Source organism: Anarhichas minor, unplaced genomic scaffold (genome assembly GCF_050575085.1).
Source record: "Anarhichas minor isolate MPS153535 unplaced genomic scaffold, ASM5057508v1 ptg000024l, whole genome shotgun sequence".
Lineage (NCBI taxonomy): Eukaryota > Metazoa > Chordata > Actinopteri > Perciformes > Anarhichadidae > Anarhichas > Anarhichas minor.
The window spans coordinates 3,826,535-3,930,376 of NW_027466470.1; the positions used below are offsets into that span (position 1 = coordinate 3,826,535).

Sequence of the window (103,842 nt, forward strand, 5' to 3'; positions counted from 1 at the left end):
TAGTGGACAGCGGGTTCATCAGAGCTTTTTCACTGAAAACAAGGATATGAGAGCGGTGAGAGTGAACCAAAACAGTAAAGCTGTGGGTCGTAAAACCAAAACAATGAGCGGAAAGACATTGAAACGCTCCATAGAGAAAGGAACTGAGGAGTTGGTTATGATTCACTGTGAGTTCATCATCTTTATATATACTTCAAACTGTCATTTGATCTATTGCTAATATGAAAGTATTGATTATAGCATCTTTAACCAGACGTGTATATTCGCTGCACAGAAAACGACAAATCAGATGTCATTGACTTTAAAAATCATGCAGCTGATTAAGTGGTCACATGGCATGTTTGAAGGCGTGAAGGCGTATGTGTCGCTTCAGATTGATGAGATGAGATCAATGTGCTCACATGGAAAATCACTCAAGCACCACTGGTTTATAAAACAAGGTGGCATGGATAAGAACCATCTTTATCAGCAGAGTACAGTTTCATATATTCACACACGATCATACCAACGTGATACGATCTCTGTACACACCGTGAGAGTTGGACAGGAAGGGGTTGGGTTTCATGCTTCCTGTGCTGGATTCCCCAGGCCGCTGGCTGATGTCTTGATGTTGAACCGTGCCCTGCTTCCTGCAGCTCCCAGGTGAGTGGACGTCTGCAAACCTTTTTTTTACTGGGAAACCAGAAGTCTCTTATTTTCACCTCCTTTCCAGAAATTGTTTTGTTCATACCTCTAACACACACACACACACACACACACACACACACTCAATGATTAATTATTAATTTCAAGTAATAGCTGAATAACTGCAGTGGGACATGAAATATGACTCTTCAAGGAAATTAGAAAGAGGAATTTTTAAGAGGGTTATTTAAGCAAGTAAAAGCACATTGCAGGATGCATTCTTGTGTAAGATCACTCAAGTTTAGCAAAAGTTATATGAATATAATGAATGTTTATCTTAAAGTAGACGAGCACCAAAAAGTCTACAGCTCGACTATAAAGTCAGACCATCAACAAAAACCTGTGGAAAAATATGTAAAATAGTACATTTAATTCAGACTTAAAGTGCTGTGCCAGCGATTTTGAATATGTAAATTAATTCACATTACATAGATTTCTGTCTGTCGGCCTACAGTTTAAAAATATGTGGAGGCTTGAAAGTTGCCGGAAAATGTTTCGGCAATCTTTAATCTTTATTGTTTTTAAAGCATTTTGTGGTTTGAATTCAGAACTGCACAGAGCAATAATGCAACCAAGCCAAAGATAAAAGCATGCATTGTTTTGAAGTTTTATGCATATTGGTTTTCATATCTACTGAAATGGAAACTTTTGTCTGCGTGGAAAACCCTCACACAGCCTCAGACTGAATGCGTGTTGCACAAAGATTTGGGCCTGGAGCTGCAGTTCGTCTTTAAGTTTTACCTCTAAAACTTCCTTTGTCTCAGTTTCTCTCAGTCCCCACTGTAACTGTCCCACCTGTCGTTCCCGTAGCCTCCCTCTCTTCTCTCCGTTTCTTTCACGCAGTCCAGTTTTAATGCTGCTGAGGTGGAGTCGTCCGTCTTTACGACGTGCTGGTTACGATGCCTCGGGGCGCACCGTCTCCATGTTGATCCTCTCCTCAAAAACAGACACAGACCTGCTTGGCTGAGCACAATGTTTAATGGCAGTGCAGCACAAAACCTGCGATTTGATTCAAAACACAACAGCATGCAGAGCTGCATCAAAAAGAAGGAGTGTTAGTAAAAAGGGGGACTTGGGACTGAATGTAAGATGCCTGCAGCAAACTACTTGGCAGGATGTGTCGGCTGGAACGAAACTTTTTATTCACCGTTTCAGTCGATGACTCGCATGGGAAGAAACTAAACATTTGACAGTAACTGTGTCGATGTTCAGTTTAGCAGCTCCAGGCTTTAACGTGTGGGAGAATCGACTCGCTGGAGCTGAATGCAGCGCAGCAGCAACATGGGCACGATTCAATATTATGTTTTTTAATTGGAAATGATGAAATGATGTCCCCCCTGAGTAAAGACAGTAATTATGGAAGTATGATAATCAGTGTCTGTCCATTAGAGGTAATTTACTGTCAACACTGTTTGGTTTGAAGACAGACAAATGTTGATAGATATTCAGAATATAAACCTACATGACGACCACGTGAACTATGAACAGAAAACAGTATCACTTGTGTATTGTGTTTATTCATGTACGGTCGAATATCATGACTGTGCTTTAGAGTAGAAATACACGGTGAACACAAAACTGTATATTATCCACCTCATTGAATATTTGGGACATCAGCTTATTCCAGCTGGTATGTTAAACAAAATCATATATTCATGTACAAATACTGTCATTATTGCAACAATTACTGCAACTGCTATTATTAAAGCTTCTTCTATTACTTCTGCTTTGATGACAACTACTACCATCATTAGGCTACTGTTACTACTTTGAGTAACACTTCTACTACCGTTTTGTGTTATACCACAACACACAATTAAGATTTGTAGTAGTACTGTAGCCTACTATTAGCTATTTTTACTACAACTACCAGTAGTGCTATCACTATTTGTACTTTTACTCTACTTCTACTATTGTTAATTTTAACTTCAACTGTCCCCACTACTACTAGTACTAGTATAAATATTACTACAACTGCTTTTACATACCGCTGTCATTATTGCTACTATGGTTCTGGCAGCACTAACTATTTTTACTTATTGTTAATGCTTCTACCAGTAGTATTACATCGTCTACTGCTATAGCTAGTACTGCTAACACTACCTCTACTACTTGCATTAATGACACAAACACAGTACAGAGCAGAATCAAAGGTGACGAGGAGTTTTCCCGTCCCTCAGTTCTCCGTGCAATCTGTTTTCCTCATTCAGTTTTGTGGAAAATGTATGAAAGAATCTCAGGTACAGTTGTTGGATTCGCACAACGGAAAAAAACAACAACAACCTCTGCAGCAACAGAGGAATTGTCCTGCCTCTGAATACCTCACTCAGCTAAATATAGCCGGGAGATGCATGTCTGTCAGCCTCCCCCTCCCTCCCCCTTCACCGTCCCCTCAAGCCCTTATCTTAATTATTTCCAGACCTTTCAAACACACACACACACACACACACATACACAGCTGATAAAAAAAAATACCAGGGTTGTGTTTACAGGCCTTCCTGCTGATGTTAAAGTCAGGAGAGGGCGTGACTGTCTGTGTTCTCTGTAATCTGATATGCATGGGCATTTGTTTCATTGCATTTGTGTGTAGTGTATGTACCAATGAGGAATAAAACTTGAAGCAAAATTCCCTTTCTCATTGTTATCCCTTATTGCTTTTCATTTTATAATCACAACGAATGGATTCATTAGATTTATGTCATCTTGGTCAGTTTTAGAATTCTGGTTTCATTTTGATCAATTTCTTCTAGAAATGAGTTAGCCTACTCTTGAAACTTGCTTTAGTTGCGTAATTTGTAACATGAAATCTAAATGAAAATAAGTGTGCATTGATTGTCCAGATTTTTTTTATTCCACGCATTAGTCATTAGTCAAACACTGGCGCCTACATTACCCACAATGGAACTGGAGTGCTGACAGTTCCTGCTAGTTGGACCTAATGTAAATTTAAGCAGCGATAAAGAGTGGGCTTCAGGGCTCTTCTTTCTCTCCACTCATTGTGAGCGTCAATGAACAGCTTGAACAAGCTGTGTGCACATATTTACTTATCTTTCAGCAGGTAAGGGGAACTAAAAGGGGAAAGTGCCTCTTAAAGGTTAACACAAACTTAAAGTTATTTGTGACAGATTACACAGCAAGGTAATCTGTAAATTCAAGGTCTATATTCATGCAACGGGTGGAGCCCACCCTCTTTGCCTATTAAGAGTAGGTTGCACACTGGTCAGACACTAGTTTCTGCAGTTATATATTTATATTCAATCCAGCACAATGTTGATAAGTAGTCCTGGATGTGTTGTCAAGTTGTGTAGAGTTATGTTAGCATAGTAAGCACATAGCAAGCTAAGCTGCTGACATAAGTCTTTCTGGTCATTTCAGTAATTAAATATCAACTCAATTCATGAATTGGATATATTTGACTTCCCGGAAACAAACGGAGGTCCGATCCATGTTACCTGCTGGTCATGGGTTTAAATTGCCAAACAGGAAATGCGAGCTTCCAATGGGCCTAGAGGTGACTCGGACTGTACCATGTTGAGTAGAGTGCAGGGGTCATTGTTTTGGAAAATAGTCTTTTTAAGTACCACAAGCAACTTATATCTTTAATATTTCTGTTTTAGGACAAGTAGAGTAATTATTTCGACAATGTTTTGTTGTTTTTACATTGGAATGTTATTTTATTGTCTTAAGCTCCTCAGCCTGAGCTCATTGTGTGATTTGGTTCAGTTCAGGCGCAGACCTGCTGGAAGCTAGCTGCTAGCTGCCCCATAACCATGAGCTATAGAGCCCAACGTCTTTGGTTGTTTTTGGAAAGTTTTTATAAGTTTGTTGAGTTTACACCAAAACCAGCTTGAACTGCTTGTTGGTGTTAAACACAACATACACTTCGCTCCATGTGTTCTCCTTCCATCACTCAGCCAATCCTTCCATTCAGGATTCTATATTTTGTACAGAAGGTTTCTATTCATATACAGTGTGTGTGGTACCACGGTAACCAGAGAGTGTGTGGAGGTGTGTGTGTGTGTGTGTGTGTGTGTGTGTGTGTGTGTGTGTGTGTGTGTGTGTGTGTGTGTGTGTGTGTGTGTGTGTGTGTGTGTGTGTGTGTGTGTGTGTGTGTGTGTGTGTGTGTGTGTGTGTGTGTGTGTGTGTGTGTGTGTGTGTTTGTGTGTGTGTGTTAGTGATTCGATTACGGCCCCCTCCCCCAAATGTAGAGATCTCTGAGGAGTGAGGTGTGAGATCCACTTACCAAACCAGACTCTCCCAAACACCTGAGGAAACCTTCGAGCACGCTCACTCATGATGTTATCGCGCAGGCGTGCAGAGTTATGACTGCTGCCGGGTCCACACCTCGTGTCTGCAATAAGGACAAAATCAGCCTTTTACCAAAGTACCTCCTGGCAGCAGGGGTGCATACTCAGGAACCCAATTTCATGTAATTGTCTACTCATGTTTTTCTGAGTACCTGACGATTTTTTTCAAATTCTAAAATGCATTTGAATAGCTATCATCAGTTCCACTCATAGCTGTGTGTGTGTCTTCAACTCAAAGCAATAACGTTAGATGAAACTTTAATGATCTCAGTGGGGAAATTGGGTTGCAGCAGCAACAGCAGCAGCAAAGAATAAAATGACATCGAAAATGCAAAATTCAAGGTTTTATAAAACATAAAATGACAAAAAAAATTATGATAATTGGCTTTTAAGGAACTGTCGCCTCTGATAATGTTGGCAGGAAACACTGGAGGCTTATTATCTTTCCTAGTCAGATGTGTCATGTTGAGACAAATTCCCTTAAAGCAGATATGCACCCATCTATAATTCATTATTTGATTCAGCTAATTAGTTGCGCTTTTCAGAAAACTCTGTAAATGTCAAACTCATTCAAATAATTGCTCCGTCTCTGTCATAGTAAATGAACATACGAGTGGTCCTGGATACTGAAAAATGAAATGGGATGGTTTTTTTTGTTTCTTTTTACAAAGCTCAGTAATGGATGGAGGGAAAAAAGCTGAAATCAATTTCACGTAACAAATCTATATAATCTTGCATTCATGTACTGTCGACAAAAAGAAAGCAAAAGAGATTGTAGCTGATTTTTAAGCTTTGAGGCAGCTTGATTGTGCAAACGGGAAACTTTGAATCATTAAATAGTCTGTTCATCACTCTGGACCTCCTGCAGGTCTAGAAGCCAGCCGGTGTAAATCAGACGTGTTATTAAAATCACATAATTTAGAGAAGAAACTGGAATTTACAACACGAGGCTCCAGGGAGACTAACCTCAACTTTCACTTTCACCTTGCTTCACATTCGCACACAGTCACACCTGGGAACCAACCAGTAGCCTACTAGAGTGCATGCCTTGCTCAGGGCCACAACAAGAACACTTTGCAGAAGGGAGGGGAAGATAGATCTTCTTTGCTGCCTTTAATGGTTTTCTCCTTCACCTAATGTGTTCAAGAACACAAAATCCCACAAGTGACATGCAGATAACTTACGTACTTTATCTTCAAGCTGTGAGAGCGACTCAGTCGTTTTTGATGTCATTGGCATCGTCGCCCCGTACGATCACATAATATAATGAACCCGTTTTCCTCTCGACACCTCCTCATCTGTCTTTCCTTCATTGATGAATGAAGGAAAGCTGTACTCCCTCTCTTTCTTTTAAACTCCTGTCTCTTAGCTCTCACAAGCTCTTAAAATGAGGTTCATTTGAGGCGTCTCTATATTTTAGACACGCACACACCTACACGCCTCTATTTCAGTAACGTTTTGTCTCATGCTTAATTCCTCCCAAGGTCGACGTTTGTCGTAATAAATGTCGCGACAAAAAGAAAGCTACATGGCTGAGCGATAAGGATTGCCTGCTTGTCTGTGTGAAATGCCACGTCGGGCTAGTAACTCTAGTAACTCTATCACTTGCCCCGATTCAGTAAGTGGTAAAAAAACGATTAAACAGTTTTTCTCCGGAGCTGATGACGGAGGAGCCATCTCGCTTCCTTGTCATCTCTGCTGAGAGTCGCACATGTCCAGTACCGATCGGGCGACAGGTAAAGATGAAGTTGATGAGCTGAAGCTCAAACGAGCATTTCAATTATCCTGGGCAAAACTCTTGATTAATTTACATAAAGAAAGATTAAACTTTGTCCATTGCTGTAACTGCTAACAGGTGTAAGGACAAGTAGATTTCTGACAGAAAAAGCAAATAAATAACGTTGAACTCTGGATGAAAGATCCGTCTGAACAATCAGACTTGAACTACACAGACATTTTAGATTAGATATACTTAATATAACTGTGTTCGCACTAATATTTCAGTTTTTTATTGTTATTTTATTCTGCTGGTACCGTATTTAAGCAATAGCTCACAACAGGCTGCGGTATCGTGTGATATCACAGCTACATGAGGCCCGTTGTTCGGCTCTGCAGTTTCTGCAAAATATTCTTTAATTTGTCCAAATTCTGCTCATTTGGCAGGTGGACATCCATAAAAACATGTTCTTCTATCTCTACGATTCAAAAGTAAAGATTGAGGAACAATCCACAGAACAAACAAAGTGAGTTTTGAATCACTGCAAACATTTTCAAAGTGAAATGAATTTGCAGTGTAAATATCAGGATAGTAACAAGTCCGATTTTTTTTTTTCTGAATGTAAATTGGTTCCTTCACCACAGAAACTGCGACTGCTGATAACAATGCTAACATGCTAATGTTGAGCAGGTATAATGTTTCCTGTTTACCATCTTGGTTTAGCTACTTAGAACTAAAGACAAAGTGCAGCTGAGGCTGGTGGTAATAGCATTACTTTTTACAGTATTTGGTTATAAAGTAAAGTATTGGACTAATTTAAATTTTGACCTGATGATAGATAGATAGAGACATTTCAGTCAAAATCGCATGCAGGGCAGCATCATGTCACATAACGTAAATATGCCGTTCATTTCACATACGGTGTGAAAACACAGCGAGTCAGCATTCACCAGGATACTCGTCTATCAGTTTGTGCACATCGACACATGCTCTTTGTATTCTGTAAATGCAGAGAGACTTGTCCAATCAACCTCAGAGTCGCGATCCTTCCTTCACTCTGTAATTTTCCACAGCAGCAGCAGCAGGCCGATCTGTGACGGTGAAAGTAATCACTTCCTGCAGACTCGCGTCCTAATTCTCCTGTTGCGCGGCAGTATCGGGCCACGAGGGATGTGGAGTTCACACTGTGCTGTCACCATGGTAACCTGAATAAAATATTAAAAATAAGATGAGTCAGCTCAAGGGAAATATCAAATTCAGTTTTTAAAATATTCCTATTTTGTCTCCTTATTGATTCAGAGATTGGTTCCCTGGTACAATATTGTTTTTCTTGAAAGTATAACAAGAGCCACATTTGAGTGCTTTGCTTGAGTAGTTCTGAATATAAGAAATCTTAATTTAGGCCAAGTGTTATCTTTGAGTGGATGTATGTATCCATGTATCATCCCTCAAAACTGGACGGTTGCCACCCTTGGTGTTGTGTTCAAGCTGAAACTGCTCCACTATAGCCCCCCCATGAGGCTGGGCAAAGTATTACATCATTAGGAGAAAGATTTTTACACCTGAGGGCTGAAGATGTCACATGACAAATAAACCCAATAGCGGACAGCTATACAACTAAATCCTGACTTTAAAACAAATACCACTCTCACTTGCTGAAAGGCAGGAAGTTTGATTAAAAGCTGGTTTTGTGGATGTTCTTCACATCTAAACATCAGAGACAGAGAAAACCTAAAAGTTGCATTGCAGTGTTTTTCAGGACATTGATGTTCCCGAGTGAACCTTTGAGGGTCTCAGTGGGATCTGATTAAAGGACCAAACTCGTGGGAACGAGCAAGCAATTTCTATGCGTTTGACAGAAACATGGGCGTCTTTGATCTGTTTTTCAAACGCCTGGTTCTTCGTCTGCATCTTGGCGAAGGCCTGAGGAGCGCTGCCAAACACGCGGGCCACTGAACCGCCGGGGGATTTGAATAAATGTTTCTTGAATCATCGCTTCCCTGTGTCCTTGTTAAATGAATTAAGAGGAGATGATACAGCAGCTCTGCTTGTTTTGGATGTATGATGCAGGGAAAAAGAAAACAAGGACCATAGATAGAAAAGGTTCAGAAGTGCTCTTGTAAATAAAAATTAATGTTGCCGGATGAAATCAGTGGATCTGCACTGAATGCTCTATTTTGTCACTGATGCACATTTATCAAAGGCTTCAACGGGGATTTTCATCGTGGGCCATTCAAGTTGCTCAAGTTCAACAAAGCAAAAATCCAAAGTTGCAGCTGACACCATTGAAGACACTATAGTCAGGTATTCTATATTTTCTTATCAAGGGACTGGGGTTTCTTTTATAGGCTGTTATAGGCTGTTGAAACATTATGCTGCTACCTTCCAGTGAATTGATTAACGGGATTCCAGATGCTGGAAACCAAAGGCGTTCTTTAAAGCAGCTTGAAATGCTGGCTGACGTGTGATGCATTATTGAGCAAAGTGCAAGAGATTCTTCTTGCTTTCCAGATGAAAGACTTGTGCCTTTCAAGAGTTACAGCTGTCTGAATTTAAAGCACTGTGGGGTGTTTTTAAATCACCCTGTCGCCTCTTTTGATGCCAACGCGACCCACACACCCGTTTTGCTGATTCACAGCATAATCAGAAATACGGGATGGATGGAAACATCCACAAGAATGTGTCCCTGTCTTATACAATCACCAGAATAAATAAATGGATCTGCACCAGATGGGAGCCGAGATTCTGGCTCCCGTCAGCTCTTGTCTTTGGCCTGTTTTCATGCTAATTACACCGTGTAGACTGCATGTATTCAGCCTAATAATACACAGAGGTGACACGGCAGCCTGGTAATTTTCACTGGTTTAAACACAGCTCTGCTCCTCACTGTTTTCTACTCTGCACTACATGTATATGCAGATTAGTGCTATGCTTACAGTCACAGTAAGATGATGAGGCACAAGGACACATCCTAATCTAGATTATACAAAGACAACAATACCCACAAAATAGAGTTTCAGTATAAAAGTAATGAAATAGGGCAATGAGGTCTTGTGTTTCTCTTTTCAGCAGTGCCTCTCGCTTCCTTGTCATTATTGCTCATTAAAAATACAGCAGTTATAGCTTGTGTACACGAGGTGCCTGCAGCCACAATCAAAACACAGCGTGGTGATGGATGTCCTGTCAGAGGCGGATTGGCAAAGACAGACTCCTGCATGTGAGCTTAAATGAAAGTGTGGTAGCAGTAGTTAGTTTCTGTTTGTACTGTGGGAACAGTGAGATTCATGATGCAGGTGTATGTGTGTTTACAATTTCCTAAACCTCCCTTACTCCTCCGTCTCTGGCAAAAGTCCTGATTTAAAACACAGTGAGGAGACGAAGGAAGTGAGTTTGAGAAGTGAACTCGTGAACATAAGTTCCAATGTGGGGGTGTAGAAGGGAAACGAGCATCACTTTCATTCAACAACCAGTGTTTCATCTTTGTTAAAAGATTGAGGCTCTCGGCACAGATAGTTGAATTTAAAAATCAAGTTCATTGCACAATAGATACAATAATTAGAATCTGGTTCTCGGTAGTATATATACACATAATGCAAAGAACAAACGTACAGGAAAGAGACCAACTAAGACAGGTAAATAAAAGAAAGCTGGTAAGCAAGCATAGATACAGTAGTAAGTACAGCAAGTATGTCAACAAACTGCACAAACAAGTTCAGTTAATTTAGCTGAATGTCGTCTCTATAGAAACAATACGCATCTACACCAACAGGAGCTGCTATACGACAGCTTTCAGGCCCATAAGTCTGGTCTTGAAGGCTTCTGAGCTAATATTGTATATTCTTTAAAATTGAGTCAATGATACACATCACAAAAGATTTGACAAGAATCTAAATGGTTACGATCGTACTCTGTCATCAGCGTGGACGGTGTTTGTTTTGTTTCAACCCTGGGGCTTGGCGACAATTCAATATGATAGTTTATCGTCTTTCAATAGAATCACATCCTGATGAAATCACATCGTGATGCACAGCTGCATGGACAAGGTGGGAAATAACAAGCACATAATTACCCAAACTTCTCAGAAAAGCACTAAAGTTCTTAATTAAAAGAGAAAATAATCTCCCTTTGTCAAGCATTTAATGCACTCAGCAGTATATCAAATATGCATAGACTATTTTATTTAGCTAATAAATTACCAGAAAACATGCTATATTGTTATATTAAATGTACGATATCGGCATTGCAACATACTGTATATTGCTTTATCTCTGAAGGGAAATCTACACTTCTGTGTCAGGGTGCTCCAAAGCAGGAAGAGATTTGTCGACATCAGTGTCGAAAAAAAAAATACAAAAACTTTTAGGAGAAAACAAAAGAACTGCAAGCCTAACAATGACAGTTCTTGCAGGCACCGCATGTTACTGTATCTCCGCATGGGCTCCGTTGCTGTGCCATCACTCCGCAACACACCATCCACTTTTTGTGGGGAGCACAGGAGCTCAAATACAACTTCAAGCGTCTGATTGCTTGTGCAGGTACAGTGGTGGAACAAATAACTCCCTGCCTTTCAAAAGCCGGAGGCTGATGAGAGCTCCGTCGAACTGAAACGACAGAAAGGGAGCAGTCGGATACATAAACACAGGGAATGGAGGAAAGGCAGTGAAAGAGCTTTTCAACAATGCTGCTCAATAAATGGAGGAGGCAGATCAAGGCTGGCGGCTGCTATCTTGATGAACTTGCACTGTAGCGTGCCCGCTAGGAACAATAACGCGCTATCTCCCGCCTCTGAACAGCGAGCGAGAAGGAAAGATCAGGATGCGATAGTTGCCAATAAGTCACGTTTTGTTCCCCGCCTCTCATTTCCCTTTTTAGTTCTCTTCCATTCTGTTTTTTCCCCACAAGGTTGTTTCTCGGTGAGATAGTGAGTCTGATGGGAAGGTTGAAACATTTATAAACCTAGAAAAGCTCCACATAATGTACATCAGGTGTTCTTCGAATGTCTGAAATTAACACAAGAGGTGAAAAAACAACCCATGCATAAGGAGGGTGTGTCTGAAATCAGTCCCTTGTCACTCATTCACTATTCCCTTCATGATAAACCTTCAATAGCTTCCTCTATAGTAAGCAGTGAATTTAGAGTAAGCAGGAGTTTTTTTCAGGTGCTATAAATGAAGTGAATATAGTGCAGTAAGTAGAGGATAATATTTGATTTCAAATACAGCCTAACGTCAAAACAACACTTTCATCTGGCCTAGATATGATGTTACACATAGATTCTTCATTGCAAAGCATATCAACGTCATTAGTTGTAGTTTATGTAACTGTATTTATCTATAGTTTGGTTTTAACCTGCGTAGCATCACAGCACAGATGAGTTTTTAAGAACTCCTGGATCTTCTTCCACAGGTGGACTTCAGCTGCTGCGTGGGACCTGGGCTCACCCCCCACAGGACTGGCCGGCCTGCAACCCAGTGAACACTGGAGGGGCAGTAGGGTCCATAAGGTGGCTCTAGATGATGTCCTGCTCCGGGGTAACACACGCTCTCAAAGTTGTCCTTCCCATGACGCTGCAGTCTCTCCACCATCATCAGACTGAACATGTCGTTGCGTTCAGACGTCGAGTCCTTCTGATGTTGATTCTGGTTTAACTGAAAGCAACGTTTCATATGGAGTAAGTTTACAACCCCCACCCCCTCCTCCTACTTCCTCCCTTCTCCCTGATGATTTCACCAACTTCTTTGACAAGAAGGTAAACAATATCAGATCTTCCTTCTCTCAGCCCCCCTCTCTCCCTGTCCACCCTCTCCAGCTCTGCGCCCTCAGGTCTCCCTCCCCTCTCCATGTCCCATCTTACCTTATCTTGCTCTCTTCTCCTCTAACGAGGTCCTCAACCTTGTTACATCTAACCGCCCCACCACGTGCTCCCTTGACCCGATCGCCTCCCCTCTTCTTCAGTCTATTGCGACTGAACTCCTTCCTTTCCTCAGCCACCTCATCAACACATCTCTTGTTTCAGGATGCTTTCAAGATTGCTAGAGTCACCCCCTTTCTGAAGAAACCATCACTTGACTCCTCTGATGTCAAGAATATTTTGTTTTGTTTTCACACAGCACACTCGAATAATTGATTATGTCGAAATAAGTCATAAAAAGTGATAAACATGAACTCTGTACTTTGTGGTGTTTCAGGAGGAAAACTGACTCAGTTATTCTCTCATATTAGTTTCACATTTTCTCCATCAGCTTTGTATGAAACCCTGTAAATAAGACAAGAAGAAAAGACTTTGTTCATTCTTGAATCAAGAAATACTTTATTCATCATGTAAACCTTCAGTTTGTTCACATCCCATCAGTAAAGTCTGTTCAATGACTCTTGTTCAATGATTTCATGAACACATTCACTTCATCCTCATCATCTATTTGTTTGACCAGAATCTCCGTTATGTAAAAGAGAATAATGAATGATTTACTTATTGATTATGATTATAATAATTAGTTATATAATACATCATAGTACCTCTTTTGTACAACGATTAAGAAAACAACAAGAACAACATTTAATCTGTTATAGAAAATAAACATAATTTCACTTAAAGAAATCTTTACAAAGAGTGCTGAGAACTAAATCTCTTTGATAAAAGAAGCTCTGGTGATTTCTCTCTTTAAGAGCCATGCAGTGGAAGAGAAACAACAACTAACTAATACATCAATACTAATATTTATCAAACATTTAAACCTCAGAGCAGTTTACATTTTCATGAAGAGAAATATCAGTTCAGGTCAACAAAGATCATCATGAGCAGTGATAGCCTCCATGGCTAAACAGACACAGAAAGGAGCTCCACCTAAAGACACTCAAACATTTACACAACAATAATGAGAAGATGTCAAAGCACCGCCCACAATGTTTGATTGACAGCTGAAGAAAAATCAGCAATTAAGCGACAATGATGGAGACAAAATGAGTTTCAGGATTAAAACACAAAAATTAATTTGCTGTTCCTTAAATCACTTCTGACTATTTTAGTTTACAGAACTCAGCAGTGTTTCCAAAACCACCATAAATCAAAAGTCCAGCATAGAGAGGCTGAGTGAATGTGGTCTGGACTCTGTGGAGGAGAGTCATGGTTTCAGAGACGCTGTAGAAAGACAGAATACCTGCTCTGTGATCCAGGTACACTCCGAATCTGGAGGACTGAGGACAAGAGACGGGAGTTTGGATATTGTTGTACAAAAATGTAAAACTGTTTTCGTCACAATGTAACACCCAAGATTTGTCATTGTATCCAAACACACATTCACTCAAGCTCCCTGTTCTGCTGATATTCTTGTATTCTGTATTCTGTATTCTGTATTCTTGTATTCTGTATTCTTGTATTCTGCTACATAAACTCCTCCTCTCCTCTCCACCTCCCAGTAACAACGTCCAGTCAGACTCTCTCTACTCAGGACCTGATGATATGAAGTGAATCTGTCTGGGTGACTAGAATAAGACTGTTGTTCTCTCATTAACGTTGCTTTTCTGTTCCCCTCAGATAATAACAGCTGTGTGTATGCTGTGTTTGGATCCAATGTGATTTCACTTGAATATCTTAAGAATCCAGCTCTGGTCTTGGGCTCTGCTTGTGGATGTGACAGTAAAACGTCCACTTCAGTCACTGCCAGTGAGACGTTTGTCCACTTGTCTCTCAGAACGTCCTGTAGTTTATCTCTGACTTCTGACACAGCCGCCGTCACGTCCTCAAAGTAGCTCAGAGGACGGATATCGATGCCGGACGAGTCTGTAGGTTCTCTGAGTGGTGACAGTGAGGGGTAGTTGTGTAGAAACTGGTTGTGATCCTCTGTGTGTGAGAGCAGCTTCAGCTCAGCGTCTTTCCTCTTCAGCTCAGAGATCTCCTGCTCCAGCTTCTCCTGAAGCTCTTTGACTCGACTCACTTCACTTTTCTGCTGGGATCTGACCTGCTGCTTCACATCGGAGCTTCTTTTCTCCATGAGACGGATCAGCTCGGTGAAGATCTTCTCGCTGTCCTTCACCGCTTCGTCGGCAGAGCGATTGACGGCCTCCACCTCCTGTTGAAGCAGCTTCACGTCTTTCTCTCTGTCCTGGATTCTCTGCTGGATGTTTAGTCGACTCACCTCCAGCTCTCTCTGCCTCTCAGTCCTTTCTGCTGCAGCTGAGACTGTGTCGTGGCCTTTGTGTTCCTCCACAGAGCAGAGGTAACAGATACACTGCTGATCAGTACGGCAGAACATCTTCATCACCTCATCGTGACGAGAGCAGATGTTCTCCTGGAGCTTCTTGGAGGGGTCCACCAGCTTGTGTTTCTCAAAGACAGGGGATTCATAATGAGGCTGGAGGTGTTTCTCACAATAAGAGACCAGACAGACGAGACAGGACTTGATGGCTTTCAGTTTCCTCCCAGTGCAGACATCACAGGACACATCTTCAGGTCCAGCATAGCAGTGATCAGCAGGAGCAGCTTGGAGTCCAGTCTTCTTCAGCTCCTCCAGAACAACTGCTAACATGGTGTTTTTCAGCAGGACAGGCCTCGGTGAGAAGGTCTGCCTACACTGAGGGCAGCTGTGGAGTTTCTTCACATCCTCTTCATCCCAGAAGCTTTTAATACAGTTCATGCAGTAGCTGTGTCCACAGGGAGTAGTCACCGGATCCTTCAGTAGATCCAGACAGATGGAACAAGAGAAGGTTTCCCGATCCAGCTGAACTCCTTTCTGCGCCATTTCACCTCTCAGTAACAACGACCGTCTGAGTTTCACTTCACTAGAAGCGACTCTGCTTTGACTTCTGATCTGAACAACATGTGTTTGTTCAGTGAATGGAGGCTGTCAGCTCTATCGCTTCACCACCATGTTGGTTACACCCATCTTTAAAACTGTAGATCTGAAGGGGAGGGAACAAGGAGATATGTGGACAGAGTGGAGCCGGCTGTGTTTGAGAGCAGGAGGAAGAAGGAGGGGTTATCAAGCTGTGCTTCATTCCAGGAAGAGGAGCAGTGCTGTGAATGTGAACTTTGTTTCCTCGTTTACAAACAGAGCCTCGGTTAAAACCTGCTCCACGTTTGAAAACATTTCATTTCTTTAGTTGTTAAATATTTCTTGTCTCCTCAGAGGAAGAGTTATAGACAAACATGAAGCATCAAAAGACTAATTCTGTTCAGTTTTCTTTCACTGCTTAAAAACAGCTGGCTGACAAAAGAGTTATCAAATTTAACTAATATGAAACATTTAAATTGTCGTATAATACCTTTCTCTCATATTTAATGATCAACTTTTAAACATTTGTCTCATAAGAGTTGAGTTTCAAGATATGATTCTGATGCAAAGCAGCGTTTCAAGATTCACATTTATTCATTTCATGACGTCATGACTGGACCTGATATAATCTGCACATTTTCCATTTGTTGTTGATGTTAAAATATTCCAGCTATTGTAAAAGCTGAGTCACTCACTGGTTGAGTGACGACTGAGAAAACTCCTCAGGAACAACATGAATCTCCAGCAACCATAAACTGGTGGACAGGAATGAGGAGGACTTTCCTCAAAAACAATGCATGGACTCATATTACAACAATGTGTCTCAATGATCACTTCTGACCCACTAGAAGTGGTTTACTCTGCAGAGAGAGAGCGTCAACCTCTAAATAAACTGAGCCACCAGGTGTCAGATAGAAATGGTGCATCCAAGAGGAAGCTATGAAAATGGCGGACACACAGCGGGGCGAGACGCCGAGCGGACAAAGCTCGTTCTGACATGAGAGTGAATCAGGGTTTGTCTTTCACCTGCTGTTGAGCCGGGGAGGAGGGGCCAACTGTTAACGCTGTGTTTCACAAACCGACAAACATCAGAATAACTTCTTCCACTACTGGTTATGGTGTAATAATCTAAGTTAAGTGATTTGCACATTTTCTCTTTCTTAACTCCTTTTTAGACGGAGACTCCTCTCAGCTCTCCTCGGCCTAAAAGAAACACCGTTTTAGTAAGTAGAATATTTTATTTCAAATACAGCCTAATGTCAAAACAACACTTTCATCTGGCCTAGATATGATGTTACAAATAGATTCTTCATTGCAAAGCATATCAACGTCATTAGTTGTAGTTTATGTAACTGTATTTATCTATAGTTTGGCTTTAACCTGCGTTGCATCACAGCACAGATGAGTTTTTAAGAACTCCTGGATCTTGTTCCACAGGTGGACTTCAGCTGCTGCGTGGGACCTGGGCTCACCCCCCCACAGGACCGGCCGGCCTGCAACCCAGTGAACACTGGAGGGGCAGTAGGGACCATAAGGCGGCTCTAGATGATGTCCTGCTCCGGGGTAACAAATGCTCTCAAAGTTGTCCTTCCCATGACGCTGCAGTCTCTCCACCAGCATGTCCATGTAAGCCTTGCTGTCCCAGTTGAGGTCGTCCTCTGAGGCCACAAAGAGGAAACGTCCCTCTGCGTGTTCGATGGGGACCAGGGTGGCCTTGTTCTCCTCTGCCAGCGGGTTATGCAGAACATTCTTGCCATTGGCGGCCCCTGACTCAGTGGGAATAATTTTGCTGAGGTCAATCATTAACGCAGGGAGGATTTGTCTCTTCTTATAGTAGAGGGGTAAAAGAGTGTTGGCAGAGCAGCCGTTGATCCACACTGTGGCCTCAACACCTGGCAGGTAAGAGGCTATTGATAGTGCAAGATCTCCAGTCTTTGAAATGGATATCACACCAACTCCTCTACTGCCCACCTGTGGGGGGAAACTATATTTATTATGATGTCATGGGCTTTTCTGCAGATAAACATTAATTACACTTCATCAAAGACTTCTATGGATCAGCATCTTTGAAACCGAGCAACGTTTCAAAGAATCTCAAAAGACTGTCAGAGATTCAGAGAACTCACCTTATCTTGTTTTTTCAAAAACTGTATCGCTTCCTCAAAATAATCCAGATGGACCTCTTTGATCTTCTTCGGCATGTCATCGTAACCGTACGCCACTACGGTCAGGACCACAAATCCTCGACTGGCGAGCAGAGAGGCCCTCCTCTCTGAGAAACCTCCCCCTAAAATGTACAAATCCAGCACGGCAGGGAATGGACCTCTTCCTGGATCAGAAGACATGGGAGGATGCAAGATGACAAACATATACGATGTATGTTTGTTTTTATCAGTTTCCTGGTTAGGAGGGATACTACTAAAGTCTCATGTGTCATTACGTCTGAAAGATGAGTTATATTATGGAAAGTCGAGGATCCAGCGATCTTGAAAGGTTGACTCACATTAGAAACTAAAACTGAGAACACGTCTCCTCTATAATCATTTTTTGGACCACGGACAACAAATAAAAGTATCCAACCCTTCTGCTGTAAAGCTAAAATCAATTCATTGTTGTTTTTGATCTGTTTGATGCACATTTTTGATCGAACTTTTAACTTAAAAAAAATGATTAGAGCTTGACAAAGACAACAATAAAGCAACCGACCTGGCGGAGTGAACAGGACCCCACGAACATTCCCCTCTTTGACCGTGTGCCTGCTGACCCCGTCTCCAATCAGAAGCCTCTCATTGGTCGCCTCTGCCAGCATCCTGCCCTCCTCCTCGTGCACGGAGAACTTCACCACGTGAGGGTTTAGTGAATTGTATAGTTGAAACCTTTTGTGCAAAGCGTCTGGCCTCATGGACCACAGCAGACCCGTGGGCTCAACCCCGGTGTAGCTCCCAGTGAGAGAGGGGTCCCTCTCCAGGTCGACCTCCCCGCCCCCATCGGCCCTGTAGGTGGCCGAGGAGCTGAACACCACTCCCTTCTCGTCGGTCGATCTGGCTCTCACGGTGACCACCTGTCTGGACCTCAGCCCGGCCACCTTCACCTGGACGGGCTCATCGAACATGCATCTGGCTCTCGGCAGCAGCCTCAGTCTGACTTGGGAGGACATCTTTCCTGAATCTACTGTTGTTTTTGTCTTCACAAGGTTTCACTGTCATTGTAAAAGAAGAAATTGGACTGTCACATTACTTCAAAACACTTTGACAAAGCAGATGAATAGGTCATGAATGTTTGTTTTGAACCTTGTTTCTTTTAATAGTGTCTCCAAACCTCTTCCTACCAATTTAAGACATAAAATAACATGACGGGTAACTAAATGTTCCTGTTGGACTCACATTTAGAGTAGAAGTACTGTTCCTGCTATTCAGTAAATATCTTGACCGCAGTAACATGTTTGTCTCTATAATCTAACGAGGAATTCTTATGTTACGCTGCTCAGATCTGGTTTTCATGTTCTAAACATTAACTATAGGTTACAACTCAAACTGAACCTTTGAATGCAAAAGGACGATCAATGTCCCAAGACCGTTATTTAATTAAGCTAATTTCAGTTTATTCTAATAACTTCTCAAAATTAGTTTGAGAGTTAATTGAGTTACCACATCAGTACATTAATATATTTTTTAAAGAGCGAGAATACATTGTCTGATATTTTGGATTTGGTGCAAGCACAGGAGAAGATGGGAAAGTAGGCACGCATGTATGCACAGACGTAAACATCCGTCTCCTGTGAGACAGGTGATTGGACCATCAACGAGCTCATTGTCCTTGATTACTGTCAATGCTCTGACATAAAATGACTCTCTGTCAAAGGGAATACATACACAAGTCTGTGAAGCAGGGAGATACAGAAGATGACAAGGTGAGAGATATCTGTGGAGCCACCAATCAGAAGAGACTTTGGAAAAGTGCAAATAAATGGGTATAACCGAAGATGCTCATTTCTCACACTGTTGATAGTTATTTTTTTATACGATAAAAAATATCTTTGCTTTCCTGCAAGGAAGCTCTTTGATAGAAAAATCAGAGAAGTATAAATGTGACTTACCTGCAGTAAAAGCAAGCGTTCATCTAGAATGACAATCCTTAAGTGTGGCTCCAAAAGTCACGTATCTAATCCTGTGAATAATTATCCATAACAGAACGTTCCTCAGTGGAATGTGGGTGTGTGTTCGTGTGTGTGTGTGTTCGTGTGTGTGTGTGTGTGTGTGTGTGTGTGAGCCAAACAGAGACAGGACTACGTCAGTGTATCTGTTTTGTTGATCAGACGTTGGACAAGTGAACTATGTTGCAATAATAATAATGCTAATGTAGCCAGCAATGAAATGTCCCTCCTGGGCTACTGTAGAGCTGGGTAGGATTTAGCCCCTCCTACTTCCTGGTTCCCAATTTGTTTGTTCCACCATAAATAGCCATACCATGAGCTGCGTCTTCCCCTCTCTGACCAGCTCCAAAGAGACTCCCACTTCCCCGTCAAGCTTTCCAGATGGGTGTTGTGCAGTGAGCAGGAGACGTTGACTGCCACTGCTGTTTTGTTTAAATGATCAATTTAGTTGTATTCATGGTTTTGTGTTGCTTTGTTTTGTTTTAAATGGTTTTGCCTCTTTTATTATAACCTGTGTCACAGGTATATTAGATATATACCTTTTTATTGTTTTTAACATATTAAATTGTTGTTTGTTGTAATAAATGTTTTAATCTTGGGGTAATCCTTGGTTCACTGCCACATGTACCCTTAAATATAATCTGTGGGCTTTTTAGTGGGTTGAGCCGGTATTAAAGGTGCAGTGCACACTAATATACCTTGCTTTAATCACCCATGAGTTCTATATATCTTAAGTAGCTGATACAACTACGGCAAACAACACATGTTGTTGCGAGCTTTCTCTGACGATTAGAGTGGATAAAGTGATTAAACTATGCGTGCATTTTTTGGGCATTGTCAAACGGGTATTTCAAAATGTAACTGAAAGGAAGAATGTCCAACGTCCTGAGAGCACAAGGGTTTGGTTGGCCTCTGTGTGACAAAGTGGGTGAGAACACACCGTCTGTCCCCATATTTCACTGCCATATTTTGACAAATCTAACCATGTTTGTTAATTGTTTAGCCGTAGTTCCATCATGATCTGTAAGATGCACTTGCCTCTTGATGTTTATTAACAGAAATGCAGTGAAATTGAGCTCTGGAATTAGTTCTATTTGTGAAGTTATTTACATAACCTCAGTAAATAATTGTCTTTGAACAGGAGGCAGTTTTCATGCATCTATTTCCCATGTTAATATTATTTGTGGACAGTAATACTGATACAGCTCCTTATTAAGATACTAAATAAATAATAAATATAGTCTTCTCACTGCAGCTGTTTCTGATCTTCAGGCACACTTTAATACAACTTCAATACCTCAGATTAAATAAATTGTTTAGTTTACCTTTAGGCACTGAAATGTTAAACGTCTGCCGGGACTACCGGAAGCTGTGGCTGCTTCACAATAAAAGCTTTTTGACTGCAGCGACAGGAAGTGTTGCACTTATATTATTGCAGGTGCGGAGCAGATGTTTGTTGACAAAGGCACACTTCCAGTGTTCATCCCTCTGAAAAGGTTGACTTTTATTTGTTTGTTTACGTTGCCAGGGGTCTTACTATTATTTTCATATAACACCATAGCATTTAAATTCATCCCCCAAAAAGTCGAGATTTGCTTGGATTCTGACCATCTTGTGAATATATCTTTTGCTTCTTTTCTAATAAGTTGTGCTCAAAATTAAGCAAAAAATAAATAAAAGCAGTTTCAATATAAATCTTTACATTTAGTGTATTCCTGTAGCTCAGGTAGCACTAGCTCACACATGGTGCTTATTTACAAGCTTACATCGCCATCTAGTGGCCACAGTTACTCTCCTCAAAGAAAACTCCTTAATGTGACAATTTAATCAATTAGTAGAGAGTGTAATGTCAGAGTCAGAGTGTTAGAGAAAGACAAAGAGACAATCAGAGAGAGACTGCTGATAATCTTTGATAAAACAGAAACATTAAATGTTCTTACTAATACACGGCAGCAATAATGCCGTGCGTCTGTATTTCAGTACCTTTTTGCCCTGGTCTCTGTCACAACAAAATGTAATTTAATGTTATACTATTTCCTCATAATAATACAAGAGTTTATTAGCAACATCTGAACACCTAAAGTCAGCCAAACAGCTGCCCGTTTTGTGTAAATATAAAGTGTTCCAGCCTGAAGACGTTGAGCTGCTCCCTGAGTCTCACTTCTGTTTTCTGACGGCAGAACCAGGTCTACTCCTCAAGACGTGAGCTAATAGCTTCGTTCACTTCTCATTTTACTTTCAGACTTCCATTATGAGCAGCTTGTTCTGGGCTGACCCGATTTGAAAAGATAAAGAAGCTTCGTTCTTTGAATACTTTATTCATTAAAGTGAGGCACCACTCGTTCATCTGTTACAGAGCTTAGAAGTGTGAGTATAATCTGCTTTTGTCTGTGCATTGGGATCACAACAACAACAACACAGACACAACAGCGGTCTTTAAAGAGAGACAACACATCGTGTCTAAGTCTGCATGTGTAAAACTTTAGCAGAGTGATACAGATACAAACAGGTCCAGTTAATTAACATGGTTAGGAAAAGGTTGAGTTAAAGTTTACTCATGCCAGAATACAAGACAGACACAGACAGCTCAGTAAGCAAGTATAAGGCCATAATTATACCTGACAGACTTTCCCTTAAAGTGGACTTTCTATTCTCAAATTTATATAATAAATATAGACCAATTATCCCCATTAGTGCAACTATATTATAGTGGATCTATAGTTTGGCTTTTATCTGCGTAGCATCACAGCTCAGCTGAGTTCTGAAGAACTCCTGGATCTTCTTCCACAGGTGGACTTCAGCTGCTGCGTGGGAACTGGACTCACCCCCCAACAGGAACGGCCTGCGTACAACCCAGTGAACACTGGAGGGGCAGTAGGGACCATAAGGCGGCCCTAGATAATGTCCCGCTCCGGGGTAACACACGCTCTCAAAGTTATCCTTCCCATGACGCTGCAGTCTCTCCACCAGCATGTCCATGTAAGCCTTGCTGTCCCAGTTGAGGTCGTCCTCTGAGGCCGCAAAGAGGAAACGTCCCTCTGCGTGTTCGATGGGGACCAGGGTGGCCTTGTTCTCCTCTGCCAGCGGGTTATGCACAACATTCTTGATAATGAAGGCCCCTGACTCAGTGGGAATAATTTTGCTGAGGTCAATCATTAACGCAGGGAGGATTTGTCTCTTCTTATAGTAGAGGGGTAAAAGAGTGTTGGCAGAGCAGCCGTTGATCCACACTGTGGCCTCAACACCTGGCAGGTAAGAGGCTATTGATAGTGCAAGATCTCCAGTCTTTGAAATGGATATCACACCAACTCCTCTACTGCCCACCTGTGGGGGGAAACTATATTTATTATGATGTCATGGGCTTTTCTGCAGATAAACATTAATTACACTTCATCAAAGACTTCTATGGATCAGCATCTTTGAAACCGAGCAACGTTTCAAAGAATCTCAAAAGACTGTCAGAGATTCAGAGAACTCACCTTATCTTGTTTTTTCAAAAACTGTATTGCTTCCTCAAAATAATCCAGATGGACCTCTTTGATCTTCTTCGGCATGTCATCGTAACCGTACGCCACTACGGTCAGGACCACAAATCCTCGACTGGCGAGCAGAGAGGCCCTCCTCTCTGAGAAACCTCCCCCTAAAATGTACAAATCCAGCACGGCAGGGAATGGACCTCTTCCTGGATCAGAAGACATGGGAGGATGCAAGATGACAAACATATACGATGCATGTTTGTTTTTATCAGTTTCCTGGTTAGGAGGGATACTACTAAAGTCTCATGTGTCATTACGTCTGAAAGATGAGTTATATTATGGAAAGTCGAGGATCCAGCGATCTTGAAAGGTTGACTCACATTAGAAACTAAAACTGAGAACACGTCTCCTCTATAATCATTTTTTTGGACCACGGACAACAAATAAAAATATCCAACCCTTCTGATGTAAAGCTATAATCAATTCATTGTTGTTTTTGATCTCTTTGATGCACATTTTTGATCCAACTTTTAACTTTAGAAAAATTATTAGAGCTTGACAAAGACAACAATAAAGCAACCGACCTGGCGGAGTGAACAGGACCCCACGAACATTCCCCTCTTTGACCGTGTGCCTGCTGACCCCGCCTCCGATCAGAAGCCTCTCATTGGTCGCCTCTGCCAGCATCCTGCCGTCCTCCTCGTGCACGGAGAACTTCACCACGTGAGGGTTTAGTGACTTTGTTCTTTGAAACCTTTTGTGCAAAGAGTCTGGCCTCATGGACCACAGCAGACCCATGGGCTCAACCCCGGTGTAGCTCCCAGTGAGAGAGGGGTCCCTCTCCAGGTCGACCTCCCCGCCCCCATCGGCCCTGTAGGTGGCCGAGGAGCTGAACACCACTCCCTTCTCGTCGGTCGATCTGGCTCTCACGGTGACCACCTGTCTGGACCTCAGCCCGGCCACCTTCACCTGGACGGGCTCATCGAACATGCATCTGGCTCTCGGCAGCAGCCTCAGTCTGACTTGGGAGGACATCTTTCCTGAATCTACTGTTGTTTTTGTCTTCACACGGTTTCACTGTCATTGTAAAAGAAGAAATTGGACTGTCACATTACTTCAAAACACTTTGACAAAGCAGATGAATAGGTAATGAATGTTTTTGTTGAACCTTGTTCACTTTTAATAGTGTCCCCAAACCTCTGTTGGGGCCTCACCATGAGGGTCTGAACAAAGGGCCTGCAGGATAGTCAGCAGCCTGATTTGAGTTAAGATTCACACCAACCCCAGGTGGGAAGAGCCTTGCATTTTACCTCACCTTGTGTCCTGTGTCTAAGTCTGCGCCTGAGTCTCTGATCCACTCCTAATCCCACACGGTGAACCGTCACAAATGTGACCTATATTTTGAATTGAATCTGTCCACATGTTTTCGGTCTAGTGTGAACTGTGGCCTGCGGGCAACAGAGAAGGGGTTTCCTGCGTCTTCTGGGAACCAAAGTGGGGGCAGCTTCTCAAATGTGGGGTGCCTTAAAGGAATCCAAACAAATCCAATGTATTACTTTTCACAGATTACTTTTATAGTCAAAAATTCACCCCCCTTAAGTCACTTTCCACCAATCAAACCAGTGGGTTGAACCACAAACCGAGCACCCCTGGCCTCTTCACTATGTCATGCTCTCATGTCCTCGTTTGGGTCGAGATGACCTTTTGGCAGAACACACGATTCGCGTACGGGAAATGTTTGGACACACATTGGAGTGATAGATTACAATTTGTCTGGCGTGCCTTAATCTCTTCCTAAGAATGTTTTTATGAACCTAATGTGTTCAGTTCAATCCTAAATTATATGATGATTTTCTTCAACATATCCCCCCTTTGGGGGTCACTTGACCCCCACCATATTTTATTACAAAAGATACATCCAACAAGGATTAAAATATCAAATGACTGGCTGAAACTAATTGCATATCGGAAAATAATACCAGCGTATGGCACCTATAGAAGTCAAGAGGAAATAGTGACACTCTCAACAGTATTAGAGAAACACATGAATACAACTTCGATAGCGCTCCAAATACAGCATCTATTCGATTTGAAATAGGAATACAGAGGATACCTTGGGCAAATAATTGTAAAGTCACGCATTCGTTTTGGACTAGGCATAATTGTACTAAACCTTTAATTCCGACCAGACCTCAGAATACAGATTGCGCCAAACCAAAACCTCCCATTCCTGTTTATCCTTTGACCAACGTCAGCCGCTGTATTCATTTCCACGCGTTAGGGTTTTTTCATAGGGATGAGTGACTGTAGTAATGGCGTTATTGGTGTTTCTAGTGAATCTAGGGACCTTGCATTACCGGAACAGGTATATTTAGTCTGTGGCAACATCGCATACAGCTGTGTTCCAATTAATCAGACAAGCTGACTCTAAGGAACTCGCTCCGTTCCACGTACGGTACAACCGTGCCATTTCACTAGGTTCGAGGATTTTGAGTGTAATCCATGCAAACTGAAGTGAATGACATCAGACACATGGTGCTACAAAATAGGATGTCTTTGGACCTGGTTTTGGCCTCACGAGGTGATGTATGTAAAGTGATTAATACTGAGTGTTGCACTTACATTTCAGATGCAACTTCAGCAGTTCATGATGTGATAGCAGATACAGAACGGGGCATTAAAGAATTGCATGAAGACCATGGCTGGAATCCCTTCGGGGGAACACAGGTGTGGTTAGGCTCATGGGGGGCTACTCTTTTTCTTTCAGGATTGGTATGGATAATCAGAGGCATAATTTTGATTACGATTGTGACCTAATTGTAACCATTTCTAAAATCTGTGTCAGGAATATTGTTACAACGTATGTATCTGTTCAACCCACTTCCACACCTATGCGGTATCCAATTCATGAATGGATTCCTCCGTATCCAGATAGCCTAGCTAGTGATGATGAACTTGAGAATTGTGTGTAACCAAACCAATAACTTAGCCTATGTGTTAGTAAAACAGTAAATGTTCTTGTGTACTTAGAGTCAATGATGTGATGTTCTGAATCTTCGTGAATTTACATTACTGATGTCTGCTCTCACCTGGACTCGCCTCCCGGTGTTGACCAAGTAAAGTAAAGAAATCTACACCTGAAGTCTGTCTTTGAGTCGTGCTCTTGAGTTCCCGTACCTGTAATCCTTACAGCAGTGGACTTCCTGTTCTACGGCCTGACATCACAGCATCTATAAACACCAGCGTCGCCTCCAACGCGCCGCCGTCCTATCCAACTCGCGTTGGTGAATGGAGGCACAGAAACAACTTTGCTTTTTGTTGTTCACGGACCGCCGAGTTCCGTTAGTGCTGTGCAGAAATGATTGTGTATTTCATACTGTGTGTGTAAACGCGGTCTCTATTGTCTCGCGCCATTTTGGAGTCTGGCGCGGTCACGTACGAGACTACCCCCTCCATTTTGATAGTCCTATCTACCTCCGCCATATTGTTTGTAGTTCCACGTGGCGTGGCCACGTTTTAGATTACATCTGACATTGTCTGAGTAGTTTCTCGCTTCTCCCCCACACACAACTTCATGAATGTACATACACACACACACTCACCACAGATTGATTGTTGATTTTAGATAGTAAGCTCGTAATTGTACATTAGTCGTTGTTAGCTTTAGATATTATTTGACTTGATCATTAAAAGAGCAGCTTTCTGTGATTACTTTGTGCATGTGTATTGTGATAATAGCTGGATATGCAGCCTTACATTTAGTGTATTCCTGTAACACAGGTAGCACTAGCTCACACATGGTGCCTTTTTACAAGCTTACATCGCCATCTAGTGGCCACAGTTACTCTCCTCAAAGAAAACTCCTGTGACAATTTAGTCAATTAGTAGAGTGTAATGTCAGAGTTTTGGAGAGAGACAATCAGAGAGAGACTGCTGATAATCTTTGATTAAACGTCTCTAAATAAAATAGATGGTAAAATAATAAAATGTTTTCCCACAAGGTTGTTTCTCGGTGACTAGATGGTGAGTCTGACGGGAAGGCTGAAACATTTATAAACCTAGAAAAGCTCCACATATTGTACATCAGGTGTTCTTCGAATGTCTGAAATGAACACCAGCGGCGAAAAAACAACACATGCATAATGAGGATGTTTAATATACACCGATGTGTGTCTGAAATCACTCCCTTGTCACTCATTCACTATTCATGTTTACCTTCAATAGCTTCCTCTGTAGTAAGCAGTGATTCTCAGGTGTTATAAATGAAGTGAATATAGTGCAGTAAGTAGAATATTTTATTTCAAATACAGCTTAACATCAAAACAACACTTTCATCTGGCCTAGATATGATGTTACAAATAGATTCTTCATTGCAAAGCATATCAACGTCATTAGTTGTAGTTTATGTAACTGTATTTATCTATAGTTTGGCTTTAACCTGCGTAGCATCACAGCACAGATGAGTTTTTAAGAATCCCTGGATCTTCTTCCACAGGTGGACTTCAGCTGCTGCGTGGGACCTGGGCTCACCCCCCAACAGGACTGGCCGGCCTACAACCCCATGAAAACTGGAGGGGAAGTAGGGACCATAAGGCGGCCCTAGATAATGTCCTGCTCCGGGGTAACACACGCTCTCAAAGTTGTCCTTGCCATGACGCTGCAGTCTCTCCACCAGCATGTCCATGTAAGCCTTGCTGTCCCAGTTGAGGTCGTCCTCTGAGGCCACAAAGAGGAAACGTCCCTCTGCTTGTTCGACGGGGACCAGGGTGGCCTTGTTCTCCTCTGCCAGCGGGTTATGCACAACATTCTTGCAATTGGAGGCCCCTGACTCAGTGGGAATCATTTTGCTGAGGTCAATCATTAACGCAGGGAGGATTTGTCTCTTCTTATAGTAGAGGGGTAAAAGAGTGTTGGCAGAGCAGCCGTTGATCCACACTGTGGCCTCAACACCTGGCAGGTAAGAGGCTATTGATAGTGCAAGATCTCCACTTTTTGAAAGGGATATCACACCAACTCCTCTACTGCCCACCTGTGGAAAAACATGCAAACTCTTAGCTGCTATTTATTATTTCTTGTGACGCTACTCTGATTGGCTCTTTTGTAGAAAAACATAAATGGAAAAAAGAATGTGAGCCACTGAGTACAGAACTTTACAATTCTAGCACCTTGAGTGACGGCGTTAAAATATGTGGCAGACCGGCAAACTACCAAATGTGTCCCAAAAAAAATCTATATTCTCAGAGATTACGAGTGTACTGTTCAAACAACTCACCTTATCTTGTTTTTTTAAAAACTCTATTGCTTCCTCGAAATAATCCAGATGGACCTCTTTGATGTTCTTCGCCATGTCATCATGACCGAACAGCGCCACAGTCAGAACCACAAATCCTCGGCCGGCCAGCAGGGAGGCCCTTTTCTCTGACAAACCTCCACTAAACGTGTACAGATCCAACACAGCGGGGAACGGACCTTCTCCTGGACCAAAAGACACACGGGAACACATGATGATTAGTTCTATGGCATCAAAATCATGGAAATGATAGTAAAACAAAGCAATTAAATCCTTAAAAAAAGTAAGCAAGGTTGCGTTACAACTACAGATGTTTGATCAACTGCCTGATTCACATAGTTTAACACTCCATTGTCACCAAAAACTATTCAAAATAAATAAAAGACATATTCCTATCAGGCTGTGGCCATGCAAGCAGTATGAGTAGAGAAAATTAACTGTTGTTTTGGTCTCTTTGTTTATAATAATCAATTACTTTTAGCGTTACTTATTGAATGATTTGAATTGTGATAGAGACAAAGAACAACCTGGCGGAGTGAACAGGACCCCCCGAACATTCCCCTCTTTGACCGTGTGCCTGCTGACCCCGTCTCCAATCAGAAGCCTCTCATTGGTCGCCTCGGCCAGCATCCTGCCCTCCTCCTCGTGCACGGAGAACTTCACCACGTGAGGGTTTATTGACTTTGTTCTTTGAAACCTTTTGTGCAAAGAGTCTGGCCTCATGGACCACAGCAGACCCGTGGGCTCAACCCCGGTGTAGCTCCCAGTGAGAGAGGGGTCCCTCTCCAGGTCGACCTCCCCGCCCCCATCGGCCCTGTAGGTGGCCGAGGAGCTGAACACCACTCCCTTCTCGTCGGTCGATCTGGCTCTCACGGTGACCACCTGTCTGGACCTCAGCCCGGCCACCTTCACCTGGACGGGCTCATCGAACATGCATCTGGCTCTCGGCAGCAGCCTCAGTCTGACTTGGGAGGACATCTTTCCTGAATCTACTGTTGTTTTTGTCTTCACACGGTTTCACTGTCATTGTAAAAGAAGAAATTGGACTGTCACATTACTTCAAAACACTTTGACAAAGCAGATGAATAGGTAATGAATGTTTTTGTTGAACCTTGTTCACTTTTAATAGTGTCCCCAAACCTCTGTTGGGGCCTCACCATGAGGGTCTGAACAAAGGGCCTGCAGGATAGTCAGCAGCCTGATTTGAGTTAAGATTCACACCAACCCCAGGTGGGAAGAGCCTTGCATTTTACCTCACCTTGTGTCCTGTGTCTAAGTCTGCGCCTGAGTCTCTGATCCACTCCTAATCCCACACGGTGAACCGTCACAAATGTGACCTATATTTTGACTTGAATCTGTCCTCATGTTTTCGGTCTAGTGTGAACTGTGGCCTGCGGGCGACAGAGAAGGGGTTTCCTGCGTCTTCTGGGAACCAAAGTGGGGGCAGCTTCTCAAATGTGGGGTGCCTTAAAGGAATCCAAACCAATCCAATGTATTACTTTTCACAGATTACTTTTATAGTCAAAAATTCACCCCCCTTAAGTCACTTTCCACCAATCAAACCAGTGGGTTGAACCACAAACCGAGCACCCCTGGCCTCTTCACTATGTCATGCTCTCATGTCCTCGTTTGGGTCGAGATGACCTTTTGGCAGAACACACGATTCGCGTACGGGAAATGTTTGGACACACATTGGAGTGATAGATTACAATTTGTCTGGCGTGCCTTAATCTCTTCCTAAGAATGTTTTTATGAACCTAATGTGTTCAGTTCAATCCTAAGTTATATGATGATTTTCTTCAACATATCCCCCCTTTGGGGGTCACTTGACCCCCACCATATTTTATTACAAAAGATACATCCAACAAGGATTAAAATATCAAATGACTCTGGCTGAAACTAATTGCATATCGGAAAATAATACCAGCGTATGGCACCTATAGAAGTCAAGAGGAAATAGTGACACTCTCAACAGTATTAGAGAAACACATGAATACAACTTCGATAGCGCTCCAAATACAGCATCTATTCGATTTGAAATAGGAATACAGAGGATACCTTGGGCAAATAATTTTAAAGTCACGCATTCGTTTTGGACTAGGCATAATTGTACTAAACCTTTAATTCCGACCAGACCTCAGAATACAGATTGCGCCAAACCAAAACCTCCCATTCCTGTTTATCCTTTGACCAACGTCAGCCGCTGTATTCATTTCCACGCGTTAGGGTTTTTTTCATAGGGATGAGTGACTGTGGTAATGACGTTATTGGTGTTTCTAGTGAATCTAGGGACCTTGCATTACCGGAACAGGTATATTTAGTCTGTGGCAACATCGCATACAGCTGTGTTCCAATTAATCAGACAAGCTGACTCTAAGGAACTCGCTCCGTTCCACGTACGGTACAACCGTGCCATTTCACTAGGTTCGAGGATTTTGAGTGTAATCCATGCAAACTGAAGTGAATGACATCAGACACATGGTGCTACAAAATAGGATGTCTTTGGACCTGGTTTTGGCCTCACGAGGTGATGTATGTAAAGTGATTAATACTGAGTGTTGCACTTACATTTCAGATGCAACTTCAGCAGTTCATGATGTGATAGCAGATACAGAACGGGGCATTAAAGAATTGCATGAAGACCATGGCTGGAATCCCTTCGGGGGAACACAGGTGTGGTTAGGCTCATGGGGGGCTACTCTTTTTCTTTCAGGATTGGTATGGATAATCGGAGGCATAATTTTGATTACGATTGTTACCTAATTGTAACCATTTCTAAAATCTGTGTCAGGAAGATTGTTACAACGTATGTATCTGTTCAACCCACTTCCACACCTATGCGGTATCCAATTCATGAATGGATTCCTCCGTATCCAGATAGCCTAGCTAGTGATGATGAACTTGAGAATTGTGTGTAACCAAACCAATAACTTAGCCTATGTGTTAGTAAAACAGTAAATGTTCTTGTGTACTTAGAGTCAATGATGTGATGTTCTGAATCTTCGTGAATTTACATTACTGATGTCTGCTCTCACCTGGACTCACCTCCCGGTGTTGACCAAGTACAGTAAAGAAATCTACACCTGAAGTCTGTCTTTGAGTCGTGCTCTTGAGTTCCCGTACCTGTAATCCTTACAGCAGTGGACTTCCTGTTCTACGGCCTGACATCACAGCATCTATAAACACCAGCGTCGCCTCCAACGCGCCGCCGTCCTATCCAACTCGCGTTGGTGAATGGAGGCACAGAAACAACTTTGCTTTTTGTTGTTCACGGACCGCCGAGTTCCGTTAGTGCTGTGCAGAAATGATTGTGTATTTCATACTGTGTGTGTAAACGCGGTCTCTATTGTCTCGCGCCATTTTGGAGTCTGGCGCGGTCACGTACGAGACTACCCCCTCCATTTTGATAGTCCTATCTACCTCCGCCATATTGTTTGTAGTTCCACATGGCGTGGCCACGTTTTAGATTACATCTGACATTGTCTGAGTAGTTTCTCGCTTCTCCCCCACACACAACTTCATGAATGTACATACACACACACACTCACCACAGATTGATTGTTGATTTTAGATAGTAAGCTCGTAATTGTACATTAGTCGTTGTTAGCTTTAGATATTATTTGACTTGATCATTAAAAGAGCAGCTTTCTGTGATTACTTTGTGCATGTGTATTGTGATAATAGCTGGATATGCAGCCTTACATTTAGTGTATTCCTGTAACACAGGTAGCACTAGCTCACACATGGTGCCTTTTTACAAGCTTACATCGCCATCTAGTGGCCACAGTTACTCTCCTCAAAGAAAACTCCTGTGACAATTTAGTCAATTAGTAGAGTGTAATGTCAGAGTTTTGGAGAGAGACAATCAGAGAGAGACTGCTGATAATCTTTGATTAAACGTCTCTAAATAAAATAGATGGTAAAATAATAAAATGTTTTCCCACAAGGTTGTTTCTCGGTGACTAGATGGTGAGTCTGACGGGAAGGCTGAAACATTTATAAACCTAGAAAAGCTCCACATATTGTACATCAGGTGTTCTTCGAATGTCTGAAATGAACACCAGCGGCGAAAAAACAACACATGCATAATGAGGATGTTTAATATACACCGATGTGTGTCTGAAATCACTCCCTTGTCACTCATTCACTATTCATGTTTACCTTCAATAGCTTCCTCTGTAGTAAGGAGTGATTCTCAGGTGTTATAAATGAAGTGAATATAGTGCAGTAAGTAGAATATTTTATTTCAAATACAGCTTAACGTCAAAACAACACTTTCATCTGGCCTAGATATGATGTTACAAATAGATTCTTCATTGCAAAGCATATCAACGTCATTAGTTGTCGTTTATGTAACTGTATTTGTATCTATAGTTTGGCTTTAACCTGCGGAGCATCACAGCACAGATGAGTTTTTAAGAACCCCTGGATCTTCTTCCACAGGTGGACTTCAGCTGCTGCGTGGGACCTGGGCTCACCCCCCAACAGGACTGGCCGGCCTACAACCCCATGAAAACTGGAGGGGCAGTAGGGACCATAAGGCGGCCCTAGATAATGTCCCGCTCCGGGGTAACACACGCTCTCAAAGTTGTCCTTGCCATGACGCTGCAGTCTCTCCACCAGCATGTCCATGTAAGCCTTGCTGTCCCAGTTGAGGTCGTCCTCTGAGGCCACAAAGAGGAAACGTCCCTCTGCTTGTTCGACGGGGACCAGGGTGGCCTTGTTCTCCTCTGCCAGCGGGTTATGCAGAACATTCTTGCAATTGGAGGCCCCTGACTCAGTGGGAATAATTTTGCTGAGGTCAATCATTAACGCAGGGAGGATTTGTCTCTTCTTATAGTAGAGGGGTAAAAGAGTGTTGGCAGAGCAGCCGTTGATCCACACTGTGGCCTCAACACCTGGCAGGTAAGAGGCTATTGATAGTGCAAGATCTCCACTTTTTGAAAGGGATATCACACCAACTCCTCTACTGCCCACCTGTGGAAAAACATGCAAACTCTTAGCTGCTATTTATTATTTCTTGTGACGCTACTCTGATTGGCTCTTTTGTAGAAAAACATAAATGGAAAAAAGAATGTGAGCCACTGAGTACAGAACTTTACAATTCTAGCACCTTGAGTGACGGCGTTAAAATATGTGGCAGACCGGCAAACTACCAAATGTGTCCCAAAAAAAATCTATATTCTCAGAGATTACGAGTGTACTGTTCAAACAACTCACCTTATCTTGTTTTTTTAAAAACTCTATTGCTTCCTCGAAATAATCCAGATGGACCTCTTTGATGTTCTTCGCCATGTCATCATGACCGAACAGCGCCACAGTCAGAACCACAAATCCTCGGCCGGCCAGCAGGGAGGCCCTTTTCTCTGACAAACCTCCACTAAACGTGTACAGATCCAACACAGCGGGGAACGGACCTTCTCCTGGACCAAAAGACACACAGGAACACATGGTGATTAGTTCTATGACATCAAAATCATGGAAATGATAGTAAAACAAAGCAATTAAATCCTTAAAAAAAGTAAGCACGGTTGCGTTACAACTACAGATGTTTGATCAACTGTCTGATTCACATAGTTTAACACTCCATTGTCACCAAAAACTATTCAAAATAAATAAAAGACATATTCCTATCAGGCTGTGGCCATGCAAGCAGTATGAGTAGAGAAAATTAGCTGTTGTTTTGGTCTCTTTGTTTATAATCAATTACTTTTAGCGTTACTTATTGAATGATTTGAATTGTGATAGAGACAAAGAACAACCTGGCGGAGTGAACAGGACCCCCCAAATATTCCCCTCTTTGACCGTGTGCCTGCTGACCCCGTCTCCAATCAGAAGCCTCTCATTGGTCGCCTCTGCCAGCATCCTGCCGTCCTCCTCGTGCACGGAGAACTTCACCACGTGAGGGTTTAGTGACTTTGTTCTTTGAAACATTTTGTGCAAAGCGTCTGGCCTCATGGACCACAGCAGACCCATGGGCTCAACCCCGGTGTAGCTCCCAGTGAGAGAGGGGTCCCTCTCCAGGTCGACCTCCCCGCCCCCATCGGCCCTGTAGGTGGCCGAGGAGCTGAACACCACTCCCTTCTCGTCGGTCGATCTGGCTCTCACGGTGACCACCTGTCTGGACCTCAGCCCGGCCACCTTCACCTGGACGGGCTCATCGAACATGCATCTGGCTCTCGGCAGCAGCCTCAGTCTGACTTGGGAAGACATCTTTTCTGCAACATGTAAAAATCGAATGCATTGTTAAAGATTAAACCGGTGGTTCCCAAACTTTTAGGCGTGTGACCCCATGTCTTGTTGGGGCCTTTTGTCACGAGTCAGATGTCTGTGAGTTGTTAGCAGTTGCACCAAAGGAGTGATGGCTCCTGTAAAAGATCTCAGATGGTTTCATATAAATAACTGATCGAGGTCCAAAGAGATGAAACTCTTCAATATATAACCATGGACAAGAGAACAGTAGGCTACGCCAAAGATACACATTTTCCCATAGAAATTCCCTTTTCCCTGCCTCATTAAAGATCTAATAACCCAACAGATTTGTCTTGTGAACCAACTTGTGTTCCTCGATTAATGCATTCGATTTAAGTACTTGACACCATGGTACCTACACCTTGGGTCACTCCGTGTACTGTCTCTTTAAGGGCACTAAGTACTTGACACCAATTCGCGTTTGGTGTGAACACGGCATCAGCCTGTAATAATAAATTTACTCTGGAACATTAAGGGTTAAAGATGGAACAAAAAATCAACATGAAATCAGAAGATATTTATTTATTTATTCATCAAATATTTGATTTTGTCATTGAAGCTGTTTTGACAAAAACGAGTAAATATATTATAAAGTTACCTCTCATCTTGTGAGGAAAGAGCCTGGAAGACATTCAAATCATGGAGTACAAAGTATAAAATAAATACCCACAATTATACATCATATTTTTTGTCGTTTTCATGGTAATGTGATATGTTGCAGCAAAGTGCTGTCCCATTCCTATTTACACCATCTCAAGCCCTCACAGTCTCTCACGCTCAATCACTTACCAGGTGACGTCAATTAAGTCCTTGAGGGTTCAGGGCTTAGGGTTTAGGGGGGACGTTGGGATTTGGCCGTTGTTTATGTGTTGAAACAGGAAGAGAGCACGTTGCTCTTCCTTTGAAATAATAAAGTTGGTAAAAAACACATAAACGTCTTTGGAGCCTGTTTTGTGCAAACATGTGTCACATAGAAGAACTCTGTAGCACAGTTAAAAGAAGAAGACAAATATATACAAATATAAATATATCATATTTACGGGATTTGAACTCATATCATTGTGTGGAAAAAAGTCGGTATTCAGAAGCACTACGCCACCATCAACGTAGTCTTGTGCTAAACTTAAACAACGTACAACACAGTCAGCAGTCGCTCCTAAGAGCAAAGGGCCATCAGATCAACTTGTGACCACACTGCGCGTTTACCACGGAGCACTCTGTACTCTCTGTACTCTGACATTCTATTTGATAAACAATAAGTGCCATTGTGTAGTAGTACAGCGACCATTCACTGCTATACGTTGTGACAAAATAAAAGGGGAGACGATACATAGCTTACTTTAATGTGGGAAAAACAGTATTTACAGTTAATTATTATTATAGAATTACAATCATCCGAAACAATATTTATTTGCTACTTTTTACAACCACTTGCATTGACATCACTTTTCCTCGTGTTCTCACCTGACTGGGTGGAAAAACTGGCCACAATGAATGGAGAAAGATATTTTCATCAGGACTGACCGCGCTGTGTCTGTTGACGGTGTGTGGCCAGAAGAGCTGTTGCTTGACGCTCAGTCTGTATGTGTGCTGAAGCTACATATTCCATAAGTCCAGGTCATGTAGGTCAAATTCCACCGGCAACAATTAGGCCTTGTGTGGGCCTCTTGAGTCCAAAGATTTAGAAAGTATAAAGAGAGTTTAGCAAATAGTTGGCTGCAGTAGGAACAAAGAACATGAATAAATTCAGTGATTGAAACTTTAACTTTTGGAGATTTATGGGATGTTGTGTTTGGGTTCACATCGCCATCTTGTGGCTAAAGTGACTAACGACAGGCTCCTGAGAGTTATACGTGTATCCATCCTCTGTGAGGAGATCTATTGTCTAAAAGCTATTTAAAAAAAACATCAATGTGCCCCAGTGATGCAGTGAAAGTTCCTAATTTAACATGAACAGTTTATTTTGAGTCAATCCCACATACATGCATCCTTCTGCTGGAAATACTCACCAAAGCACCAAATGTGCGGTCTATTGAGAACACCGTGTACCCCTGTTTGAGTTGCATTTGCTGACGACGACAGCGCCAAGCTGTTGCTGAGCCTTGAATTTAAAAAAATGAAACAATATATTTGAGAGGTATTTCTTTTTAATGAATATTGTCCTCAGTTTGAACCACTGGGCTTGAAGCCGAGTGCCAAAGACGGTGTATGAGAGTCAGAGATTAGTGAGAGATGGACCAACACGCTGGTCTTTTTGTGTGGGATTTACTGACAATAAGAAATATTTAGAATAGCACCAACCTTATGTATCTTTTAAGTGTTTGAAGGCGTTCATGTCACGTGTAGGAATATAATCCTTACAATTGTGTAAACCGGAAATAACTAACCCTACACACCGAGCCGAAAACTCAAACATACTGCATAAGCATCACATTCTCTCGTAGTTCAAGGAATAGTCCAACATTGTCTCTTATGTTTTCTACATTCTGCTGTCAGACATGCCAACAGTCAGCTTACGTGTCAGTATGTGTACAGTTCTGTAGATAGTAAGTTAGCCTTTAGACCCTCTGCAGAGAGAGAGAGACACGCTGACACGATTTGTGATGGTGTTGTGGTCGGTATCAAACATGTACCAAACAAGTCCTGTATGGAACAACTTGTTTTTAAATAAAGGCAACATGAGTAGAGTTGATTAATTATCTCCTAGCCCAGATAATAATTTGACTTGTATTAAAATAAACTGCGTATGAAGCAGGAGACACAGAGTGACACGTGGTTTGAGTTGAGCATCATTGTGATTTAATTCACTATGTCTTATATCACAAAGAAAGTCTTTAAAAATCCAGACTAGAATTTCTGTATATAAACTGTACACAAAAAGCAAGGCACTATACATTCAGAGCTGCTGCTTCTTCTTTCTCCAAACAAGTCAAACCTTTAAAATTACAAACTCCTTCAAGCCGAGAGTCACTTCAGCAGTTTAACACCATCGAGCAACACGAGTTCGCTACGAGGCCTGACAGCATCCAGACACTGTAGACAACAAAAACATTGTTTAAATCTTTCCTCACAACTTCTGACGCGACAGGTTTTTACATAGATACACACACATTTACACAAAAATCGACAATACACACAAACATTATATACAATCGCGCACACACATACACACACACACACACACACACACACGTCCAGAGCATGGCACTCTGACACCAAGCGTCCTAGTGTGCACATTTTCATTGGTGAGTCCACGAGTGGTGACTTTAGTGTTTGGAGGAAACTCCAAATACACAGAGACACCAGGTATGAACCGAAACAGGGTGTGTTTACCTTCTGGTACACCGTGTGAATTTCATTTATGTTATGTAATGTTGAAAGGTAAAACACGACTATAAGCAAGGCGAGTGCATCTCCAGCCTCATCCTTCATGACCGTTTTCTTCAGATTCAGATACTTTCTGTCCCAATGTCCTCGCGCGTCGCCAACAAAACAGGATTCCTGTGTCTCCGTCTCAACTGTCCTTTTCTGTGTTTTTTAATCCGTTTCCATCCTCGATTGAAAAAAACCTCCTTAAAACAGTCCTTTGGCCTTCTTTAAGTTCACTTGCTTCCACCCTGGTAAACCTTCGTATTCCTCTCTCGTCATTTCCAAAGCTTTCTGCGATTGGAAAGAGAGACACATGCGGTTCATTAATCAGAAAAAATAACGACTCAGGGGATTCAACTTTAAGTACCGTTTCTAAAGGAGGTATTGGTGTTTTTCCTGTTACTGATAAAAGCTTTGGAGCCGTCAAACATATTCAAGAAAAAAATTAAGTTTCAGATCATTCATATCAAAGTGCATCATCAGCGTTTCTGTGAGATAAAAAGCAACATCTTGTACATTTTTGGACTTATCTGGTACATCTTTACATTTGTTAATAATACACTTGCTGTTTGGTCAATGCCGGGCTTGAAGACAACACACCGACGTCATGTTAATAATGGATGTAGCGCTCGGTCGGTTCTTATGACAGTTTAGTGGTTTCATGGTTTTTCATGCCTCCATTTTGTGCTCCACAGACAGACAGTGAGTCAGACTGCAGTGCAGCTGATGGTGAATCACAAGTGCAGAGGAAAGGGTCTCAGGTGGAAGGTGCGGTGTGTGTGTGTGTGTGTGTGTGTGTGTGTGAGAGAGAGAGAGAGAAGAGAAGAGCAGCAGCAGCAGAGAAGAGCACAGTAGTGTCGTGTAGTCGAGAACAGACACCTAAAGAGGAGAAGAAATGAACGATGGCTGCACAATTAAATGTCTCAATTATCTCAATAGTATTCATGTGACAAACGTGTTTAAACGCCTCATTTACAACCTCAGCTGTTCATATTAAGGAAATGTGTTAAAAACTGCTGAATCCAAGTTTTCCATCGAGGGTTATGTTGAAGCCCATTTCTGATAGAAAACAAAGAGATCAAGATAAAGACATTTTAAAAATAAAACTTCTCCTAGTAATTGAAAATGATGAGATAAAGACAAGTTTTTAACTTGATATGGCTACAACTATCTATCAACTTGTGTCTCATCTTATCTATAAAAATCAATCATTTCCCGCAGCTCAAAGTCACTTCATCAACAGTTAAAACCCCCAAAAATATGTCACTAAAATGATACAAAACAGGAAAAGCAGCAACTCCTCACATTAACCAACACAATAGTTGGTGTTATTGCTTGATAAACAGCAAATGTATCAATTACAAAAATAGATACATTTTCTGTCAAATGTTTAAAGATTATGAGACTGTGAAAAATGCACTTACTAATAAATAATTAGTTATCCTACTTGATATGTACATGAACCAATTATATAAATACATACTTGCAATGTAGACACACTATGAGAGATTCTATTTTTATCATTCTTAATATTTCATCTCTATTATTCTGAGCAGTGATGGACTCTTAGTTCATGTGTCGTTCTATGTTTGTTATCTTCTGTGTGAAGCAGCTGATGTGAAGGACTCATAATATCTCTCTCCAGTACTCTGGATGATCTTTTTCAGACGTAATTGAGCAGCCAAGCGCAAAACTTTCCTCCTCAACCAGCACCACACTCGGGGAGTGAAACAGAGTTTTCATACCACATTAAGAAAGAAAGAAAGAAAGAACAACACAGTGCTGACGTGCTATCAAGGATGACAGGTCGCCTGAATGCTGATGAATCAAATGAGTGGCTCTTCTTACCTGAATCCACCTACGACTTGGTCTGTGAAGTGAGAGTTAGATGGAGTTAGGATGATATGAATGAGGAGTTGTAGATTTAGAGGGAAAATCCACCTCTGAATCGTCTATTTCATACATAAGCTATGATCAATATCGACACGAAGCAGAACTTCTACATTTTGCCCTTTCCTCTCTCTTAATTGCACTACAGGAGGTTTGGATTGATCTGTGCTATTTGGCCACATGGATATTTGCAATCAGCTGCAAAACTTTATGGACGTGTTTGTGCTGTAATTTCATTTCATCTTTTTGCAATTGATCGAGCTATATGAGGCCGCCATTCGTTCTTTATCAATTTGCCCCTCAGTGTAAACCACAGCTAAAGTCTTAACTGCAAAACACGTCACATTTGATTTTAACTAGGTAGATATTTCAACAAGTTAGTTTGAAAGTTACTCAAAATATTAATCAGATCTTCTCCTGTGATGAGAAACTCAGTTTTATGTGTGTATGATTTCATATTTCTGTTAGAATTGCCTCTTTTAATGATCAAAATGTCCTAAAAACTCTGATCAAGGGAGGGAAACATGCTATCTAAAACAAGGATGTTTGTTTTATAACACTGCTTCCAACATTACAAACACTTAGATATAAAACGTGGTTTGGTGCAGCAGTTTTGCACGTTGGTTTGCTGACCTCAAAGTCCTGGTCGGACAGGTAGATCTCCAGGCGGAGCGGGTCGACTCCCTCTGGGAGCGGCCGGGCCTGCAGCTGAGCCAGAGGGAATGCGTTCTGACAGAGCCGGGCCAACACGTCCTCCACCAGGATGATCTGGTGACACACCTCCGCCTCCTGCAGCCACAACAGAGGACACGGCATGACGTCTCTCATGATGACAGCAGGTGTTTGGACAATTCGTTTTTCAATAGTGTGTGAAAAAGAGGCTGTGGTTCTATACGCACAGTATAATGTCTCCTCCTGATTGCTTACGGATATCATGATTATATCATATAAATAAGAGTGTATTTTGACAGCTTCCACCAATGTACGGAGAGCTGATGTTGGATGTGCGTGTGTGTCTGTGTGTGTGTGTGTTGCGGACCCTCTCGGTGATCTCGGCCACGTCCTCTCTGTAATCCCAGCTGGGAAACATGTTGGTGAAGGTGAGCGGCTCCAGACCGGCGTGGATCAGATACGACTTCTGAGGCTTCTTCTCGTTCTTCTCTGCAGGACAAAATCGTCTCAATAATTCTATTTCAAATCCTAATTTAAATCTAATCTAAATACTCAGCTGGTTTGGTTAAAGTTTGTGTTGCAGGATGTTTTAATTTTCTCTTACAATTCAATAATACATTCATAATGTATCCAGGTAGAGAGGAGGAGAGTAGTTCTGGTTAAATTGTGAAGACTTTATCAAAGTTAAAGAGACAGTAAATAAAAAAAACGACCCTTTCGCAAAAACACTGGCCAGAAAATCTGTACATTCTTACTATTTCCTTATTTTCTTGGTCAAAATTGAGTCAAAATAAGTACTATTTTAACTTTAAACACTTGAAAACAAAGTGGCATCATGGAGAGATTGTTTATTGCATTCATGGGTGTTAATCAGGGGCCAAGATTTATATTATTTCTAATATATGAATAATACACCAGTGCAGCTATCAGCTGTGATTCAATGAAGCATTTCATGGACCATCGCCCGTTCTCACCCTTGCAGTACTGCAGCACCGTCTCCATCGCACACTTTCTGTCTGAATCCCAGCGGATGCGAGCCGAGCCGGTGCTCTCGCTGTCCTGAGGCCACCAGCCCTGCCACAGGTAGACCTCGTGGAAGTTATCCACCAGGAACAGCGCTGACAGAGAGGGAAATGATTATATCACTATACGATATCTGTCAGTTTAAGACAGACATGTACACAGGGCAGACTGTGAAGGTCTGTAACGTTCAGACTAATTTAGGGCAAAATAGCAGTCGCCACTTTGTCAAGGTGCATTCACTGCAATGCGTTTGTGTCCGGGCCTCACCGGGTTGTTGCGGTGCGTTGTACAGGTCTTCCTGCAGGAAGGGCAGCGAGCTGACCAGGTCTGGAGCGCTGGACGGGTGGAAGAACTCACTCGCCACAAAGTCTCCAGATGTGCTGCTCAGCTGGAAAAGCCGTGGGGTGAAGTTGAATTTACCCGGATCTGAATAAGAAAATCAGAAACCAACATCCTTCAAGTTTCACATGATGGACAAAAGTGGTAGTGTTTCCAAGCACCAGAGTTCCTTTAGAAAACTTCTCATTTTATAGAAACTGTTTTGATCTGATTTCTATCAAAAATAATTGTACTAATTGTGTCTGAGGTTAGAGTAAATGTACATGTGAATATCATAAAGTAACCAAGGTACGTAAGTACAGACTGTACCTTGCAGCATGCAGTCGTAGGCCTTCCTGTCTTTTCTCCCCAGAGCCTCCCAGAAGCCCGGAGGCTCCACCCCCTCATCACACTCATGGATGGTCACCTTGCTGCTGCTGTGGAGACCCGCCTCCAGAGGACACCTGAGAGGAAGACAGAGTTCATGTTTCATGGCAACCAAACAACCCACAACACCCACCAGTAATAATAATTTGAATCAGTGTAACTTTATTGAATAGTATCTTAAAGGTCATCCTGAAATGTAATTATAGAAACTCACTGTTCTTTGATCTTGAGCGTGGCCGTGTTTCCCACCCTGCGAGTGTGTAGCTGCGTCTTGCAGCCGTGCCACAGGTAGATGATGGCCTTGTTGATGTTGAGCAGGATCATGGAGGCTCTGGAGCGCAGGCTGCTGCAGTGACACGCCACCTCCAGCAGGTGGCCCTCCACAGGCACCTCGCCCCGCACACAGTACAGACGCCACTCACCTGGGTGCAGACCAGCGGGTTAAGTTATCACTCAGTATTACATAAATTACATACAAATCTCCAGCCTCTTAACTGTCGACAAATTGCAAAATAAACAAAAACTCAAGACATGAATTATTGCTAAACAGACTGCGTATTGCTTTGTATTCCAAAAATTGCCACTTTACTTTTTTTGGCACAAAGGTTATAATATGGGAAGCTTCAGCAGTAGATGATTAATAATCATGACTTTTAGTTTCAACTGCTGCGTGAATTTAATGAATGTGCAGGAAAAATAAGGAACTGTTGGCATACAATCAAACATCCATTGAACAATTATTGTGTAGAAAAAAATGTAAGGAATTAGATAAATAACTGGAATAAAGAGCAGACATGTAAAAATGTTTACTCTGAGTGTTCTCCTCCTCCTCCTCCCTCTTGCCAGCGTGGACGATCATCCCTCCGTTGAAGCACTGCAGGAAACACGGAGGCTCCTTTCCTTGCTGCACCTGAACCTGTAACAGACAGACGCAGGAAACCAGTTATAAAACTAATGCAAACAAAAACACTACTTTAATGGCTACATGCTCCTAGATAAGTAGGAGAACCTACGGCAAGAAATAAACATCAGGGAACATCTGGATATCATTCATTAACTTATGATGCTACAAAATCAGCATTGACATAAAAACAGTCCTTAATACGAGGCTTATTTTGGTCAGTCTAGGGTAGTAACAGTCCTCAATTATTGAATTGTCCACCTCTCACTTTCTGTTAGATGTATGTTTCGTTTTGATTATTTGGCTGGTTTAGAAGCCTCGTTTCCTGTACCTGCGCCCCTCTTTCCTCGTCCAGCTCCACGGTCATCAGCGCCGACGTTCCTTTCTCGCTGACGGTGGAGTGCCGACCCTGCCAGAAGAAGTAGCAGCATTTCTCCTTCCCCGGCCCGCTACTCCTCGCCTCGGGGTTCTGCCTACGACCGACTGACATACACACACAGGACAAAAACATCAACAAAATACTCTGAATCGTCAATAATAATGTTGTTATTGCAGCAAGTTTATCTCCCTGTGCAAACGGAAATCTTAACCTTGATTAATTACAACACAAAAACTTGGTGCTCATTAAATTATTCTAACATATTAAGCACAATGTTTTATAGAGGATGTAAATTGGGAGTCCACAGTGGCTAACCTGAGGTGTTGACCATGTACTTCCACTTGACCACGTAGGCGTCTCCCTCATGGAACTGGCCGATGCTCTGGCGTGGCAGACGGCTGTAGTCGAACTCCAGGATGTGCCAGACGTCCACTGACGCCGTGCTGATCTCCTGAGTCCTCATGTGGTCCTGGGTCTCCACCAGGCCGTGTCCGCGGCCGACATTTAACCCGTCCAAGATGGTGGAAATGGACGACTGGAGGACGGGCAGCATCAAGGTGGCGTCATAAGGCCGGCATTCTCTACCCGGGGCCTCCTGAGAGAACTGAGACGCAAAGATCACAGATAAGATTGATTTAAAAGCACATTTTAAGACATGATAATAACGTCCTTTCTGATCTGACATGTAGCATAAGCTTCTTTTCTTACTATTTTAGCTGTCAATGGTAACACATGGGCTCATTCTTCTCTATGGTGCTTCGTACAGCATCCACTCAAAGGCACATGCTCTTATTCTTGTTTCGGTGCCAGTGTGTAACCAACTGTTCCTGGCAACATTAACTGAGATCAAGCATCAGCCCAATAATCCAATATATGAACAGATGGGGGGGGATAGAGAAAACAAGACTCTCTGATCTGTGTAAGAATTGCAGTTATCCTCATGAAACAAGCGTTGGATTTGCACCTTCTGCTCAGGTACGAGCTCGCCGCCTTCCTTTGGTGTTGGCGACTTCGCTTCGGACCAGTCCACGAACTTTTCTTTGAACAGGATCGTCTCGTTGTGCTCTGTCAGCCTGCCGAATATCGCCCAATCAGGACGGCCCTGGCCCTTCCTGTCATCGGACGTACACACAGACACAAAGAAAAAGAGAAAAGATGTCAAGATCAAACTTTATGTTATGTTAAATCAAAGAGCTTTAAATAAAGTAAGACCATGGTTGTTAAATTATTGTGTGTAAATTTGCACGTGTGGTTATTTATAGTTATCAGTGTTTTTTATGTCCTCTATTGTTTTTTAGAGACAGTTTACAATCACTTTTTAACAATAGTTTTTAAAATATAAAGACGCAGATTGTAGCAATAATGTCATCACTCTATTTATTATTATTATTATTATTATTATCATCAAAAGACTATTCAAGGGCAAGTAATTTATAGTAATGAGAAGAACAGAAATGCAGATGTGTTTGTATGTTTACTTGTATTAGTGATGTTGTGGGGACATAAATGCATTCACACACTCACATTATGGGGACTCACCTCCCATCTGGGGACAAAAGTTGGTCCACCAGTTAATTATGAGTTAAGACTTGGTTTTGGGGTTAAGTAAGTACAAAATGTGGGTTAAAAAAAAGGTTAGAGTAAGCCTTCAGAAAATGAATGCAAGTCAATAAAATGTTATTGCAAGTGTGTGTGTGTGTGTGTGTGTGTGTGTGTGTGTGTGTGTGTGTGTGTGTGTGTGTGTGTGTGTGTGTGTGTGTGTGTTTCCCACCTGGGTATGAGTGCGTTGCAGCCTCCAGGGTCCAGTGGGTTGACGTCACAGCAGGTGTAGTCAAACGTCCCGTTCCAAAGGTGTTTGGCGAGCTGGAAGGCCACTTTCCTCTGAGCCAGAGTCACCTCTTTACCGTGCCACACATACACCTCACTGCCAAAGTCAAACACCAACACCTGCAACGAAAACAATGGGAAAGCATCGGTGAGTTGTTTGTCCATGTTAGCCAAGAGCTACACAGAGGTTGTATTTTGAGTAAATGCCTCTACAAGCACCATGTGGACAGTGCTATATATATATATATATATATATATATATATATATATATTACATATGTTGTACCATATTAAGACTACAATATAAATAAATCACATTCCAGATGCTCCTTCATTTATATGAGAAATGATCAATGTAACTGCAGTGCACTGCTTGGTGTTAGCCCCACTGTCCTGATCCCGTTTCTATTTGTTCAGCGGCAGCAGTGCACAGATGGATGTAGGAGGTGCTCGCCATGGCACCTGCTGTTGCTAAGCAACACATTTAAAACCAGCCAGAAGCACAGAGCTCCTCTTCAGAATACTGACATGTTATATATATATATATCAGAAAATCTTAAGTTACATACTGTGGAGATGCTGCATTATTCTGGTGTCATGAGGCTTCAGTGAGTCAAAGGGCAACTGAAAGCAAAGCTGAACAGTGTCGGCTAAAGAGGTGGAATCAGGGATTCTCCTCCACTACGCCTCACGGTCCGGTAGCCTGGGTTCCCCTCTTAACTTCCAACAAACCTTCTTAAACACATTACATTTAAGGACGTTCCAGGCCCGATTCCCTCAAATTCAAGGACCTAACACGGCATAGTTTGAGGACTGTTGATTCCTGAGAATCTTTATAATAATCTTTAACCTGCATCGTTCAACTTCAATCCCTCATGCACGGGCGTGACCGCCGCACTTTCTCCAGGCAGGTGGAGCATAAAACAACGATGCTACTGTGGGCTGACACGCAGTGGAACATAACCTCCATTCTTGCACGAAATATATATATTCAAGCACTTTAAACACTCTATTTATGTCAAAGGCAGTGCGAGCGAGAGGGACGGTAAATCTGTTGGGGCGTATTTCTTTGGGTGTTGAATTCAAATAACAATCTCCAGACACCACCTTTTAAAAAGGCATGACTAATGCTCGCAGTGTAACATTTCTTCTAATCCAGGTCAAAAACACTGACAGCACATTCTCCCCATTTAAATATAAGAACAAGAAGCAAAAACCATGTCGAGACGCCTTTGGGGACCAACAGAAAGTCCCACTGACCTCCTTGGACGCCAGCAGAGAGCTGCGAGGGACCTTCCCCCACTCGTCATCATCAGGAACCAGTTTTTCATCCAGCAGTCTGAAGATACAGTTGGTTTCCACGATGGCATTCTCAAACTGCTCATCCTCCTCTAGTGGACCAGCCGCTATAAGCACAATCAGACGGACATGTTATAATCAGTGCAACTGTTTGTTATGCTTTAAAAAGTGTATACAGGGTATCTGTACACATTTTGAGAGCGACAACCTGAACTTTCTTGTCAAATCTGAATATTTAGGTCATGTCTTACGTTGGTAAGCGGCCTGTCCTCCGAGGACCGTCCAGAACTGCTGGGTATCTGGACCCTGTGGGTTGACCCCTTCCTCGATGGTCTGCACCTGGTTCGCCCTGCAGCCCATGTCCTTCTTCGTCTGGATGAAGGTGGCCATATCTATTGCCTACAAGCCAGAAACAAAGAAAAAAATGTATCTAGGAACGGGGAACGGACCTCGACAACATCCTGCTTAACTTTTACACACACATCCTGAGAAAAGGTGCAACTCATAACAACTGAGTCAGACACTGAAGACAACGTGAGGTTACTGTAAAGAGACTTGGCTGACTCACGGGAAGGTTGTTGTGCATAAAATCATAACGAAATGAGTAAACGTCACTGAACGAGGAGGCGGAGTAGAAAAACAAATGTTTATTACAAAGCGTCTAGACAGAGACCCTTTGGGGAATTAGAGCTTAGGGCTGTAGCCTGAAAGCATGTGTTTGATGAGGAGCACAGATGGGCATATGTGCCAGTGTGTATTACTGTGTGTAGTACTATTCGTGTGTGTGCCGGGAATGGAAATGCGAGGCAGCCATCGACATTACAGCAGTAGCTTTGATTCTGGACGTGCAAAATGAAAACTCTTCAGGAACAGACTGTAATGATTAGTAATAGAGGAGCAGGCGCTCACCTTGGCCTTCTCGATGACGTTTGAGAACTCTCCCAGCCAGACGACGCAGTGCTCTGGAGTGACCAGCAGGAAACAGTCGCCGCTGTTCAGTGATGACGCTCTCGGCTCCACCAATCTGGTCTGAACATGACGACGACCTGGAAAAAAAAAAAATCAAACCATTCCTCTAAATTTCTATTCATAGCCTACTTATCTTTCCCTAAAAAAATAAGAAATCAGTGGGCATGCTGTCAGCATAAGTCCAGGTTTTAATTAAGGCTGAACATCTATTATCAGTCTAAACCCTGAAAGTAAAGACAGTGGAAGGGAAGCAGCTTCATGCACACAGCTCAACACAGTCAGAAAGGGTTTTCACCTTTGACCTGCATCAGCATGAGGTTCTTGTACGGCACGGCGCTGTTGTTGGACATCTGCTCGGAGATGTTAACGCTGCGCAGACTCACGCTGCTGAAGTTTTCTTTACTGGCCAGACCAGCTAGAGCAGCATCAGAGTACTCAGAGGATTTATTCACTGGAATGAGAGAGAAAAGAAATGATAACCTTCAGGGGTAGAAAAATACCATAAATGCTTCATTAAACTTTAAAGAAACTAAACCAGTACAGTAAACACTGCTGCAGAAGTGGGCCATCTGAGGCTGCATTCCAATTAGTACTGTTTACCCAATAAAAAAAAAAAGGTTTTGTAGGCTGTAAACAACGATAATGTTCCCAATTCTCCACTGCAGTTTTTGACAACAAACACACCCATAGATTAACACACGCCGTCATGCTTACGCTCACTCTTCTCAGCCTTCATCCTCTTGCTCTCCAGCTGCGCCACGTTCAACCTCTGCTCCGTGTACTCGTGTCTGATGTCCTCTCTGGCTGCCAGCATCTTCACAGGGTTTCTGGACGACTGGACGTTCCTGGACGGCCGCACCGACCGCTTGTGCTGCACCATGGCCGAAGTCAACCTGGAACGGGAGAAAAGCATGCGCATGAGTGGTGTCTGATGTGCTCGACTTATATTCAGCCATCCCTAAAAGCTTCATTGTTTACTTACTTGGGGCCCTGAGAACCAAAGATGGCGTCAAAATCCTCAGTGATCTCGATCCTGGTGGGCATGCGTGGAAATTCAGCAACGCGTCTGTAGAACTTGGAGAAGATTTCGTCATCCAGCTTCATCACTTCCTTCACCGCCTTCTCGGTAACTGTTAAGGTGGTTTCCTGCAGACTGGCCACTGATCAACGAAGGAAAAGCTACATCAGGCCCGAACACAATAATAAACACAACAAGGGTGGAATTTGCCGAAATAGCAGAAAAACATGCCCAAATAAATTGTTTTCTTTTCCAGAAGATGACACAAAACATTCCTTAATAGATATCGATATCACGTAACGAGCTTAAAGTCGGCGAGGAAGTTCATACCTTTGCTATTCAGACGTCCCAAGAAGCTCTCCAACTTGTCTAGTTTCTTGTCCGATTCCATGTCTGATCTGGCCTCAATTTCTATAAATGAAATAATTAAATGTCACTACTGTACTGTATATATTGGTACAGACATGTCATATAGTACATATTGTAAAAGTTTGAAAGTGAAAGCATCGATCCCTTGTGGTTAAAGCAACAACAAATGTGCAAATTAACCAATTTCAGGTTTAAACCACACTGGTGCATAAACTCCTCTGATTTTTTTAATGTATTTAGCAGCGGTGGCAGAGGTAGCAGTGATGACACTGGACACGGATCTGTCTCACCCTCTTGTGGTTTGTTGACAGCCGGCACGCTGCTCTTGAGTTTGGTGGAGACCGGTGACAGGATGGGACTGATAACGGAGGAGGAGGCTGCCAGGCCTGCAGACACGAGATAGGACGTTACATTTGATAATTTATATTTTTAATTTACAGCAGCGAATCAGTCTATCAAAACATTATGAGTTTACCACATATTTTTGAAAAAGTAATAACCTGAAATTCCCAAAGATATTACCAATTTGTGACAAAAAGACAAAATCACTTCATTTTCTTAGTTTTAAAATGTCGTGCTCATTATCTGCGCTCAGATTCGGTGTTCTGGGCCACTTCACACGTTGGCAGCGAAAGATGGCAGCGTCAAGAAAACAATTACAGAGACAAAAATCAATCAATGTGACTTAAACCTCTGCTAAGAAAGTGTGAGGCTATTTTTGGGGGCATTCAGCCACAAATAATCATACTGGGCATCGCAATCTAACACTGGGAAACAAATCTCATCGAAAGAATCAGAGTTAGGGAAAGTGCATTTTATAGGCCCCCTTTTTTGTCAAATATAATGTGCATAAAAATCATGCCCAGTGGCATTTTCAAATGGTGCACATAAATATGGGTGGATAACAGCAGGTCTGCACACTGACCTTTCTTGACCATACGAGCGGCCACGGTGTACTGGGTGGAGTCATTGGCCGCTCCTCTGCCCTTTGTCTTCCAGGCATCCTCACGGACTGAAATCATCTGTTTTCTCTCCTCAATGGACATCTGGGCCTCGATCTCCTCCCCCATCTTCTGCACAGACAAGAGGACATCAGAAAAAACTACCACGTTATGAAAAGATTTTAAAGCGACAGGTCTTGAATGCAAAGCAATAAACTCTGCACAATAAAGCTACAATTCCAGGGTGCTTTCAGTCATGTTGGAGTTATTTTCCTTAACAGGTTTAAGAGCTGCATTCAAACTTAACACGAGATCATAGAGGCGAACCAAAAAGCTTCCAGACACTACTGGATCTACTTTCCATCACCTCTCACACAGCTTCACTATAACTTCATGTGACTCCACTCTTCCCTCAGGAGCAATTATTCATGTAGTCACAGTATCAAACCAAGCAGATATAAAAAAGAGTGGATGCACTCAAACGTGCTCGCTGCATGTCCTTTCACGCCCATATAAACTACTTTATTCCGTAGTAGTGACGGCTATACTCCGAGTTGTACTCATGCAGTCAGAATCAAATGAAACTCAAGAGCACCCAAGGCGCCCAACACACCAGTAGCTGCAAACCAAGCAGAAAAGAAAAAGACTCAAGTACATGCAGCACATTCGAGCTTGTCCGGTTGCGTGTCCTTACCTGACTATGATGGTCAATATACTGACACTTTTGGCCAAGGGAGATAGTAGGAGAAAAGGTGGAAGAGAAGACAGGTTCCTGAGGATGTAGAGGTGGATGGAACAGTGAAAGAAAGGAAAGCAGAGGAGGAAATGGAAGAAAAAATGACGAGCGTGCAGATGAAGGAAGATAAGGGAGGGATGCAAAGGAGAGAAGGCCGGACACTGGGAATGTAACATGACTGTTAAACTACTCGCTATAGTGCAGCTTCCAGCTCTGGAAACAATAATGACTTTGTATAAAAGTTAAATGTTTGTAAGTTCTTTGTTCAGCTCTGGAGTCCTTGTTTTTAGATCTATTTCTGTTGTCAAATCCCTTGAATACGTGTGCACATACTTGGCCAATAAAGCTGATTCTGATCAATTCAATGTTTTAGTTTTTAATTAAATTAATTAAATTGATTACTTAATGCCCCTTTAAGACGGAATCAGCAAAAATCTAAATAAAGCTTTGAAAAGTTTTAGCGTCAGTGACTTTCCAAACACCGTCCCACCACTTCAGAAGCATCACAGACTGAAAGTAAAGAAGAGCGCCCACTACACACCCACAGACTCAGGAGAAGCAATCACACAAAGTCCACACAAAGCTGTGATTGGACAACACAAGTCCCACACGAAGCTGATTGGCCCACACCGGGTCTTACCCAGAGCTGCTCAGACACAGACACAGCGGAGTAGTCTTGAACGACCACCCCTTCCTCCTACAGGGGTTAAACACAGGGGAAGTTCTCGGTCAGATGGAGAGAAAGGGGGGAGGATGAGGGGGAGGGCATTGTTGCTGTAATGGGTTTAGGGGTGAGACAGCCTGGAGGATTACCATCCAGGGTTTAAGCAGGCAGTTTCTCCCAACTGAATACTAATGTGAAGTAGATGAACTGCAGGAAAAAAAGTGTAAAACTTAGAAATTAGAGGTTCTTTGAGTGTATAATTTAATTGCAGCTCCTATTTAACCAATAGAGATGCATATAAATCCGTATCAGAGATCCTTAAACATTCTTTTTTGTCAAATAAGCTTTCATTGTCACTATTGATACTTAGCCGGGAGCTTACTCAAATCTAATTGTGTTAAAAAAGAAGAAGAATCTATGACCAAACCCCCGGACAGCTAATTCTACAGCAGCAGACTGTCCCATATGCTTCCTGGTTTGCAGCCTCTAGGGGCTGGACGCTGCACTGATCTGGACCACTGGGCTCAAACAACAGATGGACTGATGGAGGAAATGAAAGGAGCACTTAGCTAAAGGAGCGGGGACGGGAGCTGGCATGGTAACCACGAAGGATGGGGGTGAAATGTGTTTACTCTGGCTACTTTGGTGAAGCTGCTCCACCAGTCTACCCAGAGGTGGAACTTTTTTTGAGACATGTGCTTTTTTTAAATTCAGGGACACTTAATTATCGTATAAGCTCCCACCAAGATAGCAACAAGGTAGCAGGTCAATAGTAGAAGGTGAAGAGAGGGAAATTAATTTCAACCTGGATCTAATTTTCACTTTTAACCGGCTGTATTGCAGAGTTTTCAGGGATCTCTCTTAAACACAGCTTCACCGTGGCATCCATTAGAGCAAACAACACAAGCAGCTCTTTAAAAAGAATCCAATTTATGTGATATAATACTATTTGAGTTATTATTATGAACACTGGTGTGCAGATGAGACTGACCTTCGTCTCGCAGGTCTGCTCTGACTCCCATAGCTGCGCCTGCTGCTCGGTGGACACCACCTTAACCACTTCCTGTTTCTTGTTGATCCGGTTCCTCCAGTCTTCCTCACCACTCTTCTTCAGCAGTGCCACTCTGTCATAAAACAACAAAAACACATCACTCATTAGAAACTCCAATCCAAGTGTTTCAAAGTTTAAAAGGTACAAAATACAGTATGTGGGTGTACATGTGGGGTATAAAATAATAGATAAGACATCTAGGATATTTCTATTTGATGGAAGTTCTTGGAAATTGTTTTGTCCAAGCCAAGTATTGTATCATATGGCATCAACCAATGTAGTGACCATGTACATCTAGAATCAAACCTGAACAACAGGTGAAACCAGAACAAAGAAAAAGCATCGTACCTCAATATTTTTACTCAATTTAAAGCCAATTTCCAAAACTTAAAGAAGACACTGTTCTTCTGTAAATAGTGTGTTATTGTAAGGTGTTTGAACCTCTTGAATTGCTAACATGTAATCTAATGGTGAAAACATTTCCTTGGCATTACCCTGTGAGTATATTTTAGGGTCTGACAGTTATTGTGATCAGCCTGTCATTAGAAAAATAATCATATAAAGGGGACAAAAAAACGTTTCTGTGGTTTGAAAATAATCATTCAAGAGTGAAAAACCAGGTCAGAGATTTCTGCTTTACAAACAGCAAACGGGCCTCCGAAAGCGCTGATAACGGATGGCTGAGGGGTAAAAGAAAGTGTGTCATCATCCCAGCTGCTTGAGTGTGGACAGGCCAGAAATGAGGACATTGGGAGGAACCTGCTGAATCTCAGAGGATTTCTCCTCCAGTCCACGCAGCTCACAGCTGGCTGGGAGGAGGAACGCAAATGTTCCTAAAAATGAATCTCTGTCACCTACATAAATGTCAAAGTGTGAAACAAACCTACAAACTGAGAGGATGAGCAGACTTCTGCCTGATTCTGTCAAACGCTTCTAATTTATGAGACTCAGTGTCGAGTTTTCATCTCGTTAAGAGCTCCGACTGGATCCTGGATTTGTGAATGGAATCAAGGCTCATTTGTGACTGTGGCTTTGCCAGGCGTTAGGTTGAGATCGGCCTTTGTTTTCGTGGACCCTGCTATTTTTTGCGGTTTTGTGATATTAACAAGAAAGTAAAGAACAGTTCCCCTTACCACTGAACACACATTCTGACCACAAGGCATGTGTGATACTTATTGAGGGAAATAAAGATTTGTCTCTCCTATAATGTCTCTCATATCTCAACGACTGCTAAACATCTGGGCAAAATTGTGGCTCTATGTTTGCAATGGATGGACGAGCAAAAAACACAAACTCAAACAGAAACTCAAACTTTAATTTGGTCTGTATTTAATTGTGGTTACTTACTAATTATAAAAAAAAATACAGACAGATATACCAGTAACACTAAAGAAGTGTCCTCGCACATATTTCATGTTGACTGCTGAAAGGGTTTGAAGAGGGACTGGTTACCTTCCATGGAGAGCCTAACATATTTTTGTTGGGAATTGAGGGGGAGGAAAATGCAGCAAAGACAGACTGTGCCACAGTAAATACTGTGAAAAGAGCCTATACTGTGATGGCCATGAAAGTTACATCATTATTATTCAGGTTTTTCTGCCAAATGATCCTGATAGGTCAAAATGCTATCACACTCTCGAGCAGCATTACATACACTGTCCGAATGTGGTCAATTACCCAGTAAGATAAAAGTATGCTGTAAATAAATGGGCTCACAGACTTAATGGTGGCATTAACCTGACTGGTATCAAGTCACTTTCAGATCCTTAGCTGTCACTCACCTCTCCCTGATGGACATCTGTTGGGCGGACATCTCGTCGGACAGTTGGTCTCCAGACTCCGTCGGGGACAGCAGATCTCCAGAGTGGACACTGTGCCTGTCGAAGTCCTCGCTGTGGTCCAGGGGCAGGGACTGGGAATGGACCAGCGCCTGGTGGAAGGACTGGGGTTTGGGTGGTGTCTGTGGAGGCACCTGGGGTTTGGGCTGCGGCTGGGGGGCCGTCTGCAGGTAGGGCTTAGGGAGAGGCTGGATGAATCCCTGAGCTCTGGCCTGGGTTTGTGAGGACTGAGTGAAAGGTTTGGGGTACGTTGGTGGGGGCTGGGTGTCGGCCGGAGGTTTGGGTGGTGTCGGTGGAGGCTGCTGTGTGACGGGTTTAGGAAGAGTTTGAGGAGGCTGGAGGCTGATTTGCTGCTGGCTGCTTGAAACGTGAGACACTGTCCTGGATGACACTTTAGCTATCGGTGGCCTCAGTGGTACAGGATGATCCGGCAGGTCTGAAATAAGCATACAGTAATACAATCATGTAGTTACAATCGTCAAAATGATTCACACATTAACAGAGACATCTAACTACATTATTCCTAGTTTTTTCTCTTTCTTTAAGTGTTTAGACCATTTATTTTCAAGCATATATTGTAAATTATTTCAACCAATACTTTTTCTAACTCAATATAACCAAAGTTGAAATTGACTCTGGTGTATGCAGCTGGTTTTGTAAGGAAGAAATGTGATTAGTATCGTACAAGGCCTGCTGTGTACAGTATGGTGTTCACATTTTGGGGACTCATCTGCTATTTGGAGACAAAACACAGGTCAACGACTACATCTTAGGCTTTACACTTGTGCTTTGAGCTGAGGTCAGGGTAAGGGTCAGTGTTAGGCATGTCGAGGAAGGTCCACGGGGAGTTATTGTGAAGCAGTGCAAGTCGTCCTGGCCTCATGATACTCTAGTCTAATAGATCTACCAATACTGAGCTAAATAAGAGTACGGCCTGCAGACAAGGCATCCTTTGTGTCCTTCCTGTCCTCTACCTGTTTCATGGAAGTGCCGGCCAAGTGTTCTGCACTCTCGCACTGAGTGCTTTCATCTCTCTGTAGTGTTTGTTTGCATGCATGGGAAAAAGACCACCCCTGGACACATTCTGCATTAGCACATAAAAACAGGTTAGGCCCATTATACTGGAGTATTCCCCAGGGCGAACCCACGGGCGTGATGTGGTGCACGGGGACCACAGCCCCTTTTTATGAGCCACGACAGTGAGCACAACACAGATTGATTTAAAAACCTCTGACAGTCAGCATGTCAGGAAAGGGCTTCCTCTTTCTAGACAAAGGGAGCCACGAGGCAAATGCATGGACAAATATGCTAATTAGATGCAGCTTCAGACGCCTCTCTCTCTCTGTCTGCATCAGCCAAATCAAATACCCTCCAGCTGGGACAAGTGTGTGTGCAGCCGGCAGAAAGCAATCATGCGTGGGAGCATGCTGCATGAGACAATGAGGGTAATGAGAACAGCCCCTTCCCTCGACATTGCTTCCACTTTTTTTTTTGTCACTCCCTTTCTCTCTTCCCTTTATGTCCCCTCTGTTTGTATCTGTCTTCCCACATCCCTCATTTTACCCTCAGCTATTCACAACCCTATTATCATTATTTGACTTTTCTCCATCCCATATCTGTGTAAGTCGTGTGAGAAGCATCCTCCTACCTGAGATGCCTGGCTGGCTCCGGCCGCTGCTCTTCTCCTGCTCCTGTGTGGAGGAGCCGTGAGCTGCCTCTCTCAGGTGCCCTCCTCTTCCTCTTCCTCCTCCCTCGGCTCTCTCCTTACTCTCCTGGGAGTGTCCGTCTTCGGCTCTCCGGCTGGGCAGAGGCTCTGACTCGCCCCTCCTCAAAGAGAGCTCGGCAGAGTGCTGAGGCTGGGGATGCTGCTGCTGGTGCCTGCCGTCCCGGTCCCTGTCGGGGGAGTGCAGCTTTCCCTTAATGCTGCCGTCTTGGATCTCTCCTCTGGCTCCTCCCTGATGTCTCCCCCGAACCTCCTCCTCCTCCTGACGCTCCCTCCGGCTCTCCTCCACCGCCTCCCCCTGCTGCCGGTGACTTTCAGAGGAGGTGGGAGCACGAGGAGCCCCGGCTCTCTGTCGGCTCTCAGGGAGGAGGGGGGAGGAGTTGAGCTCAGCATCGGGGTGGCCCGGGTCGCCGCTCTGGGCCATGGAGAAATACATCAACGCCCTCTCCTGGTGGCTGCTCGCAGTGCCGGCAGCCTGTTGTTGGGCAGGGATGTAGGGCATCGCGGTGGACTTCCCTGGACGGAGACCGCCGTCATCGCTGCCGACACCGCCGCTGCCTGGCGTGATGGTTACTGTGGAGACGGTGGCTTGGGAGGTGACGGCTGCCACAGAGCGGATCAGGGAGGCAGACAGGGGCTCCAGTTTGATCTCGCCTCCGTTTTTCAGCTGCAGGAACAGCAGGAATCATGTCAGAAATTCGGGATGGAAAATAATGACAACAGGAGGGCTGAAGGGATTGATATGGAGAGAGGATGGGTTAAATGGAATTGTGGCAGGGAAGTTAGAGATTGGTGGAGGTATGCGTGGATGTTACAGAAGGTATTTGGTGATGAACAGATGGATGCATGAAAGAATAAAGATGGATGAGAAGGAAGATGGATGGATGAGGGTAAGGACAGCAGCAATCAAAGGAAATTAGGGAAACAATTTTGAGTACTTTGGGTTTGCTCATGAAGCTGCAGCTGTACAGCAACTCTGTCATTCACAAAATGGCAGCAGGGAGCTGAAGCACAGACGTTCACACAACTGAATCATAAACAACAGAAGACAGACAAAACATTTGCCCTTACAGTTATCATCTGAAACTCAAAAGCATCTAAGCTATGCCATTCATGAACAATCATGCATGACTCTGGTCTGGAAACCTTTATTTATGTTCATATTTGTTAGCAAACGTATCATTTGATTTATATAATGCATGGAATAATCAGTGGTGTCCTTAAAGGGAAATTCCGGTATATTTCAACATGCCATATTTCCCATAAATGTGTGTGTTTATTGGTCGTTCTAACTTGACATTTACTGTCGATGTATCCCTTTGTATGTTGAAATATGGCCCATCTCTTCCTCTGGCTCCAGTAGAGATACTCAAACTCTGCACCAGACTACTGTCAATTTATTTTGACTGCGAAACTTTGTATTGACCCACGTTTCTGCAGACAGCCAGATCCATCCACAGACTTATTCCTCAGATACGTTTTATTTATTTTCTTGCTAGTTTATTCGGGTTGGGAGGAAGCCTGAATAAACTAGCATGCAGAATTTTCAGTCGTATAATTCCATGCTTGTTTCGCAATGAACAAGCATGTGACAGAAACTGCTTGCATCCAAGAATGAGGAGCCATGGAAAACAAACAAGGGCACCCGGAACTTTCAAACCATTTCCTCATGACAAAGCAACATCTACCACTTCAAATACACACTGAATTACATTTACGGACATCATCAAACTCAGCTCAGCTACAGTAAGCAAGACAAGACAACACTGGTCACTAGCGGGGGACCAATCAGATCAATCGAAAGCGGGATCATTTGATGCAACCAATCAGAAGTTCCTTACAGGCAGCAGGGGTCTTACATGTTCTCCCTGATTGGCCTCTAAGTCACCGTTACACACCGCGGAGGTTACCGGCGGCTCAGCTTCCTGTGTGGACACCAGTGACTGACTGTGAATATGCTGGACTACAAAGCATCTGACACTGTGTTTTCTGGCACAACATGTTTTTTTGTTTCACTGCATATAGATAGATGTATCAGTGTAAGGTGGTGACACACCAACACAACAACAATTTACAGTATACAGTACTTCTGAGTTCCACATGTCAATTGTTGGTCATTTGTGACATCTAGAGGCCACTGCATTAAAAAGCAAAAGCCGAACAAACTCTGTGACCTGTTCATTTCATGATGACCTGTTCATTTCACCCATCACTCACAAAGAGAAACTGGTGCACTGTCAGTGACCTGGAAGCGACTCATCCGCTGCTTCAGGCCTGTTCACTGTAAGAAGATCTAACATGCAAATAATCTTCGAATGCAGTGTTTTTAATTTGATCTAATTATGTTCTACCAAATGTCTTGAATTTCTGGTTACGCTATTGTTTTTATGCTATTGTGCAAAATTCACGTTGGTGTCTACATCTAACATTTGGCCTGCACAAAAATGTTTTCGTGACTTTTTTGTCTCTTTAAAACATTATCATATTCATCATTCACTTATTATTCATGTTGTGGGGGCGGTTAGGATGGATGCCACCAAGGCTGGTGAGGGTTCGGAACAAGAAAACAGGGACAAAGTGAATCTATTGTAATGTTGTGAACTGAAATCTACTGAGCTAGGAGCTGCATTATGCCTGCATATTTTTACCTGCTCCACCTCTCCCTGGGTGATGGGTTGAGTCTGAAATCGGGCGTTGGCCCTGCGCTGGCGGGTGTCTCCTCGGGCCCCCTCGGCGGTCTTGCCCGTAGGCTGAGCGAGACGGTTGAAGAGGGCCATCTTCTCAGACAAGGTGAGGGAGGATAGGTCAGGCTCGTCGGAGAAAAGCTCCAGGCCACCTTCCTCTGCCCCAGCGCTGCGAGCTGGTTTCTGGTACTCCTGGATATCCTTCTCCTGATCCTGGACTGTTGAGTCTGGCTGCGAGGAGGCCGGGATGCTGGGTAGTGACAGGGGGGTGTCAATGGGTAAAGGATGGGTGTAAATCTTCCAATAGGTGCTAATTTTATGTCTAGAATAAACCACATCCAGTTGCCTTTGACTTATAACTTTTAGATATCCTCTGACATGGTCGACCGAGAACCTTCACGGACAAGAAACTATTGTGTTTTATCAAAAGCTTCTAACATTTCAGTTTTTAAATGAAATAACTGTAACCTGTGTCTATTCAAACAAAACATCTGCAGTCTTGAGGTGCCAAAAACACGTGTTCCTCTGCTAAATATCAAATAACTGAACATGCATGCAAACGCCAGCTAGCAGGTAAATAGCTGTAACAACGGAGGCAGATTAGAGGCACAGGAAAGTACTGAATGAGCGATAGTGTTAAAGCCGGCTTCCTTCCCCTATAAGGTGCACTTAGGTGAGAAGCAGCTCACAAGGGGGGCAGGAATAACAGCGTAAGATGAGCCGGATGAACAGATCAGCACTGCAGCCAGGAGAGGGAAACGGAGAGCAAAATGTCTCCGGCACCACATTTCAGTTGGTTGCAGTAAACATTATCCTTTGTGGTAGAGTCATAGAGTAAATATGTCAAGGGAGGGTTAGCTTTGTTTATAGCTTAATTGCAAAGTCATCAAATGTATAAATGTAGATTCATATACAATAAAATTGTATTGCACCCCCATGCATGGTCAATTCTAAATCTGAAATCTACTGTCGTGCTTTCAGTGAACTGAGATCTTGAAAATCTTTAAAGATGGTTTTAATGCAACAAAGACAGCATTTGGTTTTTAAGTATAATACAAGCACATATATCCCAAAAGGGTAGAAAGAGCATAGAAACATGCTATTTAAGTAAGCATGCAACACAGATACACATGTAAGTAGGCAGCCCAGCTGTACCTGATGCTGGTCACACTGGGGCCTACTGCAGTGGGGCTGGGGACACGAAGGACGTGAGTGTGGATGCTCAGAGGTTGTGACGATGTGGCAGGATCACTTAAAAGTGGAGAAAAAGAAGGTATAGATGACAAAGAAACTGTGAAATATAGATAATGCAAGTTAACAAGTAAAGACTTGAAAGGCGTTGACAGAGGTGTCTGAAGAGACAGACGGAAAGGTGAAAACAGGTAAAAGAATAAAATAATATTCTCTGCTAATTGTTTGATTCAAGATGCAGCTAAACAAGCAAAATCCAAGATCTACCTTGAAGCGGTGACCACCTCCCTGTTGGTGACGGGTTGAGTGTGCGACCGATCCTGAACTCTTCTCAGACGCCTTTCTACGGCAGCGTTCCGAGAGCGTGGTTTGGGAACATTTCCGTCCGATATCTTTTCCAGCTCCTGGAGGAATATGTCAGGAAAACATCAGTACTTTAGTTTAGAAAAGCAGTGCTATTTTAGGAGAGAAATTATATAAATTTGAAGTTCTATGAATACCCAGTTAACTAAATATGGCAACGGCAATTACACAAATATCACCGTCTGCTGAAACTCTGATCAAAGCTCCTGCTTTTTCTTTTAAAATTATGATCACAAAACATTGCTCAGTCAAAAATAAACAGTATTAATCATCTGCCCTTATGATTAAAATGTACATAACGTAGAAGTGTACCCTGAAGAGAGACCTCTTGGCAGCCACACTCATCTTGGCTCTATCATCCAGTTTTCCTTCATCTAATGAAAAGGAGAGAGGAATTATGTTACGTGGCATCAACTGTATTTAAACTTCTGGGAAAATGATGTTAAAATTTTCTTTAAAAATTAAGAGTTATATGTGCATATATGCAGTAGACTGAATTTACCTTTGGGATCCTGTAGCTGTGATGGGCTGAGACGAGACCTGCAGAAAACATTAACGTATGTCAAGCATCAGCAATTAGACATTTTTTAATGTATTTTAGGAACCAGGATGTGATTATCATGATCTGAATGCCAACCTAGAACCATCTTCCACCATGCAATTCAGTGTATTAAATAAACAAATCATGTAAATAAAATGCTGCTGAAGAGCTCCTGCAGATCGCTACAGAGAGCCCCTGCTGTACCTATCTGACTCCAGCCGCTCTGCAGACGTGATGGGCTGGGTCCTAAACCTCTCCGACATGCGACTGTCTCCTGGAGTGATGTAGCGGCGAGGCTTCCGGGCACCCCTGTCCCGATCACTGCCGCTAGCCGGATCTACCTCCACTGCTGACAGATCTACTTTAGTAGTCTCACTTTGAGAGTGGTGTATAGATTTACAAAGATTGACGAAGACAACAAAGAGGAAAAGTAGAAGTAAAGAAAACTATTAACAACGTTTTGTTTTAGTAGACTAGTAGTTTACCAGAAACTGCACTCAAGTTAGAATAACGGGGTCTCACACATTGATATTGGTGCACACGCTGAGCACAACCTAACTGCAACCCAACTGCGAAGAGCCATTTGTCAAAGTTAACATGCAGCAGCAGACAACTTCCAAAGGTTTACCTTGCAAGAGCTGACGCTAACTTGCACAAGTAAGTTAAGCTCCAAAAACAAAATTGCAGACAGGACAATGAACATGATAATGGTAGATGTCATTGCAATACACCTTGACACATTACATGCCACAGAACATTGCCATCAGAATTATTTTCTTGGATCATTGGATTATGTTTTTGCAACAGCTTACTAATGCAGAGTTAGATGGTTATTTAGCGATGCAACACAGAGCCCATGCCAGTGGACCTACAACTCAGGTTTCCGGTTGGCATTCTCCAGATACGAGTGTCGCAGCTGTGCTACTGACACCCTGGTGTCCAGGGAGCCCATCTCCCCGTTCGACATCCCTGGTGGAGGGACGGCCCTCAACGTCTCTCTGCTGGCCGCTGCCCTCTCCATACGATACGTGGTAGAATGCTGGCTTATGCCTATATCTGACATGGCGCGGGTTCTTATCTTGGGTTTGGGCCCTCCGCTCATCTCCATGCTTCTTTGTTTGGCCTGCGGCAAAGAGGAGGCCTTCTGGAGATAGATGGCTGACTCAAACATCTGGTTCCCTGATGGGTCCGGCCGCTGCTGTTGCCTCTGAGGGTCAAAGTCTAGTCGGGGCTCTTGTTGATTTCTCCAGGAGTCTTGCTGCTGATTTGGAGGCTCTTGTCTTTGGAGCTCACACTCCTGCTGTCTTTGAGGGTGCTGTTGTTTTGGAGGCTCTTGTCTTTGGAGCTCACACTCCTGCTGTCTTTGAGGGTGCTGTTGTTTTGGAGACTCTTGTCTTTGCAGCTCACACTCCTGCTGTCTTTGAGGGTGCTGTTGTTTTGGAGGCTCTTGTCTTTGGAGCTCACACTCCTGCTGTCTTTGAGGGTGCTGTTGTTTTGGAGACTCTTGTCTTTGCAGCTCACACTCCTGCTGTCTTTGAGGGTGCTGTTGTTTTGGAGGCTCTTGTCTTTGGAGCTCACACTCCTGCTGTCTTTGAGGGTGCTGTTGTTTTGGAGGCTCTTGTCTTTGGAGCTCACACTCCTGCTGTCTTTGAGGGTGCTGTTGTTTTGGAGGCTCTTGTCTTTGGAGCTCACACTCCTGCTGTCTTTGAGGGTGCTGTTGTTTTGGAGGCTCTTGTCTTTGGAGCTCACACTCCTGCAGTCTTTGAGGGTGCTGTTGTTTTGGAGGCTCTTGCAGCTGTCTCGAGTGGTCATACTGAATCTGCATTGGAAGTTCTTGCTGTTGAATTTGAGCACCATGTTGTCTCGTTCTGGGTTCATACTGTTGTTGCGGTGGGGGCTCTTGCTGCTGAATTTGGGGCTCTTGATGGTACACAGGCTCTGAGGAGTGATGCTGCCTGGGCTGGTGGAGTACAGAGGTGTGGGAGGGCTGCATAGATCGAAACGCTGTCTCCTCTTGGCTGTCATGGCTAGAAAGATGCTGTCTCCCTCTTTCTCTGATCCTCTCGACATTTCTCTCCCTCCCCCTCTCCTTCGGTCTCTCCCGATCCCAGTCTTCCTCGCCTCGACTCATCCTCCTTTGTTCTGGGCTGTAGTTCTGCCAGTCCATGTCTTCATGCCGGCCCCTCTGAGGATCATCCACACTCTTTTCCCTTCGGCGGATCTCTGAGGGCAAAACGGCTTTCCTGCTCTTTAGCAGGCCCTCTGTCTGGGCCTCTTCCTTCAGGGCCTGCCTGGCCTCCGATCTTGCCTCCCTGTGGGCGGCATGGATTTGGTCAGCACACACTCTCCTTCGTGGTGGCACCTCAGGAGGTCCAGGAAGTTTGGCAGCGGCCACTGGGGCAGGGAGGGCCAAATAGGGCTGAGAGTCAACAGCAGGGCCAGAGTGTTGGTACTCAGGGACGTAGGCTATTTGGCCGTGGGCGGTATGGTGGCCTGTGCTGGGCTGGGGAACGGTCCTTTGCTGGCTGGGTTCTGAGCGTTGTGGGGTGTACTGAGCAGAGTTCCCCTGGGTACGGTGTCTGTTACCCTGGTTCCTGTCTGGACTCCAGTCGGGGGGCCTCTGGACAATTTCATCCCTGGACAATCGTTCTCTTACCCGGATTCTTGGGGAAATAAACGGATAAGGGACACTGAGATTTCAGTTCAGTTAAAGACCTTCGGCATTCTCCGAACTCAAAACTCAAATCAAACAAGAGATGACTAAAGAGTATATACCAAGCTTTTATTCTGAAGGGACACACATGATGGTAAATCATAAAATAAATTTATATGAGCCAAAATTTTACTATCCAACTACATATTTTGCTCGCTGAGTGGTCTCCAAACAACAATCTGCTACTTGCCGAGGCAGCCGGTAGGACATACAAAGTTAGATAAAGTCCCCAAAAATTTGATTGATTTTAATTTTGCACGCACTAAATTCAATTTCCACAAGAAATTGCAAAACCTATTGCATACAAGTTTATGACACAAGACTATCATGTGACCAACTTGAGTTCCCAAATCCTACAGTTGAAATCGCCACAAGGTCAAGTAGCACCATGCCCTGGGTTTAAATTTGAGTCTTAGTTCAAACAACTCTCTCTCTGATGTCTCCGTGCCAAAAAAGTAAGCCAAACTATTTTCATCTACAACCTTCTGACCCCCGGTAGCCAAAGGTTGCTCTAATCTCATTGTAGACCACTAAGCCAGACATAATTGATGGGCCTCTGCTTTATCTGACATGGCATGAAGGACTTACACAGTGCATGAGTACACACTAATGCTAGCTAGCATAGGCCGCTGATAAGGCCACAAAGACACAATGTCGGTGCCGGTGGCATACATAGGACATACTAGTTAGAAAATGATCAGAATGTCCTCTTTTGAGACACGTCAAACATTACCAACAAATAGACTGTGTAGTTTTCCTTCCTATATTATGTCATCTTTGCAAATGGAGCAAAGAGGTGTTTATGTGTACCAATGGAATCAATTAAGCTTTACTAACACTCTATAAAGGTTTGTCTCACCATGCTAGACATTGCCTCTATGAATTTCATCTGCCCATACAGCTCAAAGGCTGGCCATGGGCTTTCATCCTTTCACAGGCTATCAGCAGGTCAGCTATGTCACGTATCTGGGCCACAGTCCAATCCAAAAATACATGTATACTCAAGGACTTCAATGGCAAACTAAATAAAAGAAAATCAAAGATTTCTGGTAATGTGTGTCTTTCAAGAATCCTTTCAGCACAAACACTTATCAGGTGATTAAAAAAACATACATACAAGGCAAAATGCATGTCTTATCTTATGCATTGTCAAAGTCACTGACAGGGTACTCAGATGTAATTTCATAAGGGTCAACAGGCCAAAATCTGAGAAAGGGGGATGTGAGTGCGGCATCAGCTGACAAGTGCTGAGTCAGCAGGTCTACGACTGACTGGGTCAGGGCATCGAGCTGACTAATGTTGTCACCCCGTCAACTCTGGTTCACTAACTCCACTCAACTGCTCATGAAACCCGGGCCACACACAGTCGCAACCAATTTAACAAGAATTATGGTATTGTGTTGATGAACAAATGGCCAGTTTTACAGAGTTCTGGGTATGTTTGTAGACTGTTTTACCTTGTTTTAAGACAACAAAAAGGACAGTTGGTAAGGCGTAATAGTTAGTGAAACAAGACTTTAACCAACACATGTTTAGTTTGATTCTCAATGGGATGTAGGGATGAATTCACGATTCTTCGACTATTATTGAAATGCTCTTAAGGCGGGTACTTTTCTACCTACTTTCAGGCTGGGCCCTAGTTTGCTATTTTGACAGTGATTTGAAGAAATGTGATAACATCATCGCATAAACGAAAGTCATGTTGGCAAATGCTCCAAAAACAGATGAAAATGAGATGTATGTATTCAGTGAGTCTTTTGATGAATGAATGTTAGGACTAAGTTAGGGATGAAAGTTTTTCAGTTGAAAACTTTGATTCACAAACTTGAAACACTTGAAACACCAGTTAATAAGGGAAGTATTACTGAGTGAAATACTGAAATACTGCACTGTTAGAATATATATTACTGGAACGAGTTAGCTGCATGTCCACCCAGAACGTGTTTTTAAAAAGCTGGCTTATTATCTTGTTACTTTACTCTTTTTAAGGTGTTTCTAGAGGTATTATGAAATAGTTTCTCCAGAATTCAGAATAATTAACACTTTATATGACCTGTAACAATGGTTTGAAGACATTTATAACCTCTTTCATATTTTTTAAAGACCGACAAATAACGTGTGAATGAAATTACAGTGCGAGGAAAATAAAATGTCCTGCCATTATAGAATGAATCAACTGCCAACAGCCAGCTTAAACACATGTACCCAGTGGACGACAGGGCTTAGTAAGGTCTTTTTTACTGACGGCATCCTGAGCAGACAGTAGCTTGGAGGTGGAGTGTCACTCTCTGAGTCTGTGTTGAGAAACCAGTCGCTCTGTGACATGGCGGCCAGGCTAAAAGGTGACGTGGTGACAGTGTTAAACCCTGAGGGAAGATTCTGATCAGAGCAAAGTGAGCAGCACTGATCAGCTGAACTGCACTTTGTACATATTGATCAAAGGTTTGTCATCAATTACAGTGTGACTATTTTTAATCGTTACTTCTTTACCGTCAAATGAATTTAAATGATTCATATTTTATTATTCATAGGTTATTACGTCACTTGTCATCATGTCAATTTTTTTCTAAATTACTTCACTTGACGAATATAATAATTCTCATCCCTTTTGTGGTATCATATTAAAGTTTTTAATAGAAAGTGACATCAGCTCCTTGCTAATGAACCAAGCTGCTGGTAAATCGGGGTTACCTCTCGGGGCAAGCAGGGAAATCATATCCCCTCTAAAAACGCAGCCTGCAGTCTACCCTGCTGCCCTGCAACCTTTCCCTGATGAGCTCCCCAGAGCACCTTTCCATGTGAAACTGGAGCAGCACGTGACAGAGCTGGACCCACAGTCTAGAAAGATCCTAAACCTGGCGCAGTGGTAAACGCAGCAGGCTAGTTAGCTCAGCAGCCAGCCCAAACTGCACCAACTCGTGAATATCTCAGTTTCTCTTTGTTGATTCTTTTTTTTTTTACTGCACAAACCAAATTATGGTCGAGTATTAAGTATAGCAAGAAACAATTTTCTCTCAAACTTCGCAATGATCAAATAAAATTCAAATAAAAAATATAATTGTACAGCATGCTCTTTTTGGAAGTGATTAGCAGCCAGTGGATGAGTGTAACTACTGTCAGGAAAACAGGTTCATGTGGTTTGAACTCTCTACATGTAGTCTTAAAATACACTGTAGACACGACATCAGACTTCTAATGGTACGGTCACTCCATGGGCAGCATTACACAGTAGATAGAACCACCCAGAGAGGGATTTCAGGGCTTGTGATCATGATTTGGCTGTTTTATTATTTTAAAAGAGCTAAAGAGTTTCTGCATAGAGTAAAATAAAAACGAAAAACAATTATAAAGGGGTGATGCAGACATAAAAAGTACGCGTTCCTAATACTTGTGTCATGTTTGACTTTAAAGGAGCTAAATACAAAATTGGGAGCATTTCTATTGACTCTCAACGGCTCTCAACATGGCGACGGCTGCACCGGCAGGTATGCAAACTAAACCATTTATACGATCAAATCTTGAGTAAGAGTTGTCCAATATATCAGACACTTGTCTTTGAGATTATGGTCGGTCTTAGTTTATGTATTTTCTGAATGTTCTAACCCGTTTTTTATAAACTCACCCTTGTCTGTTGAGGATGCTCTGGGCCTGCTGCTCTATGAACAAATCCCCAGGTGAGATGCCGTAGCGAGGGGAGGGCAGGGAGGCCCGGCGGGCGCTGCGAGGGGAGCTGGGCACCGCTGCGATGCTGTAATCCCTGGTGGAGGCGGGGCTTGGCTCCTGGTGGGCGGCGTCCTGGTGGTGGTGCTGCTGCTGCTGCTGTTGGGACTGAGGTGGATGCTGCGCCTGGGTTCTGGATCTAGAAGCGACTGGGCGCTCCTGAGCCGCACCGCGCCGGTGGTTCTCCATGTTCATCGCTCTCTCCCGCTCCGAAAATCTTCTGGGCCTATCTTGTGTGGGGGGAGGGGCTTGGTTTGAGTGGGCGGCGCTGGAGGTGGAAACAGGGGCAGGGTCTGGGTGTGTCCTCATGTAAACCCTGCCCACTCCAGCACGATATGGTACCCTGGGCTCCCGTCCTTGTTCCTCAGCTTCCTGTCTGTCTCCCTCTCGCCTGGGAGCCGTTTGTCGGTCAGAGGCGTCTGTGTCACGCCGAGAGCGGTAGCGTGGTGTGTAATCGATGTCCGCCTCCTGATCCAGGAGGATGCCGTAACGCTCTGACAGCTGGCGGCGGCGCTCGGCTTTGTAGCGGGCGATGCGTTCGGCCTTGGAACTGAGGCTGGTGGAGTTTGTGGGGCCAGAAGTGGGTGTGGATAATGTTACTGGGTCAACATACACCAACAATGGCTCCTGACGGCCGCTGCCAACACCACCTTTGACCTGAGGGGATCTGTCCAGAGATGACAGCTGCTTCTGTGGTGCCTCCAACTCCTCTCGACTGTAGCGCCTCACTGCGGTAAATAGAGTAAACGATTACATTCCAGCAACCTTGTTCAGATGCATTCTGGCGTCCATGTACCTTCCATCCCACATTACACATATGTGGCATTATTCTAACAAGTCACATCACAGATGTTCATATCAATTAGCAAATTCACATCTTCCAAAATGCAAAAATATGGCAGCATCATTTGTTTTTGGTAGTGCATCGAGCCATGCTTACCCATCACACAAGGCTCACAGGGATCTGAGGCGCGGGTGTACCGCGGAGGATCCTCCTCCAGCATCCTGTTGGCTACCAAACCACCGGGCACCTGTGCAGGGGGAATATCACTTTCCATCCCCTCCAGGCGCCGGGCTATCCTCTCCTTCCTGTCGACAGGCAGGAGGCCGAGGTTAAAGGTCAGCGGCTACTCAGTTGAGTTAGTTTTTATGAAAATATTCAGACAAGTTATTGTGACAAAAAGGGGAACCCTGAAGATACCTGTTCATTCCCAAATCCTTTGTGACGGCTCCCTCAAAGTGTTTCTTCAACTCTGAAACTGAATATTAGAACAAACAAAATTATATTTTGTAACATAAAAATAAAACTACACGATCTCTTGTGAGTTATTGCGTGTGCTTAGAACCAATGCCCACCCTTGGGAAGGACAGCCAGGACTTTGGCATCTGTATCTGAAACACTCTTGACCAAGGTGGTCTTGTCACCCAGGGAGAAGTGACTCTGAAAACTGAACGAGAAGACAGAGTCACAAACCTGCGATCAAGATGAAACTTATTACATTCTGAATTCCTAATAAAAGAAAATATATATTTAATTCAATACATCCTTCTCAAAAATAAACGGTAATTATAGGAGGATGAGCGGCTGCTTTACTTCAAATTACTCAGTGATAAAAGAGGTGATGCTGAAAGTAACTAAACTATATTTCTCTCCAACTTGTTCAGATTAAACAGCAACAGTAAATTGTGCCTAGTTGTCTATTTCAGCCGTCCACACAACTCTGCCATGTGTTAAAGAGGTGATGGCAGGTAAAGGGGAAACTCAGCTGGTGTTACTTCCAACAGGATCCAGCTTAAGAACGAGGTCAGCGAGTCCTGACTCTCCTCCAATTAGAAACAGACAATCGAGGTCTTCTCTTAACGTCATTACGTATCACAATCAACAGGTCACACGAACCAGGAGAAATAAACTCACCTTTCATTTCTGTATTTTTTAAACAGGCTTGTCATCTTTAGTTAGTGTAAATTGTCTGATAAATACACAGATGTATTTTTTAGAAGGACCAAATAAGTTGAAACTGCTTGTGACACTCAGGGTTTATGTTCAAATAAATAAAAAATGTTCTTGTGTATCTTACTGCCGGGCGGCTGAAGAACCGGAGGAAACACTGTGAACTAATGCAAGAGGAGCTTGGGTGCAAAGTGCTCCTCAAGGAGGTATTATGGCCTTAATGCCATGTGAACAAAAAAGTGTCTTTAGGATAAGCTGTTCCAGGCACCCCCTGCTTTTAATGCTTACTGGGCATGATAAGCTAAAGCGCTCTACTGCAGTAAAGCCTATATCCGTACATATCCCCATCGTGATGACAAAGCAGAAATTAGACAAACGTAAATGCAAAATGTTTGCATTTATTTTAACTTAACTCTCTTTGTGCTGCTGTAACACCTGAGTTTCCCCTCTTTGGATCAATGAAGGTGTGTCTTATCTTGTCTTTCTGGAGGTAACTTTGGTGATTGCGAACAAAAAACTCACCTTAAGGCCTCTGTTGGCAATGAGGCTGAGCTGCAAAGCTTGGGCCGAGCTTTAGGTCCAAACTCTAAAAGGAGAAACAAGACTCAGTCAAACGTATACGACAACAAAAAGGGTCTACACTCCACCTTTCAATATTCTGTATCTCTGTGCTGACACTGGGAGAATCAGAACATGTTTTCCTGGTCAAAATGAACTGCACATTTCTGGCCTTTGGAAGTAAAATAATAAAATGCTAACTTTATGCACTACTTGTCCATATGAGACAATGGATGATAATTTCAGTTTCATCGACACCTGTAGTGAATTTGTGTCTAGCAGGAACTTTGAAGGGTCAGTGTTTGCTTCAGGCCTCAGACGCCTCGGTACCAAATAGGCTGTTAATTGTGCACAAGAAATCAATCTTTCTGTGTTTATGTTTAATAAGTCTCAAATTACCACCAATACCTTTGTATGTCTATCTTACTTTAATGTAAAGCTGTTTGTGCTGCATTTCTTGTATGAAGGGTGCTATACAAATGAAGTTTATTATGATAGTTATTATCATTATTATTATTACATTTGTATGCCGTCTTAAGCATTCAGATGGGTACTGTAGAAGGGAAGTGTTTGGACTGGCTTTAAAAATTCCCCGGTATATTTCATTGAGACCTCTTTGTTAGTTTATCAAGGGTCCTGAGGCAGCGGACTCCAGCAGCAAATGTAGAATAGTCCAGATCGGCAGCATGAACAGCATAATTCTACTGTTTGCCTTTGCAAATTGTCATTTTAACTTAAATGATTCATTATGAACGCTGATAAAAGTGACAATAAATGGTTTAGACGCAACTGAAAAGTTCTTAAAGAGAAGCGACAATGTCCCGTTCGGTCCTGAGAAATTTTGAGTCACTTGCCAATAAAAGGCTGCTCAGAAAGTTCACACCCAGTTCCCAGCTGATAGGTGACCGTCTCCCTCTCGTGCTACAGCAACAGCAGCCTGTTGTAAAGTTGTATCCCAGTATAGGAGCCGGATCACCTTACTGCTCCAGACGCCTCCAGAACACCTCCGGCCTACTTTGTCCTCAAAAGACTGCTCGGCAATACAGTAGTGAACGTTTGTCAGGACAGAAAGCATGTAAGTGTGCTGGTACAATCCTAATGATCACTTAGACATCAAGTTCAAGGGCTTCTCAGTGTTTTGTGTAGTGACCCGGGGGGAACTTCATGGACTCAAAATGGACATGTTTTGGTGGAAGTGACGACAGAAGTCAGAATTAGACACAAGCGAGGCCAGAAGTCTGGGTTGGAGGTCTTGTAACATTATTTTGTGATATTTTTGAAGCCTTCGGTAACCTTGTGTAACTGCATCTGCCTGTTTATCTGTCTGGAAAGCCCCTTGTACAGAAGCCAGTCCGGCTTTTCCCTGGAAGCGCCTGCAGGTTGTCAACAAAACAAGCCGCACAAGGCTCAAGGTTGACAGTGCCAGAGAGCAGCTTAGGCTGCTGACGGTCCAAAAGTGAGCGCGGTGAGGAGAAGGATTTTCTATAAATATTCAGAGGAGCGAAATAGACTTCCTGTGTGACTTGGGCCTTTCGCTTGCACACAATCTGTTCGGAGGTAACGATGGAGCTCATTTACAAGGTAGAACATCAGAGAGGAGGAAACAAGAGAAAGCACATCATAGCACACACCTGTTGAATACACTAAATGTAGTCGTCAACATGATCTTTCACTCCTCAACCACACATCCCATTCATTCGTTCAAAGTAGCCTGGCGCTAACATTCATACCCAAAGCAATGGATTATCCCAAAATCCTTAAAAGTATCTTACACGCGTCATGAATCCTTGTTCATCGGATCCAACCAAGCCAACAGAAGCAAAACAAGGAGTCCACCAGGAACCGTGCCGAGCCGAATCCCCCTGCCTACCCCCTTACCACTGACAGCCACCGGCTCTGCCATCTATCTCAGTAAGGAGCTCAATTGCATTAGCAAAGCCCCCCCAAGTAGTCTATGGATTTAAGGGTATTCAAGTGGGTTTAGCAAGTCCTCCTATAGCCGGACCAAGCCTCCCCTTTTCAAAGGCCTTACCTTGGCCACACGGCTGCTCATGGTTCACATGGTAACTAGAGATCCATGGGTTTCGAAACATGTTTGGGGAGGAGAGAAGAAGGATGCCGCGAGACTCCCCCTCCGGTCACAGCGGTGGGTGGACAGCACGAGTGGCAGCGGTGGAGGCGAGGGCTGCAACCAGCAAGCGGACAGGCAGGGATGGAGGTGGTGACACAAAATGACCGCACACACACACACACAAACACACACACACATACAGATACAGCCACGGACAAGCACACGGCCATCTATCTCAGTAAGGAGCTCAATTGCATTAGCAAAGCCCCCCCAAGTAGTCTATGGATTTAAGGGTATTCAAGTGGGTTTAGCAAGTCCTCCTATAGCCGGACCAAGCCTCCCCTTTTCAAAGGCCTTACCTTGGCCACACGGCTGCTCATGGTTCACATGGTAACTAGAGATCCATGGGTTTCGAAACATGTTTGGGGAGGAGAGAAGAAGGATGCCGCGAGACTCCCCCTCCGGTCACAGCGGTGGGTGGACAGCACGAGTGGCAGCGGTGGAGGCGAGGGCTGCAACCAGCAAGCGGACAGGCAGGGATGGAGGTGGTGACACAAAATGACCGCACACACACACACACAAACACACACACACATACAGATACAGCCACGGACAAGCACACGGCCACAGCAGAGTGACTGCCCCGGCTACACAGCAAGAACAGACTGCCTGTCATACGTGATTTGTGTGTGTCGGTGTGTGTGTCAGTGTCTGTGTGTGTGTGTACGTGTACACGCGAGGGAGCTGAGAGAGAGAGACAGCGCAGCAGGGTGCTAAAGCAGCTCACAGCCTTAATCAGATTACAGGCAGAAATTAGCCTTGATGATAAAAACTCTGGAACAGGATTGGAGGAGGGTGCCAGCAGGGCCGCAGGGGGTGGTGTTGGGCCCAGGGCTACTTGGGAGTCAGATGGTATATCCTCAACGCACGCACACATCACACTTCCAAAAACTAAAGCCGGAAATTGCATTAATATGACTATCGTTAAGTCGTCTGCTGGTTAAAACTGTTTTTAAATGCAGTTGGAGAATAAAATTCAGTGTGCCACTGGGAGTACGACTCTATATGTGTTTTACTGACAGCCTTGTCTTGGTGCCAGTTCAGCCAGTAAGAAACACTTTATTAAGCTGTTCATCATTTCCTGCCAAATTGTAATCCTTTCTCATTCAACGCAACACCGCCAGCGAGGATTTTTGTTGTTAAGAAATCTTATAAAAATGACTACAACTTATTGATTGGGGGTGTACTTTATTTCAGTTTCTGTCCTTTGTCGTCATGAGTCTCATATTTGCTGTCTTTCAATGAGTGTCCAACAGTCACATGACCAGTCATCACATCAGAGACAGAGTCCTTATGACGGTTCTCCAAAGGCTCGGAAAAGGGACAATAAGTGTCTTCCTGACATTTCGTCTTTTTAGTTTGTTACCAATTACGAACGTCCAACTGTTTACAAGACTAAAAGTATATCACAGGGACTGACAAATCCAAATCAATGCGCTCACATCCCCTCTGAACTAAAACAACAGGGGTTGAGAATAAGTAAAAACTCACTAATATCTAGTAATGCCATGAGGTCGTTTACCATTTACTGTACTTTACTGTTTTGTCCCAGTACAACACATACGCCTTTGGGCTTAAAATCATATTTAGTTGTATATGCAACCATTAAAACCCAGAAACAAACAAGCAAAAAATAAATGTAACACAAAGTCGGAACCAATTAACTCAGGATCAAAGCTATACCTTGATGGTGAATCAAAACTCAAATAAAAGAAACCTGTCTGACGGATGAAAAGCTTTGGTTCTGCTAATTAAATTGTGATGTGACGCCCTGGACCTGCAAAGCCTGAGTATGATACAATACGTGGTCTTTATTGTCGCTGCAGCATTTGTTAACAAAAGGAACAAAGCATAAGTGTGCATCACACACAGAACAGGCAAAACATCCGCAGCTCTTTTACTGTTGTCACACACTTTTTCTGGTCTAACTCCTCGTCTGTCTGCTGCTTTTTCTCACCCTTTCACACCCCCCACCACCCCCACCCCCCACCTTCCCTAGTCTGCCTCCGCTCCCCGTTGACGCCCCTAATAAGGCAACATGTGTTGTGAGTGGCTGCCTCGGGGAGAGGTCACCCTGCCGGTCGGTGTTTACCAGGAGGACCGTCTCCCCGTCTGCTCGCCGCTCTGCCTTGTTTTCTTCCTCCTTCTCCCTTTCATTCCTCAGATTTGTCATCCTTGCCTTCCATCTTGCCCAATCCTGCAGCTTCCACCTTCGCCCAACTCCCTCTCATTCCTCATTCTCCTTTTCTCTCCTCTCTTTTTTGCTCTCCATGTCACTGTTGCTCTTTACCCCTCCTTCCATGCCAGTGCAACAACAAACATGATAAACGCTCCGTCACTCGCTCTCTGTCTCGCCGCTTGCATGCATTTTTACAATTTCAAAACAGGTCATGCGTCTTTCATGAAGCTTTTTTTAGAAGTAAACCACACTGGCATAAGACATAACACTCACAGCCTTCCAAGTAACCAAACAGAGGTGGACTACGGGTGGGTGGGTCGATGACAACATGGGAACTTGTGTCAGACCTCATGACCAGGACACAAACTTTCATCACTATTTAAGTCAACAGACATTTGTTGACAAATTAGCTCATTCATTTTGGGGTTGGGTGTTTTAAAAAGCTATTTAAAGGAACAGCGTGTACAATTTAGGGGGATCTATTGGCAGAAATGGTATAACATATAATTAAGTATGTTTTTTTTTTGTATAAACACCGGAAAATAAGAATCATTGTGTTTCTGTTAACTTTGAATAAGCCGCTTGTCTCTAAATACAGAGCGGGTCCTCCATGTTTCCACATAGCCCAGAACGGACAAACCAATCACTGGCTCTCGATAGGGCCACTCGCGTTTTATTTCCGCGTCAGCCACTGTCGTTCTCCTGCAGGCTTGGCACAGGGGAGACGGTTCAGTTGCAATCTGCAACCTTGCCGCTAGATGGCGCCAAATCCTACACAGTGCACCTTTAAAGACCTTGTATCTTATTTGCATAATCTGCATCTTTCTCTGTTGTTTTGTACTTTCTTTCCATTGTTATGTACATTTAATAACTGTAAATGTCTGAATGTAAAGAATATTGATGATCCTCGCCCTGACTCAGGCTTTCCATCCTCATGGGAAAGAGAGAAAACAACGATGTTAATAAAAACACATTGTGAGAATATAGGATCACTATTTTTTAATTCAAAAATACTACATTTTTTTATCAACACATAAATAAATCATATGACTTAAAGGCCTGCAGCCTGTAAATTACCATTTTCACAATTATCACTCAACACATCAACTGTCGGGTTTATCTCTCTGTCAAATGATGATTGTGCGTTCATCAGCTACAGAGAAACCTGCACCAATAAGTCTTGGTCCGTGGGGTCACAGACAAATAAAAATGTGAAACTCGGCTCAACGGTTTCATCTTGCAACACTGAATGTACAAACCAGTCAACAAAACTCAACACCCAGGACATCAAGTAAACACCACGAGGTGTGTGACTCAACATCAAAGCATCTCTCTGCTAATCAAACATTAAGCTCTGAAGCTCAGCAGCACACTGGTCATACATTGTGGACTTTTTCCTTATGGAAACCACATGACCCTTTGTTTCAGTCGGCCTTTAAGCAGTCTGAGCTCATTGAGCTTTACGTGCTTTATGGGATCGACATTATGACCGACTGGAGTTGAGCACAGACGTCTCTTTCAACAGGACAAAACTTCTAAATCACAAAAAGTATTCCTAAAGGATGGATTCACGTTGACCCTGCAGCTATTGCACACACGTTGAGACAACTCATGTAGTATAAATGTGATGTACAATATTCAGATAATGGAAATTATCATGTCAGTTGTAGTAACCGTTGTTTGAGACTTAAGTGTCTGACCCTACTGAAGAAGCTTTGTTGTACCCAGTAAAGAAACAGTTAAGACATTGCAAAGACAGGTTGTATTGGGCCTTTACTTCAGCCCCACAACACCTGGCAGGTTTGATTGTAAAGTTGGACGTCAGAATCCATTTTCCTTTCAACCTTTTTTTTCCCACAGTACTCATCTACCTCAAGTCAACCTCAGAGGAGGATTGCTACTCTTTTATTCCCTGTGTTGAATGTACTGCTGTGCGATATGGAGAAAAACTAATATTACGATATTTCCCACCAAATGCCTCGATAACGATGTTGCCACGATATTGTCGGGTTGACCACTGATGCTTTCACAAAATATTCACACAATCAGATTTTTTGATGAATAATTAATGCAGATATATTGACTGGCTGCAGACAAATAATAGGACAGCTAAAACAATCTGGTAAATTCAGAAGATTACACCAAATTACTGTGATGCAGCCTTTGAAACCAGGAAGACATGCTATATTACGATATCCAAAATCTAAGACGATATCTAGTCTCATATCACGATACTGATATGATATCAATATATTACCCAGCTCTATTTAAATGTGTGCTCTTAAAAGAGCGTGTCTGTATTTGAAATCAGGTATATCAGACATTTTCTTTCTTTGCCTGTTCAGCCATACTGGATTACAGCTGCTCATACGAACTACTCACTTGTTGAAGTGTTTTTAACAATAGATAAAACGCATGTCTTTCTGTACATCCTGGAGGACTTTTCCAAGGCAACTGTTACCAATAGCTGTTTAGAATAGCAATGTGGTTATTGTTTTATTGAGAACGTGATCATTAATTCATCAACTTCTGTGCAGCAGACACCGAGCTAATCTGCCTTTATTAGGAGAGACTGTCTCCTAACCGGTTCAGGTTGGCTTGTTCAAACGCACTGATGTACACTGATTCATACACCCATGCACTATTATAAACACATGCACACGCATGCAGAGGAAGTATATGATCGAAAGTCTCTCTCACACACACACACACACACACAATAACATGGGTCAAGTGAGAGCCCGAGGCAGCAGAGGAGGAACCTTCATCCTTCCTCCTCCCTTAAACATTTACTCTTTAGATCCAGATCCGCGTTCCTCTCTGCTGCCTTGCATCAACTCTGCCTGACACTCGGCACAGAAATCTGCCTGCTCTGCTCTTATATGGATATCGATGAGCACGGAGCCCGGTGCTGCTGATGAAAGACACTTAAGAAGTTCTGCAACTCTCAGACGGAGCAGGAGAGAGGGAGGGAGGATGAGGGAGAGGGAGGGAGAGGGAGCAGAGACAGAGTGGGAGAGAGTGAAGGAGGAGGGAGAGGAAGACTTCATGCCAGAAATGGTTACTTGAGGATTTGGATGTCTTTCCTCCTTCTGTTGAAGTCATACTTCCTCCCCGTACAGCTTTCTAAACGTGTATAAAATGACTAAACCGCGTAGTACCCAACCATTGTTTGTATTATGAGATATTAAGCACTTTATTTGACTTATTGTTTTGTGTTCCTTGTTATATTCTGAGATTGGGGGCATTTGGATTGCCTCTGAACGGCTCTCAACATGGCGACGGCTGAGCCGACGGCTCGTAGCTAACGGTGCTACGGCGCTAACAGTACGAACAACAGCAAACATGCTGACAGAGCTAACAGAGTTTACCTGAAGGGGGAACCAGACAGTTAGTGCGACGCTTCTGCTGTCTGTCGGGACGGCGTTATCAGCTGTGAACCGCCCTATGAGAGCAGTGCAGAGCTAACCAGTGGTTCACGCGCACATGCTAAAACATGCACTAAAGGCACTCTCGGCTTGCCCGGCTGGTAACATTATAGTTCAGCTTAGTCCAATACTTAGTTTTACTGAATGGAGCATGAACGCACAATAATGTAGCCAAATATGATGGTTAAACTGTGTAATTAACGTGATTTTTTTACATCCAAAATGCTGATTTAAGGAACTTTTTTTGTCGGATATAATACATTTTACAGCTATTCTTCTCAAGGCTTCAGGTGAGTGGCACTACTCTCTCTTACACAAAGAGAACCGGTGCACACGTGTGTTAGGAGACTCGCGCGAGAGTAGATTTCACCCGTTAATCCCAGACATCTTTACATGTAACCCAAAGCAGCAGTCACACTTTGAGACAGAGGCCAGCATGTTAGCAGGCCAGCGGTAGACCCGTGGACAGCTCTCTGACATGCTAAGTGCTGACAGTAACCGCACACAGCGGGGTGCTGAGTACAAGCAGCAAGTCAACTGGAGCATGAGACCACTCAGCAGGTCACACACCTGTTGAACACAAATACGAGTCGTGTTCTCTTTTTTAATTAGGGGGCAGGAGGATGATGAAAGGATGTGAAAGGAGATGTTGATTGAATTGAATCTTTTGCCTCTGCAGCATGCAAACACCAACGACAACATTAAAAAAAAAAGGTGCACAAATCTGCACTTGCTTGCTAAAGGAAACCTGAAACTACTTTGTATAAAAGCTTTTTGTTCTGATGTCCATTAGCTGACCAACGAATAAGCTTATTAGTGCAAATAAAGAAACGCAGCAAAGCATATTTGCATTTGTTCATCTATATTCTAAACTATTTCAACAAAAGAAAATCAAATGAATGCTTATAACTGGGTGTCAGATATGTCTTCTTATATGTCGATGAACAGAATCCAGTGGCAGAGGGTCAAGCGTGGGGCCGGTCAGTAAACCTGTCTGTTCATTGTGACGGGTGCAGCAGGTGCACCAAGCACCAAGCAACTGTCGGAGGGAGTTACATGCACTCACACACACACACACACACACACTATAAAAACAAAACTGTGGAGAAATGACGCCCGACCACTGTTGGAACAACGGGCCGGCCCAACACAGAGACGAAAGATCAGCTGCACACACATGCCACCTTACAGCCGTAATCTGGAGGTTGGAATGCTAATTCCCGTGTGGTTACTTGAGACGGCGCGCAGCAACAAGAGGGAGGTTTGGTTGGGACACTACATTCAGTCCTCCGAGGGAGAAAATGTAAACCAGACACGCACACTGCTGAGCTTTGGCACCAAAGTTTGAACACACGACAGGGTGGCTTGGTAAAAATAATGAAGAGTGGTTATGAATGAGTTTCCCAATCTTTAGTAGGTACAACACTTTCACTATCTTTGATTCTTTATGGCACTTTTTACATGAAGTAATTCTGATATTGTCTTTGACTGTGACCCAAAGTGATCCTGTTTCAACAGCTGATGGTTGACACAATTCACCTGCTGATACCTACTACTCCAGAATTAATGAATACAAATGGCTGGTTAACAATCAAAGACACAAAGTTATTTAGTAATTAACAGCCATTCTTTTTCAAGTGTAGTAAATCAGGTGTGAGGCAGCGTCTGTGCATTCAAACATCCTGTTATAGTTCAGTAAATGTTTCATTGCCTTATTAGATACCAGAATATTATTGCAATTATTTTGTACATTTAAGTCATGAGGAAGCTATTGTAGCTCAAAGGTAAATTAAGTAGCCTAACGTAACAGCTAAATGTCCTTTAATCTACTTAGAGTCTACAGTTTACATAACTCAACACAAAGCTGAATGATGGTTGTCAGATTCATAACTGTCTGCTTACTTGCTGACCTCATCTTGATATATATACCACAGCATGCATGGGATTAAAATAAGAAAGACAAAACCATACTCACAATGTTTTAGCTTCAATGATAGTCCATTTATCCCGTCAGCAGAATTCTGAGATTCAAAACCACCGAACAAACGAGTCTCACACGTGCCTTATTTAGAGCGAAGCAGATGCTGAGGAGGCAGGACGCAGGAGGCAGGACGCAGGAGGCAGGAGGCAGGACGCGCAGGTGTGAGCAGGTAAACCCAAAGTCATCCACCACGAAGCAGTTCCGACTTCAGCAGCCGACAAATATAGCCTGGTGCTTTCCCCACTAGCTCTGCTGCACGGGGCCAAATAAATCGGTCCAGGAACAGCCGAGCAATGAAGAAAGAGAAGAAGGGAGAGAGAGAGAGAGAGAGAGAGCGAGAGGGAGTGGGGTATGCAGGAGAGGGGTGAAGGAGAGGGACAGGGATGAAGTTGAGTAAAAATAAAAAATAAAAATACACAAGAGGGGTGCAAAAACGGACTGATCCTCCAACACTGAGTGATTCTTCAAACTGTTCCAAAAGTCAAAACTGGGGTTTTTAAGATTCATCCATTCATGCAAACCAGGTGTGGGACATTGGTCTGATAGTTTACACTGACGAGTGAGAGGCGACACAACATTGCCTCTGAGGGGTTTGTGGAGTGCGGGCCAAAATCGGCGCGGTAACCTCATCCCACAGCAACCATGTATGGGCTGAAGAGAGCGGCCTCGATAGACGGGCATCTGCCATAAATAGCCAGGAAGCGTCGGGCTCCCAGTGCGGGGGGATCCAATCAGCTGTTAAGCTCCAATCCAGCAGCACAGTGTGTGATCCGTGCTCCTCAGGGGCTCCTGGACCACAACATCGGGGTCTCTGCAGCACGGAGCTGCAATACACTTTTATTTTTGCTTTGAGCAATGCTTGGTTCATCAACACATCATCATTACACAGTGTGTGTAATATTTAAGATTGCGTCCTTGCCAAAGTACTAAAGGACAGCTGTTGAGGTGCACTAAAGAGGATCTCTTCTCTGCTGATGTAAATATTTATCAAAAGTTAAGCAACTATTGTTCACCTCCAAAAATAGAAATGTGAGCAAAGCAAACAAATAATTTATTTTCCCATTTATTTCACAATATGTCTTCAATTTATAAAACAAAGAAAATAATTTGAAGATGTAGGCATTAAAGTCAACAAAATCCTTATTTTCGAGAAAATTGGCTGCATGTTGGAATTTAACAATTATTTTACCTATTAGTTTGCAATGGTATAATTATAAATCTACTGTAGACAGTGTGAAAAATAGGCTGCTTATAGAGTGACAATGTATTTCACTTGGGCACTAACAAGTATATGTGTCAAAGTGACAAGATGTATGCTATATTTAAAAGGACTAGAAACTGTAAATGTATTATCTGCCTGCACATCTTCTGGTAGAGAAGAATCAGGGTTTTGGGGTGTTTTTGATATTGTATTTCTATAGTTTAGCTCCATCTTGTGGACATAATAAGTACATAGATACATGCAATCCTTTGCGTCTTTCTACAGGTGTTTACACCAAACACATGTTAAGTGTAAGAAGTACTCTCCTCCTTTCAGTTTATTCTTCTTCTCATGTTCTGGGGTGTGGTTGTAGAGAATGCAGTATGTGTGCAAGGACAACTGTCACTGGGCCCTTAATGGAGTTACGTATTCCCCAAGCAACAGAGGCAAGCATGCTTGACAGTTGTACAAAGTGTAACGTAATGACAGATATGTGGTTTACTTACATTGGTATGACTCAGAGATGGAGACAGCTGTGATGGGGGGACAGCTGGAGATTAATGGCAGTGAGGTCTGAAGAACAGTGGCAGTTGGAACAGTCTCATTCTGAAGACACCAAAGAAGGTGTGATAAGATAAAATAAGATAATCCTCAGTTAGAAAAGTGAAAATGTAATGGTTCATGCTATTCTGGGGTTTTATCTGAGGAACATAGTCAGCAACGGTCACATGTTGACCTACAGTTACCAAAACTGAAAAGTCTAGCTAACGTTACTACGTTTAGCCTGCTTTCTATGGCAAATCGGAAGCTTCAGGTTCAAAGAAAACCTGGTTTTGATTTGTGGTTAGCAAGAGAACAACATACCACAAGTAAATATTTTGTGTAAAATTACTGGGAACAAATCTAGAAGTTTCCTCCTGTTTGAGGCTAACGTTAAGCTTAAAACGTTAGCTACAGTAGTCGAATTAGCTAACCTTAGGTGTACCTTAGCAGCTAATTAGCTAGCTATTAATACATTCTATGGCTACTACAGGAAACACAAGTAATCATTCGTAGTTTCAAAAATGTGTAACTATGCTGGATGAAAGCCTCTTTAACATCTGGCAGCACCAGATTATGTAGTATTTAAGCTAACGTTAACACTGTTATTTGGGGCTGATACAGTGATTCTGTAAACAGATGTATTAAATTATTATTAGTAGTATTGTATACTATGTTATATGGCTACATATCTAATCATTCTCCATCCCCAAATGGGTTGTTTAACTTAAACATATATATATATATATTGGAGAGAGGAAGTTCTGTATTTTTTCAAAATATTTTACAAAGAACAACAAAAGTATTTCCCCCAGTAACCTGATCGAGAGCATGAAACAAATCCTGTAAATGTCCCCGAGGCAATTGATCACAAACACAAATTTCATGCAAAGAGTTTATTTATGAATCAGACTGCAGTATCATACAACAGTAGCACAATCATGACTATGGATTATGCTCATATTTATAGATACAAAGATAAAGGCATGTCTTAAAGGAAATAAAATGAATGAGTTTTTTTATTTACTCTAAAAATAGCTTTTAAATACTTGGCATAGTTTTGTAAATTAAATTCTAAAACATAATGTTTGCCCACTGGTTTTACTATTGGAGTACCAAATGCAAATATACTTTATGAAAAACATTTTTTTTCCTCCTCTCTCTTGCATTTCATGCAAGGGAGAAAAAAAGATGTCAGTGAGTACAAAAAAGCACTTAAATCTCATATGAAAATAGAAAATATTACAAGTGTGCATAATTACTTCATGTTGCACATAACCTGCAGTACAAAAAAGTCAAATGACACTATGTTCAAGTGTACCTGACATGCCAATTATTGGGGGGGGGGGGGGGGCGTATGTACTGAAATAGCTATTTAAATGTGTCGGGGGCAGTTTACACACAAGACCAAGGCTAAGCCTTTCAGTCCGCAAAATTAATTGAAAATGACATGTGTCAGTAATTGTGGGCGTGCCAGCTTGTCCTCCCTGTGATGCTGACTGTGTAGTTGTCTTGAAACACTGAATCTCATCCTGCACTTTTTTTAAATTATGCTTTTTGTATTATTTGAAGTTCACAGTTTTGATTCAATGTTCCCTACAGATAAACGGCATGAAGAGCAGAAACTATCCACAATGCTACTGTACCCCTCCAGCCAGAGGGATGGCAGAACAGTAAGTTGTTTGTAAAAACCTAAGGTATGAAACAGTGCTTAGTAGGTTAATATTTGGCATTGCCTGGAGTATAATGTAATGCACACATAATAAGGCGACATGATTATTCCAAATTTACAAGAAATGTTTGAAATACAAGACAAAGTTCTGAGTTGATAAAATGCTACAACTGTAAAATGCTACATAACAATTAAGTGATACTTGTGATTAAACAGTGATGGTTTACTACAAATCTGTTGATACATTAAACCAATGCAGCGCTGCTGTTGTGGGAAAAACCACGTAACTGCACACTTGTTTTTATCCACAAGATCATTTTTTTTATCATTATTAAGTAAGTTTTAAGTGATGATTTAAAATGTATTAAAAACCCTTGTATTTAAAAAGAAGTCTGTTTTAGTACTTTTCTTTGCAAATTCGTGGTTTTTAGCCAAAAATAGCATACTGCATTGTATCCTTTAGTGCAATAAGTGTTAGGGACGGCAGAACATTTTACACAAAATGAACACACTGTGGAATGAAAGAAACAAAGAAAGAAAGGAGGAGGTTAGGAGGAGGGGGGAAAGAAAGGGAGGAAAGGGAGGGTGAAAGGAAGGAAAAGAAAAGAATTTCCCAATTTTATTTCTAACAATGTTTGAGGAACCAACAACAGAACAATACATGATTTGAATTGGAAGACATACAAAGACAAAAATATGACACAGGTCATGTCTGACCACCAACGTAGGAAATACAGCTGAGATGGACTGACGTATCAAATATCACAAGGACTGTCCAACATTGACTCTGTTAGCGTGTGAAAAAGCACTATCAAATAGGAAATCATGGCACAATCATAAAGTTTCCACCACATCAACACTGGCGATGATGAACCCCATCGCTCACTGAAACCGAACCGTGTGATCAAGGCACACCACAGGGCCATCCCTTCTTATATCGCTCTGTTCGATTTTAAAGCACTAGAAAATTATGTATACTCTCAGTATGATTCTATACAGACATGTGATACTTTCAGCTTGATAGAAGTGTGGAGAAATAAAATTTCATGGTTAAATACAAAATATCTCTTAAAATATTTAAAATATACTTTATTTTGTACATTATGCAAACTGATTAACAATTCGATGATAACAAAAATAATTTTTCATGAAATGACGTCTTTTTGCGATACAGATGTATGAACATAGATATATCTCATGAAGTAAAGCACCCACCCCGTTAAGCGCCCGTATACCCTGACACGATTCCATATCCCTGTAATATGATTTGAATGACACGTTCACATTAAAACTCCTGACAATGGTTCCTACAGGTAGCTCCACTACACCACTGAGCTGTTTGTACAACAATATTGCTCTACCTATCTTTTTTTTTTTAATCTTTTTTTTTTTTTGTTCATTATCCCTATATCCATCTTTTTAAGTTTGCCAAATTCACCAACCACCACTTGAACTCAATCCGTGCCTTTATTGCTTCCTGAAATTACCTGGAAATGGGAGCTATACATCGGATTGATCAGAGGACTAACACACATCTGGTTAAAGAAGGCAGCTCTCCCTTTTCCAGCGTAGAACCAATGTAACGTATAATAGGTCACCGGTCTATCATGTCATGTGGTGTAGAGTCACTCTTCATTGAAGAGCTCTATGGGTTATGGTTGCAGTGTGTACAAAAGCAATGAAAAAGGGCACAATGTCGTTCAAATTTTAAAAAAGAAAGGCTGATTGATCTCATCTGAAAATCAAAACAGTTCTTGAGCCAGAGACAGTGATGTCCAGTTCTAAAACAGGTGTTGCCTCACCACGACACAATCAGATACGCAGTTTATTTTGGTGTAGTTTAAATGCAACAGAACAGGTTTGTGACAATAACCCTTCTAAGTCTACGTTAGGCTAAACATAAACGCTTACATTCATATCCTTAACAGCTCGCCCGTAAACAAACTGATTCGTTCAGTATGCGAAAAATGTCTCGACTGTATTCACTATGGACATTTTAGAAGTTCTAGTATGCACGACAGAATTGCATAATGTCTGCCAATGAGAAAAGCATAGGGAGGGTAGAATAGAAAGGACAAGCCGCTACAAGAAGACTAACTAGTAAAAACCCTATAAGAGGATGGGCTTCGGGATGGAGGACGGATGGGGTTGTGGGAAGTCAGTTTGGGAAGGCTGGGGAGGGATTCGAAGTGGAAGTTGCCCCACAAGTTAAAGGGGCACCTCCCTTTGGCAGTGGAACAGCACTCTTAGTAGTCAACGCAGCGCCGAGGGTGAGGGTGTACACAATGCTCTTGTCGGACAAGAAGGCCATTTCAGTGTCAAGATGAGATGAAGGCATTCTAGTAGGCAGCCAGGTCACAGTGTTGGAGCTAAAAACCTCAGATGGAGATGATGGACGCAGTCTTTCTACACTGTCTCCACTCGGCTGGGATCATGGGGTTCTGAAATGTAAAGGAGAAAAAGATTCATTCACAAAAAATGTATTATTGTATTATATCATTTAACAAAAGGATCTAAACCAAAGAAGGGTAGTAAGGTACAAAGTGTTCAAGTGTGCTTTGCATGTATTCTGTTTACTCTAGTGATGTAAAAGTCAGTGATATGTTTAATGGATTTGAATTCACTGAGGAGGGTTGAAGACTTGCACTATCTTTGGGCACCGACACCATCTTGTGGAGATGTCTTTAACAGCAAGGCCCATTGACAGTCTCCTCAATTTTGATAAATTGCAACCGTATAATCTAAAAATGTATTTTTGTGCAGACTTACATGAGACTGTAACCGTTCTTCTAAATTGGTGTTTTTACAATTGGTGAGAAAAAATGCCCATAAATTATGACAAAAATACTAAATATATAATGTTTCCCTCATGAATATTAACACAATTTGATGTCTCCTAAAAACACATTTCCTATCAATACCTATAAACATAGTTAGTTTTATCGACACATTTCTCAGCATTTAAATGAAACATTCACTCATGGTTTAGTCTGCAGTCATCCTGAAGCATGCATATATATCTGTGGATAGAGACAGTGAAATCATATGATGCATTGAACTATTTTAAATAATTGCATTGATATTTTCCTTTTCTCATTTGGTTTAATAGTCTACTGAATCTCTGTGGACCAAGAACCACAAGGGAAATAAATGTTTGTTTTTTCTTAAGGTTACCCTTAATCATTTCTAAATGTGGGTACATTTGTAAAGCTGTACAGATAGTCCTCTGAATTTGGCTAATTAATTTATCAAGTCTAATGTTCTTATCTTACCTGAGAGAGACTCCTCCTCATCTTGCAACACTGTCTCCTCAGAGACCTGCTTTGAATGGGTGACCTCTTGATCTTGATCGTTCTCCTTGTCTCCCTGAGGAGCAGGGTGGGGCTCCTCCTCGTGTTTGTCCTTGCCCTCCCCCTCTGCCTCTGCCTCCCCCTCCCCAGAGTCAGTGCTCCTGATGCTGAGGCGCCTCACACGATACATAACGTCCACCTCCCTCATGCGGGCCAGGTGCTCAACTGCCACGCGACCCGGAGAAACAGCCAGCTTGGTCTGCAAGGCTTCCATTCGCTGGGCGGGGCCCTTGCTCCTCCTCTCCCCCTCTAAGCTAAGAGACAGCCTGCGGTCCAGGTTTGGGGGAACTGAGAGTGGCAGTCTATCTGGCGGAAACTCCGGTAACCCTGGGTGGTCTCGCCCCAGATGAGTCCGTAGACCGAGTCTATGCTCTGGAGTAGCAAATGGCTTCTTTTCTTGCTCTTGCTTGTCATCAGGCAGTGTACTGTCTTGTCCCTCACACTCACTTTTCACTTCAGCTGTCTGTTTGTCTGCAACGCCCGCAGGTGTTTCTCCTGTAATGGCTTCCTTCTCTCCTAATTCTGCTTCCTTAGTTGCTGTTTCACTAGCACTCTGTTCCCCTGTGACTTGGGGGTCTGCTGGCACATCAGTTGCTAATATTGTGGATGCGCTGTCCTCCGTAGCTCCATTTGCAGGGACGCGCTCAGCAGGATTAACTGCGCACAAATCGTCTTCTGCCGGAGCATTGTCTGTTTTGTCACCCCCTCCCACATTTTTCTCTGTCATTGAATGCTGCTCTCTTGTTTCAGCACACAGGTCGGACCCTGACTGATTCAAACTTGAGTCATTTGGCTCCTCTGTTTTTGTATCTCCTGCTGGACTTTCTAAAGCAGCGCGTCGCGGCGGACTGCCGTTTTGATTGGTCGAGCTGTCCGAGCTGTTCTCCTCGTGAAGCGGAGGCAATGGGCCCTGTCTCATCTGATTCTCGAGCTCTCTTTTACAAATAGGGCACTCCTCCTCTGATTCAGCACTGAGATCTTGAAGAGTATCTGCATCATTAGGTTTAGAACTACCTGCGGACGCTTTATTGACATCCGCCGGGTCTCTAGGGTGACGCAAAGTCTGGCATATGTCCTCATAATCAGGAGGACTAGTGAGCGTAGAGGCGTCCTGCATTGGCTGTCTATCTGCCCACGGCACCTCAGCTGCTGCGGTGCGCGTTGTTGGACTGAAGTCACAAAGTGGTGTCTCGATAGGCTCATCCGGCAGGTCTAGTTTCACTGTCCTGCCATCATTGCTCCGTCTCCGGGAAAGATGCGTAATAACCCTGTATTCTCTGAAACCTGTCTCCCGAGGTGGGACGGGGAGCTCCTCCCTAAGCTGCTTGCTGAAGGTTACTGACTTTGTTGCAGGCCTGGAGAAGGCGCTCTTGACTTCCCTGTATTCTGGGTCAACAGACCAGCTGACTGCACTGCGCCTAAGGCTGCTGGGTTTGTTGAGAGGTTCTGATGTCAATCGGATTTTGATACGCTCAGGGATTTGAACAGAACCATTTGGGACTTTATTGCTGGCAGTGCCTAGCTCCAAGATGTCTTTGTAGGCCTCGTTAAGGTCCTCAATGCACTTGTCAACACTGGGCTGTTTGCTGCTCTGCTGCTGTTGATCCTGGACTTCTTTTTTGATGACCTCCAGCTCTTTCACAGCATCCCATGGACGCTGGCTGGCCGGTTTCAGCAGTAACTGCTCAAATGGCTCCTGCCCACTATTTGCTGCTGGTTTGGTCTCCTCCACATTTCCTGAGGGTGGTACTGCTGGCTGCTGAGCTGTGCTCTTGTTCAGCTGGTTGGAGAAGGTGGAGGTCAGAGAGAAGGCGCTGTTGCTTGACAGTTTCAGGCTCTTCACCCCCTTTATAGGGAAGCTGAAGGCAGTGCCCACTACGCCGCTGCTATCAGGAGGGACTTCAGTGCCAGGAGGGACAGGTTCTTGTTGTGCTTCCTTGTTTTCAGAGTCAGGTTTTTGGGCCTCTGGGCTAGTTTGTGTCTCCTGGTCTCTATACTGGTTTGCAGGCCAGGTACCCGACAGTTTCATCTCCTTGTAATGGTTTATCTTAGGGGGTCTACAGGGTACTCTTTTAAACATTTTGCTGCTCGCTCGACTGCTTGTTTTGCTGCTCGCTATGCTACCAGTAAGTGCTTGCAGCTCAGCTTCAGCTGAAGATGTGCTTTGGAGACTTTGGTTTGTTAAATGGCCAGTTTTGTTGTCACTAGGACTGTCCGCTGGGTCTGGTGACTTCTCATTGTTGTTATTCTGATCACGGATTGTTCCAGCAAGCTGCGGAGTAACAGGTACAGACACTAAACAAAAAATGGTCTCGCTAAGTCTCTTTTTTAGATTCTTGGATTTGTCTTTCTCTGGTGGTTCAGGTTGTTCCACCTTTTTTACTTCAGTTACAGTTTCAGAGACACCCTGGTCGGCCGGCTTGCATGGGGGAGGTGGTGGTTTACCCAGAATAGATGAAGGAAAAAACTGACTACGGCTTTGTTCAGGCCCTACACTTTCACTTTTTTTGTTTAATCCCCTGTTGGACCATCGATTACTGCTGTCGTTGTCAGTGAGAGCTGTTTTGCGGGTGTCAGTATTGAGAGCTGGCCCCTGTTGGGGAGGAAAGGCACTATCATGTGTAGATTGTCCTAAAATCTTAGCGGGCAGAATCTCTTTGTTGATGTTACGGATCTTGTCTGAGTCAGTGAGAGAATTTCCGCTAGGCCCTCCTGAGATTTGCTTCACTCTTGGGTCTTCGGTGGGTACTTGACGGGCATGACCTGGTTGTTCTTCATGTCCAGAATGTACCAGTTTTCGATAGGACGCAGCACGTTCTCCATAATGTTCCAGCCATGAACCCGCCTGTCTGTAAAACCACCTTCCAGGATCTGAGTGGGGCATCTGCAGAGATTCCGCCCTCCATCTTAAGTTTGCCATTTCATTGCGGTTCATTGAAACTGCTCTTGGGGGTGGGCCTCTTCTATAAGATGGGGGTGGGATGTAGCCTGGGGGCTCCATTCCAGTGAGGGAGTGTTGTGCGAAATAGTCTTGTCTCAGCTCCCCACCCCTTGGATAGTAGATAGGTCTTTCTTTTTGTTTGGCACCCTGCTCTATAGCAAGCATTTCTGCGCTACCCCTAGTCTGCTGGTGAGTCTCATATGACGGAGGCTTTAAAGGCCTGCTGAACCTGGGCTTTGGTAAAAGTGCAACATGGCTGCTTGGCCCTGCATTCCTACCCCACCGGTCCCTGACAACAGCACCACTATAGATATACCTACTATAGGGTCCAGAGAAGACAGTGCTGCTTATTCTCTGTTGTCTATCAGGTAGGCTCGGCCTGGAGGGAATGAGCTCTCTGCTGGCACTTCCATCAGGTGACAAAACTCTGGGGAGAGACTGAGACTTTGCTTTAGTTCTTGGGTGAAAAAAACCCTCAGGTGTCCTCAGGCGGTACTGGTCCTGAGCCCACCTGTCCCCGTCCCCCTCCGACAGCTGCCTTCCCAGGCCCACAGCAGGCCTCCACTCCTCTGTACCGAGGCTCTGGCACTTCCTCTCCCCAGTCACCCTTAGCTGACCAGGGGCTGCATCCAGGTCCCTTAGCCAGGAAATGTCCTCCCATAGCTGCTGCGCTTGCCTCTCTGCTCTGTGTTCCTCTGCTGCAATCAGGGCCTGTGGCCTCCATGCGCCAGCAGAGGCCCTCAGCTCCCTGCCATCAGCATAGTCCAGGAGGATGCTAAAGTCCTGACCTCGCCTCCGCCAGTAGGAAACATCCCTCTCGTCGTGGCTCAACGGCTCTGAGTAAGTCAAACTGGGAACATCGTAGAACCTGCAAAGACAGAAAAGTTCAGTGTGAATAAGATATTCAAAGTGTCACAGAATGAGAGTGAGGTGCGCTCTGAATCTAGGTTGACACTTGCAAAACAGTTGCAAGATGAATGACATTTGACTCACAGTCATTAGGTACAAACACAGAATAGTGTCTGAAAGGCAATATTCTTTTCATGATTGACAGTGTTCTGGTTTTTCCATTGTTTAAAGAAAAACAATAAAAAAGACACTATTGAAACATTGATACTTAAAGTGTTTTCAATAGGAAGACTTTCCCAAAACAAATAAAAATGTATATTATATATTATATGAATATTATATCACTTTCTATGATGATATACGAAAATAAAAACACCCTTTTTTAGATTTGATAATTGTGTCTATGCCAGTCTCAAGCATGTAGCTTGGCTTTGGCAGTATTGGCTCTCCAATGCAACTTAATCAAGGAGAGCCAGCACATATGAGACAGAAGTGCTTAAGTCAGCGGCTCCCAAGTCCCTTGAAGAAACCATGAAATTGTGATGCTACTGCAATATGATCTGCATATTAAATTGTGCTGACCTTATCTTGTAAGCTGGTCATCTGGACAGCGACTTTGGCTCTTAGAGAAAGTCATCCCATAACCTGCACGATAGCAAAAAGGACCTTTTTTCCCTCTGATTAACTGAACCTATGATTAGCAAGACCAAACTGTTCCCTTTTAGGAAATACAGTATGACCTACCGATAAACACTTTTAAGTAAATCAGTCTGCTTCTCCATGTTACAATAAAACATCATAAAGGAGAAAATCAGAAGAAGAGGCCCTTTTTGAACGTATATTTTATATCACAAGCTTTAATATACATTTTAAACCTAACATAAAATTAGTGACTTCTGGCAGGCTCAAAACAGTGGTTCCACTGTAGTGTGATAAAGCAGTGCCGCCTGGAGATCATTTTAGTTATGGTTCCAAATGTACCTCTTAGGTGCAGGATATGGCTGTAATGAATATTTCATTGCCAACACAATTATCTTAGAAATAGCATACTTAATTATAACAGATTGAGTCGACAATAAAACAGAGCCTCACTTCTTTGTGTTCAAAAGGGGGTCATTTTGTTATATTGTTATTTTGATTTTGGAATTTTCCCAAGCAGTTGTGGTCATTTTCTTGGTGCTGAACGAAGCAGAAGAAACACTTTGATATCCATGAATAGGTCACCCGTCACATCCAACCATGTTTTAAAGCCACCCTGATGCCAGTCAGTTATAATGGAACGAGGGAGTGCGGGTTCGAAATTTAAACGTAACCATCAGGTCTTTCAAATAATATTAATAAATCAATAATTGTATTTTCTCCGGCTAGTTATTACTTATGATACAACCACATAATGTGGTAATGATTTGCAGTAAGCAGTTCCATAATCCAACCATAATATATATCATGAATACATAATACAATATAAGTTTGAAAAATATCAAGTCTCGTAAAAAATAAAAGAGAACTCAAAATGAATTACAACGACCCTTTTTTAAGAGTGTCATATCTGCGCTGCTCTGAATCGCTGCGTTAGTCACCGTACTGGTTCATTTAAGCAGCAAAGTCAATGGATCATCCTCAGCAGCATATGCTACTGTATGGCTGAGGGGAGCCGCGCTGTGCACACTTGCCCAGCAACATGCTTACATCACAGAGCACGTGCTGGGCGGGATTCAGTGTGCCAGTGTTTATAGTGGAGTGATTACGCGCCTGTCTTGAGGCATGTTCAGTCCTCCTCAGTTTGCTCACTGTCTAGTGCTGCTGTTTACATCTTCCCGTCTGGAGGCTGCGGAGACGACACCAGTGCTTGGGTGGGCTTCCGCAGAGACGCAAGCCACCCCCTCCGTGCGGGCATGTGAACACACCTCAAATGGATGCAAAGGCACCTTTCATAATTCCTCATATGCCGGCATAAGATATGTCAGTGGTGCTGCTGCAGCCAGAGTGTTCTGCAGCTTCTGGAAGGAGGGGAAAGGGAAGAGGAGGAAGGAAAAAAAAAAAAAACCTGCGCAGTGCAGACTCAGTTTGCATGCAATACCAAAGGGCCCCAGTGAGAAAGAGGGGGGTAAGGGGAAAAGAAAGGAAGGTAAAGGGTGTGGGGGATCGCAAAAGAGAGGGGAAAAAAAAAAAACACTCACCCACTATCTGTGGCGAGAGAATCACCCAAGGGCTGAGCGTCACCTAGGATACCAATGCCGAGCTCTTTTCTCCTTAGGATCCTTTCCCCGCTCTCGTTGTCTGTGGTGGGGTAGCCCTTCACCAGTGCCTGCCTGCTGCCATAGATGCCCGTGATAGATGCCCCCCGGTCCGCCTCGTACCCGTTCAGTGTCCCCCGGCCAGCCCTGTTGTCCACGAGTTCGCGCTGGCAATCAGCAGGGCGCTTGTCATAAGGCGTGGCAGACGGAGGGCCGCTCTTGGGCAATTTGTATCCGTGCGAAATGAGGAGGTCCTCCACACTGTACATGGTGGCAGCGGCTCTCTCACTTCTGGGCAGGAGGGCAAAGGTGGGTGTGTTGCCGCCTTATGCGCAGTGCTGCTGGTGGAGGCTGGAGCACGGTTGCTCAGCAGAGGCCATCACTGAGGGAAGGACAGGGGAAGGGAAGAGGTAACATGTGAACAGATTATTTCTGCATGCACTTCGAATCGCAGATGTCAGAAAATACAGACGTTTGTGTTACATCTCCAGATGTGTTCAGGCGTTTTACAGCATGGGCTATGTTGAAAGCTTGGAGAATGTTTTCCTAAATTAAACATGAACACGTGCTAAACATGGAACAGTAATTTGTGCAGACATTACTGTGTCTCCAAGGTTGACTCTGGAATGTACAGCTTCAGTGTTAAAGGTGCACACTGCAGAATTTAAGAGCCCATCTTTTTTAATGCAGTTTACTATCCTGAGCATGGATTCTCTCCCAAATCTAGCCACGCCCTTCTTTCCTCCCAAAGACATTTTTATCATCTTTCCAAACTCTCCAAAACCTGTGTGTCGCTTCATAGAGGAATGGCTAAATTGAAAGTTGTTCCCATCTTTTAAACCTCTCTCTAAATATAGATTTCTCTACCCTCTGTCGCCGATAAAGTAGTCAAAAATGTGATTTACCCTTAATAGAAACAGGTTCTCAGTGTAACATTAGTCATCAGTAATTACAACCACAGTTATTGTTCTCCAGACACTCATCAGCCTGTGAACGATGCTGTGCTTCTGCCAATAGTCAAAAAACGTCACAAAAACTACGAAGAATTTCTCCAACATCAAGAAAAGAGAAGAGTCTGAGTCTGTGTCTCCTCCAGTATATTTTGCATTATATATTTGCCCCCCTGGTAACGTTATACAGCTGCAACCCTTCTGCATCGCCACAGACATGGGGAAATGAAATTACTGCAAATAATATATACTGCCCCTTGTCTCTGTGCGGTGTCGCTATACACGGTGTAAGCTCGTATTTCTTCTGTCGTAATGGCCTCAGAAAAAAACATATTACATTTATTACATGTAATTAAAGTGATTAAGCTGCTGGGTCATAAAAGTCTAACTTGCAGTGTTAGCAAAAAAATCTAAAATGAAGCGAGGACTGGAAAGAAAGTAAAGTTTAAGTTAAAATAATTTTAAAAAAACACATAACATGAATCTTAATTAGTTTGTTATTTCATGTCATATTGTGAGACGATTCTTACTTCTAGAAATGTGTATTTTCACTATTTAATTCATCTTAATGGTAATTTATCATCTCTGTACAAGTGCATTCTTACAGGTGCATCATATCTTATTTATTTATTTATTTATCTAATCTGTGACTTTGTAAGTCAAACCTTTACAGGCCACCACACCATGCTCTGTTTTCAGCACTTCTCTCAGACTCAACACTGTAAATATAACTACAGCTGCAAGTAAGTTATCATCGCTGATTAATCTGACGATTATTGATAGTTTACTGATTATTTGATCCGTCAGTGAAGTGTGTGAAAATAGTGAAAAACGCCCGTCACATTTCCCAAAGCCGACAGAAAATGTCAACAAATTGCTTGTTTTGTTCAACCAACTTTCCAAAACCGAAAGATATTCAGTCAACAATCCCAAATGACACAGAAAAGCAGAAGACTAGGAAAACATTTTTGCTTGAAAAAGTTCTGAAACGATTAATGTAACGTCAGTATTGTTAAATTCATTTTCTATCTATCAACTTATTTCAGCTCTAAATATCATGCAACAAGTAGTTCAAACAAAAGACTGAAGTTGAAGAGTCTCCTCAGTTCTTCTGCTGTTTGTGTGTTCTCGTGTGTGTGTGTGTGTGTGTGTGTGTGTGTGTGTGTGTTGTGTGTGTGTTCTCGTGTGTGTGTGTGTGTGTGTGTGAATGCAGACGCAGCCTTCCCTGTCTGATATATTAATCTGTGGCTATAACAGGCCGTCCTGCCTCGAGATGACAGTGGATGGTTTATGAAACACTAACACGGTGATCAAAGGCTTTGCAAACATTAGCATTTTGGCTAATAATGTTTGGACTTGAATAGTGACTCGCTGTTTATTTTCTATTCTGAAGGGGTCCCTTAAAGGACGCCGTTGAATCAAAGACGTGAGTGTTAAAATAGAACTTACAAACCACTACTCACTTCAAGTTAGGGTGATGCTTTGCCAAAATTGTTCCCAGCAAATACCTTTATTTATTTATTTTACTGAAACTACAATACTCCATCTGTTATCTCCCAATTACAGATTGTAGTATAAACCGGGGCTGGGGGGTCATGTGACAGACCTAATTAATATCTCAAAGACATCACAGAATGAAAACATGTTGTAGTACGACAGTAAACTTCTCTGAAGCTTTACCAGGGCAGAGTACTTGTGTTCTCCTCTGTGTCTGAACAAAACACACTGGTTTCATCTTGTTTGTTTACGAGGAGCAACAAGTGTGATCTTAATAACACACATGTACATTTAAACAAGGTTATAAAAGACTTGCTTCTGTCCCTGTACATGTATTCGGCTTCAAAAACAAGAATTGTCTGCTCTTTTCTATGCAATTCATAGTTAATACTTGATGATATTCACTTTCAAAATGTTTATAATGAAAACCAAAAGTTGGTTTTGGGCTTTTTTTTTGCAAAAAATACTACATTTTAAAAAAGGCATTGTAATATACAGAATCCTCACAACATAAGGTATTAAATTAAACGTACAATGTAAGACTAATAGAGTTTAACAGTTACTGGACTAGGGCTTAACTTCATAATCAATTTATTGACCAGTTATTGTCCCGATGAGTGATTCATCGTTTACTAAAACAAATGTAATAAAACAGCTGAAAGTGATATCCTTCTACTTGTTTTGTTGCCTCATTCCAAAACAGAGGTATGTTTTATTTAATATCACACACAACAAAGACGTAGACAAACAGACGTATATGAGAAGCTGGACCCAACAAATACTCTGCATTTTTTCATTAAAATGAATCGATAATCAAAACAGCTGCTGATTCATGTCCTTTTCTAATTGTTGCAGCTCACATACGAACTGTTTCATAGGAAGTTAAAGCTAAAGGTGAACCACGAAACACGTCCGCTCCATTTACATCGATGATGCAAAAATATTATATGAAGGATCATTTCATTTAAATTACTTGAAGAAAATTCCCTCCTCTTCTCTTGACCTTAAGGTGACCTTAACATTTCCCACTCCATAACTTTATCCACTCTGCGGCTCAGAGTTGCCTCTGGCCTGGGAGCTGATTTCATACTGTGTGACTCACTGTAACACTTCACATGTGGCCTGGAGGTAATTAATACTACCCAGATGTACAAAGGCTCAGCAGAACACCTCCATCCATAAGACCACACTGGGTGAAACCCACACTCTCAAGGACAGCACAGCGTGAAAATGGAATTTATAAATGCCGATGTAACTTCACGGACTATAGCCGAAGCAGACCCGAACACAACATTAGAAAATCAGCAGCATGTTGAAATCAGGGCGTCTGATGTACAAGTCCTCCAACTATTCCTGTCTCTTAAAGTGGAGTGAACAGGCAGCGGGGCGAATGCAGCAAAAATCAACTCGAGGGCTTCTTGAATTAGCCAAATCCAAGATCAGTCATGACCAGTGAAGACGAAAGTATAGCTTCCTTTTTAAACGCAGAGTTTTGTCAGAGAGAACCACACACACACACACACACGCACACACACACACACACACACACACACATACACAGTGGCCCTCTTTGACAAGGTCACCGCTTCAAATGATTGCAGTGGAAATATAGCACATGAGCCCCCTTTTTTTTTTGCATAGCAACAACAAAAGTAGCATTAATAATTACAACACAGGCAGATTTTCACATGCACGTCATTGATGCGCTGAGGGATGTGATGGTTTAGTGCATGTGAGGAGAGAACTAACAGTAAGGTCAGCTGTTGTAAAAGTTGCTGTTGAGGTCATTCATTGGCTGATATTTACTGCTCCTTTTATTTGGCTTTTTTTTAAATAACTTTCCCGTGCTGCCCTTAAAAAAAAAAGCTCAAACTTTGGAGGTTGAGCGTAACATTTATTTTAAACTTTTAGAGGTTTAGTTTTATTGACGTTCACCCATCTACCCTCCCAGGGCTGAGGGAGAGAGCCCCCCCCCCCCCCCCCCCCCCCCCCCCAATGTACAGCCAGGCCTTGCAGGCTGCATGCACAGGTAGTGGCCACTGTAACACATCAGCACTATAGCAGGCAGCACCACCCTAACTGCCAAGGGAGTGTACCTACATCTTACCTAGTGACAGGGAGATCAGAGCGCCACAGACCAGGCTGAGCATTCAAAGAAAAATACAACATAACCCTGCTCATTCAAACTCATTTCAAGCTCAGCACGTTTACAATTAAGAGCACTTTGTGTTAAGTCCACCTTATTCTCTGAAAAACATCTTCCTCAACCCCCCCTCCCCCCTGGATGATAACTTGCTGAATGAATGAATAATGATTTGAAATAGATCCGTTGTATCATAACACACAGCTATCAATAATGTATCACGGTTTGTAGAAATATCTGCCCATGCATGTACATATACAGTACGACCTACTAGAGCCTCGCTATAGCCGACTGCAGCGTTATAAGGCACAGCCTACATAATATTCACTGCTATGAAATTATTTTTTTTTCTTCAAATCGGCTCCCAATACCTGCTTCGCCCAGTACTGCAAGTCCACGCGCCTATACCAGGGGGAAAAGGGGGGGGGGGGAACCTCTACCTGCACGCGCTGTAAGTTGAAAATATAGTCAGCAGCGGTCATGTTTTGACGAAAGCCAAAATCATAACCTCGTTGCAAAAAATGTTCCCCAAAGAAATGCACGCAGCGCAGCAGCGGGCGCACATCCCCGCCTCGCCACCGAGCAGCGGCGGATCTGTCGAAGGGCGAACATTTTGAGGTGTGTGTGTGTGTGTGTGTGTGTGTGTGTGTGTGTGTGTGTGTGTGTGTGTGTGTGTGTGTGTGTGTGTGTGTGTGTGCAAGTTGACGCGCGGTTAACGAGGAGGCTTTTTTTTGCAGATGCGTCTTCGCTGACTGTGAGCGTTTACCAAGAGCCGCTGCCTTGCGCTACAGTGGAGAGGCTACGTGAGCCACAGAAACATTTAGAAAAATGTGCAAAAAAAAAAAAAAAAAAAAAAAAAAAAGACACAGCAACCCCTCCCTAGATATAACCCAGTGTCTGCAGAGCGGGGAACATGCAGCAGGATGCTATAGCATTGCAAACAAACAAAAAACCCGAATAAGGGCGTATAGCAGAGAGACGCATACCTGGGAAGATGCTTGGCGGCGGCCGTCGCAGTTCCCCCTGCGCCCAGCTTTAGCTGCTGAGAGTGAGCACTGCACAGAGCCTGAGCCGAGCATGCCGATTGGTAGGCAGAGACGCGCTGGTTGCTGGCTGCCTGGACTCCTCACTACAGCTGAGGTGGGGTGGGCTCCTCACATGCATGCAGCTACACAGAGAGAGAGGGGATGTCAGAATGGTTTCTTCCAAACTGTTTCTCATAACTTTGCTTTTTTTTTCATAGCAAGTCTTTTTTTTCATTTCTTTTTTTTCATTCAATCTGGCATATTGACTCAAATGATAACTACCCGACATGCAGAGCGGTGAGGTCTGCTTATCTTGATCTTTCTGTCACACGTTTTTTAGTGCATGAAAAAACCTGAGAGGAACACACCTGGTGTGTTCCTACAAGTCACTGCTTGGGCTCACTTTTGCTGCAACAGATTTTTTTTTCCAGTAAAAACTCCCATCTCCCAGTGACAGAATTCTACATTGCGTCTCTTTCCCATCCCGTTAAGTTTTAGATGGCAGCGAGCAGCACCGCGCCCTTGGTGATGTTGATGACTCGTCACTGTGTGTGTCCCCCCTCCCGTCCAATGCCAAGACAGCTTGGCTAATTAAATGTGCTGGGCTCAGGCCTTCCTGTGCCAACTGTGACATGCTGCACTCGGAGGGATTCCTCGTTCGGAGGAGTGGCGGGGCGACGCTCGCGTCCCAGAGATCCACTGACTGGTGACCAAGTGCCAAAGCCTGACCTCAGGGGTCCCTGCAGATGCCATGTAAGCCTTTCACTTTGTGGGGTTTAATTGGATGAGGGAGCTGCCCAGTGCAAACCGGTGCTGTACCCGTTCTTCAGCGTCCGTATGAGATGCACAGGGCTTTCAAGTAACTACAATGTGTCGTTAGACGCTCAGAGAAAATGCTGCGGGAGTGTGATGACGTTTCTTTAAAGACTGAACAAAACACTTTCAACCAATGTTTACGTTTTATGTAGTTTACATACTTATTTTAAGCCCAACCATGATGTTTTTCCCTAACCTAACTACGTGGTTTTGTGTTCTTGTTTGAATTCACTACGTTACCAAGCGTCAGTGCGTGACGTTGGGATGAGAAGGTGTTGGATGGCCAGTGGCTCCCAAGTTAAAGAGGTTCATTGGTCATTTATCCACTTGGTGAGTGGGGACACTTATCTCGGTCCTGGTTGACGAAGCAAATTAAATCTTTTACAACGGAGACGGAGTGCAGCTCAAGTGATCCCAAGTAGCCTCAATGCCTTGACCCAATACGGGCCTTGTTGTAGGACACCCGGTTGTCACACTGATGATAAATGACACACCTGGCTGACACTGATCCAAAGCTAACCTGAGCACTGCTAACTGCCGTTGATTTTCATTCCAGCTTGGTCGAAGTCCACACAGCTGAATGTGGTCACCATACTTTTGTGCCAAGTCAGCTGACGCTGAGCTAGTCATCGGAAGGCATTTTGCACAGTTATCACACATCAAACATACCAGCGAGCATCCAATCAGCTATCTTTCTTGTAGTTCAAACATGATTTCAGTTACTTCCCTCTGCTTGAGAGGCAGGGACAGATTCAGAGAAGGTTTTGAATTTCATCTTTCAAAGCTGGAAGGACCGCACATTCAGTGTCCAGTCCAGATCGTCCACCTGGTCCAGTTAAGAAATATGTCATGAAAAAAAAAACACAAACCAGTGCCTCTGAGTGTTTGATGTTTACGTTTTTTGTGTGTGTGGTACGTACAAATCTACATTCATATCAAAACAAAAGAAGTAAAAGCGTAATGATGTTTTGTCACTACAACTTACAATCATCCACATGTTTAACTTGTTGGATTTCCTTTTATTCAAAGTCCTGTTTATGAGTTGGCACTCTAACAATGTGAATATACTTCAAGTGATAATTGTGATTCAGTTACTGGCGATATTTGCTTCGTTGGTTAAATTCACTCTCTAGCTTTTTCCCCGACATTTCCAGTAACATTTAGCTGACAATGACTGTAAGATTAAAGCTCTGCTAAAGCCAGTAAGTCTTTAAATCCAATAGGATATTAAGCACATGAATGCATCAGTGAGGTTTTCACTTTGACCTCCATGACTTCATGGATTTACATCTTGTGCATATCAGTGTCATCGAATTTATTTGTCTGCTTCCACTGAGGCCATAACAATCCATTGGCATTTCAAGTGATAACAGGAAAGTTCACACCCTGTAAAAGCCAAATCATTCCTCAGCAAAACAACAGAGATTCATAGTGAGTAGTTCTAAAACCTGTTGCATTATCCAAAGTCTCTTTTCAATTTAATTTTAATTTGACGCTGTGCAATGTTCACATTCTGTTTAATTATGGTAGAAAATCAAACTACACAGCCAATACAGATGTTTGATAGTTTATTCCTACCCAGTTCTGCTGTATCCCATAATATGGGCTCTGACATATTCAGTCATGTCGCATAACTTTAAGAATCAATGTAAATAATTAGAATCAGTGTATTATTACACCTCCACGAAATACACTCACTCAGCGAGTAAAAAGCTTCAGAAAATCCAAAATTCCACCACTGCATGCACTGGCTCTGTGTTTGATGCGTGGTCACTTTAAATATTACCTGAGCACAGACCACTGTATCAGCTCTCCTCCTGCTTCCTGCCCAAACTGTCAGGCCTCCGCCAGCAAAACCCATCTCTATGGCAACATGACATACGCCATTTGGTGGACGTGTTTGTAGCTTGTCGAGCTTAAGTGCTGCTTTTTTGTGGTACGGCTGCCCGAAGCGAGGTAAAGGCCCGACTGACTCTGGCCTGAGCAGGAAGGGTCAATAATGGTGGAATAAAGAAGACACTGAATTATTGATCAGCAGCTTGTTTGCCGCTAATGTTCCATTCTTGAAAACGTGTTGTTGTTCACGTTTTGATGACGTGTCTTGCTCTTGAGGTGAATTTGACTCTGAGATTGTTTCATCTTGATCTCTTTGTTGTCTTTTGTGTGTCTTGGGTCTTTACTTGCTCTGCTCTGATCAGGGTTTGATCTGGATCACCTCCCGCTCCAGACGGAGACGTGACCGAATTGGGGCTTGAAACTCACTTAGAAATAGTCTGAGGTTTATATCTAACTGCTGAGGCGATTGTCATTTGGTAGACGAAAAAGATTATTTTGCCATTTCCGTGGCCCGTCGGGTAGCCTGCTGCATGCTACAGCGGGTGGTCTAACACCTATATCAGCTCTGCTCTACTTCACGCGGCAGGCTGACTTCTACCGCGTGGAGGCCTTTGCTTCTAACTTACTGCTTTGAAAGTATTCGACTATAAGGGCTCATAGACACATGTAAGATAAAGCCACAAGACATCTGTGGAAGTGAGGAGGCCTCTTCTAGTATCAGGTGGTGAAGTCTCTTTGAGTAAAGACTACTTCTGTTTACAGTTCCGTACATTCATTGAATGCTTTAACTGAGCCGATTCTGAGAGCATCTGTTACCAGGAGGTGAATATCTCACTTTAGATTGAACTCATTACACATACAGGAGGTGTTGCTGCATGCTTTTTTCCCATTAAGTGGTACGGAAGGAAAGGAAGTCTGTCTCGGTTGTTTGAGACTTGAGGAAGGTTGGCGGCCATGTTACAGATTGTGGCGGCGGAGCGTTGTGGTTCATGCAGTAAGGAAACGCTCATGAATAAATTACATGCAGCGGGAGAAATAATCAGTCCAGTACTCCGAAGTTAAAACGATTTTAGCTACAATATAAGTCCTTAGTACATGAGGTAATTTCTATAACTGACTTTGAAAACAAATTAAAAACGTGTTTCAGCTGAATGATGTCATACACACACCATAAGAAAACATCTGGAACACATTCATTTAACGGAATGCAATCGGCAGAAGTAAAAAAGCTAACGTTAGGCGATAAACAAACTACACCGCAGTCGCATGAGAGCGAGCTTAAACACAACGAGGCTGGGAAGGTAGACTAGCATGATTTAGCCACTTGTTAACTGCCGTTTTCAAGACGCATACAGACTTCAAAAGTCATGAGCGGGGTATGTACTGACATGTTTTATACATCGAAGAACAAAAACGTTAAAATCTCTTCAGCTAGTGTTAACCACAGACCTTATTTCAGGCTTCTAACCAAAAACCCATTCAAAAAACCCATTGACTTCCAGTCGAGGGACCTGGAAATGCAAAAATGTGAACTCATCTGTGGGTTTAAGGGCTCATTCCTGCAGCATTCTATACAGCTTTGCATATTTCTGTCTTTCCATATTGGGCTGTTAACGTTCTTATCAGGATTCTTGTGTGCTTGCGCTTATTTCCACATCCAGCAGACACAAACCAACGTCAACAGCATAGTTATGTTGCTTTTAGCTGTGTTGTGGTGTCCACTAACTCCTGATGGATTCTTTGTGGCTGCTTAATGACCCTCTATGTGTACGAGATTTGACCACCATGCTACTAAGCTCATCCAGCCCCGTCTTCTTGAGCTAAGTAATATAACAAATATCAGCTGTATCGTCTCTACCAAAAACCGTGGTTCTATTAATTCACACTTCCATTTCCTCCAGTCTAGATTATTGTAATTCCCTCTACACGTGTCTCCGTCAAACTGCTCTAAATCATTTACAGTTGGTTCAAAAAGCAGCCGCGAGGGTTATTAACTAGAACTAGCTGTTCGAACTGCCTGTTAATTACATATAAGGAACTGCATGACCTTGCCCCCAGTTCTATATTTGATCTCCTCGTTCCTCATTCTACTTCTCGACCATACTGATCCTCAAGCCTCTATCTTTAATGCCTCCCAGCACCAACTGCAAGACAAAAGGTGATCGCGTCTTTGCTGTTTTAGCCCCGACCCTGTAGAATTATTTCCCCCAATCTCTCAGATTTGCTGCATCTTTGTACTGTTTTAAGCGGCTTAAAGGCAAGCTTTTTTTTATTGATTTTGTTCCCTTTCTTATATTTTGATTTATTTAGTTCTGTCCCACATTTTGCTTTATATTGTAATTTATTTATACTAACTGTGTGTTTTAAAAAGTGCTATAGACCCTTTTACTGCCAACGTCATCATCAAAAATATGCGCGTGCATGTTGGCAACAAAAGTGGCCTTTTTCCCTCAGCCATCCAGACGAGTTAGCAAGCTTTAAACATTGAGTTTAAAAAAGTTTACACCATTAAAATGTCTGGTTGTTGCATTCTGCACCAAAATATGTGGCCACTAAATAAAAGATTTCTTATTCACTCACAAAGAGTCAATTTGTTTAGGTTGCATTCGCAATTTCTGGCAATTAATGTCCTTGCTCCGTCGCACTGCGGTTGTTAAACTGTGTTCGCACACTTTACAAACTGTAAAAGTCAAAATAAATAAAGCTTTACTCACTTCCTCTATATGTTCACCAGTGTGTTGCTAACTTTGTCAGTTGTTTTGTGCTGGACAGGTAGTTTACAGTGGATTCATCGGAGCTGCCTGCTGCTCATTACACATAGGCATTTGATCCATAGTTAATAAAAGATATTGATTAGAGAAGCTTCAGCAAACGATATTTTCCACCAACAGCCATAAAGCATATCATTATAATGATTCTCTGTTAGTTTCAGGCTTGAGCTGTTCTTGAGCTTTTTTTAAAAACTGTCAATAGAATTGTCCGTGGCATAGATTTTGCATTTACATTTTTCTGTACATTGAGCACTTAGCATACATTATAGTTCTGTGCACTCCAGAATCTAGTTTGAAAGCCTCATTTTGCATAGGTTTCTATTCGTCTTGGACTAACTGGTGGTCAGAGTGATGCAGGTGATCTCTTCCCTTTTTAAAATGTTCCTCTCCTCCTCTCTCGCTGTCTGAAACGAGACTGTCATGACTTCCTTCCATGAAGAGAAACATTGATTTCGGCTCAGCGGGGATCATGCAAAACAGCCTCTCATTAAAATCATAATTAGAACTTGGAAATGGCACGCGGGGTTCAACTCTAAGGGCGAGCTGAAAA

General features: G+C 43.0%; 6 protein-coding genes across 6 annotated transcripts; all 6 read right to left on the minus strand.

Annotated features, from left to right (window-relative positions):
- Positions 1-16,697: 16,697 nt before the first annotated feature.
- On the minus strand, positions 16,698-19,848 carry LOC142956596 (acyl-coenzyme A thioesterase 1-like). The gene is made up of 4 exons (XM_076098255.1): positions 19,576-19,848; positions 18,186-18,678; positions 17,606-17,808; positions 16,698-17,450 (listed from the first exon to the last, which is right to left on the minus strand). The coding sequence occupies exons 2-4, from the start codon at positions 18,634-18,636 to the stop codon at positions 16,842-16,844; spliced, it is 1,263 nt and encodes a 420-aa protein (XP_075954370.1). The 5' UTR covers positions 18,637-18,678; positions 19,576-19,848; the 3' UTR covers positions 16,698-16,841.
- Positions 19,849-22,347: 2,499 nt separating this feature from the next.
- On the minus strand, positions 22,348-24,163 carry LOC142956639 (acyl-coenzyme A thioesterase 5-like). The gene is made up of 3 exons (XM_076098306.1): positions 23,693-24,163; positions 23,112-23,314; positions 22,348-22,956 (listed from the first exon to the last, which is right to left on the minus strand). The coding sequence occupies exons 1-3, from the start codon at positions 24,141-24,143 to the stop codon at positions 22,348-22,350; spliced, it is 1,263 nt and encodes a 420-aa protein (XP_075954421.1). The 5' UTR covers positions 24,144-24,163.
- Positions 24,164-27,437: 3,274 nt separating this feature from the next.
- Positions 27,438-29,397, minus strand: LOC142956810 (acyl-coenzyme A thioesterase 6-like). The gene is made up of 3 exons (XM_076098555.1): positions 28,926-29,397; positions 28,381-28,583; positions 27,438-28,137 (listed from the first exon to the last, which is right to left on the minus strand). The coding sequence occupies exons 1-3, from the start codon at positions 29,374-29,376 to the stop codon at positions 27,529-27,531; spliced, it is 1,263 nt and encodes a 420-aa protein (XP_075954670.1). The 5' UTR covers positions 29,377-29,397; the 3' UTR covers positions 27,438-27,528.
- Positions 29,398-32,766: 3,369 nt separating this feature from the next.
- LOC142956847 (acyl-coenzyme A thioesterase 1-like) lies at positions 32,767-34,611 on the minus strand. Its single transcript, XM_076098606.1, has 3 exons — positions 34,161-34,611; positions 33,619-33,821; positions 32,767-33,375 (listed from the first exon to the last, which is right to left on the minus strand). The coding sequence occupies exons 1-3, from the start codon at positions 34,609-34,611 to the stop codon at positions 32,767-32,769; spliced, it is 1,263 nt and encodes a 420-aa protein (XP_075954721.1).
- Positions 34,612-37,271: 2,660 nt separating this feature from the next.
- Positions 37,272-71,838, minus strand: svilb (supervillin b). The gene is made up of 41 exons (XM_076097841.1): positions 71,778-71,838; positions 69,710-69,773; positions 68,593-68,684; positions 68,438-68,495; positions 68,177-68,325; positions 67,139-67,964; positions 62,597-63,466; positions 61,676-62,140; positions 61,008-61,178; positions 60,765-60,802; positions 60,575-60,636; positions 60,167-60,303; positions 59,864-59,959; positions 58,673-58,958; positions 57,884-57,949; positions 55,950-56,691; positions 54,245-54,737; positions 52,404-52,536; positions 51,389-51,445; positions 50,707-50,784; positions 49,997-50,144; positions 49,362-49,457; positions 49,033-49,113; positions 48,667-48,844; positions 48,399-48,577; positions 47,980-48,135; positions 47,625-47,761; positions 46,967-47,114; positions 46,677-46,822; positions 45,361-45,536; positions 44,554-44,701; positions 43,905-44,184; positions 43,542-43,693; positions 43,120-43,225; positions 42,524-42,731; positions 42,253-42,386; positions 41,872-42,030; positions 41,556-41,699; positions 40,949-41,070; positions 40,543-40,698; positions 37,272-38,310 (listed from the first exon to the last, which is right to left on the minus strand). Exons 1-41 carry the CDS (start codon positions 71,836-71,838, stop codon positions 38,224-38,226), a joined length of 8,085 nt encoding a protein of 2,694 aa, XP_075953956.1. The 3' UTR covers positions 37,272-38,223.
- Positions 71,839-85,283: 13,445 nt separating this feature from the next.
- On the minus strand, positions 85,284-93,100 carry jcadb (junctional cadherin 5 associated b). Its single transcript, XM_076097238.1, has 3 exons — positions 92,198-93,100; positions 86,150-90,036; positions 85,284-85,318 (listed from the first exon to the last, which is right to left on the minus strand). Exons 1-3 carry the CDS (start codon positions 92,521-92,523, stop codon positions 85,284-85,286), a joined length of 4,248 nt encoding a protein of 1,415 aa, XP_075953353.1. The 5' UTR covers positions 92,524-93,100.
- Positions 93,101-103,842: the final 10,742 nt, after the last annotated feature.

Coding starts and splice junctions, on each gene's coding strand:
- LOC142956596 (XM_076098255.1), bottom strand. CDS start 18,636: ATGTCCTCCCAAGTCAGACTGAGGCTGCTGCCGAGAGCCAGATGCATG. Junction 17,809..18,185: donor GGTCCTGTTCACTCCGCCAG/GTCGGTTGCTTT, acceptor CTTCTGATCCAG/GAAGAGGTCCATTCCCTGCC. Junction 17,451..17,605: donor TTTTGAAAAAACAAGATAAG/GTGAGTTCTCTG, acceptor TTCCCCCCACAG/GTGGGCAGTAGAGGAGTTGG.
- LOC142956639 (XM_076098306.1), bottom strand. CDS start 24,143: ATGTCCTCCCAAGTCAGACTGAGGCTGCTGCCGAGAGCCAGATGCATG. Junction 23,315..23,692: donor GGTCCTGTTCACTCCGCCAG/GTCGGTTGCTTT, acceptor CTTCTGATCCAG/GAAGAGGTCCATTCCCTGCC. Junction 22,957..23,111: donor TTTTGAAAAAACAAGATAAG/GTGAGTTCTCTG, acceptor TTCCCCCCACAG/GTGGGCAGTAGAGGAGTTGG.
- LOC142956810 (XM_076098555.1), bottom strand. CDS start 29,376: ATGTCCTCCCAAGTCAGACTGAGGCTGCTGCCGAGAGCCAGATGCATG. Junction 28,584..28,925: donor GGTCCTGTTCACTCCGCCAG/GTTGTTCTTTGT, acceptor CTTTTGGTCCAG/GAGAAGGTCCGTTCCCCGCT. Junction 28,138..28,380: donor TTTTAAAAAAACAAGATAAG/GTGAGTTGTTTG, acceptor GTTTTTCCACAG/GTGGGCAGTAGAGGAGTTGG.
- LOC142956847 (XM_076098606.1), bottom strand. CDS start 34,611: ATGTCTTCCCAAGTCAGACTGAGGCTGCTGCCGAGAGCCAGATGCATG. Junction 33,822..34,160: donor GGTCCTGTTCACTCCGCCAG/GTTGTTCTTTGT, acceptor CTTTTGGTCCAG/GAGAAGGTCCGTTCCCCGCT. Junction 33,376..33,618: donor TTTTAAAAAAACAAGATAAG/GTGAGTTGTTTG, acceptor GTTTTTCCACAG/GTGGGCAGTAGAGGAGTTGG.
- svilb (XM_076097841.1), bottom strand. CDS start 71,838: ATGTTTCGAAACCCATGGATCTCTAGTTACCATGTGAACCATGAGCAG. Junction 56,692..57,883: donor AGGCCAATCAGGGAGAACAT/GTAAGACCCCTG, acceptor CTGTTCCTGCAG/CTGAAAAACGGAGGCGAGAT. Junction 47,115..47,624: donor ACGTCATCGAGAAGGCCAAG/GTGAGCGCCTGC, acceptor TCTGGCTTGTAG/GCAATAGATATGGCCACCTT.
- jcadb (XM_076097238.1), bottom strand. CDS start 92,523: ATGTACAGTGTGGAGGACCTCCTCATTTCGCACGGATACAAATTGCCC. Junction 90,037..92,197: donor TCTCTCGCCACAGATAGTGG/GTGAGTGTTTTT, acceptor CTGTCTTTGCAG/GTTCTACGATGTTCCCAGTT. Junction 85,319..86,149: donor TGAGGAGGAGTCTCTCTCAG/GTAAGATAAGAA, acceptor TTTACATTTCAG/AACCCCATGATCCCAGCCGA.